The 121896-nt window shown below is 38.1% G+C and overlaps 3 protein-coding genes across 3 annotated transcripts; 2 read left to right on the top strand and 1 right to left on the bottom strand.

The window, feature by feature from the left end:
• Positions 1 to 288: 288 nt before the first annotated feature.
• PDE3B (phosphodiesterase 3B) lies at positions 289 to 74528 on the bottom strand (the record flags this gene model as incomplete). The annotated part of the gene is made up of 16 exons (XM_079536655.1): positions 289 to 509; positions 777 to 1020; positions 1491 to 1652; positions 2036 to 2239; positions 3410 to 3609; positions 4304 to 4417; positions 6148 to 6259; positions 8464 to 8598; positions 9360 to 9463; positions 9957 to 10030; positions 10568 to 10769; positions 12319 to 12425; positions 15367 to 15509; positions 17132 to 17380; positions 18250 to 18300; positions 73515 to 74528. The coding sequence occupies 16 exons, from the start codon at positions 74526 to 74528 to the stop codon at positions 289 to 291; spliced, it is 3336 nt and encodes a 1111-aa protein (XP_079392781.1).
• A 1960-nt stretch (positions 74529 to 76488) lies between these two features.
• Positions 76489 to 100229, top strand: PSMA1 (proteasome 20S subunit alpha 1; the record flags this gene model as incomplete). Its single annotated transcript, XM_079537078.1, has 12 exons — positions 76489 to 76526; positions 78590 to 78670; positions 91816 to 92011; positions 92301 to 92345; positions 94304 to 94405; positions 95246 to 95349; positions 96150 to 96238; positions 96911 to 96981; positions 97811 to 97940; positions 98565 to 98644; positions 99558 to 99662; positions 100041 to 100229. 12 exons carry the CDS (start codon positions 76489 to 76491, stop codon positions 100095 to 100097), a joined length of 1098 nt encoding a protein of 365 aa, XP_079393204.1. The 3' UTR covers positions 100098 to 100229.
• Positions 100230 to 102799: 2570 nt separating this feature from the next.
• On the top strand, positions 102800 to 116828 carry COPB1 (COPI coat complex subunit beta 1; the record flags this gene model as incomplete). The annotated part of the gene is made up of 21 exons (XM_079536916.1): positions 102800 to 102890; positions 103577 to 103806; positions 104594 to 104763; positions 105458 to 105572; positions 106249 to 106341; positions 106576 to 106713; positions 107712 to 107831; positions 108243 to 108350; positions 108442 to 108588; positions 108821 to 108966; positions 109815 to 109911; positions 110322 to 110482; positions 110644 to 110764; positions 111182 to 111409; positions 111574 to 111753; positions 112911 to 113055; positions 113534 to 113653; positions 114088 to 114233; positions 114771 to 114860; positions 115387 to 115542; positions 116707 to 116828. The coding sequence occupies 21 exons, from the start codon at positions 102800 to 102802 to the stop codon at positions 116764 to 116766; spliced, it is 2862 nt and encodes a 953-aa protein (XP_079393042.1). The 3' UTR covers positions 116767 to 116828.
• Positions 116829 to 121896: the final 5068 nt, after the last annotated feature.

Raw genomic sequence — 121896 nt, 5'->3', positions numbered from 1 at the left:
AGGAAAATAAGAGTTCCGTATTCAGCAAGGCAGCATTGTATCAGGATATTTTATACCAACTAAGGCATAAGGAACTTTGCATCTGGGTATACAATACTTAATTTTAGAATAAAGTTTTGTATTCTGTGTGGTGAAAGTGCATAGGAGTGGGATTCCACTGGAGCAGAAAGAATCCTCTCACAGTATTAAGGCCTTTCAACTTTAAGTGAAATGCATCAGGCTAAAGTCTGCACAGTGAAAAAAAAAATAGGACTTCCTATCATCGTACTGAACACAACTGGAGTTTACTCAGCATGTCTTTTCTTCTCCTAGTTGCCGCTCATCTTCTTCATCAGCTTCCTCAATAACCTGAATTTCATCTGCTTGAGGTAAAGATGAGATCTCTGTTAGCAGTTCAGCTCCTTCAGCTTTTTCTTCTTCTTCAATTGCTTTCTTCCATATTTTGTGATTTTCACTGAGATGGTGTATTAGCTGACAGAATATTCTTCTACCTTTTTTTCTTTGAGCTTCTGTAAAAATTAAAGCATTATATTTTAGCTCTTTGAGATTCGAAGAGATCACATTTAAAACACACATACAGAATAACGCCATGTTGAAAAGGAGATGTAAACTTGAGCAAAACCCACAAATGCTTACTCCCAATATTTGAATAGCAACATGGATAATAAGGATAATCACAGTAGCTACAATATTTGAACAGTGTGATTTCAACCGCCATTGTTATGCCTGAATCTAGTAAAAGAAAACCAGGTACCAACTCAAGTATAAAATCTTACTTAAAATGAGATCATCTTCTATTTCTTCATCATCACTCTCCAACTGAGCTCCATCATCTTCATTACTTTCTGCATCCTCCTCTTCATCTACCCACCGCCCTGGAAGCAGCCCTGCTGCATTATAGGAATTACAAAGGGGGCCAACTATGTGAGTGATGAAAGACTCTTGCAGTTTTGCAAGTTGTGGAGAAGAACGATCCATGAAAGGACTTATAGGTAACCCAAGACTTGCCTCTTCATCACCCTGAAAGAGAGATTACAAAAAAACCAGAACTTCTCAAAATATTAACTTTAAATTTTGATTTGAGAGATTAATTTCGAGGAGATAAGTAAACAAAGCTGATTACATCTTTTTACCAAAGGCAATAGTAATATAAACTAAACTAATGAAAATGGAGTTAGAACAATCATGAAGATATTTTAAGATTTACAGATCTCATAATCCTCCCTTCAGCTTGCTCTCAATATCTCAAAAATTGTTGACATTTGTAGGGAGCTCATCTTCAAGCTTCCAACAGAACTAACAGGAAGTGAAAGATTACATTAGTATGCTTCATATAAAAATAACTTGTCAGTATTCAGAAAAAGAAGATGGAAATATTTTGTCTGACTTTATCCAGACAAGGAATAATGTTCGTATTAGTTATACATTTAGTAGCATAAACAATTGATCATCTGCCTCTAATTAAAAATATGTATACTTCCAACACCTACCTGTTCATAAAACTCATTAACAATGCCTTCTGTCCATTTCAGATGCAGCTCTCTAACTTTTGCTGGGCCATTGATATCTGCCAGTTTGATGCATATTTGACAGACAAGCAGGCGATCATTTTCATTGCTCCATTCTATACCATGACTGTCGATATCATTGACCTGGGTTGAGCATATACATTTTGAAAAATTAAGTTAAAACTATTTATCGGTATTATATTTTTAGGCTCTGCACCAAGACACTTGAATTATTTTTTCTATAGACTTTTTTTTTTTTTTTTTTAAATCTTAACACAGTCAAAAAAGTCATTTTTCATCTCTGAAATAAGACTCAGCTCTACTACAGGTCTGCAAGGCCTACCAGGCAATATACAAACCAACATAAAATTGTTCTCTATGAAGAAAATAGCAGATTTGCATTTTTCTAAACAACTCAATAAGATAAAATTTTAAATATAATTGTTTAATATCAACAAATATTCAATAGCAACACAAACATCAGCATACTGCAACCAGCCCAGTGCAGGCAGTAAAATGTAACTAACCTTAGAATTAAATTCTGCAAGGAAATCAAAATGCTTCTTGAGATCTGTGGCAAGGATTGCTTCAATCACTAAGAAACGAAAACGCTTAAACTCTACGTGATCAAGATTTGATAAAAAGTTGTATTCTGGTCGTGATAAGAAAAGATTCCAGGCAGAAGCAGCATGGTGATTTTCTAAGACTGATCTGTCATTGTAAAGAACAGCCTACAAAAGAAGAGAATCATAAATATCAGATTTAAGATTTAGAACTTAATATTCTGAAGCTTAAGGATTAGTCACTAACAAGATGTTTTTCTTTTTGTTTTTTCTTTTTTTTTTTTCTTAATTAAACTACGCAGTGATGTTTTACCTTCTAGTTTTGAGGGTTATAGAGGAAAAGATGGCAGATGAGAGGAAAAAAAGCCAAGTAGTAAAAGCTTTTATTTCTTCAAGTTCTCCGAAGGTCTTTCAAATCTCCATTCATGCTTCTAGGCATACACACCTCTTAAAACAGAGATTGAACTTCTGGTAATATGTATGGGGCATACACCAATAAAAACAAAACCAAAAAACTCATAAACTGAATTGGATTCTGATTTACTATTATTGTTGTTGTCGTCATTATATATGTTTCTTGTCTCAAACTTCAGAGATGCAAACCACTATGATCAGTAATTAGTATTTTTCTTCCTCAATCACTACTACCCTATGCAGTTTAGATATCTTTTATTCAGTGATTTTCCTTCTCCCATCCCCAGTTATTTACTCATTTCATTTTGCTCTGCTCTATGTCACCTTTTTCATCTTTCGCTTTTAGACCTTAAGAGAATTTCCTTTCTTTCCCTTTTCTAAAAAAGCTGATTACAGCAGATGAAAGCAAGCGTATCTTGCTAATTTTGTCTTAGTTTATTCATCCACTCTTAAAAATAATGACTGTTTCCCATAACAGATAAATACTAAGTTCAGATTTTAGGCAACGCAATTCAGTGAACTACAAGAACAATTCATGTTTTTAAGGTAATTGCAGAAATCCCTATGATAACGATAGACTTTTCATAGGACTTGCAAAATGAAATATATCCATTAATTTAAGTGCTCAGACAGTCCTATAGCCAGCTCTGTTTGAAATTATCTTTTACTACAATCTACATAGATTTAAGTTATTTATAGTTTTTTTTAAATTGAGAATGCTTTTCATATATGTACAATCTATATACACAAAATACATGAGAACTTATCAGGAAAAACAGTTACACAAGTAAATTCAAATTCTTTTCTCAAAGCCTTAAATTGGACAAATGATTCCTACACAGGCAATATAGGAATAAAGAAGAAAATAACTTTTACTATTCTCCTTGCAGGCAGAAATAGTTTTCTGATTAAAAAATTTCTTACCTGCGGTGCATTTGTAGCTACTAAAAAAGCATTTGTACGACCGGGATGATCATAATCATGCATGGCAGCTGCCACATATAAAGCCATCAGTTCCAAGGCAGGAATGTTTGATGCCAGGCACCCGTAACTGTCATCAGTAACAGAACAGCTTTTTGAAGAAATATAGCTGACTTGATCAGGAACACCACCACCAGCTTCATCTAAGAAAAAATCATATTACTGTTTTTACATAAACCAGCAATTTTGAAGTACATTTGGAAAGGCCAGTAAGAAGTAAATTCATCATGACCGTACGTGTTGTCCAACAAGGTAGCCAAAATCTTACAAATTCATGGAAAGCTCTCACTATTTCAAGACATTACACAAGGGTAACATGTTTTTGCAGGACATCCTGAAGTTTTTAAAGTGTCCCAAAACTGGAAAGTTGTAGAGCTTCTGCATTCAAACCAATTATTTACTTAGCACCAGACAGGTGCATTAACATACTTTTACTCAGGCAAGTTTACCCATTACAAGATAACTATCACTCATACAACTTAGAGAGATTTTGGGAAGAGCTGTTATCTGTCATAATCAGGAAAAAAAAGGCAGTTTTTAAAATTAATCTAATGTACTTCAAGTGCTAAAAAAGAGCTGACTTTCATTTAGCACAGAAAACTTGAGTGAAACTGTTTTGTTGTCTAACAAGCCAATTCTTCTAATAACTGTTCTAAAATCAATTGCATTTTACTTCTGAATAGTATGTACTAGTACTGTCATATCACTACTGCCTTACATTAAAATATAAAAAATACTTGAATGATAAGGATAATTAGTGGTTTTCTTCAATGTACTGTGATTTCATTAAGACATTTTTACAGCAAAAGAATAGAAGTAAAGTATATGGATACATACCCATATCAGTTTCCAGTACATGCTCATTATGAATTTGCTGAAATCCAGGAATGGGCCTTGTGGTCAGATACCAAACTGCATGAAGAACATCTGTGGCGTGTATACGATTGTGATCTGAAAATTAAAAAATAAATAAATTAGATACATGAGTTACTCTACACCCTTTACTGAAGTTTTTGCATTTAAATTGTTTTAAAACAGATCCACATTAAAAAACAGTTTTTTTCTTCCATAGAAGAAAAATAAAAGAACCAGCAAAAAATTATTTGTAACGTTTTTCATTTATTACTCAGACATAATACTTTATCTTTGCCTTTCAGTTTTCATGACTCTTTGTTCAATGCCATTTTCTCATTCTTTCTTTTTCTCAATCTGAGTTGTAAAGTCACTGAAAACAGTTTTCACAAACACACACAAAAAATCAGCTAACACTTAGCGTATATTTAAACTTTGCATAAGACATAATGTCTGTACATCTTATAAAAGAAGAAAGTTAAGTTTAAAATGCAGTAAGACATGAAAATACCAAAACAATTATCTATGTTTAACTTACATTAAAACTCAGAGAAACAAGACCAGAAAAAGAAATCACATACAGAAAAAGCAGAACTAACTCAACTGAGCAGACTTGTTGACATGGTACATGACAAGAATTTTATTCATATAAAAACAGCACTCTACTATATTTTATTAGACATGTAATTAACTTTTTTAAAGTGTTCTACTTTCAAAGAAAGACCCAGGAGAAAAGCAATATAGAAAATTAAGTAAAAGGACTCATCAAAAGACAGAACTGAACTTTTCTATCTAATATCTAAATAACTATAACTGTTTTTGATATATCATCTAATTGTTTTTGTTAAAATTAGAATCTAATACACGCAGCAGAAAGAATCCAAAGAGGATCACTGACTGACTACAAAATGAAACATACTATTAAAAGATGCACTATATGAAAATCTGATAGTATTTATTCTGCCACTTTCGGATCTGTCTTCTCCAGTGAAGATCTGGAAGAAATAAATGGTAGGCATAGAGAATAAGGATTTACTAAGGAAAATTAGAACTCTGTACACAAAAAGGGACTTGACAGACCTTCAAAACAGAAGAAAATTCACTAAACGTGAGGGGACAACCACCTATCTCCAGCAAAGATAACAGTGAAATATCTAACGGACCAAATGTAGTACAAAGGAAAACTCAAACATTAAGGAAAAGATTGCATTTTAACTTGTGGTAGATACTATCACTGAATGTTTTCAAGAAAAAAGTGAGATAAAAATCAAACAAGCCCTAAGCACACTTCATCCTTCCTGAAAGCCTGGAATGGATTAAGTTACCTGTCAGTCAGCAATGGCCACTAGACATTCATACCAATTTGACACCTACAGGCATCTGGGCCAGTAAAAACATCTGTGACGTGATTTTACTTACTTATTTTAAAGTTGGCAGCCCTAAACATATTCATGAATGATTACAGTATTTTTGATTACAGTATTGATTACAATTTCCATTTTGATTACAATTTACATTTACATATTGATTACAATTTACAATTACAAAATATTGATAACAATGATTACAGTATTTTTTACAGTAAGTCAGTATTTTTGATTGAACTACTCATCAAAATCTTTAAGACTGTATTCAGCCTATACATTACCAAGTCTAGTTTTGAAGGGCTTTTGTTTGTTGTGTTCTGGGGGGTTGGGTTTTTTTTTGCTAAATTCTGGCAGATATATCATATAAAAATATACTGTATGCCTCCACACTGAATATTAGTATACCTCAAGGAAATACATAAATATAAAAGAAAAAAACACATACAATTGGATATTACTCACAGGGAATATCTCGGTAGCCATTTTCCAGTGCACAGAAGTAATTCATGAATTCTTTAACTGGGATTTTGAAAATCTCAAACAAACCAGTGTCTTCAAACAAGGTGTAAGTTACCTAAACATATATATGAAAATGAATTTTAGCCTGGAAAACATCACAGTAGCTGAGCATATTTTGCTTTTTCTTAAAAAAAAAAAAAAAAAAAAAAGTTCTAAAAATATTCCCATCTTTACAAATTTTGCTTGCTGATAGGGCTGAAAACTACTGATGTTTCATTTAAGTTTGCCAGAAAGCTAACGTCACAACATCAGTTAGAAGCTTAATCATTTTTAATTCAGAAATTTAAAAAAGCATTTTTAGCATCCTCTTAAACACATATGATAAAAAACCTGCATTTTGCTACTGATTATGCACAACTGATTGTTTGAATAATATCCACCAAACTTTTCATAATACGTCAGAGAACTCTTGTTTTATCTCATGACCTAAACAGAAGAAATCTATATTCTTACTTATCACTCAAAAATTGAGATTACCCAACTATAGTAGCAGATCCATTAATATAAAAAGAAATAAAAGAAGCCACGTCACATTTCGTATTTATTTTTGAGACCTTGGAAAGCAAATCGTCTCTCTTCTATTCAAAACTCAGGTATTTTTTAACAAACCTATTCAAAGCTAACAAAATGCCCTCAGAACATCCACACGTATATACAGTACAAAAATATTGAAGTGTATGCGTAGAATTTGGCAACTACAAAGACATAAAAGCACTTTAAGACTGCAAATATTGAGAAAGCTTTTCAAAGACACTACTTTTCATTTTTTGCCAGCTCCTATCCAGCCACTTGAGAATGAACAAGCTCTAAAATGTGGGAGGTTCTCTAAACAACATGAGAGCAAAATGAGGGGCGTCCCTCCTTTCAGCTGTCCTAAACATTTCCTTTTCTATACATACCCAATCTGTGAATCTTGCAACTAATAATGATCAAAATGCAACTTTTATTCGGATTTTAACCAAAATAAACATCATATGCTTATAGTATAACTGACAAAAGGACTGGGGAGGAGAAGAGATAAAACACGTACACATAAAACCAGGAAGGACTGATACATAAATTCTGGTTAAACAGAAACCTGCACACTGAATTACTTACAGGTTTGAACTATCCTATAGGTTGCACACAAATGAAATGCCAGCTAGTGTGGATCAAAGAACATTGGTATACAACTGCAAAAATACCACTCAAAAATGGATCGTGGCATTCTACACTGCATGTTAACAGCAGTCAATAACTGAGGTGAAGTCTCGTCAATTTTGATCGATTAAAAAAAAAAACAACAAGAAAAAAAAACAAAACTACTTGAAGACTTAAACTAATAGCCTAATAGCCACAATACTTGTGGATTGGGAAAGAAAAGATTGCATCTAATGACAAAAATTAAATTGTCCCCATTGTTTTTTCCTGACTTCAGCATAGGTGCTGGTCTATTTTTCCTTCTGCACCTGACTACTTCTAACCTGTTTCCTTCCAGGTGCTTATTCATAACACTACTTTGAACCAAGAGCAACACGCATTCTAATTCAGGACAGAATACTTAGAAAATTAAGATACCAGCAAGTAAAAAGCATTTAATCTTTGGATCAGATCCAAATCCAGCTCATACTATAATCCCACAATTCCTAAATCCAGTATAGAGACAGACGTTTACAGGTGATACTGATGAATGAGAAAGGCTGGGGAAGAGCAAACAGGTTCATTCTTTCGCACTTGCCATTAGATCGGCCCCAGCACAACATTAAATTGCACCAAAGAGCTTAACAGTAAGTCAGAAAGAGATAAAAGAGATACTACATGCAGAAAGCAGCACAGAAAAAAAAATCCCACTGTTTGTAGGATCAAGGGGCAAAAGACTGCCTAAAAGATCACTTCTCATCCCCCACAGGTGTAGCTCAGGCAGAAATATTTTACTGAAATAAAGAAAAAAGAAATGGTTGACAAACAAGGTAGCAATTCTGAAAGCAGGAGAATTTTTATAGGAAATGGCAAATTACTGCAAACCTATTCCAGTAACCATAAATCGAATGTAGTTTACACTGAAAACAAAATTCAGCCATTTTGGAGCAATTTCTCTATAAACAAAGCACCTTTTATGGTTTACAATGAGATGGAGTACTTGAAAAATGAAATTTCTACTTCACATCTTAGTTTTCAAATATACATTGAATGCAAAATGTCTTCACGGTTTAAATTAATATAAAGGCATAACAGCTTCAAGCACCCTCCCTACCCCTCATATAACAGAAGACAACAAACCCGGCTAAGGATCCTTCCAGACTGGTCTCCCATTTCTTGCACAAGGTCAAAGATTTGGAAATTCCAATTGTTCATTTTTTCCATCAGTGAATCGTGTTCTGTTATCATCGTTTCTAATTTAGGACTCTGCACCACCTGCATAAGAGCAAGAGACTTAATCACCTCTAAAATAATAACGAAAACTAATTTGCCAACAATATCGACCAAAAAACCCTGTGAGAATCATAAACCATTCTTGAATTTATTGAATGATGCCATATCTGTGCCTACGAGAAAATAATAAATCAGCAGTACAAAATAACACTGGACTTTTCGTATATGGGGGAGGCTTCGTGAGATGGTGATAATTATTTTATCATTATCATAATCTTTAAAGCAAACTGAGTCAACAAAACAAAGCAAAAATGCATGGGTACCAAAACGTATACTGAGCTTTGAGAATTCCTTAGCTGAACTAGCTTTTAAAAAGCATTGTGAAGACTCAAAATATCAGTAAAGCTTAAGAAACACTTTGTCTTCTTGCACTTCCAATATACTATGTTGTGTGAACATTGATAGTTTCTGTGAAACTGCCACATACTTCAAAAACTTCCAGGAAAAATACTAGTCAATTAGTATTTAAATGTACTATCTACATTAACTCTACACAAATTAATTTTAATGAACAAAAATTCATGCAGTTCACTATCTTGTCATTTGCTAGTGAAATTTATGCAACGTAGAAATATATCATTAATTGTAAACTTTAATTAAAAAAAAAAAAAAGGCGATGCACCATTTCCCTTCAGACATGACTGTTATTAGGAATGCAAAAACCTCTTTACAGCATGTTGTAACTTATAAAGAAATAATCTACTGATACGTTACTTCAAGTTCATTTGCAATTGCATACTTACAAGTGATTTATTTTGTGTTTGAGTAATTATTTCTTTCTTTTCGTCTTTTGTCTCCTCTGTATGGTGGAAAGACTCTGTTGAAAGATTAGTGCTTCCAACTTCACCTTAAAGAAAATGATTAGATAAATACTATATCAATAATTTATTTGTAAATACTAATGCCTAACAATACTTTATCTCTTCACAAAAGAGATCTCTTCACAAAAGAAATAGCTTGTTTCTAAACCAATTATTTAAGAATTTAAAAACAAGAAGTTGTAAGGGAGGAAATCTATTACAAAATACATTTGAAGATACAGAAAAGGTAGCATGACTTTTTACTTGCACAAATGGTTTCACTGTTAAGTTTAGCTGAGATGGTAGACACGTTTTGAAATAGTGAGCACAGGTACAACTGGGAGTCTATTATTCTTATTCTGAAATAGTCAATATTTTAGGTTACATCAACCATATCAAGTGAAATAAAATATATGGATAGACATTACTTTAAAATTATAGTACAATTCAATCTAGAAATAGAAAAATATTAATTAAATTGGCTTTGGGAAAAAAAAAAAACAACAAAGCACAATTATTTACATATTTTCAAAATCCCACCTGATTTTTTGTCTTTATATTCCACAAATTCTTCCTCTAGCGATGGAATAGGCTTGAGTATCTGTCGTCCACAGCTTACAGAATACATGAAATATATTTAAAACATTCAGTATCTTTCTTCCTTTGCTATTGCTGTATTCTATTGAAAAATATCTGCAAATTACTTCCCATTAAAAGGTATGCTTTTCAAGGATCCTCCACCATGTGACCATGAGTACTTTCTCTATTTAGACATACAAATTTAACATGTACTTTGAAAATAATCAGCTATCACCTCCTCTGGACTCACCTACACAAATTAACAAAGTAAGGCTAATTGCTTAGAAAGTGTATAGACATACTGAATTAAGATCCCAAGCAGGAAATAATTCTCTAAATTTGTTAAATACTGTTATTCTACAGTAACTGCTGCTTTTCCTACCACTTCAGTTCAATTGCACACATGCAGCATTCTTCAGTTTCCTGGGCAACGTGGTTACAAATTATTACAATATGTCTTTTTTTCCATACTAATAAACAGCAGAGATTGTTATTTTTCTTTTTTTTTTTTTTTTAATATAATTAGTATTTTCAGCACACTGAGTTAGTGAAAACGTAACAGTTTACAGTACCTGCTACACACATAACCCACGGGTGTTTTAACTTGCTGCTGATAATCTGAAGAACTAAATGTGTGTGTCGGAGGCTTATTGATATTAATGCTTGGTTTTGTAAGAAAGTCAGCAGTATCAGGAAATTCTACAGGAGACCAGCTGCCACTGGAGACAGATCCATGAGTAGGTGAACCCACCGGACTCAGGCCAGGAGAAGCACCTTCCAAAACAAACATAACATTGGGATCAGCCTACAGTAAAACACTTCTGTTTAGAAAGACTGGAATTGAACAAGAACTTTTATAAATTGTAAAGAACGTGGAAGTAAATACACATAGATCAGCAATTTATTCCAAGTTTTGAGAGTTACTAATATTCTGCACACTCTAGGTCAGACATCTGAAGCAGTAGTCTACACAAGGTGGTACAACATCTGGCTTGTTTTTAACTTTGTTAAACAATTGCAGAATCTTTCCATTTCCTTTTCTGATTCAGAATTTTAAATTTAAATTTTCCAAAACAAATGAGCAAAAAAAAAATTCATTATTGGTAATTGGCCTGAGGAAAATCTTTTTCCTCATTGTTTTGCGATTAAGGAAAAAAAAGGCTCGAGACGCTTTTCAAAACATAGCAAGAAAAAAAGTTGTAATCATGTCTTTGAAGCTAGTGATTAAAGTGGGCAGATGTTGGCCATTATTAATAGTGATGTGCCTTTTCATTAATTCTATGACAGTCCATTCAAATCTGCCTAATACTGCACTTTAAACAAACAGAAATGAAACAGAACAAAAATAAAACACAACCCTAAAGTTTGTTCATGGGTAATTAAAATTTATAAAACAAAACAACAACAAAATCAATCTTGCTTACATACATGAAATTCCCCATTCTTGTGGAAAAAACTAAGATAAAGCTTACTTCAGGAAATCCAGGAAAGAAAGCCTGTCAAATCATACTTTGATTACCATATATCTGATGTGAATTTAAAACAAAATTTTGTGTTGAACCAACATATCAGTTCTCCCCTTTGCAAAAATTTACAAAAGAAGGGTTATCTATGAGTGCACAAAGTGAATTATACCATTGTAAACAAACTTTTATCAAAGAGAAAAAACTGCCCTTTGCCAAAGGCTCAAAGAGCAAAATAAGTGTGCTGTGGGTGTCCCATAGCTGAATTACTTATTCTGCAAATTACAAAACAAAAATTTGATCGTAATTATTGTGATTACGTACTGCACATTGACAAATTACTAAAAGTGTATGCAGTAGGCACCATTTGCCCTTAAATAAGGGATGTGTATGTTATACATCTCAAACAGTATCACAGGCCACCCTGAATCAACTCACAAGCCTTAAGAGTAGAAATTAAGTTTTGGTGCTCTAAAGGACAATTTTTAAGTCCACATTGTCTAAATAACATTGTTCTATTACAAAAAGCTGTAGTAAAACAAAAAAATAAAGGGTTTCTTATTAAGGTATGTGAACTTTGCAGTTTTTAACAATTACCAACCAGGTCAAATACAACATTTTGCAAATTCATAGTGTTGGACAAATATTTGAACTTTATACAAAGTTGATGTTAACTTTTTAGCATACTTAAAAGGAGATGAGAAAAATACATAAAGTACATTTTTAGAAGATAAAGAACACGTTGATGTAATGTTAGTGTTATATTTGCATGAAAAATAACTTCAAAAAACATTGCAATGCATGATGTACTTACTACCCTGTGCAATTTACACAGCCTGACGGCAGGATGTCAATCTTACCTGCTCGTCTGGGACCCATATGGTGAGCCAGTGTCAAAGATGATGATCTCGATTTTGGTATCGTCAACAGGTTTGCACCAAAAGACCCATTTGAATGAGATCCTTGGCTGAATTACAAAGAAACACGGAAATCAAAACCAGAAGTCAAACTATAAGAATTTTCCTTCTTTCCTACCTTGTATTCTGCCATTATCAAATAAAATGCTTGCAAGATGTACAGACTGCTCTGATATGGTTCCACTACCATTCAAAACAAGAAAGTACTAGAAAGAATCCAACTTCAAGATCACGTAGACAATGTACCACACAGAATAGTAAAAAACTTATACGTACTGTGCAAAAGCAACAGAAAATATTATGTAGTACTAAAATGGCACAGCGAGTGCATTCAGACAACTTGACACATCATTTATTTCCTAAAATCGCATTTACTTTTTTTGAACATTGTCTAGAAAGGGTCCAATATCCATCTGAGCAATTGTATTTGTTTATCAGTTAGACTTCTCTGCAGGGCACTGAACAATATTTTCATGGCCACTTGTCTTTTAAGGAATACTATGGAAAGTAATTGGAATTTGCTGAATCATTATGTTTTGCATAACTCCTCAAAATCCCTCTGCTAAATATTACACAGTGATTGTGAATTTATTCGTTAGTGATAATATCAGATACAACATTGCGTGCTTTAACAAAGCCAGCCACATCCTAATAAGTCTAAAAGCTTTTAAAATACTGTTTACATTGCAAATGCAATCTTATGCAGCTGCAGCCTGCTTCTCAAATCAGTTTTATATAATAAATGAAATAATTAAATATCCTAAAAATAATGCTGCTTTTAACTGTCAACTCCAATAGCTGTATTGTTAAAATGATTGATAAGTTATGCCACCTGCTGTTGTAGGCCTGGAATTACACTCCTAAATTCCAATTAAACATTTCCTCCAGTAAACAAAAATGTGATGTGCAATTAAAAGCAACTGTACGCATGTAATCTCCAGTGAAAATAATTTACGTGATATAATTATTTTGTTTTAGAATGGGAAAATAGTATTTATTCAAACATCTTTAGCCTTATTTTGTCAGATTTCAAAGAAAAGTCAAACAATTATTTACCCAATGTCCTATTTATTTTTTTTAATAGATAGATATAAAAAAATAAGTGAGTTAGAGAATAAAGACAGATTTATTATTTTGAAATTTAATGCTGACTTATTAGGAAAACTTTAAAAGTTGTTCAAGTTGATTCAATTATGACAGTGAATTTTTTTTGCCATTTGCAAACAGTTCAGCTTTCATAACATGTACCCTTCTAAAGCATATGAAATTTTCACATCAGTACTTAGTGTAGGAATACTAACAAGAAAGGTCAGTTCACCTCAAATTAGTTTAAACGACAAATCAAATCATGAGAACAGGTCTTAAGAGTTGTTTTTGTGCACTGCCTTGATAGATGAAGAAAATTTTTCAACATTTAATCAGTTTTTAGATCAATAGGTTATAGTATAATTGTGTAATGTATTATCTTTGTGAACTCAGCTAAAATTCAGTTGAAAGCAGCCACTGTATGTAAAAAAAAAATTCTGATTTTTCATAAGCTTTCCTCCTAGCAAAATTTCCTACTTCATTCTCCCTTTTTACTATTAGCCTGTTTCTCTTCTACTGGTAATTGGGCTCTTCTTTGGGATGAATCCTGTTATAAGACAGAAAAAAATATTGCCTTTTCTTTTGCTGAATTATTTTGCTGACAACTTAAAGAACTGGCTCATGAGCCAGAGCCAACGGGACAAAGAGCCAGGAGGAACGCAGGATTGCCTCTCTTGGCTACTTGCAGTAAATATGATCCTTTCAAATGCTGATAAGCAAATCAGCATAAACATAAAATCTTTAACCTACCATCATAATCAAGTAGTGAGAATGTGTGATATGCTTTCAGCTTGATTTGAGAAACCAATAGAAGTGTTGTCTACGGATGAGCTGTATAAATAATATAATAACTAGTTAAACTTTCACTGATGTCAAATTCATCTGGACAGCCATACCTGTGAAAAGCTATTCATAACAACATAAGTATCAGCAATCATAGTTTGTAAACAAACCAGAATTAAACTATATAGTGCATAAAAAATTGAAGAATGTATGTTATTTGAAGGGGAAAAAACAACTGACAATTGCCAAATTGTTTAAATGGTTCACTTTAAAATTAAATATTATCTTGATAAATAAACTTCTGGGCATGTGTATATAATCTTTCACTTACTATTAGTAATTATCAAATATCACTCCAACTCACATTTTCTTTTAAGAAGTCATGTATTTACTTTCCTTATCATCTACGCAAAAACAATTATAAAATCTTTTTAAAAATTATTTTTAAATGATTTTAATGAGTTGCATGACAATTTCAAACATCTATTGCACTTTTCTCAAGACCTCGAGCAAAATCACAAGTTAAACAAAAAGAAAACAGAATATTAACTTTATTTCTAATTCAAAATATAACGTTGATTTTAGAAACAAGTTTGTTTTTTGTTGCTTTTTTTTTTTTTTTGCATTATACTGATGAGAAAGCTTTCTTAGTATGCCTTAATGTCTGCTTGATAAGTGTATGAATAATAAATGCTGCAGTACACACATGCAACAGTAGCTACCAAATGCGAGAATGTCACGTAATTCTTTTAATTAGGGAACAAATTTTCAGTATGTTTAAAATATGTATCACTTTCAAATTTCAACTGAAAGGAGGAAGTCAGTAATAACTTACAGGTTATACAATTGCAAAACAATTTATTTTGACTAATTTTTTGGTTCCTACTAAAACCAATATTCAGTCCCAGTCGCTATGATGGTGCAAACCATTCAGCCTCAAAATGACTTAATTTCTACTTGAGGCTAGAGTTATAAAAGTATTGCACATTATTAAGCTGTCAGAATTTGAAGACATAATTTAAGTACAAGATTCTACATTAGATACTTACACCATTACAGATATGAACATTTTTGAAAGGCAATATCTATTATTCTACCTTTAAAATCCTGTCAGGTGCTTACCTTGACACATTATAGTCCTGATGAGTTCTCTTACTGCTACTCCGTTCCCATTTAGAAGATGGTGACTCCATAGGTGGAATACCAGAAACTCCTGAAGATCGTCTCAGCTGTGGTGTTGGCAGGCTATTCCTGCTAATTAATCCCTGTTGAATAATTTCATTATGGTTGAAATTGATGTAATTGAAATTAGATAGTAAGACTTGATTTTTTTCTTACTGTAGATAGGATATGCCACTACTGTTGTTTATGGTAAAATAAGAAGCAGAGTGTTTCATCTTCATTCTTACTGATCAAGAAAATCAAAAAGATGTATTTAAAAATTATTTAGCTTATTACAAATAGTTATGTTTTGTTGTTGGTAGTGGTTTTGTTGTTTTATTTTTCTTCTTTTGTTTGGTTGAAATTCACATGGTTCAACAATTACTCCTCAATTGCTTCCAGAAATTGAGATATTGTATTCTAACCAAATTTAAGAAATCTGACTCCTTTCAGTCTACAATCTACTTGGTTAACTCGACCTCTGATGTGTCCTTTCAACCGGGGGAGGAAGGTACTGTTCCACATAACTGAGATAAATGGAATCAAACCTTGCTAAAAAACAACAAAACAATGCCAAGAAAAAAATGTTTTGAACAAAGAATTTAAAAGGAACATTTGCAGTACTGAGTAAGGTCTGCAGGATCACGTATGAGGACAAGTGACCCTCAGATACTAACTTCAAAAAGTCTAGCAGAAATTATGACTTCACAATTTTAAGTTTCACCGAGAGGTCAAAGATCTTACCTCACTCACTACCATACACTTCACATAATGGAAAAGTGCTAACACAAAAAATTAGTTTCTGACCCCAAAACGTCAGACTGCTCTGAGTACTTGACATAAGATGTACTTCGACCCTGTTTGCTTTGCTGCAAAAAGCAATAGTCACAGCCAGAAAGGTGAAACTGTACAAGCAGAACAAGACCACTATCTTCACAGAAACCTGCAGTAGCCCTTAACCAGCCCTACTAGAATGAGAACCAGAGTGTATTCTGTCAAATTGGACAAACAGGCTACAGCAATGCTGCACTAGAGCAACAAAATATTCAGATGGGCAGGCAGTGAAGGTGTTAATTAAGCCACTTGCAGAGTGATTTGCTATGCAGAAGTTAAGCAAACAAAATCAAAGGCAGAGCTGAAGTCACTCAAACACGTGCTGGAAAAGCTACATGCTGGAAGCAGTTAGGTGGGCAGCAAGGGTATGCAGCACCTGTAAATTGTCTAACAAAAACAGAATGGACTGATGCCTTAAGATAACCTTCAAGAAAACAGAGAAAATAGCTAAAACTGTAAAGCAAGACTCAAAAATTCCTCTATGTTGGGCATTTAGCCCAGAAAAGGCAGCAAGTTTTCTGAGACCAAACTTTGGTCACAACACAACATTGAGCACTATACACTGTCAGGCTTAGAAAGGACTTCTGTGTCAGAAGACTCTCTTGCAACATGGGGAGCGCAGCTGAAAATCCCTGACAATAGAGCAGGCAAGTCTGCTCCCTGAAACAAGCACACATGTCAGCATAATACTGAAAGAAGGCTCCAGCATGTGCACTGAATCTGGCTTGTGATCCAGTTAATCCGACCCCAAGATGCTAAGCCAGCAATCTGGCCAGTTTGGGACAACCTGCCAAATGTCTGAAAATGGAAGTGACACAATGCAAGGATTATTTTTTCTAGATATATGTATATTTGAACACACACAACAGTGACAATGAAAAAGTAATTTGACCTTGAGTGGCTTTCGATCTCCTTTTTCAGCAGGATCGTCTACTTCAGGACAGGGGAAGAAACCAGGAAATGGTGTGAATGGATTAGCCTTTGGCCTGCATGTGCCTGAGAAAGCACCAATCAAACTATTAATGCTTCGAAGGGAAGAAATCACTTGTGGTGGAAGGGATGGGTCAGTCAGGAGGTCTGTTAGCATGCTCCGAGCCTCATTTAGTACTGAAAGATCAACTCCAGTTCCACTGCCAGCATTCTAAAATAGATGGAATTGTTGCAAACTATTAACACGTCAAAACATTTAACCTTGTTATAAATTTTAAGTAAGTATCCTATCTACTGTAAAATATATATTGCAAAATATTTTTCTTTTAAAGAAAAAATATACACAGACATACTAACAAAGAAATTTTAGTAGTATTTCTCATGCATATAAGAAAAATTCTCAAAATTCAACACTAGCTACCAGTTATTTTTGCTCTTTTAAAAACAAGGATCCCATCCCAGTTCTTCTTACTTCAATTTTTTATTAATTTGTCTTAGAAGCAAAATTAATACTCTACATCCTCCAATAATGGCAACAGAAACTTTGGTGACCCAGCTGTTTAAGATTCTTGCAGAGGTAAAATTTCCACCGCATCTCTATCAGTGTTGTTTCTATTTATAATGAAACAAATCCTAAAAATTGTCTCAGAAACATCATTAGTGTTCATTTGTTTTTATTTGGCACAGCTCCCTGAACAGGAGCAGGAATAGCTAATTAGATGCCAGCATTAACACAAGAGAGAGTGAGAAACAAGCATTCAGGAAAAGAGGTCGGATCTTGGTAGGTCTGAGTTTTCTAACATCTGTGGGGAATCACTCCCTAATCTTATGCTAATGAACATTTAAAGGACAATCAATCAATCAATAAGCAAGCAAAACTGCTCCCATCTTAACTGGGTTTGATACTGCTCTCATGTACACTGCAGGAAGCAGAGCCCTGTCAACTTCCTCTGACTGCTACATATCAATCACTGCTATGTAGATAGAATAAACTAGAGTATTAGAACAACATAGGTAACTAAACACTTCTGTACTCAGTCACATTTCATCAGAGAATAATTAGATTCACAACACACTGACCTGGTAGTAAGGCTTGTACCACTGCTTCAAATCCCAATCCCAAAGTATCATCTGTAATAAAGAAGAGTAACAGTTGATATGTTAATGCTTAAAAAAAAAACAGAATAAATATTGATTATGTGGTACTTTTTTTTTTTTTTTCCAAATGAAACTGAGACTATTTTATCTGTTAATGCTACAACAGCTAAAATCCTTAAGAAATGTCTGAATAAATTCCTATACAACATGGATCTTTTGACGAAGGACAAAACTATATGGATTTACTTCAATATTTCTAGATTTTTGATAAAACATGAAGATCTAAAATAAAGCATCTAAGTCTATTCATCTAGACTTGTAAAAGTCAATCTATTCTAAAATCCAATATATTTTGTAAATACAGTTATCACAAGAACAAGTATCCAGACTAAACTCAGGAAACAAAAAAATATACAGTTTTTTCTTCCTCAAACTATGAAATAAATACATCCCCATCCTTCAGGGTATGGGCTGCACTAGGCTTGGCAAATCTCATAATGGAACTTCCTACATGAACAGTAGAGCACAGAGTAAAAAAAAAAAATTTAAGGCAAATCTCAATGTCAAAGTAAATTTACAGCTAAATCTAATAAAATAAATTGCTGTGATTAACTCAAAACTGAAAAACACAAGTTACTGGATATGTTTTGTATTGGGTAATTTACAAATTCATATCCTTTGTAGAATATTTAAAAGAGCTTGTGACCAGAAAGTTAGGAAAAAAGGAAAAAGTTTTCTTTAAATTAAAACTCATTACTGCATTAACATCCAATAAAGATCAATGGGGAGGGGAAAAAAAACACACAAGAATTTGTCAAGAAAATATTCAAAAAGAAGCCACTGAAAGATTTCAAGTAGTTTTGCATACACAGAATTATGGTTGGTAAAGCACTGTGGGACCGATCCTACTGTTCTCATTTATACTCTTTTATTATTTCAATTCTAGAATCATTATGCAGTTTGTTAACACACATGAGCAAGGAATTTGCAACAGCTGATAGATGGCAACTAGGAATTCTGCAGTGGGATGCATATTTAGACAAGATTTCCTAAATAAATTTTATATTTCATATATATATATATATATATATATATATACACACAGACACATACATAAAATATTTATCATAATCTAGCAACGAAACTGCCTCTCTAGTTTCTCTATCCTCCTTCCCAATAAAATTTGGACTCAACTGACCAGCTAGAGTCAATCGTGAGAGTCTACATTCTTATGAATCGTACTCTGATCATAAGTTATTTCTGTTGTAGATGAAAATTACAAAATACTGCAGATGAATCATTATTTGGGAATATTTTGTTCATTTCTGCTAAAGAAGAGTCAGACAGAATCCTGAAGGTAAGGAAGCTGAGGTATTGTGGCAGAGATACAGGATGAAAGCCATCTGTGCCACCTTGTCCACATACTCTCCCAGAACCATATCTCATTACTGAGATTTAGTACTGGCTCATTTTTATATGCTTTTTCTCCAACACTGAGATGTTCAAGTAAATACAAAAAATATACTGATACACACTGATATTAGAGCAACAGCCATGTCTTGGCAATGCCCTACATATACTTTCCAAACTTACGTGCAAACCGATCAAATGACCACCCTGAATGACATTGGCTTTATCTAAACTGATTCAAACGTGTGTTCTGAGTCCTATTTTCAAAATAAAAATTGCTAATCTTTTGGTAGAAATCAAATACATTGCATCAATCGTTTGTCCACCATTCAGAACTTTGGTAGTAGCTCCGTGAAAAGGAATGTCCATCATATGCATCCAGCATCACTAGTCACATTAAATCACAACAGGCAACCTAAAACTGTAGGGTTTGGAGATTATTGTATTTCCCTACTCTGTAAATATAATGAAATACAGGATCTGTGATAACAATGCCTAAAAGTTAAATTCATGTAATTGATTGATTTGCTTACTTTGGAAATGTAAATAAAATCATTATTTTTCTATTTAGTTTTATCTAATAAAACTGCATGGATTTCACAGCTCATGGCAGTCTATACCAGCTGTATTAATATTTCATTCTCTTAAAAATCTGATAGAGAATACAGCTTAGAACTTCCCTTTCTTCCCAGAGCCATTCAAACAGAAACATTTTTGTGAGCTCTGTGTAGAAAGCACTGTACTATCATCAGTTGTTTAAAAAAAAAAAAAAAAAAAAGGCTCCTCAATACCTCGGGTTAAAAACAATATCTGTATTTTAAAAAGCACTCGCTTGCAGGAGGAGCATTTTGTTACGTTCTGCTTGAATATGATTATGAATCTACCAGCCAAGTAGCTTCACGAAACCCACCAAAACCACAAAAGAACGTCAGCAACACAATCTGAAGATACTATCAGCTTCAAGTACGTCAACAGCGCTCACTGAGTTTTTCAGTGAGCAAAAAATAAAAACAACATACAAGGAATGCAATTCAGATGTCTGCTATGTTCCAAAAGTGTTCAGTTTTTCTGACTTCTTAACAGCCACTAAATTACCACGGTACAGCAAGATTCTAATTATTCTCTGATAAATTAATTTGTGTGCATAACAAAAGTGGCACTCACAAACAAAGACAACTTCTTTTTTCCCTTTCTTCCACCTATAGTTACAGAGCACAAATAGGTACCAGTGCCCTCGCCTCCTAGTTCTGCAGTCCTGGAAATTTTTCTGCTTGTTTTTATAGGTGAGAGCTATGTTTGAATTTGTTCCTCCAAGACTAACAGTTCTTTCCTGGGGCAAACACAATGTTCCACGCTGGCGGTTGCCCCGCAGAAGGTGTAGAAAGCACCAGTGAAGAAATGCAGGCTGCACAGCAGCAGTACTCAGGCAAGGGCAACACCTACAGTCTCCTCTTTCTTGTTATCTTCACACAGACACTATTTTGCACCACGTTTAAAGTTATACTGACATCCACTTGCTCTGATAACTGAAGATGGCTAACTGCTTAAGCATGTGCATAGGCTGAGAACAGCCATATTACATGAAGTAAGACTGACCCAAAAATGAGGAGCTTAACGGTTTGAGGTTTTTAAAATTAGTCTAGCTACCGCAGCCTCGTTAATCAAATCCTTTCTAAAAACCCAACCACAGAAGATGACTCTTAGCCTGTCAGTGATGAGCAGTGCAATAGTGACAAACACCATCTAGCCATATTCATGCATCTTATTAGCACCAGAACATGTCTGTTCTGGTAAAGGTACCAAACCTTTAACTGCAGATGTTTTTACCAACACAACAGTGTTAGTAGTCTTCTGTGTGTGTACACAAATGTGCACACAAATAAGTACACACACTCAAACATCAGCTATCCTGGTAAGCTCTGGAGGACAGATCGATGGGACTAAAATTTCAAAGACTTCCTTTCTGCTTTAGCACCATCATAGTAGAGAAAACCTCAAAGTCTGAGAAGCATAAACTGTTCATTGCTACCACTAAATCTTGTGCCCTATACCCACCCAGTGCACACAAGGAACAACAATGCATGCTGTTCACACAAAACTTACTGCCAGTGCAAATCATGGTTTGATATTTTAAATGGGATGGCAGCATTTCATACACAATTTCACTTAAATAAAAAGCTTCACAGCTTGGATTCATGATTGAAAATTTTCTATTTTCATTTAAACCAGAAGATTCAAGCTTTGCCACTGATTTCAATTTTCTCAGCAAAGGACCTAACATAGTTTTAAAGCAACAGAACACAGGTTCATCTGTGTGTTACCAACAGGTTATTAGTATTTGTTTTTGTTCACTATACATCATCATTAATTAAAAGCCTAATCTCACAAGAGAAGACAGGTGTATTGTTTTACCACAGCTCCCAGGCTACCATCGTGCATATTAACTGTAAAACTTCCATCTGGCACATTCTGAAGTAATTAAAATAACTTGATTAAAACTGTAGGCACAATCTCTTCCACTATGCACAGTGAAAAACTGCAGTTGCCCACAAAGTTAATACTTTTCCTTGGTAAATATAACACGCTAGAATTCTGTTCTACCCAAATCCTCTACCAAATCTACCCAATCCAAGTTAATAATGAAAGGGAATTATCATCTTATCTTAGATGCTGAAAATAGGCCACAAGGTGGCACTCACATCCAGAAAGCTTCCCCCTCCCAAAAACTTGGAGAGAAAGGAACAGAAACTAGTAGTGTTTGTCCTCTGCAGAACTGAAGTGGTTTTAGGGACAAAGAGGGGAGGAGGGCAGCTTTAAAGGTTATCATAGCTGACAAATCTTGCTTCTTCACAAACACTTCTCTGCTTAAGGAAGAATCTACTCTTTCCCATTCTAGTCAGAAACTACTTACCAGCTACACTTACTGTCTCACTACGTAGCACAGTCAGTTCAATTAGCTTAAGGCCGTGCACTGCAACTGCATTTCGAAATAGTAAAAATGCAATATCTCTGGAATTATTATTTTTGAGAATTTGGTAGTCAAAATTTTAATTAATGACTGTGGATCGTCAACAAAACTTAGAAAGAATTGCAGTAATCTTTGAGCAGAATGAAAGTAAAAGGGAAACGGTCTATTTTAACTTAATGTGAACAGGTCTTCCAATACGTCTCAGGCAGAGCCTCAGCAATATTTGATTTTGCAACCATTGGACCTGTTGCAGAAAGATCCATACTCTGAAATACTAAGATTTTGTAACCCACTTGCATGTAACATTCTTCTGTATTGCCTCTAACAAGAAACACCTGAAGAAGAACTTGAGTCACGAACGTTCTGATCACATACTTAAGCTTCTGAGCATCAATTTGCAGTGCCAACACTACAGAAGTCACACCACTGGATGCCAATAAGATTGCTGTGATAATGCCGACGAACTTCGGGTGAGCTGATATAAAAATTATGGCTTTCCACTCCCCGTGAGCTCACACACCAGATTACCAGTCAGCCTAGAGGATGAGTTCTCATCTCAGCCTGACTACTCCTAGAGACTCCAAGTTCATCCAAAGAGCAATGATCACACTGTCTTGTTTTCATATAACTGCTCGTTAGGCTGAGTGGGGTTTTGAAGGAAAGTTACTACTACAATGAAACGATTACAAACAAACAGCAATGGAAAAAGGTACAAATGTACAACAGCACTACATGTTCATTAACAGTTGGGGTCTGTATTATGCTTAAATATAATAATTGAAATCTATGTCATCTGTATAATAAGTTTCAATACAGTTAAAATGAGATGAAGCAGCATACAAACATGCTTTATGTACAAGTGGCTGGATTTGGATTTGGGCACCATCAGCTGAGATGATGGATTTAGCTCAAACTGAAACATGCCACTCAAGTTAAGCTATGAGTCCCAAGGAGGAAATTTTTATCACTGGAAATGAAGTTAAAAAGCTAAAAAATAACTGTTAGTTCTTAACAACAGAGTAACTACTTAGAAGAATTAATTGCTACATTCAGATCTATGGATATTTAGTTGCATCTAAGGAAACCTTAAGTATACATCACTTACTGGAAACACGCAGCAAAATGGTCATTGCGCATCAGGAATTACCCTTTGTTTATACTCCTGAGGAATGCCTTACAACTTGAACCAAAGAATTTTCTAGCACTATTCGTAATCCATCAGTTTCTGGGGACAGTTAGGGCTAGAGAGAGAAGAATAGGGATGGGAAATAAGTGAGCAGAACAGAAAAAGCCCTGACTGCTGAATAGCAGCCTAAGAATTATCAAAACTTAAGTACAGCCCTTTGGCAAAGCACAAGTTGTTAGCAACACCAGACACATCTGTTAAAAAATGTACACAAAGTAACAGCTGTAAAGGTCTTTCCTAATACAATTTACAGCACACCCGGCCACAGGAACAAGCAATGTTAATTTTACAAAGAAAAAGTAAGGAAAAAATATCTTTAAAAAAAAAACACAAAAAAACAAACAAACAAAAAACCTCTAATGGATTGCAGTCTAAATAAACTAGAAGCAGATGAAAAGTAGGAGAACACAATCAATAAAAAATGGCAGTTTGTGGATTGCTTATTAAATGATTTTTCTATATAGAAAGTTATTTTTCCCATCAGGGTGCAGCCAGTATTTGCAGCACATGACCGGACAAGCATTTCAGAAGAATTGAGGATGCAAAACATGGACTTTTTTTGGATCTTCCTTGCATGAGAGCCACAGTGCCATTTGGCTAAAATCATAGTGGATGAGGAATATTTTAGACTTCCAGAACTTTAAGCACAATAAATGCCTGTGAGTTTTACTTTTCTTTACATTTCTCAACTTAGGACAACTGAAATGCTGAACTGTAAAATCCACACATGTCCAGCCATAGCGTTAAGATTTGTAACATTGCTGTTTGATTGCCTAAACCCAGGAAGTTACCTAGGAAGTTGCAGTTTCAGTGATGTCTTGGCATGCCTTCTAATGCTCATTAGGAAAAGAAAACTTGCCCAACGTGATACCACTCGTTTACATTCCACACTCTGAATATGTCAGCAGGGACAAAGCGAGTAATAAAATGACTTCTGACCAAGTCTTTCATTGATCAAACACAAGATTTCGAGTTGCTAGTAGCATCTAGTTGACATCACCAGGCATCAGCTCCATAAGCATTTCCATAGCAACGAAGTGCAGAATTATACAACGAAACCAACACCATAGCAACTTGATTCAGAAATCAACTCTGTAAAAAATCACTTCATTCAAAAGTAAAATATATATGATATTTAAGGTATGATGATATTTCAATACCCACTAACCTTCCCATAAAAATAAAAGGCACAGGGTATAAGTAGGATATTTTTGCAATCCTGACGCTTGTAAATTCTTGTCTCTATATGATTTATTTATCCAAGGCTGTAAAATATCTAACAGACTGTGAAGTACGGAGATAGCCACAGTCTTTGAAGAAAAACTGAATGTGCTTTCCTAGTTCTGAGCTCTGGATACGTGTACTGATGGGACAAGGTCATGCCTCCATCCTAAACTAAGCTAAAGTCTTTCAAAGAATTATTTTCAATTTTGTAAGGAACCCAATATATATTTTCATTGCAAAGAGTCTTGATCCTACTTAATTAGTTTATTAAACTCCCATTTGCTACATCAAGTACTACGTGCAATGGATTTGCCTGGGCAGATAAGAACAACATGGGAACATGCAGATTCTGCCTACTAACATGCTTTCACTACTCTCCAAGATACCAGGTACAAAATGCTCCTTTGCAATGCTACAGTTTCAAGTAAGTCTTCAGCAGGCTCATTCAAACTGTTAATGATAATGCTTGCAGGTGCACGAAAAAACACTTTTTTGACTGGCTGATTTGGGTTTTTTTCCCCTCCTTTTGTTTTCTTTTTATTTTTAAACAAGATGGTACTTCTGCTTTTCTAACCAGGAGTATCAGCAGGTCAGCCTCCACTTTGCCTGCTATAGAAAGTTTACACTTCTCTTTTTTTTTTCTCCCTTATATTTGCTCAGATCTTCCTTTCAATATTTTCAAACATTTCAAAAAGCTTTAAAAGGTGTTTTGCCTATTAAGAGAAAGTTTTTTGTGCGTGTGTGGGGTTTTTTCCCCCCTCTTTATGTAGCTAAAGAAAAAAAAAAAAAAAAAAACCAAAAAAACTGGCTAAAACCACACTTATGTCATTTCCTGTTCCTTCTAGGTTTTGTCAGACTTGCACGTCAGAGTAAAGGCCAACCAGTAATTTATGGCAACAGGAGGAGGTAGGGCAGAGGAAAAAAAGCCTGCTATGTGCAGATCCTTTAATTGCCAGTTACAAGCATTTTCCTTTGGAGCATGTGGTTCTAATCAGCATCAAAGAGAAGAAATAGTGCCAGGTGGATTACAGCTCTGATCCAGTAGTTGCTCTGATGTTCTGGCATTCTGTGCCCCTCTCACTGTCATGCAAAACCTAAAGCCATTATTAAAGTTGTGTTTATTTTGTGAAAAGCAAAATCTAGAAATTGTTCCCAAAACGTCCTTTTCATGTCTGCCTATTATGTTAAAATGATGCACAGTAAAATCTAAAGCCTTTAGTGGTGTATTGACGCACTGCTGCTTTATGTGCTGGAACAGATCAAGACAGCAACTTCAAATTTCATCTTTCTGCAACAGATGAATGTGCACAAATCTAACACTGAAGCATTTTACTGTATGCTGATATATTCTTAATGCAGTAATTAAAAATATTTACTAGAGATGAACTGATTTTCTCTGTTACCTTCTCTTTTTTTTGATCATGTGTTTTTTCCACCTATTACCCTAGGGATGTATGAATGGAACTCTGATCTGTTTCTTGTCAGGAAACAGCAAGAAATTATTTCATATGGCCACTACTTGAGGACGCTGGTGGTGTTTCTTAAGCAGTTACTGAATTTTTCACAAGGATGTTTTATCAAAACTGTATGTTTGAAAATCTCATAAAAATAGTTACATTTCTCTATTCCTCCCAACTCCCCCTCTAAAACAAGCAGCATAAAATTAAGCTGTACAATCCTTATATGCAACTTCTCAGGGCAACCTGTTCCAGTGTCTAATTATAGATTATGCAAAGTTCCCTTTCATTTCTAATCTGTCAACCTGCTTCATTTAATGCCCCCAGATTCCTATAGTAAGGGATCAAACAATCAGCACTGCATTCAGGCAGACAACTCACTGAAAGACCTGTTTTTGCAAACTATGATAGTTCTTGTCCAGCTAAACTTTGTGAAGCTGTATTTTCAATACTCCCAAGCTACTATAGAGACACAGCATCCTCTGCATAAAAAGCAAAGGAAAAAAAAATAGACCTCAAACTTTCCATTGACTGAATGCCACCATATATGCCATATATGTGTGTGTACATACAAATGATGTATGTACAGACCTATCCATAGTGTTGTGTGTATATATTTGTGCTTACATGCATATGTCTTAAGATACTTTTTATTTCAAACAGAATTGCCACCAATTACAAGCTTTACACACAAATCAGTGACGTTACCTTTCAATAATTCATTCAATCAAGGAAGATGATGACTTTATAAGTCAGAAGAAAACAGTCAAGAAGCCAGAGAAGATACTACACCATAAAATCATATCCACACACACATCGGTGTAAGTGCTGAGGTTAGAAGTTATATATGGGGACTGAATTAGCAGAATTCTCTGTTACTGAAGCTAAAGAATTAAAAGTAATAGTTCTAAAACAGATGAGAGACTGTAATTATCAGCTTGATTACAAGAGTAGTTGGGTCAGTAAACGTTAAATTAGCATTTAAAATATACCTTAATGGACAAGTTTCTGGTTGCAGTGCCAGGAAATGTGAGATCTCTTGGAAAAACTATGGAAATTCTGAACAAGGTAATAGAGATTGCTGACAGAAACAGAGAAAAATGAGGGAATGCAAATTGCAACATTTCATAAAAAGTGCCATTTTATTTCTCTGTACTGAATTCACGCTAAGTAGTACTTTAGTTGACCTCCCCGCCTAAGAGGACGGAGGAAGACATCATTATTTTAAAGCGTTAGAAAAAGACTAACTCAAATAAAACTGCCTTGTGAGATCCACTACATCCCTCAAACGTTGAGCCCCGCACACAAAACTATTTGTGCCACACTCATTTTGCAAGTGCAACACTAAGAAAGAAATGTCAGTGCAATGGGAGGGCAATGTGCCTAATTCCGCCTTGCCTCGCGGTAAACCCATGGTGACTTTTATAAGAGAAACTGATAAGCCTGCCCCCTTCCTGCCCCCCAAAAAACCAAACACTTGAAATGTATTGAAATGAGTTGATCTTAAAAATACCCAGTTAACAAAAAACTCATTTTTCATTTCGGTAGTGTGACTCAGATGGAGAAAACAATAAGAAAGAAGGAAGTCAAGATAGGTCAAGTGTCTTCCAGTGATTGTACAATAAGAAGAGTTATCCAGCCTATTCTGCACAAACAGAAAAGTATGAGGACATTCTTTTAAACTGCAAACACTTAGGAAAACCATCAGAACTGTAAAAAATCACGTAGAAACCTATGAAGTACAAATGTTACAGTAAGAACATCTGCCATTTGGGACAAGTATTATTTACAATACACTTGCAGCACAGATACCCAATAAATCCACCAAACATTACAAATGCATGCTAAGTAACTTTTCCCTGGGGAACACCAATAATTCTTCCATTTCTCTTCTTCTACAGCTTTTTGTGTATTTGCTATGAAGTCTCATTCGGACTAAATTTCTCAAAGTAGCCATTAGTAACAGGAACCCACCAACAAGAACCTACACTGATCTGTGACCACCTCTATCCCCTTTTCAACAAATTCACCTCTCGATTAGAATTCACCTCTCCTAGAATTTCACGTCATGAGGCTTTTTCCTTAAAGCAGATATGTTGAATTTTAAACTAACACTAACCACAGAAAAACTACGGGATGTCAAGGTTCCCAGCACTATCTGACTAGAAAAATGCTGTCTTAATGAGGTGTAAAGAAAAGCTTTTACAGAAGTATACATGTCAGAGCATTGTAAATGGCTATTCCATTAAATAAATAAAGACACCCTCATGATCTTTATGAAAAAGACAAATAGTTGTATAGCTATTCATTTCTTTATAAACCTGGAAGCTATCCAACTTAAGCTTTACAAAAAAGATTATTTTTTGTTGTTGTTACAGTAATTAAATACACAATTCTGAAATTAATAATGGCAAATATTTTCCATGGCACTAATTTAAAATTTTTAAACTCCAATGCATATGTTAATCAAATACCCTTGTGAAATGCATACGTATTATACCAGGAGGAAGACTAGCCAAAATAAATAATCAAATATTTATTCATACTTGGTCCAACGCATGAGAGATAAGATTTAATTATAGTAACCTTCTAATGAGTAAAATCTGCCCAGTGAAGTATGCCACATCACTCGTTGTGTCTCGCATCACAGGAAGAGAAAGCAGCAGTTATACCACCTTTGAAAGAGATGCAGAAAAATGTGGGGAAGCTGTCAGAGGAAATGGACAAAAATTGGAAGAAAAACAATTAACCGCAAAATGAATTCAGAGATGAATCTTTTAAATATGTAAACGCTACCAAAAATCAACAGAACTTTCTTACGTGGATATCATATCCAAGAAACCTACTGTACCCTGAAATAGTGCACAATGATTATGAATTATGAATGAATCAGCCAATCTACTTTGATTTCCAAAAAGAAACCGTGATATGGCTTCTCATTAATGCTGTAGTAGAAATCACATGGAAAGAAAGGGACAGCTCTCTTCTGGGTTCGTGATTTGTTAAAACATGTCAAATAAAGAATAACTGCAGGAATTTCATACAGAAGAAAAAATGTACCAAAAAAGATACTTCCTCAAAGATATTTATGCAGAAAAGTAGGCTGTTATTGCCAGGGAATATCAAAAATATCAGCCAGGAAAGACATCTTGAAGTCATTTGCATCAGCACTGTGCTGAAATATTTGTAAACAAACACCAAGCGATACAGAAAAGCCACTGTCACTACGTAACAGTCACAATAGGTGACATGGTCTTAGAGCAGTCACAGGCACGTGTTGTGGGTTGGACTAGATGATCTCACTTGTCTTTTCAACCTTAATGATTCTATTCTATGAATTCACTTTTGTCCACTGCAAATAGCACAATTTAAGGTTAAACTACTTCAATACTCACATTTAAGCTGCAATGTTTTGAAGTAACGATAACCAAAATGATCAGTATCATTTGGCATAAAAAGTAGTGCTGACTAGATACAAAGTGATTCTCTCTTCACTCCAATTTGATAACAGCAAATAAACTGTATTTAAGACAAAAGGAAATAAACCATATAGGAAGAACTTCAAGTGGAACTGGAAATTGCTGACACATATCCTTATATATAATGGATTCTGTTGAAAATAAAGGTTATTGAACATAAAGATATTTTACAGACCAAATGTTTCAAACAAAAGCATGAGATTAAAGTAGGCCATAAACTCTGAGTTACAAAAATATGTTTACAGATCCATGTCTGAAATAAATGGAAAGAAGAAAAAATAAATAGTTAAGATAAACAAGGTAAGATAATACTGATCTTATCTTGCTTTTCATAACTATTTATTTTTTCTCTTCTTCTCTCTTGCTTCCCAATCTGTCTGTTCGTACTGTCTAACTTTGTTGTGCTTGTCTCTGCCAAGGACAGTCAGCTGACCTATAAAGGGCAATTAGATCAGCAAGACATAGGCTAATTGCCGTAAGTATTACGACAGATTCTGACCTAGAGATCAGTCGGTAGGAAAAACAAATAAATGGACCATAAATCTCTCAAATTTTGAGGGAGAGACTAAAAAAAGACCCTGAAAAGTGATAATAGCCTTTGCTGATAGCTTTCTTCTTTCCTGCTGTCACGTTTTACAAGGGAAAAAAAAAAAAAAAAAAAAAAAAAGCTTGCCTCTATTTCAAAGCCTTCTTTCCTTCAGTCATGTTTCAAACCTTTCTTAGTCTACACTTTTCTGTTTAGTGATGACAGGTGTGCATGTATCAGAAACAACACTCCTTAAAGACCTGTTACTGACTCCAGCTTAATATGAGGAATACTCCTGCTTTGACCTCTACAATCGCAGTTGCCCATGTTTCCATTATGCCACCAAATGATGAAAACAGAAGAAGCAAAAGTAGCCAAGCTTTAAGAGCATAAGATAAATAAAGAGGGGAGACACTTGAAGCTACGAAATATTAGGCCCAAAGGGCCCAAAAGAGCCTAATATTAGGTCCTGTTTTTATTCCTTACTTATGTATGAGACAGATTGTAGTAACTTCTGACCCAGCTGACAGGTTTAATTTGGAGCCTATTTTGTAGGCTGAGTCTTTTCACAGGAGCTAATTCCAGTTGAAAGAGAGTATGTGCGAATGAATGTTTGAAATATATCCTCTACATTATGTCACAGGCAGCCTAACTTGAGGGCTAATCACCCCTCCTCTACACACTATGCAAATACACAGAAAGCCAGCCCCCTCAAATTACTGCGGTTTGAAATATATATAAAATATACATAAATGATTTGAACACTGAAAGCAAGAGATAATTCATACCTATTTCCAGATTCCAACTTCCTTCTCGCCTCCAACAGAATATATCCGTATCTCCAATTTCTTTTACACATACAAAGAGGACTTATGTAACAAGTTTAGAAGAACAGAAAGATCATCGCTACTCTGAGAAGTGAAATGAGAAAAGCCGGCATCTAGAGAAAATTAAAAGTATGAAAAACAATCAAACACTTGCCATGACCACAAAACCCAAACCACTTAACATGTTTAAACAACTAAAATATGTGAACAGACCAGAAGAATTCATTGAGAGCAGCCCTGCAGAGAAAAACTTGGGGATTCTGATAGACAAAAAGCTGGCTCATATGAGCCCACACTGTGTATTTGCAACCCAGAAAGGCAAACAGCATCCTGAGCTGCACTGAAAGTGGGATGGCCAGCAGGGAGTGCAAGGTGATCATCCCCCTCTGCTCTGCCATTCTGAGGACCCAGCATCCAGGTCTGGAGACCCCAGTACGAGAACAACGTGGAGCTGTTGAATCAAGTTCAGGGACCACAAAGATGATCAGAGAGGTGGAACACCTGTCCTATGAGAAAAGGCTGAGGGACCTAGGCTTTTTCAGCCTACAGAAGAGGAGGATCCGGGGAGATCTTATTGCAGCCTTCCAGTACCTGGAAGGGAGCTTATAAACAGAAGGGAGACGCATTTTTTACATGGTCTGATACTAATAGGACAAAGGAGAATGGTTTTATTCTAAAGAAAGGAGATTTAGATTAGATATTAAGAAGAAATTTGTTACTCAGAGGGCAACGAGGCACTGGCACAGCTGCCCAGAGAAACTGTGGATGCCCCATCCCTTGAAGCGTTCAAAGGCAGGTTGGATGAGGATCTGGGCAGCCTGATCTAGTGCTTGGCAGTCTTGCCCATGGCAGGGGATTGGAATTAGATGATCTGTAAGGTCACTAACAACCCAAGTGATTCTGTGATTAAAAAGTGATTTATAAACAACATGATAAAGACAGGGTTTGGATATGTGGCCAGTTTGTGAGCAGAGGTGGTTCCAAGTACTTCTTCAAGCTAAGGCAAGAAGGCAACAAAGGACAGAAACTTAACAGCAGTCCCCATACATAGGCAGAAAACAAAGAAAGAAAGAAACAGAAAAAAAGAACAATTTACTCCGGATTAAAATTGCTAGGTAATTTTAAGAAATGCAGAACATAGGATAAGATTTTCTACTTATGCTGATGTGGAAATATATAGAAAGACAAGGTTTACACGCATGTTCATGGATGACATTCATGCAACGTGTTGTCCTGCCTCCAGAGCAGTGATGTGTACAACTACAGAATGAACACAGGGATGGAGAAGCATTTTAAGGCTTGACTGCAAAGAATACTCGAAAGTCATATACCACTCTTTACAAACAGCTCTGCAGAAACACAGCTATTACTGTACATGGGATGTATGAGCACAAGTATGTGAAGTACAAGAGAAATGTCAGTACTAATTTCAGAAAAATAACACTCTACTCAACAGTTTTACATGTATTTGTATAGGATATAGTTTTCTAACACAGACTGTTCCATTTCTTCTCTAGTTACTGCCCTTAGAAATGATCTTGTTTTCAGTATAAAGGTTTCCCTCTTCCTAACATTAATTCATTTCTTTTTTCAGAACCATCTTTAGAAAATATCATCAGTGACTCTCAGCTTAGCATTTTCACGTTGACTCCAATGGAGTATCAATATTTCTCTAAAATTATTAAAACGTAATTAAAGTAAACTGAAAACATACTGTTTAGACATGAAGTCTAGTAGACTATACAAGAAATCACTGTGAAACATCATCTTATTAGGTTCTCCCTCACAGAATGGTTTGAGAAAAGCAGCAATGCCCTAATTTATGGGTGCTTCTCTTACAAGCCATCTGCCTCAAGCAAAACAGCTGCCAGTGATGCAAGCTGGGAAAGTAGCCAAGCTGGCTCACATGCAACTATATACCCAAGAGAGCAATTAATAAGTCACAAAACAGTACCCAATTATGCAAGCATTTTTGAATCTTGGGGCTCAGAACAGGGCTGAGAGAGTAAGAGAGCCTAAAGGAACTCTCAGCACTCAGCTGCAGTGTATGGGTGCTGCTTTGCCGCCTGATCTTTCCTTTCTAGCAGCTTTCGCACAAGATCAAGTGGGAAATTAATTTTCAACTAAAAGCGAAAAAGATGTATTAAGAATACTAAACCAATTATTTGAATTGTAGGAAGATAGGTTACATAATCAAGTCTGAAGACTCAAGCAATGCTACCTTTCATTCAAAATGTATGGTGTACTTGATACAAGAAAAAGAGCTTAAATATTTACCTACTGGCATTATCTTGCCCTACTTATTTAAGAAAATTAAACCAACATTATTTCTATTGTCTTTTTTCAAGTACCATCTAGGTTTCGTGAATTTTATTCCTAAAAAAAAAAAAAAAAAAGGTAATAAGGAAATCAGCTCTGAGGAAATTAAAAGCAGCTATGGTTAGTTTTAAGGTAGGTAGCAAGATTGAAGTTGAGCACATCTGAGCAAGTTCTGACAGCTGTATCAAACTGATTGTTTCCAATTCTCTCATTAACAGCAAGTTTTTTATTAATTGTCAAAATGCATGAAAACTAAGGTCTGCATCTGTAGCTATCATTATTGAAGGCAAGTTATGCCAAAACTTAAAACATCAGTACACAAAAAGCATGAGCCAACATTTTGTATTCTGACATTAACATGAACTGGATTTTAAGAAACCATCTGCACCTTTATAAAGAAGCTGAACAGTAATCCAGAAGAAAATCAAATCAGAATAGTTACTAAACATGTGAGTAAGCCTTCCAGCGGTGAATTTTATCTTGTCTCATAAAATAGCAAGATAAGTTGTTTGCCAAAACGATTCTACAGCATCATCACCCGGCAACTTTCACTACAGTGGAAGACTGTTAAAATTCCTAACCCAGCACTATTGCCTCAAGTTCGAGGGTTGCTCTGAAAGTAATGCCTCCTATTTAATTATGCTGGCCTATGACATCAGAGGTTGGATGTTGGTGGTAGGGCAGTTCAGGTTGAGCCTTCCTACCACTATCCTGTTACATGTTGTTGCCGCAGAACAGATGGCAGCAAAGCAGCAGCCTGACAAGAATGGTGTCTGATATGGAAATCAAATGAAGTAAAGATGTGTCATTGAATTCCTCCTTGCAGAAAAAATTTAAAAAAAAGGCACGCACTGACACTGACTGATGCTTACTGAACATTTCTAGGGACCAAACAGTAGATGTGAGCATAATGAGATGGTGCCTGATGTGTTCCAGCAGCAGCAACACAACTTGAGAGACAAGTCCTGTGCTGGATGGCCGCACACAGCTGTCACACCTCAAAATGAACAGCTTCTTGATCAGCTCATACATGGAATTTGGCTAATAGTGGTGACTACTGAAAAAGTTCTGTTGCTGAGAATTTGCTCCTTCAAATAGTGGTACTGTGAACTTTGTATCTATTGTAGTTTCCATGGAAATAAATGAGGCATTAAGTTGATAGTAACTTTGGCTTCAAAGCTGATAAAACTAAGGAGATTTGTAACTCAGTCATCTCTATTCCCTTCTCCCTCTCCACTAAAATACAGTGAATAAAAAAAGTTTATTACAGCTTAATAAACTGGTACATTACATAGTACTACATTAGAAATCATAAGAACAAAATTACCTTGATAAATTTCGAATTTAGAAAACATGAATAATTTTGAAGAGGTACCTAGCTGTCATACGCCTATTTAGACAAGTTGCATGGGTCAACAGGTCAAGCTTAGAATCGAGAAGGAGCAGCTGGGGTAAGACAGAACAATATGAAGTATTCACCTTTGGAAACCTCATTATAACAAAGCAGAAGGGAAACTCCTGCTTGATTAGTTGTTTCTGGACAGGCAGTTAAAGATTTACAGAAGGGAACTCTGCTCGCTCCTAATAATTTTAGCAAAGCTTTTGGAAAGGATTTGGCTGTTAAAATCAGAAAGCTAAATACAAAAACCATAAATGTCCTACAACCTCATTTAATAAAATATTGTATGGAGAGAAGAAAAAAGGGCAGAAGGCAACAGTAAAAAAAAAAAAAAATTAAAGAAAAAAAAAAAAAGAACAACAAAACAAACATTTTAAATTGAAAGGAATTGCCATGCATTTAAAATAGTGAGATCTCTCCCACAGGTTCTCTCTATCAAGTAGCAGAGCTACACAGAAGCCTACAATTAAATCTTTCATTCCTACAACCACAGACCTTTAGGAAACTGGATCATAAGTAAAATAAGTAGTCCTGTATCAAATATTGTGCTTTTGTTGTTGGTTTTGGTTGTTTTATTTGTTTGTTATAAAGTGATGCAACAGGTTCAAAAGGTAGCAGGCAAGAGGGGACAGATGTGCAGGTAGGTAAAGACAGCACAAATGCTCTTCTGAACATTTCTACCTGCAAGGCAGAATTGAGGAAGGACAAAAGCATTACAATAAAAATACACTTCATTTCACAGTGCCACACTTTAAGCCTCTCTATCACAATTCTACACAAATCAGTTGAATTGATTTTATGAGTGTTTTTAATTGAGTTGCAAATATATTGAAAAAAACAGTCAGAAAAAGATGAATGCAGTTTCTCAAAGGGTAATTTCGAAGTACTTTTTCAAGATTTCTGAAGCTGTATGGTAACACAGATTTGAAATGAACTGTAACTTAAAAGGCTTTGACTTGAAGAATCATCTTCAAACAGTGTTTTGAACCTCCAGGGATGTTCCTGGGGAAACAAGGACACAGTCCTTGGCATACCATCAGCTGACAACTAGGAGTCTATGGTCTCATTCCAGGAGCTTATATTCCGTGATTTGCATTTACAGCATTGTTCTAGACTGAAGCAGCGTAATGACTGGCCAATAGAAAGTATTTCTTCAGTGAAATTACAACACTGGTCAATAATTATAGGGAAGGTTTATGTATTCCATCAGTTTGTCACGATTGATATGGAGGAAAAATAACTGCTGTATACAAAAGACGACTACTTTAGCTGGAAGATACTTTGAGAAAGCACCTGTCACCATGCTTCCTTGGCTTTTGAATTCCTTGTGGTAATAATACAAACATTTTGTCCCTGAGTTACTATTTTATTTATGTAATTAATTTCATAATAGCATGCTCCATCTTTTTCATGAAAATCTTAAATTCCCAAGACGGTTCACTTAAAATCCAATATTAAACTGAAAAGAACCATGCAAGCAATATCCTCTTTGGAACATGCATTTTCCCCCACTCAAATGCAATTTCTGAGTTTTATTTTGTTATATTATGATGACAGAGGCTGCTTAAGTGGACAGATTGACAGATGAGATAAAATAAAAATATTTTTATTTTGAGAAGACACCAGTCTGTGCTTGAACAATACTGAAAGCCAGTGCCAGGCAGAAACAAGTTAAGAGGTCAAAAACGAGTGCCAGTAGTGCCATCTTGAACAACAATCCATATTCAAAGAATGCTTCTGCTGATGCACTAATATTTCTTCTGTGATTAGGGGAAAATACAGTCTGAGCCCCAGAGGATTGCCAGATATCCTGTGTAGTCAAGACGATGTGATCTAATGGTCAAATCTGCTACTTTATGTACAGCATATGGAATACAGCTTTCCAAGTATTTCTGTGGAATCACCTTTTTTTTTTTTTTCTTTCTTTCTTTTTTTTCTTCCTTCCAAACATGCAGAAATCAAGGCTGTAGGCATCTGGAAAAGTGGTTATTATGCAGATAAACTGTAGTTCCCATGCACAGTTAATCTTTGTACCTACAGTTTAGTTCCCTGCCGTTGTCCCAGATTTTAGCATCTAAACTCTGGCAACCCTAAAACGCTGCCAAATTTCTACAGACAAAGAAGGAGCTTGTTTCAGCTCCAGAGGTGATTGTGACTGAGGAGCTGCTTCTGACCTCCCTCCTCTCTCCCACTGACCTTGGCAAAATACTTGTTAAATGGGACTATTTATATTCATGAGTTGCCCTCATAACTGGTTCATTACTGCACCATCAATCTGGTGGTAAAAGATGCAAATGTGACTTTTTTTATACTATTAACATGCAAATGCTGGTGGGAAATAAAAAGAAGTTAAACTGCTGAGAAATCAGCATACTATGTCATACTGAACAGCACTTTTATGTAACAGTATAGACAATGAAAGTCTGGGAGACAGCTCAATTTAGAATAACTTGGATGACACTGGACAGAAGTTGCCTGCCAGAGCTGTGGAGACAAGTCTCCAATAAGAAATTAGTTGGACTACAGCTCAAGAGATTTTCATTGTCAGTTTAAAACTGTTGGTCAGCCTCTAAAACTATTGGGTAGAATCAAGAAAACAGAATTATGCTAATTAATCCCACACACAAACCAACAATAAATGCTGAGATTCCTAATATTATTTTTGTAATAAAATTAAGTAATTTAACATTATTCTGTCTTCTGTACAAGTAGCAGCCCAAATTTCTTTGTACTTCCTTTAAAATGCTGCAATGAAACCTTCTATATGTAGTGAATAAAGTAATGCAAACACCACAACTATTATCTTTTGAAAATCTGATGGATTCCAAACTCTCAACATAGATGCTTCTTAACTTTAAGAAACGTCAATTAGCTGTTTTCTCATCAGGCTGAAATCAGCTGATAATCATGACTCAAGATATGAGAATTGCTGCAGTTCCACATAGAGATCAATCCATCCTAGCAAAGAGAGATGTTTCTGCTAGCATTAGACCGTCTCAGAGCCTTCCATTAGTAAATCAATGTGGTGCAAGCTGTTGCTTGTCAGCTGCTCTACGTGAAGCCACTGTTTTTAAAAAAAAAAATACTTCCAGTTATCACTCCCCAGAGAAAAACATTGGAAATGAATTATTATACAGGGAATAAAAGGAAATCCATCAGCAATTACTGCAGAATAGCTGATGTATCATAAGCTAGCCATGGCGTAGCAGCATACCCACGTCTAAACGATTACAGTATAAGAGGTTATCTTAGAGCACTGTAAGGAAATGATTCTGTATTTCTACTCCACATATTTAGTGCAATCTCATACGTTCCTCAATGTAAAACTTCCAAACTGTGAATGGAATAAAGATTAATTTTTTTACAACAACAAGAAAAGACCTCCCAAAGAGGTTAGAGCTGCATGATAAATATTTTAAAGAGAGACCAAGTGAGAAAGGCGATTGGAGTGGACCAGTAATCCAGCGTTACAGCACTGTATCAAACAAAGATGCTTTGTCATTCAGGTATTACAACTACAAAATGATCCCTTCTCATCATACTTTCAACCTTGAGATAAAATATTGCCCTTACAGTCTTATTAACTGTTTAATTTATTGTATGTTTCACATTCACAGAATCACAGAATCACAGAATCACCCGGGTTGGAAGGGACCTCAAGGATCATGTAGTTCCAACCCCCCTGCCTAGCAGGGCCACCAAACATACACATTTAGATCAGGTTGCCCAGGACCCTGTCCAACCTGGCCTTGAACACGTCCAAGGACGGGGCATCCACAACCTCCCTGGGCAGCCCGTTCCAGGGCCTAACCACTCTCCTCGTAAAGAACTTCCCCCTAACATCCAACCTAAATCTTCCCTCCTTCAACTTGGATCCATAATTCGACATGATTCGACATGATTCACCACTTCCTGCTAGAACATTGTCTACACTGATTAATTTTTCCAAATACATCCAGCTGGCACATGGAGAAAAGGTAAATGCTGGAAAAAGAAAGGCTTCATCATAATCATAGAATCATAGAACCAATCCAAGGTTGGAAAAGATCATCCAGTCCAACCGTCCTCCTATCACCAATATTTCCCACAAAACCATGTCCTTCAGCACAATACCTATGTGCTTCTTGAACACCTCCAGGGACAGCAACTCCACCACCTCCCTGGGCAGCCTGCACACTCATAGTCACTTCACAGTCATTAGTACTGCAACTTTCCTAGTGAAACTGCAAAGCATGAATGCAGCTTTCAGCATTGCAGTGCTTTCATATGCATAACATTCTAATATTTAAATTGAAATATATGCAATGTCTGGTATAATATATTTATGTATTTGTAATAGAGATGTACAATACACAAGCAACACTCACATTGTTCTAGACATTAAAAATACTGTGGTTACTGTTTTAGGATTACAGCACTACTGCCACATGCTGATGTATTTAAACAATAATATCAATTATTGAATGACAGAACTTGTTCCAGTGCAGAATAACAATCATTTAATTAGCTGTCACATTACTTTCTGGTGATGTGTTCATAATCACTGAATCAGGCAAACGGAATACACTTCTCAAAATTCAATGTAGGAAACATGCCTGTGAAATCCTCTGTCTCATCTGCATTCTCAGGGAACCACAGGCTATTGGATGATGTTCAAACTCTGGGACAACTTAGGAGCAAGTCCGCCTGGAAGAAATTTCCAGACACGTGAAAGGCAAAGACAATGACTACAAAGAATTAGCAAGATCAAGCCATACCCATCAAACCCAACTGCTTTCCATGGAGAGATGACATTTTATGAATGAGGGTAGAGCAAAAGCCGTCATTTAGCCTGACTTCAGGCATCTTCCACTTGCAAGCCCTTACCAGTTCTAAGTAAAAAGTTAAAAAATGCACATTACCATCAGCAATTGTGTTAGTTCATTCTCAAGCATCTTGATTACTTTTGGCAAGCACTATCTGGTCCTGACATTTTGCCATCCTCTGAGAAATTGCCAGTAAACTTCCAGCACAGGAATTTTCTGCAGGTTCTCCAACAGTGAACATGTTGTGAACATTTTGAACATTTTTGGAAAACTTTGTTTTCCAGCTACAGCCTCATCTTATAAAGACTCTCCCTCTATTTCTGAGAGCCTACCAGTTCAACAGATACTCTTGGAGACTTCAAGCTTCTAACGAGTTTGAAGAAATATTATCAACTGATTTTTGTGTTTTCTACAATTTGCCCTCCAAGTTCTTTTTTACCTGTCTTGAAGTATTACATTTAATGTCTCGTCTAGACACAAGCTCAACTTTTCTGAAGAATGTTTGTTTTTCCTATAAGCCTCTTTTGCAATCTTGTTTTATCATGGTATGTTTCTTTTTGTCTTCATCTCTTCAATGATAAATGACACGCAGTTTCCAGTATGATGTTTTCGAAGATTTTCTAGGCTGCCTGCAGGAATTTTACTTTATTTACTTTCAATTGTTAAACTAAAAAGCTTAACAGTCCTTCTGACTGACACAATTGCCATCCGAGCACAATTGCAGTGGATCTTCTCATTTTCACTGTTCCGCTATGAATTCCTAACAACGGCTGATATCGCAATTACCTTATTTACTAAGGACTTGTAGTGGCCCAATCCATCAAGCTACTGCTTTAACACTTTTAATAGTTATTGAAGCTACTAGCAAGGTTTAAAATCAATCTCAAAAGTTGCTGCAGTATCTTAATCCAACAGAAGAGAGGGACACCTAGCAAGGCCCTGTCAGATGCCGACTTGATTAAGCACTGAAGGCTCAGCCTGCGATGTGATCCAGCGCCTTTCTTACACCAGGTGCTGCATAGCTCTTCACTCATGAAACAAACATACAAATGAAAAAGCAAACAAGAAAACATCTAAATTGACAAAGTTTCAGTAGTAACTGAGTAAAAAAAGGATCAGATTTTTCTTCAGGAACAGATCTAAAGAGGAGTATCAGGATTATTTCTTAGCTTAAGTACTAGCAATGGTACTAAATAAAAACGGGCTCAAATCTACCTCTAATCTGTCTATGGAAAACAACAAAAAAAAAGATAGGATTCAGAAACCGAGAATTAAACTGTGTTTACAGAGTAAAATAATTTATTCATTAATATTAATCATAGATGCATTTTACACATTTCCACTACATACTTTGCTGACGCAATCTACTGAAGGCCAAGAACTGTATTATACCACTTCTTTCCCCAGTTTAAGAGGTAAAAATTCCTGAAGATTCTCCTGTATAGAACACAGCTATTTAAAGGATGATTCATGCTTTTAAGCAAAATACATTTAAATATTAATTCTATCACAAATTTAGCAGCATTAAAGAAAAGCATCTAAAAATCAACAAAAGTTTTCAGGCCAGTGTGGGGACAAGAGAAGTAAACAGATGATATTAAAGAGATGGGTCACTGACATGAAAGGTCATAAAGCTGCAGTCAGAGAGTACTGCAAGATATTGTTCAAGTATGTGAACATTATCCTCCCAAATTCATAAAATTTAACCAAAGTGCTTCTTAAAACTTCACTGTAAATTCAGATGTATAACATAGCAGAATTTCAATGCTGCTAACATAGTTCTTATGATTCCTGTGCTATATCCTGAGCATATTAAAGGCAGTCTAAAATGAATATTTCAGAATACTAAATATTTTGTCCACTCCCATCACTTTTGGAATGTAGATTTAATAGACCATGATAAGCTTCTATAACTCAGTAAGATAACAGATTGTTTGAAGTGCTAAATAAATTCAGCCAGGTAGATCTTTAAGTGGATTTTTCCAAGCTTAAAACCCAAGGAAAAAAAATTACAGAACACGTACAGTTGTATGGCCTATTTTGACTATGACAGAAGAGCCATGAATAGTAGCTAAAAGTACTGAGATGCCTCCAATTCATTCATACAAACTAGCAAGAACTACATTAGAAAACTCCTAGCAAACTACAAGCTAGATAGCTTAGGTAGTACTAGCTCAGTAGCCACAATGGCTGGAGTTCAACATCGACTCTATACTTAAATATTTGTTCAACTCTTTTCCCATAGTTCACAGCCTGAGATGAATTGTGCTACTGCAAACATGCCCTCAGCAGTGCCTAAACTAGGTAGGCTCTATGTCCAGGTGGAGGCCAGTAACAAGCGGCATCCCAAAAGGGTGTGTCTGGGACCGATGCTCTTTAACACCTTTATCAGTGACATCAATGACAGAATCGAGTGCAGCCTTAGCAAGTTTGCTGACGATACCAAGCTGAGTGGGACAGTTGACACAGTGGAAGGAAGGGATGCCATTCAGAGGGACCTCAACAGGCTGGAAAGATGGACCCGGGTGAACCTAATGAGGTTCAACACGGCAAAGTGCAAGGTTTTGCACTTGGGCCGGAGGAATCCCAGGCATCCATACAGACTGGAAGAGAGAGCAGCCCTGCAGAGAGGGACCTGGGGGTCCTGACGGATGAAAAGCTTAACATGAGCCAGCAATGTGCCCTTGCGGCTCGGAAGGCAAATGGTATCCTGGGCTCCATCAGAAGAGGGGTGGCCAGCAGGGACAGGAAGGTGATTGTCCCCCTCTACTCTGCTCTTGTGAGGTCCCACCTGGAGTACTGCATCCAGGTCTGGAGCCCCCAGTACAAGAAAGATAGGGAGATGTTGGAGAGGGTCCAGAGGAGAGCCACAAAGATGATCAGGGACTGGAGCACCCCCCCTACAAAGACAGGCTGAGGAAGCTGGGCTTGGAGCTGAGGGAGAAAAGAAGGCTGTGGGGTGACCTCATTGCAGCCTTTCAATACTTAAAGGGAACCTACAAACAGGAGGGGAATCAACTCTTTCAAAGGGTTGACAACTGCAGGACAAGGGGAAATGGTTTTAAGTTGAGGGAGGGAAGAATTAGGTTGGATGTCAGGGGGAAGTTCTTTACAGAGAGAGTGGTGAGGTGCTGGAACAGCTGCCCAGAGAGGTTGTGGATGCCCCGTCCCTGGAGGTGTTCAAGGCCAGGCTGGATGGGGCCCTGGGCAGCCTGGTCTGGTATTAAATGGGGAGGCTGGTGGTCCTGCATGTGGCAGGGGGGTTGGAGATTCATGGTCCTTGAGGTCCCTTCCAACCCTGGCCATTCTGCGATTCTGTATGCCTACACAAAATTTATACTAACTGGTTCATAGTCTTCCAGGATAACTCAATTTGAATGGAATGACTTTAAAAGGTCAATAAGTGCTTTCCATAGAAGAATAAATATCCTGTGCCTCCACCTTATCTTTATACCAAAAGCAGAAGTTGCCAATTTTATTTCCCATGTTGTGATAATTTTCATTTCAAACCTAACTTCTGTCAGGGTGGGAACTACCAAGGAGTTAGGTTTTGTCAAAAAAAAAAAAAAAAAAAAAAAGGCAAGTTTCTAAAATAAGGCAATGAGACAATGCCACCTAAAGCAGAGAAAGAATGACTAGGATTCCTGTGCAAAATATGCTGTGGATCCAATCTAGGTACCACATTCCAAAATGGCTGCCTCCAATAAAGAGCAACTGAACAAATCAGAAAACAAAACCAATGTGTTCAAATTATATCCACGTAAGACTATATTAAGAACTACTGTATTTGAGCTAAAACTAATTCTTTCAGATGTTGTGCCCAGTTTATCTACAGATCTCTACTTTTTTGACAGCCATATGTGAACATTACCTCACAGAAGTGTCAACTCTGGTCTACAGACAAAAAAGCATCTTCACCACTTGCATCCAAGTATACCTCATTTATAGCTTTGTAAATGCATCTTATCAGCCAACTGTCCTATCAATTGTTGTAACACATTAAACAAAATTAAGCTATATCTGCTGAAGAATTCTGGCTTTTCTGGACTTTACTGAAGAAACAGGCTTTATCCTTTTGTAACTGTATGCCTAGAATAAAAGCAAAAATCAAAAGGAAAAGTGGGAAGAAGAAATTTACAGAAGAAATTTTATGGGAAGAACAATAAAAGTCCATTGTCAGTTAATCATCAGTGAGGTACTATTCTATTTCCAGTATATCTCATATTAACTTAACATCTCCTCAGTTGATTCCACTTCATTACTAAAACTTACCATTCACACATAATAAAGCAAAATGGTTCTGTAACAGTGTTTCACAGTTTTAGTTTTAGACACACAAAGTGTTTACAGTTTAACAAAGTGTTTACACAAAGTGTTTACAGACACACAAAACAGTGTTTCACAGTTTTAGAACTGCAGTTGCCAGTTTAAGATATATTGAAAAACAATGAAAAATGCCTAGCTAAGAAAACTCAGAATGTGCACTGCACTGAAAATATCACTTTTTGAAAATTAACTGTGGAGCGTTAAAAATAATAATACAACACACTGCTTTTTGTTATTAAAAATATGTGAGCTGGTTCTTTTTAAGTCTATAGAGAAATGTGTCCTATTTTGACCACTATAAATTTCCAGAGAGAAGTTTTTGGATTTGAGCCCAGTTATAGTTTCACAAACTAACAGAACATACAGGATGGTAACTAAGAAACCTGAGAGCAGAATGGTTACAATATGTCATACTGCAATTAGGAAAAATAATAAAGGCCTTTTGATTTGTCTCAATTTAAGTTAATTACAGTTAAAACCACAGGTGTTCTTACAGTAAAAATCATTTCAATATTTTATTCACTTAATTCAAGGAGGGATTACAATAACTTTAAGGTGTCTAGCAAGTCAAAAATGTTTATTTTAAAAACTAACAGACATTTGATGTATTTTTAATGGTATTTCAGAGTAAATGCTTTTAAAAATTGAAATAGAATTGTTGTAAGATCATATAATAAACAAGGAGTTTTCTTTACTGTTTTTGTTTTGTTTTATTGTTTGCTTGCTTGTTTCTACTCTTAACATATGATCTAACAAGGAAAGAGTGACCTTCTCTCTGTTTATAAAGCTATATTTTGGGATCTCTGCTGTAGCTGCCTTTTGAAGTCAGTGACAATGAATGGATAATTTTTGGCACAATCTAGTTATTCACAAAAAAGCACCAAGTTTGCTCTCTGAACAAGAGCAGAACCTAGAGAACAAATATTTGCAAAAAGCCCAAAACTTACATTCAAGATGCAGCCATTTCTCCATAATCATGCAAAGACTGTTATACTAATTCCAGCTGATCTCACACAGCACAGAACCAACAAGTTTCCTTCCTGCAAAAGGAAATCAACGTAATAGAATGGTGTAATTTCTCAGTGACCATATATTTCTGCTATTCATTCATCTCCAGGTCATTGCATAAGTCCATCTGACATCATTGGGCAGAGCTTCCAGTGGCACATCCTGCAGGAAAAGTTCCTAGCAGGCAGTTATTGGCAGGAAGCAGGATACATATTACTGCAATACATTCCCTCACAAAGTATACAAAGGTCATAAACTCTGATATAAATTGGTCTCTAAGTAACATTAAAATCTCTTAACCCAACTAGTTATTTTCACTGCTATATGTTGAGCCAATTGCTATGCTGAAAACACGATTGTTGCAAATACTACCCGATGGACTGGTTGGTAGCAAGTTGAACAAAAAGACCACTTATTCATAGCACCAAAATCAAAAGCCATTAGAAAAGGCTAGAACGAGCCACGTCCAAAACGGGGAAGTCTGGGCAAAACTGGAAGTTCTCTTAAGTTGAAAGGTAGGGACTTGTCACTAACTAGCTAAAACCAGCAAGTTCCCTGAACTGAGAACAGATGGAAGCATAGGAAGGTTTTATGGAAGAAAAAGAGTATCACATTTCATATTTCATATCTCCTATCAGCTTCTGATTATGGCTTTTTTTTCTCTCCGTGATCTTTAATGTTCTTAATTGCACATTAGCTCTTGTAATAGGTGGGAAGATGATAAGCAGCTACTTATGATTACTGTCCATATTGATTTGCCGTTGCTGTGCTTGCTCCTGGAGACACTGCAATAACAGACAAACGCATGGAATGACTGAAAAAAGTGCTAACCCATGTTGCAGTCCTAAAAACCAACTTAGTAGAAAATCCTCAAGTAAACAATACAACTTTACTAGTAAGAACATTCTAAATTTCATCTCAGACAAAAAACAGACAGAATATTAAGCTAAACAGACTCTTGATCTAAGTGATTTTTACACGTCAATAGTAGGAAAACTCACAATTTCAGTATTTGTTTGGGAACAAATTACTGAAGTAAACATCAATTTTAAAGTCATCCTTTGCTACTCAAAGCTGGAAAAAAGATTTTTAAATAAGGAAATACAGCTAAGAAGGATGAATATTCGATGAAGATCTAGAAGAAGCATCTCTACAGGTAAACGAGTAATAACACTTGGCAGCTGTTAATCTATTTTTTCTTAAATGTGAAAGAAAAACTATGTTCTTCTGTTTAATAATAGTTCACTAAATATGCTTACGGATGATACCAGACTGGGAGAATTGGCCTACATGTAGAAGGGGAAGGCTGCCATCCACAGGGACCTAGGCAGGTTGGAAGAATGAATCAACAACAGTCATGGAATTCAGTAGGAACAGGCATGAAGATCTGCACCTGGGAAGATAAAAGTAGGGGAGCTAGGGATTAAACTTAACCCAGCAGCACACCCTAGCAGCAAAGGCAGCCAACAGTATCCTGTAGCGTATTAACAGGAGCACAGCCATTAGGTGAAGAGATTATTCCCATCTTCTTAGCTCTTGTGAGACCATACCCAGAAGGCTGGATCCACTCTCGGGCTCTCAAATACTGTCGTCACTGCAACGAAGCAATTTCAGCAGAGATCCACTGAATGACCAGAGGACCAGAGCCCTTCCCTGCTAGAACAAGTTGGGGAATAAGGGCATATTCACCTAGAAAATAACGGTAACCAGTTGTGCATAGTGAGAGGACAAGAACCAACACTGAACCAAGATAGGTTCAGACTAGACATAATCCTTATGTTCCTCACTGTCAGGACAGACAAGCAGTGGGACACTGTGAAGCAAAGTGCCTGAAGAGGCTGTGCAGCCTCCATCCTCAGATTTTTAAAGTCGTGTTGGCTAACAAGTTATACCAGTACAGGAAATGTTAAAACATCGAAATGGACTTTGAGACCAGTGAGGCCACAGTAACAGCTACATTCAGTCTGAACTTTACCTAGTTTTTCACTTTTATGCTTGCTAATGTTCTCCAGTGTTCTACAGGCATTTTCTTAAATTTCTCTCTAATTCAGGTTAATTTGGCATCTAATTTAATTTGGAGCAACTGTTCTCAACTTCTACCTCATTCTGAAAAATCACTGCTTCAAATCTTCCAACTGAAGAAAAAAATTCTGCAAAAAAAAAAAAAAAAAAAAAAAAAAAAAAAAACCTTGCTATTTTTTCTTACTGCTATAATAAATCATCTTGTAATACTACTTCCTATAAGCTCTTCTTTGTACCGTCGTAACTGCAGTCTCACTGCTATGTCCTTTACATTCATATGACAAGGACTTTTTCCTACAGGTAATTTTTATTTAGCCTGGGTGCAATGCAAGTATAACCAAGAAGAAATTAAAATTCAGAAACGTTACTAAACCAGTTACACTCAGGTTTTGTTTAATACAAAAGCAGGCAGCAAAGCACTCCAAGAGTATCATTCCAAATGTATATGCTCTAGCCAAAAATCACTAAGTAAATATGTTTCACTTGAACTGGAAACCATATGCCTGCTTTCACTTCTAACACTACTTCTAGCCTTGCAATCAAACACACAAAAGCTTTATGCTGCTTTTAAATTATTCTAGCTATACTATAGAAAAAAAAAATATTTAAAGGCTACCCCTTTAAAGCAACTGCAAAGGGAACGTATACCCCTCCCAACTGTCTCCTGCAAACTAGATACCATGGCATATGTAAAAGAAGATAAAATTGCTAATCAAAATAAAATATGGAAAAAATGAAGCATGACACTGCAAACAGTATGTACGCTTATTTAAAGCAGTGACCTCTTTGACTTAATCTAGTTACATACTTTCGTATTTTCTAAGAGTCTGCCCACAGCAGATAAACACACAAACCTTCTTGTGCTGCACCAACTGACGTCAGCAGTCGCTTAGGAACAGCGTTTGGTGCAAAAGTGGTAGTACTGAAACTATGTTTACAATTGAAAAGAGAATGACAGTATGCAGGACTCACCATAGTTTCAGGAAAAGGCTCATAAACCATTTGAGAACGTGTGAAAATTTCTAAAAGCTTCATTGTATTTTCAAAGAATGTTGATCTGCATAAATACTTTGCAGTGATTATAATTCCACTAAGAGTAATAGATTTTTGTTTTCATATTTTAAATGGTATAATTCCCCCCTTCCCCAGAAGTCACCGGTTCTGGAACGCAAGCTTTCAGCTTCTTTCACTTCTGTTTAATCTGTAAACAAAAATTCAAATCCAGTAACTTCATCGGGTAACTGTTTACAGGGACAAAGACCCGTTGTTCCCACAGCAAAATAAATAAATAAATAAATTAATTAAAAAAAAAAACAAACAGAAAATCTCACAAAACAACCTGCAGCAATAGAAATAATCATCCTACCATTATTTTAGAAATGTTTACAAAGCCTAACATTTAAGGAATTCAGAAGTGCTGTACTTTAAATAACTTCATAGGAAAACTATTTTCAAAGCTTTCAAGAATAAAACCATAAAACTGTAGAGCTGAAAAAGCGGATTGGGAAAGCTTCCCAAGCTTAATTTTACAGTTATAGAATTTTAATTTAGAAACAATGTGTGTGAAAACTGCATATGCAGTTTCATTTATCAGTCCATTGCAAGTTGCAATGAACAATTTTGAACAGTCTGACACTTTCAATTCTATAACAGTAAATTATAGTTCGAAACTACTGCTGAATTGTTATGAGCCATTACTAAATTGTTAAACATCCAAATTGTAAAACTCTTGATTGAGTGCAAGCTGCTCACTGTTGTCTTTAATCTGTCCCCACCAATTTGTTTTTAATTTCCACAAAAAACAGTGCCTTTTTTAAAACAACTATTTTAAAAGGAATTATATTTTACAGAATGGCAATGTGCTTTGTCACACACCATCTTGAAAACTGATAACAAGATACATACATGAAGTATGTGTTTGTGTTTTTGTCACACTTGTTGAAATCTACTGACGAAAAAAAAAAAAAGTGTGGTTTGTACAAGCTTAAAAAATAGTACTGAAGTGCTAAATGTCTGTATTACACATCTAGCAGATATTCTCCAGTTTTAGTCTATGGAATGTAAGGAGTTCTCATTAGAGCTGGGCCTAATCTTGTGTATACATTTATCAGTTTTTGTCATACACACCTCCAGCTGAAAAACTGCACAGAAGGAGAATGCAATCGCCCTCTTCCTTCAAGCTAACATAAGAACTACTATGCATTTGGAAAGGATTACTAGGACAGACACTACTTGAAATGAAAGTAATCAAAATTAGGAACACTTCCCACTTATTTTCCACCAACAGAAATCCACCATCCATAGACAAAGTGGAAAAACTACATTAAGTACTGCAAATGGGGATAACCCTCATTTTTGAGATATTTAATTTCAAGGCATGCAGAGAGTCTTACACAATTTATCCCTAAATTCTCTAAAACTAAAAAAACTAAGTAAGACAGCAAGTATCATCAATTTGATCTGAAGAAAATAACTTGTGGTTTCATTCATCTCAGTTTTTTTTCTGTTTTTTGTCAAACTGGGGCAAAGCTGCACCTGCAATTTCAACTCTTCCCTAAGCAGTACTGCCTCTGGACAATGCCCAGGAGTAACATGGTCCAACAGTAGCTATCTGATCCCAAACTGAAGTGTTCAGACACCAGGCAAAGACCTAGGTAGAATACAGTTGAAAGGAATCCTCAAAGATCACCTGGCCCAAAAGCAGTTTATCTGAAAGTCAAGCAAAGAAGTCTGAAGAAAAATCAGCTCTACTAAATTCACATAAGCCTTCTTCATTTATTCTGCGATAGTTCAGAAATTGCTTCAGCTTGCTTTTTGGAAGCTACAGTCTACTTTTCCAGGATTCTGAATTCACTTTCCATCACATCTCCCACCATGACAGCTAAGAACTGAGTTGCCAGCTTTCAAACATCCTTGGGGAACAAAGCATCATTTTTCTGTTGCTGTGTCTGGAAACAATCAAGGGAGCAGCCAGCTGTTCCAACTGTTCCATACTTCAAGGGACTACAGGACAGTTTAACAGAGCTGCAACAGACAGTACCAGTACCAGTACCAGCAGGAGACTCTGTTCTCTAAGACTCACTGCTCATAAGCTTCTCATACATAAACACTCAGAAGATATTCAGATAATATTTTAAACATGACTTGCAATAGGAAGCAGAGCCAGAAGCAAGGGTCTAGATTGTTAGTGAAAATGCAGCCAATGCACTAAGCACACCTTGCAGAATCCTAAAGTTAGAACTACGTTCTCACAATGCCGACTTCATATCCGGTAAAGAGGTAACATTTACTAGAAAGTCAATTTTGTTGTTGATTTTAGGCAACAGTCAAGATTTAAATTAGAATATTCTTTTCCCTTGTTCTTCCTCCTCTTCCTAGAAATCACCTTCCTGCTGAAATAGGCAACATTCAGAATCTAAACATACGTGTAATCTTATCTACTACCAATGTGAAACACATCTGCTCTCCATTTCACTACTCAGGGCTCCACGAGAATAGGTTGTAGTGTACTCAACAGCTTCTAAATGACAGAAAAACAGGGAAACAGCTTGCTTTCACGTTCCAGCAATAGTGGTAAAGCATACCTCATGCTGAAGCAAAACTGTTCAAGCACTTCCTTCAAAGAACAGCCATTGTCATTCCTGCAATCTGTTACAAACAAACCAGTTGTAGTTGACTATGAGAAAGGCTCAGAGCATAAATAAACTGGCCAATAAATGAGACAGTATTTTATTTATCATGGAGTTGTCATCGCTAGACAGCTTATTTCAGGCAACAGTTAAAGACTGAAGAATAGTAAAAATCCTATAACGTGACCAAAAATACACTTTCCTCTTGCAGTACATAGAAGATCATCTTCCCAGAACCTGAATAGAACAACTCAACAGTAAGCACACTTTTTCCAGAAAAAAGAGTAGGTAGCTCTGTGATGAGCAGAAGTGATGAGCTCCTAAGAACTTTTGCATTATGACTAGATGACCTGGCACCTTGGAGTTACAAGACTTAAATGCCTTGTTTTCCCTTATTTAGAGTACTTACTGCAGCTTCAGTATTTCTTGTAATTAAGGTATTAGTTGGCTACCAAGAGTACTTGCTGGCTACTGATTGTCATGAAACATATAGGAATTATATTATTCAAGATGATTCTTCTCTGTCAAATTTAACTGAAGTAGGCCAACTGATACAAAGGTACCAGGGATGTACGAGCAGGACAAGAGGTACTGAGGTGACACCATCTATGACAGGGACTGCACACACACACACATATGTGCACAAACACTGCTTAGCATACATTTTAGTGGTGACAAAACTCTTGCAGTGATACCTATTAACATTTACAAAATGTTCAGGTTGTATGTTAATGCAGGGTTATATTAACTGTAAATTAACTTACAGAAGCATCTCCGACTTAAAACAAAGGACAATGGCTGTGGGAGGGGAGTAAACATTTCTTTCCAAATACAGAAGTTTGACAGTATGGGACAGTGTCATTTATTTGTATTTCAGAGGAAGGTGAAACAGGAGACAGGAAATTATTTCTTGATAATGAACTCTGGAAATAATTTACATAGCTAAAGATGCTTTCTCTTCTTGGAAAGCTTAGGATTAAAGCTTTAACAAATAGAAGAACTGTTATTTGGAGGGAAATCAACATGGAGTCTACAAAAATGAATTGGCTAAGACCAGAAAAAGCTACGTAGAAAAGAAATGATGACTAATTTACAGAATGGAACGGTTAAATTCATTAATGCTACAATGAAAAAAAAAAAAAAAAAAAAAAGAAAATTATATCAATGCTTTAAAAAAGTGATGTGGAAACTTGTTATTACAAACACCATAAGACTGACTCAGACTATTACGCTTAAACAATGTTAACTCTCGCTATCACACAAACAGCTTTAATTAATTGCCTCAGGAAATGGAAAATGAGCTGCTACTTTGAAAACTGGAAAAGTAAGTTGTTTGGTGTGTAAAAATGGTAATTAAAAAGGATTACAGCTGCTTAAGCAAAAGAAGCTTATTGTAAACTTTATGTAAGTCTTGAAACTAGTTGGAATACTGAATACACGTTTCAAAATTTGAAAAACAAAAGCTGCAATTTAAGTTTAAAGTGTTCGTTTCAAGATTTTGGACAATATTTTTGACACTGAAAATAGCTTTGTTAATATAAGAATGGGTTGTGCAGATTTATTTATTTATTTATTTATTTTTAAGTCTCAAGACTTCAGTGTGAAACTAAGGGACATTTTTTAATATTTAGAAACACCATAACAAGTCAGTCTTTAACTACATAGATCCAAAAATGGAGTGGGAAGAATGCTTTATCAATGACAGGCATTCTACTTTCAATACATTTTAGAATTTGGGGCTATGCTCATGTACACATTTTAACAATCATTACTGAGTAACTAGGGCAGCAGAATGCAGCAATCTTCCAATCAAATAAAACCAAAAAGCTACACAAAACCACTTAAAAAGGTTATGAAGTTAAAAAAAAATAACCACATCCAATCAATACCCAATATTCATAATAATTTCAATACTCCTATTTTTCCTACTGTACATGGAAAACGTTTTGGAACTTCTAAGAAAATTTTTTGACAAAAATCTTATTTTCCAAGAATATTATCTTGAAACATTTTGGCAAAACAAGAATCCTTTGCTATATATGTGTCCCAAGAGGAGGAGGAATCAAGCTTCATTTTATTTAATGAAGTCTAATAAATACCAATTTATTGGTATTTATACCAAATCTATTACAAATAATATCTATAACCCTCTATGCGTAACGTTATTGTTAACTGAGCTCTATTAAATACCAATACAGCAAAAAAATAAGAGCACTGTGAAATCACTTGTCCAATGCATGTTTCTGACCAAAAGATGACAGAATTTTCCTCAAATGACACAGGGCTGAAATTCAGCTAATTAATTAACTGATTCAATCAACACATACTACATTCTCATGTAGAACAAAGCTTTTAACATACAAGGAAGAGAAATTTTTTGACTGGAGAGTTCACATAGTACATAAGATAAAGAAGGGAGATAAGATTGGAATTGCCTATTCTGGCCTTGTTCTGGATCCCTATCAGCACTGAGCACTTACAAAAAACACAGGGTAATTTTCATAAAATATTCTGTTTTTGACAGTTGATGGACTTGAAAAGGAGCACTGGCAAAATATTTAAGCATTATAGGCTACTTTTCCAAATGTTCAATTAGTCAAAAAGATTAATGGCAGAATGGAATTCAACACAAAATATCCACCCACACTCACCTAATTTCCTCAGAGTATGCTGCAAATTGCCTCGGTTGTACTGTGAGCAGCATTAGATACGGACATCACAAACTGCAGCCGCTGTAATTCTTAAGATGGTGCAGTGTCATTAACTTTTTGTAGTCATCGTAATGGATGACTGATCAAGGACATTCTGCGCTCTTCAAAAGCGGGTGCCTAACTCGTGGTCAATGAATCATTGCTCTCACCTATTTCTTGCGATACATTTCTAACAATATTCTCAGTTAAAATGTCTTTTTATTGTCCAGTGTATTTCTGCCATCTGGGCACATTTATTTCAAAATCTCACAGAGCAGTGACAGAGGACCTTGCAGGCTCTTCATACTTCACAGAGCATTGTGTAGAACAGATAGTGTTGCACAGACACCAACAAAATACATAAAACTCCAAGTAATGTTAAATCCTTCATGTTACGTAGTATTTTAAAAAGCATTCTAACTCCATCTTCTGGATAGGAATAAGCAGCATAGAGGATAAACTATCAAGACTTATCAAGGTGATCAAGCTTCAGCTTGTTATTTCAACTTAAACCAAACCAAAACTTAATTAAAGAAAACAACCGTTGCAAGTTTTATGCTTTTTCTACCTATAATCGTATTTCTTCTTTATGCTATTAACATTTTATCTCCAGTTTATTGTTCCTTTCATGTTTTTTCCTCTCACTTTTCCTATACTTGAATTTAATCTTTGACAATCATTGATATAATCAACTTTTTTTTTTTTATTAATATCAACTTAAGTGCAAATTTCTACTTATCTTCCCTAGCATTATTAAAAAAAACAAGCAAACAAGAAAACCACCATACCTTAATTGGGTGATCAGAATCAGTCCTTGAGTTAGAAAACGATTGTTAGTTGCACAGTACAAGGTGTAATATTTCAGACTTGGTAAAGATGTACAAATATAACATCTCAAAGTGGCAGAACTGCAAGTGCTTTCACAAGGTTCTCTGAGAGTAAACCTTGAGCATAAGGTAGAAAAAAGATCTCAGGAAGTTCACAATGGAAGCAGATCATAGAATGGTTTCGGTTGGAAGGGACCTCAAAAAAAATCCAACTCCAATCTACCTGCCATGGACAGAGCTGCCTCCCACCAGCTCAGGCTGCCCAGGACTCCAACCAACCTGGTTTTGAACATCACCTAGGATGGGGCATCCACAGCTTCTCTGGGCAGTTGTGCCAGCGCCTCACCACCTTCTGAATAAAGAATGTCTTCCTAACATGTAACCTAAATCTCCCCTCTTTTAGTTTGAAGCCATTACCTCTTATCCTATCACTACAAAACTACATAAAAAGTTGGTCCCCCTCCTATTTATATGCTTCCCTCAAGTACTGGAAGGCCACATTAAGGCCTTCCCAGAGCCTCCTCTTCTTCAGGCTGAACAAGCCCAACTCCCTCAACCTGTCTTCATAAGAGAGGTACTCCAGCCCTCTGATCAGGTTCGTGGCCCTCCTCTGGACACAGTCCAACAGCTCTGTACCTTTCCTGTGCTAGGAACCCCTGGCCTGGACAGAGGACTCCAGATGGAGTCATTTGCATATACTCCTTAACAGATGAATTATTCAAAAGCTGAAGTCAGAAGTGCAGTGCACCTATTTGCATCTCTCCATTCCCAACCCCTCCAGCCAAAGAACATTAACAGTAGCTAATGCCTTTTACATTAGAGATTTTACTGGGATGGTAGAAAGAACAAATATGCAAACACCTCTTTAAGGTGAACACAGCACAGATTCATAGTTATTATGAAAGGACTAAGTGACACGTTATTAGATTGCACAATTCCGTACTACAGAAGATTACAAACCTAACAGAACTCTGAAGCTGGCAGGAATGAAATCATGAGAATTATTTGTCCCATGAAGTTCAGTCCAGTCTCATAGGAGAGTTACTGTAGAGAACTGAGTTGAAGCTTTCTTACTGTATAACTAACTTTTCCTAGAATTTCTACTACTTGAAAAACATGCAGAAAAATCATCAAAATATCTAGCAATATCAAAGTGGGAAAGCTGTATTGACTCAGGACTTCCACTTTCTGAGATAAAAGTTTTGGGTTTTTTTCCACATTACCAAGTTAATATTTAGTACTGTAGAAGGGAGCATGATGAACTGCTGAATACAAGACTCAGAAGAAGACCCAGTATTGTTCCAGTTTCATGTTTTCAATTTACTTCATTCTGAAATAGTGAAGGCCTTTCACATTAGCATGATAGCATTAAAGCACTATTCTAAAGGAGAGCTAAATACCCAGGTATAAGAAAGAATTTGATTCCACCTGTGTCCTTTATCAGCTCATTCTGTTCTTACGTATGAATGTAGTATGATACCATCTCTTCCCACAAAATCCTAAACTGATTTTCAAAGGAACCCTCTGCCCCACTTAGTGCATAAGGCTAAATCGTACACTGACTTTTGCTCCTTTTATTTCAAGAAGATAAATGCAGAACATGCAGTGCACCCAAAAAACAGAGAACAGAGAATAGGGCCTTTGGGGGGCCGAGGGAATGCTATTCCAAATGATTTGGTGGGAAGTCCTAACACATCCATTCTTTACACAGCACTGCCATTATTTCTCTTAGACCGAGCACAAGTCAGCAGTGTCACAATAAAGGAGCAGTTTTGTCCTCCCCCAGCTGCTTATTCCCATCCCTGCGTCACTCCCTCCCTTATGCAGCAAAAGCATTCATGCAGACACGTGGCAAGGAACTACAAAAAAGAACTGATTAGTTTTAACATGGATTAGTTCCCCAATTTAGTTCACTGTGCAGTCTCATGAATGCTTGTGTCAGCACAAAGAGGGACAGAGTCAGGGCAGGAATGGCACTGGGAAGGACAGCTTCCATCACTGCAAGTGCCACAAAGCACTCAGGGAACTGAAATATTAAAGCAGAAAGGGTCAGATTAGAAAAGATATGTTTAAAGGTCAAAATTTGTTTGTTTAAAGGTTAAAATTTGTAATGACTATATAAGGATCGATCTAAATCGAACGTAGATCTTTGCATCAAGAGAATTGTCACCAACTACGCTCTGACCCCAGAACTTAAAACTTAAATTACAATTTGTACTGCAATTGTACCACACCTCCCAGCCAAGGAAAAAAAAAAAAAAAAAAGGAAAAAAAGCAAGCAGACAAAAAGAAAAAAACAACCCTACCTTTAAAATCAAAGCGTGAAGGAATGATGAGGAAGGCTGGAAGGTGGTAGGAGGGGAAACCATATACAGAAGATATCAGAGGCATATTCGAAAGGGTTCAGCATCCCAAAATTAGAGGGAGATATGGAAGAGTTATTAATATAATTTGATCTTAAATATCCTTGGACTCCCTGCCTCCAGAATGCATCTTAGTAAACATCTCCTCTAAACAGCTGCCGTACACAGAAGACATTTTAAATCAATTTATTTAAATAAAATTAGCATCCCCGGAGAAAATTATAGTGCAATATGATGACCCAGAAAGATCGCCTGCAACTGATACTTAAGGCAATGAGAAAAGAGCTTTCCATTTCACAGGATTTAAGTAAACTGTTAAATTGTATTGAATAAAGGACTCAGATTCAACGTGGATACCAAACAGATAGAGATAAAAATTAACACTGATAAAAATGTGAAATAATCATTTATTTGGACACAGACAATATATGAACAAGAAAATCACGCAAGGAAAGTGTGTGACGCACCTGGAAGTTTTTAGAAGTGGCCAAGTCATGTCCCTCAGTAACTCCCCATAGCTTTTATCCTCAAAAACTCCAAAATAAACAAAGCAGTCCACTCACAGTGTTACTACAGCCTAAACCTGGGGTTTCCTCAGGGTGGAGCTGTAGAGAAATTTCCTACTTAGAGTAAACAGAGATTTTAATATTAGGAGAAAGGGGCTGGTGAACAGAAGTGAATTTACATCACTAATTGTTTTCCTTGCTGTTTTCAGTGCAATTTTCTATATAATACTGCACAGTGTAAGAGTTGCAAAGAACTATTTGCAGATTTGCTAACCTCAGTAAGAATCACAATCACAGGAAGATGGAAGAGACCATTTTCTCTTTCATAGCACTGCCTAAATGACATGTTCTGAAAGTTAAAGAAGGTACAGTGTGAGATGAGCTGACTTATGTACTTAGGAGACTACAACAGACATATCTATAATCTACGTACAACAAAACTTCTCCAGAAATCACATGAAACTTCACAGACTTTGCTGAAAAACACGGTTCCTTACCATACTGCCTGCAAGATTACACACCAGATACTACCAGATACTACCAGGTACTCCTACTGCCACTACATCTGTTATTACCAACGAATCTTTTGAAGTGTGTATATACTGAACAGTCAGGTTCACAATAAGAAAGCTGGGAAAGAAAATAGCTGAGTATTGTTAGCTTACAAAGCACTTGGAAAATAACAAGTGCCGGAATGAAGATTAAATAGAGATAATCAAACAACATTAAAAATAAGAATGTGGTTATATAACTCCCACCTCCTTCATTGAAGATGATGACAAGGCTTACAGGGCAAAACGACTAAATGAGGATAAAACAAAATATTCCATATGTTTGATGCATTGCTAACTTACAGGCATTTGCCTAAACAAATGGCAAAGTTCCTAGACAAACACTCACAGAATCCAACCGTGATCTGTCAGCACCATAACTTCCACTTTACTGTCAGCAATAAATAAAATTAATGACAAAATTTACATGAACTTCAGCTATCCGGGTCCTGTTTTATTAACACCTCTATTAACCATTTTTTTTAACTGCAGATTTAAACCCCAGCACTCACTGCTCTGAATGGTAAAACCTTCTAACTTGAGGTGGAGATACGGTGAATGCACACCAAATAAAGCACATATCAAGCAACGGCCGCACACAACAACATGTGTTAGTGAGGCTGGACAAGTCAGTCAAACCGTTTCAAACTAATAGCAAAAGCATTCATTCTTCCTTTGGAACAGCACCTCAGTGCTTCAGCCAACTCCACCCACCCCAAGTATTTTTATAATATTAACAACAAAGGTAATCCCATAGAAAGATCTCAGTCCAGGTAGGCAGCGATAGCAGCATGCAATGCAATCCAAACGGCCAGCTAAGTACAGACAACATTTGTATAGGATGTAAGAAATGCCCCCCAAAACACAGGCTGCTAGACCTTTGTGGACAAGTTTATCTAATCTACCACAACTGTGCAGAACCACAGGTACCCACGGCAATCTTTCCATGCCTCTCATTTAAGTTCTCCTGCTTGTTTGTTTTTAAAGCAGCTTTGCCTATAGACTTCAGATACAGCTCCAGGTGATTGTCTGTCACTATTAAGAAAAAAAACCTTCCTTAAAAAAAAAAAAAAATAAAATAAAATTGGACAGCTTCTTCCAAAGTAAATTGAAAATCCTAGTACTCAAAGATGAAAAAGATAATAACTTATTAAGCTTAATATAAACATAGGAACATGTGTACTGTGTGCTAGACATCTGAACAGGTTTAGCCTGCAACTACGTACTATTAACAGCAGTTTGTTTATTCACATAACAACAACAGAAAGGTAAAGACAGCAACAAATATTCTTGGTTTAACCTGCTTCTCATTGCATGATTTTCCTCTAAAAACTAACTTCCCATAGCAGCCATAAGGCAATTCCCATATTAACAACATACATCAATATTAAACCAGCCACTGTGACTTTGTTCACAGTTTAAGCAAAAAGCAGAAGGAATGATGATTTTTCTGAGACAAAACACATACTGTTTGCAACACTCACTGGTTTATATCGGTGATAAGGTAACACTGAAAGTTGCTGAAGTTTCATCAGTACAGTAAAAATATGTATATATTAGGAAGAGAATCTTTCAATTCAGATGTTAAGCCTCGAGTAATACGAAAACAAGTTTTCAAAATGGATATGTAACATTTCTGTACACGTCACTGCTAGACAAAGCAGGGAAACCTGAAGCATTGGTGAAACCTGTGCAGTGCTTAATTTCATTAACTAGGAATGATCAGTTGCTCAGAAAAGAAAAAACATGATTGCACGTTGTCCAGAACCGAGGGCAACTCAGCCTTATGTGCAGAAGCGGGCTGGAGAGTTGAAATAACTGCAATTTACCCCAAGTTACACTAGCAAATTCTCACAAGCACTGGCCACAGCCCAGCCACAACCTAACAGTTGGAGATGAAGGCAGCCTTTTCCTTTGTAACAGTCAAGTTCAGCTTGCAACACTATCAAAAATAAAAGAACTGTAAGCTAATTGCTGGCAAGTATGACGCAAACGGTTTCCTCGGTAACAGCCCAAGTTGCTGAAGTGCCTGATCCAGCATTTCCTCATCTGTTTGCACTCACACCAGCAGTCTGACAATGTAGTCACTGCATCCTGTTTCACTCGGCAGCCAGAGAAACACACTGAGCTTAACCCTTGGTTAGCAGCTTTATGGTTAACCTATCGTATCTGGAAATCAACTTGTACAGAAATGTTTTACAAACGCATTTTTAACTTTCTCACACTTCTGCACAGGCTGCCTAAGCGGCGTTCTCTTTTGAATTGAGGAAAAAAAAAAAAAAGACATTAAAAAGGAAAACAATCTTAAATAAAAGTTCATAATCTTTTAATTTGCATTTAAAACATAAATGCAGGAACGCTACTGAGAGCCTGTGCTCATTCAAACGTAAAAAGCTCAAACACCTGCAGATTCTACATAAAACATCCAATTACCTGTACCTCTGGTATTAATTTTACAACTCCAGAATTTTACTGATCATCTCTTCCACAGGAACTGTGGATTCTGGAGCCAATTAATGATGATTATTTTAGGATTAAATGATAACCAAAGAGCACGTGCATTGGCCTGACAATGTATTGCACAAAACAGTGTGGACAATTTCAGGAATCCCTGTTAAGCATGGATTTGGCTATTTCATGACAGGAATAAATACGCAACAAACCATTGCCAGCATAGAACTCTAACATCAGTGCTAACATCAATGTTTATCTGGTGCAAAACTTAACTATTTTTTCAGCATTATGGAATAATCACAGGGCACAAAGGAAGCAAAAAAGGAAAGATAAAGGTCATTGTTTTTGTTAAAAACAAACAAACAAACAAAAAAAAAACACGCTGGGCAGTGCTTCACAAAGGCAAAATGTACATGAAATTACTGATAAAAAAAAAAAAAAAAAAGATCTCTCATCTTCACCAACTGATCTACCCAGAGCAGTGTTAAGTGTGAAACCCCCCCAAAGCATTCTGGAACAGTCAGATGACAGCCAACAGAATAACCTATCAGAGCATCTAGTTCTCTGCAGTGGTCAGAAAGACACCACAAAGCTGAAGGTGCAGGAAGAAGACAATGCTAGTGATTATTTTGCCCACCTCCTCTTCCCCCCTCACCCTCCAACAAAGGCCAGGTTCATAGCATGTTAGAACTGCTCACTGCTCTAAAAAGAACTCCAGCCCTGGTTTTCCAATCAAAGGATATAGCCTAAATCTTCCAAATGCATCATGGCTTTTCTGGTTTCTTGGGAGGTCTTCTTGCTCAAATCTAGTGTCACAACTTAGTCTTATTATGAAAGAAAACAAAAGCATTGGGGTAAAAAAAAACCAACAAAACTCCAGGTGTGCAGGCAAATGAATACACTAATACAAAACTCAAAAAAAAACCCAAAAACCAACAAAAACAAACAGTATACTGGTATGCACTAGCAATAACATCACCCTGGGATCCAAAAGATTCCAGCTCTATTCAAAGAAGGCCCAGGGGCAAATGGAAAAAATCTCATCTCCAGACTGAGAAATGTTGACAGCAATTTCCTTTCCTTGGTCCTTTAAGGTATAGTTTTTGTGGCGGCTGCATGATGGTTTTCATGCATTTTATGGGATTCAAGGTTCAGGAAGATTATACAGAATTAACTAATGGTTGCTCAGGTTAACTTTGAGAAAGTGAATTTTTAGCTATCTGAATTAGATAGCAAAGAAACATCCACAGCAAGTTCTCTCAGAGGGCATAAAAAGTTACTCATACCTAAATAGGCACCAAATAACTTAGTTGTTTCCTTCATTTAATTGCTATATAACAAGGCCATCCTGCAGGGAAGGTTGGCCTCTGCGAGCCTTGTGATACGTTTGGGAGTTTATCCAAATACCAAAGATCAAACACACTTCTGCAACAGTCAGAACCCTTACGTGCTTTATAACAGTCTCCCAGCTACAGAATGTACCGTCGTGAGATACACCCCAGCTCTGTTTCCTGCTATGCTTTGCCTGGGACGCAAGAAAAAAGTATAGCTCTGTGCACCAAGCTGAATAACCTCCCAAATGACACTTGAGAGGAGGCAAACATAGGGAAGTCACAGCTATTGACTCTGGCTTTTCTTGGCTTACCCCTTTTCCTGTAATCTGCAGGGGTATCATTGCAGAGCATCTCAAAGAGTGAAGCAGAGCTGACGGGAACTAAAAGACAGACCTGAGACACAGCTGGGAGTCTAGAAGATATGCTGAGCCAAAGCATTACTCAGAAAGTAGAAAAAAAGTTCAGAATTTCCTTTTAAAAAAAATTCTGCAGAAGTCTGGTTTAATTTAGTTGCCAGAGTTCTTTCTATACATGGCAAATAGAGCTCTATACATCAAGAAAGAAAATATTCCTCTTCTCTTACTAATGCTGCTACAACCCAAGTGGTAATCGGAATGAAACAGCTCAAATTCAGATACAAACGTCAGTATCAGAAAGATCGGGCAAAACAGTGCAGGAAGATACTTTGAAGGATACAAACCCTTTAATTCTTTCCCCTTGTTTTTGAATGGAGGAGAAACAAAGGGTTGTTCAGCAATCATTTGTTGAGGCACAGTTCAATCCCTACCGTCACTAATCAGCCAGCTATTCTTGCTACAGCTACAGCACTAGAGCCAAAGCTACTCCTACTTTGCTTTCCTCGCTCGCTTAGAATGGACTTAGGCAAAACATTAGCAAGATGGCTAAATGCTTACTGCTCTCCAAAAGCAACTTATGGAACCTCTGTCCCCTCTACCTACAAAGTAAATGGAGGATTATTTTCAGCTTTGAAACTGCTGAAAACGTACAGTCTCTCTTTGAGCGCAAAAGAATAAGCTTGCATCTACAAAAATCTGAGTGTTAACAGCTCAGACCTGGCAAATTTGCAATTACATTTATAGAAAATGAAGCAGGTGAACAAATACTTTACATCTAATCTGCAGAAATAGAGGGGAAAAAAAATCTTTGCAATATTGCAAGATATTAACATGAAGTGTGCAGTCTGTACATCAGAAATAAACACAGATGCCTTCTTAAAGGCAGGCTAAATATGCATCATTTTTAAGTTATGGACTTAACATAGTAACCCCTTCACATAAGGGATTCTGAAAATACTGTTGTAAGTGCAAGGAAATATTTAATCCTTCTGCTTAATAAATTGCATTACCAAATGTTCTACATGATTTAAAATAAAAAAAATTTGGTTGAAAGGTTTCCAAAAAAGTAAAAATATTTTCAAGTCAGGATACTTTTGTCTTTGTTGAACAGTATCTGTAATTTTGGATAAAATTATGTTACTGGTCTTCTAATACGTAGAAAGTGAACAAAGAACACACTGGTCAGAAGAGGTGTTAAAATGATTGTAAAATTAAAACAGTTGCAGACAGGGAAAGAGAAAGAAAAATGGTATTTTGAGACAGAGACAAGCAAATAAGCAATTTCTGATTGATCATTTACTTTCTAGGAAATTCTTTTCATGTATTTTCAAGCAAAATGAATTTAAAATACAGATGTACCATCTAAAGGCATATCGTGCCTGTCCAGTACCAGACAGGCAGAAGAAATGTAAGTTTTAAGGATGCATTCATTTGGGACTGTTAACATCTACTACTGGAGAGTCAAAGTTATAAATTAGATTAAAGCCTGTGAATTTTCAGCAAGACTATATATATATAATTATATGTACATATACTATTCCTTAAATGATGTAAAACACATGTTGTCTTCCACTTGAAAGAAGAAATGCTCCACTGACTCTAGGGAGCTTCCTAACAGAATAAATGTTAAGGCAAGGATAGAAGACTCAACAAACCCTTAGAAATGAAATTTTAACAGCAGTTAGTCTCATACAAGATAATGACATAAAGCTAACTTTCTGTATTACATTATATATTATTGATTATATATTTTTATTTATCATTTATATTACATCCCTTATTACTCAATGGAGAAGAGTTAAAGGTGAATTATTGAAGTTTTACTGACTCGTAGCTAGTTCTGAATTACATCACTTTATTTAATGAAACACAGCTTGAACCTTTTCCAAGGCTGCAACACTTTCCTGAGCACTAATTAAAACTGGATACCAATTTCATATTTCCAAACAACACATGAGATTCCAAATGGATTTGTCTTGAATTTTTACCCTTAATGATCTTAATAAAAGGCATAATTCATAAATTAATTTAATATGTAAACAGAGTTTTACTTGGTTTTAACAAAACAGCTTTCAAACTTGAGTATCTTAGCTTTGACTTTTATTCTCCACAAGAATTTTTATCCTTCAGAGACAGAAGTACTATTTTCTCCTTCGGACCATTCTCAGATGTCTTTGATACAAAAGCCTTTATCTCAGAGGATCTGAAAACCTAGGCTACACTCAAAAGCAATAGCCACTGCCTGCCTTCTTATTTTCAAAACTTACACACGTTTCATAAAGTTACACACAAACCCCTTATTTTCAAGCTTTTTAAAAAGTTCTTTGTCATCTAACGAAAGTGCTGCCAGTTATAGTAAATGAAATTAAAACCAACAGAAATACTGGTTGTTAACAGAACAGCTGTTTCAAAACCTTCTTTCTTAACCAAATTTGTCCAACCAGAAGCTCCAAATAGGAAGAAAAATTAGATTTTCGGTATTACCATTGCATGGAAACATTCTTCTATGATGAATAAAAAAGAAACTCGTAGATAGATTCTAATGAATACTTGTCTATAGCTACATAAAATAAGTTCACTGTCTTCAACATATCTTCAACTGTGTTTTGCCATGGCGTCACAAAGTTCTCTCTTATCACATGGTGGTAATCACTCATTTTAACTTCATATCGACATACACACTGCATTCCTTTAATCACTGGAAAGATTCCAAGTAACTCAGCTCTTTTATTATTACAAAAACACCCAACAACTAGAAAACGCCTAGACAAACTTCTATGCGTTCAATCAATTGGAACTCATTGCAATTCTATTTTTTCATTTGAAATTTCCTTTCAGAGCACACCTCAGTAATTCCCAAATGGATGCTATGTAGCTAGCTAACAAAAGGACAGAAAGAGAGCATGTAGGGAGCGGATAACAAAGTTGCTTGTGTTTACAAGCTAGGATATGAAATACAGTGCTCTATTCTACATTGATAGGTCCGACTGAACAAAGACCTTCAAATCGTTCAGGTCTGTGTGTTTGCCCCAGGCTACAAACAACTCACAGTGGATACATCTCTGTTCCATGGCATTATTGTATGGACAGTCTCAACGGGAGCAGTGTAACCCACATCAACACTTTTCTTTTCCTGGAAAGACTGCTTCTCACATGTCCCAACTAATGAAGGGCAAAGCTGTGCTGGTGTGCCTTCACTTCCTTCAGTCCAAGCCAATTCATGCAGGGCAACGCAGAGCAGACAGTATTTCACAGGCACAGCAGGACTTTAACTTTTTTCAGTGTGCTAATCACACCTTCAGGTTCTAACACAAATTTCCTGCTCTCACACATGGGACCTGAACTGCTTGTATCTAAGAAAAAGCAGCCTAAATGAACTGAAATTGAAGCTCAGACTATGCAATGGGAGAATTCTTTTGGACTGGTAATACATAGGGTTACAGAACTACAAGAATAAATATCAAAAATACTGTGAGTAGACCACACCGTTTAGATGGCAAACCAAATGAAATAGAGGCTACTGTGGCCAATACTCAAGAGAGTTATTTAAGATTTCTCAAATATATTTTTTTCTTATATAGTTAGCAGTTATAGTCTAGACGTGTGGCATTGAGTTTTATTAAATACTAATGACGTCCTATAAATACAGAGATTAGTACCTGCCCCAGAGAAAGCTCACAAGAAGTTCATATCCCCTCTGAGCTGCAAACCCAGCTAAAAGGCTGCCCACTTCTGTAAGGCATGTCCACTGTAAGGCTCCGTGGCACCACACAGATTATTTCCTGTTTGAAGTGAGGTCAGTGTTTATCACCAAACATTAATAAACCTTATCCATAGTAGCAGTTCACAAGAAAAGATATAAGCTCCAAAGAGCCAGAAGTCCTACTGGTCAGAAATCAGAGCACTCAGTGCTAGAGTACTCAGAAATTTAGAATTCCTTTAAAGGAATCCATCAGACCAAAAATAGCCGTACTGCTGATGTGGTTAAACAAGTTTCACCCACCGGGACTTAGAAAAAGGTTTTTATAAGAATGAACATAATTTGTAATTTAATTTATAATATTGAACTAAGAAAAATAAAAAGCCCCAGAGTTCCCAAACACATATATAAGCCTTTAATTTTAGGCCACACTAGAAGAAAAATCATGCTAAAGATACAGACAGTGAGTCTAGTGTAAAATGCCTTTTTAAGGCCTTAATTTTGCCTGCCATCGTTTTAAAAGAGTTTAATCAAAAAGAAAACAAAATACGACCAACAATGAAGGTTAAAAGAGATGCTCTAATGCCATGATGCCCATGCGAGGTTTCACTGTTAAGCTGTTATTTCAGTCAAACTGATAAAAACCCTCTCCACAAAGTGACATCTCATTCACTTCCAGACGACCTGATACTACACACTTCTGCAGACGAAGCTGCAATGACAATAGATGTGTCACACAGGCAGGTGTGCCACAGGATCGCAGCACAACTCTGCTGGGGTGGGAGCAGTGCTGTGTGGTCTGGGCACGCTGAAAGTGCTCATCCCAAATTAAACCACCTGCATATTTTTCCAGCTAGCATTACCAACATGGTTATAGCTATTTCGCTAATTCATGCTGCTTCTTCATAAAAGAGGGACAATTTCTCAAAAACAAATCCAAAGCAGCTTCACATGGTATATTTTCTATGGTATCTAGAATATCTTAAAGGAAAGTACGTAAGGAAAAGAATATTTTAACGATCAATGAAACAACCTTTTGTTTATCACGTGAACAACAAACGTTTGCTGCAAATATCCCTTTAACTAAATTAACTTAATTAACTAAATTAATTAAATAACTAAAGTATTTAGATTTGAAGACAGGAATGTTAAGGCTGGCAGATCAGAACTGGGTAACTAAACCTGACAAGATTAACATTCAAGGACATTTAATTGGAAGTCTGTCAGCTATTTCCACTCTTTTTGTATAAAATGAGATTAGCACTGGCACACAAAAAAATGCTCTACATAGCAGCACTGCATTTCATAGATGCCAAACTACCAAATAAATGAAGGCATGTACAAAAACCATTTCTCTGGCTGTGTTTTCTTCTGTTCCTCCACCTGTGAATTTGCTCATTTCAAAGGAGGAGGCTAGACACAAAAGCTACAAAAAGTAGGGATAGTTAATGAAAAGAAAACCAGACATTCAACGCTAACTTCTAGACAGCAGCTGCCTCTATTTGAATTATGAGGGTCTCTCTGAAAGTAATGCCTCCTATTTTATTATAGGCTGTCAGATGCAGGTGGTGGTGGTATGGCAGTAGAGGCTGAACCTTCCCACCTACATTCTGTTACACGTTGTCGCTGCGTGACAGATGGCAGCAGAGGGACAGTCTGACAAAATGGCATCTGACATGGAAGCACAGATGAAGCAACGGTTTACCAGTAAATTCCTTCATGCAGAAACAATCTGCACCCACTGAGATTTGCTGAATGTTTATGGAGACCAAACAATGGATGTGCGCACAGTGAGGTGGTGAGTGATGCGTTTCAGCAGTGATGGCAGTGGGTCACTTCCACTGGTACAGATTTTCATGAGCACGGTATGCAGGCTCTTGTTTATCACTGGTGAAAAAGCGTAGCTAATGGTGATGACTATGTTAAAAAACTGATGTTTTGTAGAGAATCTGCTCTATCATATAGCATTGTTGTGCTCTTCTTAGCTGTTGTAGTTTCCATGGAAAGAAGCAGGAGGCATTACTTTTGGATCAACTTATGGATATGCTTTCACAAAACAACCGATTGTTTTTCAAATATTAGCCTGATCAGTAAGCTACAATTCTGTATCAGCAGTGATTCGTTTTATGGAGCACCCAGTTCTTAGGACACTTTTTTCTCTCCCTCGCCTGAACACTACTCACATAACTCACTCCTGCTGAAGGAAGGATCTCTCCAATATGTTTTCATCATGCTTTCCCTTGCCAAATAAGTTGATGGATCACAATATCCTATCACTTCTAATCTATTGCTATTCTTGATTCCTGCCTGTCCCTCCAGACTTTCACTCATACTGAGTTGCCAAAAAGTCCCATTATTCTTACTCCCCAATATAATATATTCTGTTGTGTCTTTTCATCTTGCTAAGAATTGTTTTCCCCCAACTCTCACCTTAACAAGTCATTTCAGTTCTCTCCCCACAGTTTTTTTTTCTAGAAAAACAGGTGAGATTCTAGTATGGAGCACCAGCTCACACTATGGACTTGCTGTATGTCACAGCATATTCCAGCAGGTCTTCCCACTCCCCTTTTTTCACAAAGCTTAGTTGAATTTCATATCTTTGAAGCTTCTAAGGCCATAGCATTCAATCAGTTTGGTCACGTTCCTTCATTAGGATGGTACTGCCAGGCACATACATGCACAAATAGGAGTGTGCAACTGAACATGAGTTGTCTTTTCCTCTGTTAAATATACCTGACACCTTGTCATTCTCACTCCTTTCATATTTAACCTCACAGAACATGCTGTTTATGACCTACAGCATGGAAACCATCCTTTTTTTTTTTTTTTTGCCACTCTAGAGATACTTCTGAGAACTTATTATTCTACATCTCTGCCATTTTCTTGCATAATTTTAAAATAGCTTTCTTGTCAAAGCTGAAAACCAATGTTTTATCAATGTACTCTGTTGGTTCCCTTTCACACAGTTGATAACTCAGTTCTTACAAACTTCTTGCCCACTGGCATTCTGGTCACTCCTGTAACACACCACCTGCAATATTTCCCCCAGATTTCTCCAGTGTTTCCTCAGCAGATGTCTTCACTTTCATTCGTTTCTCTCCTTACATCTTGTCCTCAGGAAATCACACCTGCAGAAACAGTCAAGCTAATTTGCTACACTGACAAGTTACAAACACGTTTCCCTGCTTTTAGTGTGCTACTTCTGTCCAAAGCAAACTGCCATGCAATTCTGGATATCTGAAAACCAGCCTACCCTACAGTTAGCTAACAGAGCTCTTACCAGCCACCAGTCTTCTTAACCGCACTCCCAGCATTCTTTGTTAGTCTCTGAACCACATTACTGTTCTGGTGATCACTGCCACAGGGACAGCATCTTAAGCTCCAATCTCTCTATAGGTCTCTACAGGCAGACTGCTCAAACGATCCCTTCTTTCTGGTATGATACTTCTAGAAACTTGAAGATACTCTAAGAAACTTCAGAATGGAGAAGGAAAAAAAAAGAATTAAAAAAAAGGAGCAACTCTTACAAAGCCTTCTCATTTTGCCTGGCACAAAACATTCTGTCAAGGCCAGAAAGAACCAGACAGAAATAATCTTACTTATCCAAAGTAATAGTTGCAAAAATTGTTCTCCATGACTGTCATTTCATGGAACACTCACTGTTATTGTGTATTTCCAACACTCAGCTGCATTATATTGAAGTTGATTGCATTCACAACCAAACACACTTATTTCTACCTTGATTTCCACCCCTCACCACAAGAGATGACCAATAAAAACTCAAGACATACAGAGAACAACAGAAATAAAGCTTTGCCTGCAGGTACAGTTGTGGTGAGAGTCACCACAACCACCACTACAGGAAAAGATGAACATTGCAAAGAGCTCATCATCTCAGTTGCATAGAAGAAGATACATTTCATCTTTCTAGGCTGCAAACCTAGAAACTGTATCAGAACTTGAAAACTTTAAGGCAATGTAACATACCTATTAACAGGTATCTTCTGCCCTAGGAAACTAATCGCCTCAGCAGTTAAGGAAAAATATAATTTGTTTTAAAAACAAGAAACAGACAGTTTATATGTGCCTAATTAAACTGTGTTAATTTAAAAAGTTAAATGTACATTTTAGACTCTCTAAATCAAGTCGTGATCTTCCTAGGGTACAAGATAAGACTTGATCCTCAGAGGGTGCAAGATAAAAGGCATAAGATAGCTACAAATGGAAATTGGCAAGAATTGGTGGTCAATCTACCAGCCTAAACATGAGACAACTCTTCCTTCAGCTGACAGAGCACAGCATGGAAGTTTTTATCCATTAACATCTCAGCTTTACTTCTTGTTTGAACCTAGTCAGATAGGTAGGAAATTTTAAAAAGAAAATGAACAACAAAAAAACCCTAGCTCTATTTGCAGGTTGTTTTGGACGTGTGTCCTATGCACATAATTTGAAAGGCCTATTCTCTTAGTAAAGACAAATAGACATTTTAGAATCACATGTCCTACATGTAGTTACATGCTCTCATATACACATTCACAAGGATGTAAAAAGAATGTTTTACACTACCGTATTTTTCAGACAGAGATTATTTATAAGATCTGACCAGTCCCAGTAGTGAACTGTCACGGTTTTGTTGACATGACCTGGCTTTCAAGAAGCAGCAACAAACAAAAAAGAACATCAAGAAATGTGTATTAAGTATTCAACAGCCAATGCAGGCAACACCTTTGATAGCAATATGCTAACATTAGCACGTCATTAAAACATTTAGTCAAAACATTGCCTGCACAGCATTTGTAATTGCAATCAATACTGCAACTGCACTGCTAAACGACTCATCAATTGGCCCAATTTGAATACTGAAAAAAAGGAAACAAAAAGGCCTGTTTACTGCTAACATCATACAAATTTGCATTCTTTCCCTGTTAATATAGTAGAAATCAAGAAGACATTGTGCTTGCATGATTTTTAGCCTTAATTTACTTCCTTCTGTTCTACACATATTACTATCTGTATGTTTGAAAATGGCATTTAAGTACAGTAGCATGACGTTTCAAGGACAAAGCCTATTCAAGACTCTTTTCCTCCACCCACCAAACTACATCTCTAGCCACACATACAGCAGAAAAAAAGCACATATGGCACAAATTAGATTCTGACAGCAAAGCATGGATGTTCATGGAACAGGTAAGAACAAAGATAATTATTGACTGTTGCTATCTGTTGACAAACAAAAAACAGAAATCCGAATTTGAGAAGTACATTCCTCAAATCAGAAAGCACTTGGATCATGCTCACAGGGCCTCTTCCTACCTCTACCCTCAGAAAACAGCGACAGCTCCACTTGACTCCACTGTGTGAACACTACTGGTTGTGCACACCTGGAATTGCCCCCTCTCCCTCTACTCCCCACACAGAAAGATCCCTTAGAATTGTTGGTTTAAGCTTATTTGTGCAAAAAGAAAACAGAAGTCAGCACACTACACTTCTTTTCTCACAGTACTAAGACAGAGTTGGGCATAATTTCAATTCAACAAGTATCTGAAAACTTAATGTCAATACCAGCAATCTCTTTTTCCCCGCACAAAGTAACTAAAATCTACATCTGCCTTTTTTTGTTCTTATGTACACCTGCTTGTAGGGGTGCAATGTGCATAAGTAATCATATAAAATGCATCAAACTGAATGACAGCTAAACTAATATTGTCATTATAAGTACTCCTGACACAGCAAACATCCAGCAGCATGTTCCTCATACTCCACTGACCTTCCCAGCAGTCCTTATTAAATTCACTATCTTAAAATATTGAGAAAGAAGCCTTGCAATATTGTCTAAACATCTACAAAACATTCAGTGAATCAAGAAAGTTCACACAATAAATGCTCCTCTGAAGAGCACTAAGTGCTTATATTCCTTCCGTTTCAAGGAAACAACATAAAGACCTCACAGTGTTTGGTCAAATACACTCACAGACCATAGGCTTCCTTCCTCGTGTGACCCCCAACCCCAGCAGCTGACACTTTATCAGCTCTGCAATGTCTGATATCTCTCCAAGTCAAACACGAGAGCTGAGTATTTCACCTGCATCGTCCTCATAAAAATCCCTCATAAAACACTGCCTCGAACATGTATCTCTGAATGCAATTTAAATCATGGCTAATAAAGCACAAATATTTACTGTAAGGTGTAATAGACTTTATGAGGAAAATAAAGAACTTCAGATCTCTTTGTCGTTACTGTTCGCTTCTAGTGATAATGAAGATATCAAATTCTGGAAGTCTACCAAGCAGTTGCATTTTACTATGAACACGTATGATTTAAGTACTGCCAATAAATTCCAGGCATTTAGTTAGGTTGACGTTTATGATGTTACTTAAAGAATACTAAATGTCTTCACTTGAAATATATACATATTTTATGGGAAGTGAACTGAATATCAAAGGAAACACTTACTCAGTTGAATAAAAACAAATATCTTTTATCGTCTAGAAAAGTTAATGAAAGCTGTTACTACGTTTTCTGCGTTTCTTATATTGTAGACAAACACAATACAAACAGAGAGCATTTCCTACCTAGAAGGGAAGGGAGCAGAGAAAGTAAACTATTGTACAATATTCCCCACATATCTTAACTGCTGTTACAATATTTTAACGTTTGTCCCATTGTCTGCACTTGATAATTTCAACCTTCTGACGCCTGTTCCAGCAGACTGGCATTTGAACCTTTCACGCACAGAACAATTACTGCTGTATTATTCTATTGCGTAAATGCAGAGAAAGAAACGCTCGCAAACTGCTGCACTGTTTCAGATTTGCCTCGTATTTCCTCCGACCTATTTCACATCACAAGCAGCGCATTATGGAACGCACGACAAAGCAAAGTTAGAACATTTCATTTGGCATTTATGAATTTCAGCCACCGCAGCAACAGATGGGGGGTTTTGTGGCAACAATCCTTTCACAGAAGCCGGGCACTTGCCATTCATTCCCAATGCCCCCACGCTCCTCCAGCACGGGGTCAACTGTCCACTCCAGCAGAGCTGGGCCGCTTACACCCAGCTCCTTTTGCTCATGTGCCACCTACCAAATATAAATCAACTGCCCCACATGGGGGCTGCCCTGCAAAAAAGCAAAAAACAAACAAAAAAAACAAACAGGACTCATTGACAAGTTTTCCAGGAGGCAGAAACCAACAGAGTTCCATTCAAGAAAACTGAATGTTTCAGGCATCTTTCCAGACTCTACTGAACAGCTCTCTCTGAGGTTTAAAAAAAAAAAAAAAAAAGAAGTTTCTTGAGTTCAAAGAGCTCAAACCTAATGGTAATTTATTTGGAGCGAGGGAGAGATGGTTGAACAGGAGACCAGAGAAACAGACACGGTAATCTGCGAGGCAGAAGGACCCTGCCACTCAAACACTGTCCCAAACTGGTAAATAATATCCCTCCAAACCCGAGTTCTCCTTTAGCACTTGGCAGTCTTTTTGTCGATAGAAAGCGAGAAGAAGCAGAGGAGAGAGCGGCCAGCAAGGCTTTGTCTCATGACATTTGCCAGGAGCAGAGGAGGTGGGCTATGGGAAAGAAATAAGGCTGTTGATAGCAAGAAGGATTAGATTTCAGCGTTTAATCCGTATAAAAAGTGAGCGAAGCTTCCGTTCTGTCGCACGCATCGGTGCGACTTAGCTTCCGTGCAGCCCGCAAGAATTGCACCGATCCTGCGGAACCGAATTAAGGAGTCAAAAGACGCTAAGGAGCGAGCGTTTCCCTCTGTCTGTAAGAGCAGCGTGACAGCAGGCACCCCGCAAACACACCTACAGGAGCTGGGAGAGCGAGCGGCGCGCTCGCCGCCCTCAAACTTTCTCCCCGCGGTCCCGGAGCCACCTACCTGCTCTCTGGAGATGCAAGGCAACGAGGGTCTCCTGAACATCTTGCTGCTGCCGTAGTAGCTGCCCGAAGCTTCCCCCAGGGACACGCAGCTCGACCTCCGCCGGGGTCTGACCGCAGGCACTTTGTCCTCCACGCCAGGCAGCCGGGGCTGCGGCTGGTGCTGCCGGGGCGCCGCCCGGCCCCGAGCCGGGAAGATGCCGCGCTCGGCGCCGCGGAGAGCCAGCAGGCAGCCCGCCACCCCCACCGAGCCCGCCAGCAGCGGCCGGAGGGCCGGGGGCAGCGGCTGAAGGCCGGTCAGAGACACCAGCCACACCGCGCCGGAGAAGAGCAGGACGAGCAGGCTGCGGCGGAGCCCCGCGGAGCTCCGCAGCAGGGTGAGCGCCGCCACCGAGCCCAGCGCGGCCAGCAGCCTGCCCGCCGCCAGCCGCGGCTCGCCGGGGGCGAGGGGCTCCTCGACGCGCCCCTGCGCGGGCGGCAGCCACCGCAGCGCCACCAGGTCCCCCGAGTAGCAGCAGACGGGCAGCGCCAGCAGCCACCAGCGCGTCGCGCCGCGCTCCCCGCGGGCCAGGCGGCAGGTGAGGAAGAAGAAGGCGCAGGCGATGCTGAAGAGCGGGCTGAGGCAGCGGGAGAGGCTCAGCAAGGCGTGCAGCGCCCGGGGGCTCCGCCAGCCGCCGCCGTCCTGCGGGCCGGCGCCGCCCCGGCCGGGGAAGGCCAGCAGCGAGAGGGCGACGGCGGCCAGGGCACCCAGGCTGAGCAGCGCCCGGCGGGAGGAGGAGGCGGCGGCGGCGCCGGGGCAGAGCGGTGGGGTCGGGACGCTCTCCGGGGGGTCCCGGCGCGGCGGGGTCGCGCAGCCCCGCACGTAGCCGTTGCGGAGGCTCTCGGGCGGCGCCGGGTGGGGTGGCGGCGGCGGCGGCGGCGGCGGCCCCGCGCCGTCCGGCTGCGGGCGGTGCGGCGGCGGCTTGCCGGGGCCGCGGCGGGAGACGGAGGCGGCCGCTTCTCTCTCTTCCCGCATGGCGGTCGGGGGTCTCGCTAGCTCCGTCCCGCCGGCGCCTCCCGCATCGCCTCAGGAGAGGGGCGCCGGGCCGAGCCGCGGCTTCTGCCCCGCGGGCGGCGGCGTCCGGAGCATGGTGGGGAGCGACGGGAAAAGAGAGAAAAGGTAAAAGTCTGGCCGCTCGGCTCGCTCTCCCCGGAACGGATCCGGCGGGAGGAGCTCGCTGTCGCCTCCCAGCGCTCACCGGAGGAGCGGTCCGTCGGCGGGGCACGGCCCCAGCCCGCCTCCCCTCACGCCCTGCGCACGGCGCGCGCGGAAGCCTCTGAGGCGGCACGCGCCCCGCGAGCGGCTGCGCGCGAACTGCCACGCGGTAACGGCCGCGCGGGAAGCGGGGAGGGAGGGGGAGGCGGGGTTGAAGTGTGTGGGGTAGGGGTTGGGGGAGGGGGAGAAGTCGCGCGCGCGTGCCCGCCCCGAGCGCGTGCAGCGGCGTCCGTCCGCCACGAGGTGACGGAGCGACGGAGCGGGCGGTAACGGCTGCCGGCTGTGCGCGGCGGCTCGGCGGCGTCGGGGCTGTGAGAGAGCCGCGCGGGACGGGGCGAGCGGCCTGAGGCAACGGGAGCTGGGCTCTGGGCGTGTGGGTTTTCCCTTCTCGTCTTTGTTTGTTTGCTTTTGAACGCTGAGGGAAAGTTGCTTGTGCGCGCTGCAAAGCGTGGCGTTGTCCTACGGACCGTTATTTTTAAGGCGTGAAGAGCAAGGTTGGATGAGAGGAAGTTTCTGCTCTTTGCTTCGGGTCTCCTCCAGTGCAGAGAATGACAGAGAGAACAGCATTCCCAAAGAGAACGTGGATTTCCTGCCTTTATTCCCGTGTTATTGACATCATTTCACCCACAGCCAGGTGGGCACATGGATACAGACGTTTCCTTGCTGAGATATTACCACAGCCCCTTCGTTTTTTTTTTTCTATTCTATTGAATTCAGCTATAAACTAGTTCCAGAGGTAACCAGACATTGTGATCCTCTTAGGAATATCATATGCGCACATATTCAGCTGTAACAGCAGAAAGTGCCTAAAGAAGAGCACCAGATGTGACTCCATATGATCCCTTACCACCCTGAGCACAGCTCACTGTGACATTAGCGCTTTCTGAATCAGAAGTATTGCAGATGGATTTACACTGGGCCAAAAAAATTGATTTCCACGACCCAGACTAATTCTTCCCTTATAGTTCCTATCTCCTGTTTGTCTTTTGTTTGTTTTGGTTAGAGAAAAAAAACAAGCCAACAAACTGAGCACTGTTGAACATTGTTCTGCTGAACAGTGAAGAAACATTGAACACTGATCACTGTCACTTCATAGATCACAGGGTAGCCTTTAGTGTTAACATCTAAATCCACTAGATAGTTATACAGGTAAGGATGGAATTCTTTTCCATACATGTTTCATGGTTATTTACATTAAACACAACCTGCACATGACCTCAGGGTTGTGAGCTTGTGTGCAGATTTGCTCAGCTGAGTTTATTTTTTCTACTTTCCGTAATTTTTTATCAGCAATTCGCTTCACCACCTTATGGTTTGTTTGTTTTCAGATTACTTACCACGCAATAATTAGCTTTTAATTCAGCGGTGTGTCTGTGCAAAAACACCCTGAAGAAATGTATTCACAGCTCATTTTATGTGAGTAATTTCTTTAGCAGCTTCTCTGTTGCCTAACGGTAATCTTCCTAGCATACTCTTATAAAAGGATGTAACTATGAATAGATTCCTGAATAGTTTATAAGCTAATTGTGAAGGATTTCAATGTAAGGCAAACTTGATTTGAATAAGGCAGCATCTATCATTAAGAGCGTTAACTAAACTTCTTATGACAGAATAATTTTAACAGCTGTAATGCTATAATGGGATGATAATAGTAGGGTGACAAAGTTTTTGGCTACAGCAAATGAGAACAAGCCCAAATGCAGCAGCCACAGATGCAGAAATGAAGGAAGAGAGCTACTTACCTTTTGAAGTCCTCAGGTAGGTAGGGATCTCTAAAAAGAAATGCTTTCACCTTCACTGCCAGCTCTTAAATGAGAGCTGGGCAGGGGTGGATCCTGACTCCATCCCTTCCTGTCACTCAGGTGCACTGCGTACTCATGAGCTCCCCTGGGTTGGCCCTGCCTTCCCACTAGGTGCTCCATCACTGCTTCTGGCCATCACTTAGCACTTCTACTAGAGGAGTGAAGTACCTTTTCGTTTGCTATTGGTAGGTCAACAGTGCTTAAATACAGACAACATTAAAGTGAAAGATAGAAAGTATTTAACTTGTAATGAAGGCAATAATTTCATTACAATTTTTTAATTTTTTTTTTTTTTTTGTCATTTTCTAGCTGCACTGATTAAAGAAAATAAGCACTTCATTGATGCTGGTTTATTCTTAAGGTATTATGTGGTATAATACTGGAATTTTTGCAACAGTGGATATCGATTCTAGAGCATGTATATACAAATGCCTTTATTTGCAGTTTGCTAAGTGTTTAAATGAGAACTAGTCTATAATATTTCAAAATATCAAGTTACTGTTTTCTGTTCTCTATTCCAAAACATCATAACTAGAAAGAGCAGGGACTATAACCATAATTGTCTTTACTAAGACGTTAATTTTGGCATATTTTTTCACCTGTGTAGCAGAAATGCTGAGTGATGGCCTGAAGTAGTGATGGAGCACCTGGTGGGAAGACAGGGCCAGCCCAAGGGAGCTCAGGTGTATGCAGTACACCTGAGTAACTGGAAGGGGTAGAGCCAGGGTCCACTCCTTCCCAGTCCTCACTTAATGGTTGGCAGTGGAGGCGAGGGCATCTCTTGCTGTAGGTTCCTGCCTACCTGGGGCTTTCTAAAAGTAAACTGTGCTTTTCTTTCATTTCTGTGGCTGCTGCATTTGGGTTTGTTCTTATTTCCAAAGACTTTGTTCCCTTGCTCTTGTTGTAGTACTTTTTGTGTCATTAGAACATTGCAGCTTGTTCCTTTAACTCATGTCCAGAACCATTCTAAACCTTGTCACATCCTCTGGAGTATTTCTGAATTGCAATAATTCCCTTCTGTTTGCACTGCTCATTTTTTTGCCTAGACTTAAGGTCTTTAAATAAAATGTTTGAAACTGGAAACAACAAAAACTTAAGCCAGCTGCATGGTTTGAATAGCCTACATTTCTAGCTGTAATCTGAGATCATCTGCTTATCAATTTTTGTACACAAATTGATGATGAAGTTGATGTCTTCAAGGAACAAGTTTCTACCGCCTGGCTGCTGGTGTAGTGTAGAGTGTGGGTGAAAAGAAGGTGAGAAAAGAGGATCTCTCTTGCTTTGGAGCTTTGAGTTATTAAGTTCCATACGCTGGTTTTTTTAATTCATATCTGTGGGTAAGCAGCTCTCTGTTGCAGTACTCAGAAGAGGTAAACTGGACACTTACAAAATGTTTTTTAAATTGTGAGCAACCAAAACATTTGGATAATTCCTGCTGTTCTGTAAATGTAGTCTTGGAAGTCTTTGTGGAAATGCAGATGTTTCACTATTTATTTCTTTGAATATTACAGTTTTGTTAAGAAATTGTAACACAACATAAAGACAGCTAAGTTGGTACAAGCAGTAGTTGGGGATACCTCAGTTTTATTACTGGTTTTTGTTTAAGTTAGGTGCTTAAATAAGGAAATGATATTATTACCACTATTACCATTCTAAGTTTGTGCTGAACCAAGCACTGAAAATGCTCTGTTTGGTAAACTGTAAAGATGTGTGCTTCAGCTTGCTGAGTGCTTGTGACTTGAAGGCTCAGAGATGCAACTGTGCTGCCTGGATGATCCCAAACTTACCTGCTTGTAATGCGCTGCCTTTTAAAAGCAGGGTATGACACCAACTGCAAAGATGCTTGTAGTCTTGAACACTGAAGGACTAGAGAAATCTGCAGTACTTCATAGGCAGCCAATATAGTGGAAAGAAATGATTGAAGGATACTGACATGTAGCTACTAAGTGAAGGAAAAAAATACAGGGAAAAAGTCTTCTGGAAGTATATTTACTATGCACGATGTGACTGTTCTTGCAGGGAGGAGTTATATTTGTCAAGTCCAAGGGTGAGAAGAGATCCAATTGCATTCCACGTGAAGCAAAGCAGTCAGTTTCAAAGGTAAGTCACAACATTATGATCTTTGGATGACTGCAAAGACCAAGTTACTACAAATGGCAAGTGTTTAATTTCTAAAAAAGATACACGTGGCAAGGAAAGCTAACAAGTTGTGGAAAAAAAAAACTGTCTTGTAAGATGTCTCTTGTAGATACAGCAGTAGTCAGTTTAACAAGCATGGGTATAGCACTAGAAATATGCAGCTGGGGTGATATGACATTGTTAGATGAGATTTCTCATCTAACAAGCTGTAGCTCAGTAGTAACAAATCTGAGGAACAGTCAGTGAATAGAATAAATATCACATCAGTACTCTTAATAAAAATTAGGACAACATAAAGCTTCATCTGGACTCAAGCTTTTTTTCTGGTGTCATATTTCTGATTCTCTAAGAGAACCAGCAGCATGCTGGCTTCTGTTACCATATCCAGATGTTCATACTAGTTTAGATTTTTAATTTAAGCAGTCTCCTGACTGAAGAAACTTAGACGCTTCTCAAATGGACCAACATGTTCATCTCCAGATAAACATGCAATGACAAGTATCTTTACAGCTGAAATGTATTTTGATAATATCCAAACTGCTACTTTTTAAAGGTGAAACTGTCAGTAGGTGACTTTAAGTGATTTACAAGTAGAATCCTTTGAAGTTGCAGTTATTGCTGTCACAATGTATACAGTCTGTGTGTTGCTCCAAATAACACTAGAAGTCCAACATTTCATGTTAGCTTTATGAGAAAACTTACCGAGATTCTGTAACATTTTAGAACATCATTTCTGTGCAATATATAATATACAAATTGATTTTTTTTCTCCCTGAAGGGACCATTTCCTAATAAATATAAAGTTATTGTGCTATCAAATTCAACAAATACTCTGCCTTAAGGACACCAGAGAACTGCATAAATTTATACCGTACTGCTCTTTCACATGAGCTTATTTGGAGAATAGTGAGTTGGTTCAATTTGTTTAGAATAAGAATGCAGGATTTTTTTTTTTCAGTTATGAAACTTCTGCCAGGTTTCGCTTCGTCAAAATTAATTATTTAAGCACAATTTGGCATGCCGTGGTATAATCAAGTTAAAGATTGATAATAAAAAGATTACTTTCTTCCTATGTAACATCTCTACAAAAAGTATAACTGAAATACCAAATCGTATTTTATCATAAAATCTGCACATCCAGTGAAATGACATTAAACTTAAGAGTACATGCTAATATTTCTTTGGCAATTCACTCCCTAATTTGCTAATTGAAATTTCTGTCTGGAATTGAAATGTAGGCATTTCATGGACTCTGCTCATTAATACTGCTAAAGATTAAACCTAACCAGGCAGCTGGTGTGGTTTTTCAGAGACGTCTGTCTTAACACATGAGCATCAGATGCATAAATACATTCTCAAAAAGATCAAAATTGGTCCAAATGCAATCATTTATTGGAGAGGAGGTTAGGGAGCTGAATTAATCAGTTTGTCTCATTTCCATGTCTTTTGGACACCCACTTTATTGACCCTAAATCACCAAGACAAGTCCTTGTTAATTAACATTCATTTGAATTCTGTTAAATTGCTGTAATTACATTATATTGTCAGCAGGCATAATACAAACCAGTAAAGGGATTGTGTTGATTTACACCTCTTGAGGGTCTGGCCCTTGTTTCAGCACGTGTTTGAGCAGCACCTCAGCTGTTAGGTGGTGTGTTGCCATTTAGTTAAGTGTATGAAGCCTTCATAGGCATTAATTGTACTCAGAAGTTCATCATACTTAACACTGCCTTACAGTAGATATGTTCTAAGAGTTTGGACTGAGACTAAAATGTTATTAACAGTCACTGTTTGTTTTGTTTGTAAATAAATAAAAATGTAACCTTTGCCTCAAACGGAGTCTGTAAAATTGTGCCTTGACAGAAAGCAAGTAATAAGATGTACTACATCTTCTTGAATGCAAAAAGTGATCTTGACTGAATATTAAGCATTCAAAACTTATCATAAACTGTTATACTTCATTAAACTTATAAAATATTTTGAGATTAATTTGGTTTTAGTATTCAAAATAATGATAGCCTAGTAAGGCAGTCTATGTAAATGAATCTGCAGAACAAAATATGTAAAGAAAAGTTACTTTTCTACAAAACAAAGAGAAAGGTGACAGAATTCTGTAATAGTGACTGCATAACTATCTCTTCTGGAGATTGAATATGAGATCAAAAGAAAAATAAATAAGGAAGATTATGCAATTAAAATAATTACTCATCAGCGTGGAGGCATTTTGTCCTTCCAGCTACAGACAGAGCTGAGATGTGTGAAGTAGCAAACAAGAGTAAATTGTCTAGTTTTACAGTGATAAATGTGTTATTTCTGCCTGTTCCTGAAAAGGTAAGCATGCCACCAGCATTGCTTAGATCAGTTTTATTTTGATTATTTATTAAGATCCAGTTGTTTATTGAATATAACCTGCAACTTATGTATTGTCAGGAAGTGATGACAGTGTCAGTGCTCTTGTTTGAGACAACTTGTCTCAGTAATCTTGCCTATGTATTTTTAAGCCTCCATATTTAGCTAAAAGTTACCTTTCTTCTTTGTTTAATTCAATAGGACTGTTTTGACATTCATACTCAGTACTGTGTACTGTTACAATCATTTATCAGCCTGTTCTTCGTATCTTAACTGCAGCTCCTACTCCTTTTTCAGCACTGATATTTTGCTGAACACAGTGCCCATTACATTGGGCTTGACAAAACTCAGAGTCCAAATTTACCACATCAGAACCTCTTGAAATACTTGAAATACTTCTGTAACTTTGGGTTTGCTGCTTTTTCCCCATGTGAACGGCATAATGGTGCATCATGATTATGTCTGAACATCACTGAATTGTGTTTAGTTAGTGAATGTATGTAGGAAACGGTTTCACAACATTAGCAGATAAACCTCTTGATTAAATTCAATGGAATTATTGCTCAAAAGCAGTGCTTATTGCCTTTAGGAGTGATGTTACATTTAGAGGAGGAAGAACAGCTGGATGTGAAAATATATTTAAATGTTTCCAAGATACTCATCTTTCTCAGGGGGAACTTTTGAAAAGAGTAAATAGAAGCCATAAGAAAACACTGCAAATCTTCATGGGGTTTTACCCAAACAACAAAGACTTTTTATATTATAAAAAATAGGCTCTCCCCTATTTGTAAAAAAAACATTTGAATTCACAAAGTAAGAAAAAATGAAGGTATGCTCTGGAAATGTTACACATTTCGAATCTGTAATGAATTGGTAATGCACATGTATGAACTTCCAGTTGGTTAAACTTTATGTGTTTATTTATAGCTAAAATGTATCTGGCATACTTGGGTACAAAGTAATGATGTAGAAGTAATCAGTCATGTGCACTTGTTTGATCTTTCATGCAATGGAAGAATAATAATTGCCCTGCAAACACAAAGGCGTCATATTTAGAATGGTTCTTTTGTTGCTTGGAGGTTTTTTGTTTGAATTAACAACAACCTGAGAGGAAAAGACATTGAAAGAGTGAATTGGACACAGCAGTAGTTTTACCAGAGTTGATCGATGAAACCCAGAAGTTTGCATTATGATAGCTTTGCACTAATGTTCAATTAGTAGTAACTAGTTAGCTCTAATTGATGCTTAATATACCAGACTCAAACACTTAGGTTTGTATCACTGATTTCTTATTGCCGTATCTTTTATTCCATTCCATAATGATTCCTATAGTGACTGCTTTTATAAGAGGATTTTCATGTTTAAAAGTCAAGCTCAAATGTCAGGTAGCATTAAAGACTGGATTTATGTTTTTAAAATTTGGCACAGTTTATTCAGTTACCTCCACAGCCAGACCTCCTACATAAGTAGATCTTCACCAGATCTAATGGTGTGACTAACGTATTTCTGAATGCAACGACTTCAAATTGGTGTAAAATATATTAATTTGGCATGCAACTTAAAATAACAAAGACATTCAGATGTTGAGGTGAGGCCTGATTCTTCATACTGCTCCAAGTAGAAGAGATTCAGAGAGGGTAGGCAGAAGTGCTGCTTTAAGCAAGGTCATGCTTCTGAGAGGTCTAGCTAGAAGCATTTATATAGAAGATATGGAAATATATTAGCATGGGACGCAAACAAAATGAGTATATAATCATTTATTTCTATGTAATGTAACAGGATTCCAGTTGCCACACTAGTTTGCCTAATTAAATTTATTTTGTAAGTGGACATGACTTATTTGAGGTGTCTTTACAAGGCATTTTTGAATTTAGGCTGTGCTTTAGCATTTACTTAGAAAGTTAGTCTTAAATGATGAAGTGACTTGCAGAAACTTAAGTAAGGTCAATGTAGAATTAGGTACATTCTGTGTACTAGAACTACTTAATCCTTGGACACAAGGATGTATTTGTATTTCACAAATACACATCTGTTCACAAATACAAATCTGAATTGTTTAGACATGAGATGCAAATAATATGTTCCATGAGTGGCAAGCCCATCTTTTTCAGATGAGAAAACATAATGTCTTTTTCCTTTTCTCCCTCCAATTACTAATCAAGATTTTAGGGCCAGACATCTATGTGACAACTGGGGCGATTAGAGAAGCTCGTCAGACCTGCAGCATTGTGCTATCTTTACCAAACAGACCTCCAATATAGACATATTATCTCATCCTTAAGGAAGAGTTATCCTTGTGTTCTAAATCTTTACAGCTGAAGCACCATGCAAGGCTACTATTCTGAAGATTCCTGAGTTACTTGTGCTTCAGTAAAGCCTTCAGCTACACTTCAGTTCCACGTTTGGAACTACCTTGTGTTCTTTCCAAACTATTTTCATAAGATCTTTGACCATCTGTTGACCTTTATCAGATTACTGCCTAAAGATTATTGCCAGAAGCTTGCCACTCCAATTATTGAGAGCGATATGTTACTTAGAACAATCCTGCAAGCCTCAATTGACGCAGCAGCAGGGACTGCTGTGCTTTCACCTACTCTTTATTTTCTTAGGTGATTTTATTGGCTTCCAAATGCTTGGCATTTCCAGAGAGAATAAAACAACTGTAAAGAATGATTGTTTAGCATCTAATCCAAGCAGGCGTCACACACTGCAAAGGGTATGAACTGGAATATCTTACCTGTAACAAGCTGAATTAGTAAGACTAGCTATTCTTCTACTGGTTGTAGACTGCAGGCTTGTGACTGAGTACAAGCAATATCATTACTGGAATGCTTTTCTAATATGCTTTAAGGTTGCCCTGACAGATGCTTCATTTCTTGGCTAGAAGTTGCCCTTTGGGAGCCTTGAGACTGGGGAGCTATGCTGTCCTCCTGAGCAGTAAAGCATCATCTATTAAATGTTTCTGCTAGCAGCCTGCTTGTGTTCTTGAATGAGCTGGGTGATAGATTCAGTATTTTGAAGCATCTGTATCACGTGCAGGAACTCTGAGACTGTGCTCTAGAGTCTTTTCTTCAAGAACATAGTTAACCATACTGACTTTGCCTTTGTTGGGAATTCAACATGCCACACTTGTCATTCCAGAATGTCCAGACCTGTTTTTTCATCAGCTATTAAAAGAGATGTTTTAACCATACTTGTTTTCCAATCTTGAGAATTGTTTAGAGGATAAACCAGAATAATTGTGATCACTTTAATAGCTAAAGCTGGCTGATACAACCAAGATGTATTTCAGAATCCACATTCTTGCCAAAGTCTTTCTGTACAGTGCCTCAGGCCATTGCTTTTACATCAAGATCTCTGAAGTATTAATGTAAGGCTGACTTGACATCAAGATTTCAACTTCTCTATTGAATTTTCTATTCAAGCTCATTATTGAAATTGTACTTCTAATGCCCAAAGACTGTTTATTTATCCCTTAGAGAAATACTCTGATTAATAGAACAAAAAGAGGCGAATTTACTTGTTCAGATAGACTTCATTTGCCAAGTGATACGCAGAGAAGTCAATTTCCCTTTCCTTGGCCTCATTGTCTGGAATTCTGCTGTTTCCTGAATGGAGCAGGGTTCTTCTGGCAACTCAATCTATTTGACAGCTGTTTCAGCACTGCACGGATTCTTTGTTTTTGTTGATACAGTAGTAATTGTATATGGAAGTGCTTGTTAATATTTTTGTCTCCTTCATGAAGTAGTTTTCAAGTACAGTCTGGATGTTATGGTTGTTTCCTCTGTTTCTGAATGGTTTCTGAGTGCTCAGAAATGGTACTTAAGCTTTCATGTGCTTGTTGAATGTTTATCACTAGTCCTACACCATCTATGCTAATTGAGATCTTGGAAAGAGATATGCATTGAAAGGTAAGTAAGAAAGAAGAATTTACACAAAACTAGGCAGATGTATAAAAATTAACAGCTTTTTAAAGAAAAGACTTTTAAAGTGTAGATATGTGTGTGCTGCAGTGCAACTTAAAAATGGCAATTCCTGATCTGAGAAACATTCTATAAAATTCTCATTCACTGGATTTGGTAGCTGTATGTACTGTGTTCATCCCAGGCTGGTAACCAGAGGAACTTGTTCAGCTTGATACCAGTGCTCAGAAGTCTGTTCTGGGGGAGAGAGTCACTCCTAAATAATGAAGCACTGCTGTCATTTTGCTTGTCTGCTTCAGTTGTGCAGTGTTATATTATTCAAACTTTTATAGAAATGCAAGTGTTCTTAAAGTTAGTATTCTGCTTATCTATACAAATGCAAAGATCTTCTGATTCTTTTATCTTTATTATTTTTTTCTAATTATTTTCTCTATTCCAAGTACCCAGCCATGTATTTGTCTGAATAATTGTCCCTGGTGCTGTAATGATGTGATAAACACATCTCAAATGTTTTGGTGCTAGGGGATCTATCATGAACAAGACATACATAGTCATACATTGCTTTGATACATACTTCATAAAGCTTCATGTGTTGACCATGTAGCAATTTGCTAATAACTATTGGAGAGATTTTTAGATACTCACTGGTGTGAGGCAGGGTTATAACAAGCCTGTCTGGAATTAATTTGGAGCCCTTTAGGCCTTACACTGAATCCCATAAACTGGGCTTAGAAGCCAAGGGCTGCACCCAATACTTGAGATTTAGAAAAAGCCTGACATCAATGGGATTTGTTCACAATTTAAGCATGTATGTATGATGCATTGTCTGAGCTCAGTCATGTGTCAGACCAATTGCAGACAATGGACTTTACACTACCAGAAGCTTTCTTACATTTGTCAGGACAGGCCTTGGTTTCTGCTTTCACTGTTGTTAGTTTTGGAATGTATGCAATAAAGATGGCAGTGCCAAATAAAATTTGTACTGTGCAAACATACTGGGATATGAGTGACAGCAAAGCTGTTAAAATCCATGTAACAAAATTAGGAACTTGGCAAATGCTTGGGGGAAAAAAAAAAAGGCTGATGACAGCAAGGCTGTCAGACTACAGCATAATCAAACGTTAATTTTTTCTTGTGTAGTAATCCTGTATTGTAGTCTTTCCTAATCAAAAACTGAATCCATACTGTGAAAAGGTTGGGTTGCTTTTTGAAAAATGTGCTGCAGAAAGACCAGAATCATTGCCTAAGTAGTAATTGAACAGAACAATAAGTTCAGTACTCACACAGCACTTAAAAATGCCTGCAAATAGAAGTGTCACACATTCTTAATGTCATGCTAGGAATGCAAAATAATTCCTAGGGTCTTCTCTTTTAAACAAAGCAAACCAAAAGCCTTAGTTTAATGGACTCTGGCAGACATGCATGTGAATGTATTTCCATTTTCAAGAAGGAAATTAGGCAATACTGGATAGGGCAAAGCCATTCTGCCAACCTTTTATTGTGTGAGCCATGTATAAGTACTCACTGTTAAATATTTATGGAACACAAATACAAAACTAAGAACATAATACTTCGTCTCGCCATTAATTTAATATGACAGCATTGTCTGCTGTAAGGAAATAGGATCCATTAATGGTCTCGTGGATTGCAAAGGCTTTCTCTCTGGGTCTGTGATTTCCAGCCTTTGCTGACAATTAAGCTTAATTCTCTCACAGGTAGAGATTTTGAAAAATCCCAGCACTAGCATACCTAATAAAAATGCTTACACTATAAAATGGCCACTAATAAAGGAGTAATTTTTTAGCTGCATTACCTCCAAGTACAGACTGCTTGCATCATGTAAGACAGTTCTCAAAAAATAGGAAATACAATCCCTAAAACATCAAAAAACTAATCAAAATGTGCAATCCTGAATGTTTTATGATAATGACCAATTTTCACTTCTGTAGGATTTTTATAAAATATGTATATGAAACTGGACTGTTGGCTTCATGTGTCAGTCTGAATATGGATTATTAATTCCAGCTTTATTTTAAATGCGATGCCTTGAGAAACATAAGGGCCATTTAGTGTGAAGTGATGGTCAACCATGGTGACTTGAGACTACATTAGGTTTAAAGGGAGTTAACTAAATAGGGCGTGTAACCTGAAGGGTCTTCTGGAACAAATGTGATAGCTGTTTCTGCCCACCAGAATTTGTAGACTACAGTGGATAGGATTTTGTTGTTATTGTTTTGCTTTTGTTTGTTTGTTTGTTTTCCTTTAATAGGAGTGAAAAAGACTACTTTCCAATGCCTGTCTTCTGTAGTTTGTTCTCCCAGTTGTCATTCCATAGAGAACCTTGTATTCTTTTTCAGAAGAAAATATCCTTCCCTTTCTCACTTTGACCTAAATGATTGATCATCAAAGGAACTTGCACCTTAGGATACAAAAATAGCAAACCACATTTTTTTCTGTCTCAATGTTTTGCTATTAGTTCCATTTCAATAGAGATAACACAGAATTTGATTTTTATTGATAATCTTAGGAAATGTGGGTGGGGTTTTTGTTGTTTGCTGATTGCCCTGTGATTTAAATTTGCAATGGCAAAACTGCAAGGCAGTGTTTCTAATACTGATATCTTGTAGCTTGTATTGATATGCAAGACAACACTATCGTTATATAGCATCAGTGTTGTTTTATAGCCTAATTTAGCTCACTTTTTTGTCACGTGTTCTTGGCTATGCCACCTGTCCTAGGAGCAGCATACAACTGTGCCTGGCTTGTGACCTTTCAAGTCTCTTGAGGCTCATAGTGACCACTTCTTTCTATTGGTTCCTTTTTAAGATAGTTTTGATGTTTTTTGGGTTTGCATGGATATTCAAAAAGTTAAGCTCGCTGATAAGTGTGCCTGGGTGGTACCTGGATACGATGTGATCTAATTCGAGCACAACAGATAACATTCCAGAGAGTGATAATAATTCTATGGGTTGGAAAATATTGAACTTCATTTTTCATTACCTCTCTCTCCATTTCCATGAACTTTTTTTGGACTGTCTGGACAATAACCACATCATCAGGTTCCCTGAATGTGATTGTCATTATTTTTAACATCTTACTCAGCCTTTATATTTTCCAAACCCAGAGGGAACCTGAACCTTTTCCAAGCCTAGAGAATATGGGTAATAAACTCCCAGTAGTCAAATTCCCAATGCTTAAATAATGGATTTTTTTATTTGAGGACTGAAATTTGAGGACTATTTGAAGACTGAAATTAATTCATAACACTTCTATTCTTAAACATACTTACTAGAGGAAACTATAGTACATGAGTCATTCAATGAAGGCTAAAGAAGTGAACATATTTGAACATTATAAAGGTACACCAATTCCAGCTTACTCAACAGCAACAGCACTGCTGTTTGCAAGTAGTAACTTACCCACCTGACAGCGGGCACCTTCACAGAAGCTGTCCTGCTTTTCCAGGGGGACGAAGATGCTGCTTTAGTTCTCTGTACAGCACAACAGCTTTATTTTTTCTTTTGCAGTCTGCTGTGCCTACGTAGCGTGGAATATGTGGTCACTGAGAGTAATACCACTCACCACAATGGAACCGGTCTTTTACAAAAAAAAAAATCCATAAAACTGTCAGATTATAGTACACCAGAACACAATGGTTTCATGTAGTTTAATGAGTGGTGTTCCAAAAGTGGGCTTGGTGGAATGTCATTTTCTCTAATGAGTCAGCAGAAGGGAAGGCGTAATGCCCTTCCCTTTTAGTTCCTGTACGTTAATCTCTTCAGAGCAAGCTTGCCATAGCTCAGGTGTCAGATGCTGTTTATAACTATGCTGGAAACATAACAGAACAAAACAGTATCATCCATTTCTCTTGAGACTTTACATGCACATCTTAAGTTACCTGTTTTATCGCTGCTGCTCTTAATTCAAGCACTGTATCAGCAGTTTTGTAAGATGGCTCAAAGGTTTCTGTCTATGAATTTGCCCAGTTTCTCTTTGAATCTGTGGCCAAATGGCAACTGTGATTTGAGAAGTGTTCATCACCTCGCCTTGTTTATCTGTTATTTAAACTGAAGACTCCTGTTCTTAATGGCCGTTCCTTACATGCAGCTATTCCCATTCACCAGTATGTCAGATAATTTTAAGATGGAAAGTAAGAACTGCACCCACTATTCAAGTCTGAATGGCTGTAGAAGCAGTGTGGATTTATGCATTGGCATAATAATGATTTATATTTTATTCTTTCTTAAAAATTCCATATGGTTTGACCATTACTGAGAATCTAACATATGTTTTCATAGCACAGCCAATTGTGTATTTCTCTGAAGTGATCCAGATTATCAGGCTATTAATTGTGAAACTAACAGTGAGGAAAATGCCATTTTTTGCTGAAGTGGATATTTTATAAGTAGAGTATTTTAACTGTGAGTATAGGTTTAGTTTAATTTTGCATTCCTGTAGTATTTTATATTACATGGTTTCTTCTTGTGATATGTTGATTGCTCTTTGTCATTCACTTTTTTTTCTCTTCAGTTAAAAAATTGTACTTTTTGATTTTTTTTTCCTACAAACTTAAGTTATTTTAGAGAACTATACAAGTATGTAATAACTGCTTTTTCAACTTTTATCAAAGAAACTGTTAGACACCATTTCCTGAAGCTTTTATTATAAAACTAATATACGTGATGTGAACAACTATGGCAGTTTTCACAAAATTAGTGTAAAGTTGTTCCATGTTCCCTCATCAATGTGTTTCATAACACAGGTTAGAGAAAACAGCTGTTGAATACCTTTGTGGCCATTCAATTCTTCTGCTGAGTCAATCAGCTCTGCCTGTGTCAATCTAGTTGTTTGCCATGTAGATTTTTATATCTCCAAAGAAGTGTCTAAAACTGTCAGATCACTTCATGAGGGCCACTGTACACCATTACATCAAGATGTTTTCCCAGGTGTGGAGGTCAGCACAGCATTTATGCATTGCTTAAATTTCAGATACCATAATGTAAGGCCTTCGTATTCATATTTTCTTTACATGACTGAAAAACCACTAACTTCATTCATTTCAGTCATTATTTGTCATATTTGGATTTGGAAAAAAAAGCGTGAAAATATGTAAAATTCTGGTTCGATTTTTTTTTTTTTTAACTGAAAAAAAGTTATGTGATTTTTTTTCTTTGTCTCCTTTCTGTAATTTTGTATTTAACTATTGTATTTTACATCAAATATGTCACTGCTGGGTACTTTTAAAGACCAATGCACTAAGATCTGAATAGAAATAAACTGCAAAATGGTTGACATTACCTCCTACCTGCAGAGGGCTCAGACTGAGCCTAAGAGGCGGCATATAGGAGGATTCAGTAGGAAGTGAATTACTTCCTTCCATTGTAAGCTTTTCCTTGTTTGTAGAGATTATTCTTGTCTCTAATGCCCACTGTGCTGCTGCCTTGGGAGTAGGGGAGCAATTACACTGAAGCACTTGGAGAGCAGATGAAACTCCATCCAGTGCCTGCCTCGCTGCTTTTCCTAGCTTATCTTTGAAGGCGGGGGAGAAGCTTCTGTGCAACCCTTTGCACTGCTGCATTACGAGGGTATAGGACAAGGGGGAATGGTTTTAAACTAAGAGGAGAGATTTAGGTTAGATATGAGGAGGAAGTTTTTCACACAGAGAGTGGTGATGTACCGGAACAGGTTGCCCGAGGAGGCTGTGGATGCCCAGTCCCTGGAGGCATTCAAGGCCAGGCTGGATGTGGCTCTGGGCAGCCTGGTCTGCTGGTTGGTGATCCTGCACATAGCAGGGGGACTGAAACTTGTTGATCGTTGTGATCCTTTTCAACCCAGGCCATTCTATGATCACTTTAATCAGTTTGGTTTAGAAGAAATTTTTAATAGCTAGACCTCAAGTCAATTTGGTTTTGATTGTAGAAAGAAAAAAGATTACTTGTCATTTAATGTGCTTGTGTAACAATTCATTTAACTTCTGGAAGTTCTTCCTGAGTGTATATTTCATCTAATTTTCTTGTATCAAGTTTTAAAGAAATCCTCCCCCCTCTTTATGGCCATAAATGTAGCTCCTAACATCACTTCCCCCACTTACCAGTATATACACAGAACAACAGTCTTGGCATAGTTCAGCGTCCCGCGAAAACAAATGCGCTTTTGCCAACTAGAGGAAATATCTGTCTATTGTTCTCTGACTGTAGTGGAGTAAACAGACTTGGAGGGAGTCACTTATTGCTGTAGGAAGTTATTACAGAATGGCCTCGTAGCAGGGACTACGGCAATATTTACTGAGTGCTCTGACACTGGAAAGCTGCTCAGCTTCAAGCTCACTTAATAAAGCGTTTATATATCCTGTTGCAGTGCACATCAAGCGCTGCTGAAGAAAGGGAGTTATTTCAGCTCAAGTGAATTTTTATGAATCGCAAAGCTGGAAAATAATAAGTCGGGTAACTGGAATCAGTTTGGATGTTTTTTTCCAGGTGACAGCACAGTCCTCTCCAGTGACAAAAGGTGTACAAGAGGATGTTGTCCAGCGGTAAGAGAAATGTAATCGGACAGAGGGTGGTGGAACACGGCTCCCGTTTGAATGACTGTGACTCCAGTGGCTGCACACTGGTTTAAAAATAAAGCAGTACGGTCTGATTCTCTTTTGTCCTTGCGCTCGAGTCACGCGCTCCTGCACAGCTTTTTGTGGGATATTTGCTTTGCAGATAAGAACTACACGTAAATGCTGCTAATTATCCAAAACAAGAGCTCTGGTGACCACTTCATTTACGTTAAATATTTTAGCTTTCTACCGTTGAGTACTTTAGAGACGTAGCTGTATTTACTCAGCAGAACAACTAGCAGAGAGCGGAAAGAACGGCGCGCGGAGGCCCGGCCAGACCGCGCATGCGCCGATCCCCGGGGCGCGCCCGCTCGATGTCTCGGCCTGCGGCTGCCGCTGTCTGACCGCTCCAGGCCGGAGCGAGTGCTGCCGGAGCGCGGCCCCCTCGCTGCCCCTCAGCCCGCGTCGCCGCCGGCAGGAAGCATGGTGAGCGGCACGGCGGGAGCGCAGCGCCGCGACCCCGCAGCACCGGGCGGGAGGAGGGGAGGGAGGAAGGAGGGTTAGAAGGGACGAGGGGAAAAAAGGAAGGAGCGGGGCCGTGAGTAAGCACTTGGCGGGGCCGGGCCTGGCGGGAGCTCCGGCAGCCCCACCGGGCCCAGCAGCCGCGGCCCCACGGGTGGGAGTGTGTGAGGGGAGGCCGGGGCCCTTTGGTGCTTTCCTTTAATGCTTTCCTTTGGTGCGGCCGCGCTGACGGCTGTTGCTCCGTATCTTCCAGTTCCGCAACCAGTACGATAACGACGTGACGGTGTGGAGCCCCCAGGTGAGCCCGGCCCGCCCGCCTTTACCTCGCTGGCTGATGCTGCGCGTTCCTCCACGGGCACAGACGTCTGTTACGTGGGACACAGGCTGGGAAATCACACAGTCGTTACCTCTGAGATCATCAAGTCCAGTCATCGGCCCAGCACCACCAGCGTGCCCACTGATCACATCCCTCGTGTTTCTCATAAGCCTCTAGGGATGGTGACACCCCCCCCCCCCGCCCTCCGGGCTGCCCATGCCGATCTGGTGCTTTTGAGCTTTGGATCTGCAATAAACATATCCTGTGGGTTATTTCCCTGCCTTAAGAATTGCAGAGCTTTTGAAATTCCTCAGTGGCTATAGAGAACTTATATTTGGTATTTATTTTTATTCTGGTCACATGCATTTATAAGCTTCCGTGTTGTTTTTTTTTTGTTTTTTTGTTTTTTTTTCTTGTGACTTCTAGTAGCTATCATGAAGTCATCAGCAATGCTGAATTATATTTATTTTTTGTAAATTGTCTTGAAAGTCTGAATAGCACCAATGACTCACAAAGACAGATTTGCTGCAATCTACTGCACGCATTCCTACAGGTGGTTGGGTCACAGTGGCACTGGTATGATTCTATAAAAGCTCTGGGCATCTATGCAGGAGTGATGAATAGTTACTCTAGGGGGACGTTTTCAAATACTGTTTTAAATAAAATGAGATTGAGGATTAAAGGCTTGAAAGGACTTCATGCTTTTACAGTTCCACAGCTTGTTCCTGGCAGTTGATAAATACGTGATTCCTTGCTGCTCTCAGGCAGGAAATAACTGTGTGTAGGGCACCCAGCAGAGTTTGTGTTCTTCTAGGCAAAGAAATCAAAACCCTTTACGTGTTAAGTGTGTATACATATGTATATTGGAATTGAAACCATCTTATTTTATATATCCTGTAGGTTGTCCCCAGAGTGTTCCCATTGTAATAATTGTAGCAGTGTGTCATATTTTAAATTTATTGCAATTGGTAGGAGACAGCTGTGCTACATTTAGTAATTCCAGCTTCTGCATGGTAGCAGTGAACGTGCTGATTATATGAAATAAGTTGCTACTTTACCCTCAGCTGTAGCACTGAAAGGATGTTGCCTTATTTTCTTGCAACGCTGCTGGCTTGCTTTTCAGAACTTGTAAGGGCTTGCTTGTCTTCAAGACCTCTACTCCTCTTTCAGACTTTACTGCAATTGACTAATAACGTGTTCAGAAGTTATTGGGGGATGGATGATGAGACGCAACAATTGCTTAAGATTCATTTCTTTAGGAAACTCGATTAAAAGTTACACATCCGACTTCAGCTGGGAGTTCCTCTGAGCAATGATAGAAATAACTTCAGTGAGTTGCTGAAGTCATCGCCACTGAGATGACTTCTATGAGGAAGTCTCTCTCCTATGAGGAAAGGTTGAAGGAACTGGGATTGTTTAGCTTGGAGAGGAGAAGGCTCTGGGGAGACCAGATTGCAGCCTTCCAGTACTTGAAGGGAGCTTATAAACAGGAGGGGGAATGGCTGTTTATTAGGGTGGATAGTGATAGGACAAGGGGGAATGGTTTTAAACTGAGACAGGGGCGGTTTAGGTTAGATATTAGGAGGAAATTTTTCCCTCAGAAGGTGGTGATGCACTGGAACAGGTTGCCCGAGGAGGTTGTGGATGCCCCATCCCATTCAAGGCTGGGCTGGATGTGGCTCTGAGCAGCCTGGTCTGGTGGTTGGTGACCCTGCACATAGCAGGGGGGTTGAAACTAGAGGACCACTCGTGGTCCTTTTTTAACCCAGGCCATTCTATGAGTCTATGGTTTGCAAATGATAATAGAGGAAATCTGTTGTTGTTAGGCAGTCAGTGTGCCTGTGAGGGTGGGGGAAGTCAGAAGTCTGTAAATGAAAAACTGTTGAAAAATGGTGCAGGTGATTAATTTCAGAATGGTTATCTTTGATTTTATTCTGTAGGGGCGAATTCATCAAATAGAATATGCCATGGAAGCTGTGAAGCAAGGCTCAGCCACTGTGGGGCTGAAGTCAAAAACACATGCTGTTCTGGTTGCTTTAAAGGTAAGGTTAAAACTCTGTTCTGCAAACATCAATATTAGTGGAAAAGTTTTGGTTTGGCAAATTTTTAGCAGTCTGAACTTTTATCTGTATATAAAATAAATGTAGTATCACTTTTCATTAGTGTCAGTAAAAAACTGTAAACAGTTTCAGCACCCATGCTAAGCAGGTTTTCACAAATTGGTGAAGGAATATCTAAGGTGTGGTGAGACCAGACTCTTTTCAGCAGTGTGTGGAGACAGGACAAGGGGAAACGGCCAGAAACTGCAGCACAGGAAGTTCCGCACCAATGTGCACAAGAACTTCTTTACAGTGAGGTGACGGAGCACTGGAACAGGCTGCCCAGGGAGGTGGTGGAGTCTCCTTCTCTGGAGATGTTCAAGACCTGCCTGGATGCCTACCTGTGCTACCTGGTGTAGGGAACCTGCTTTGGCAGGGGGGTTGGACTCGATGATCTCTGGAGATCCCTTCCAACCCCTATAATTCTGTGATTCTGTGAAATGAGTGAAAGATTTTCACTTTAAAAGATAGGAGTTCTTCTATTTTTTAATTTTTTTTTTTTTGTTTGTTATAAAGCAGTGAAACTGTTCACTTCCTTTTCCAAAACTTGGGCATCTGTTCATTTTTTCCTGAAATGAAAAGGAACATTTTACAGTCTCCTACTGAAGCGGAATTATTTTTTTCTTGTCTTCTGTTGCAAGTTTACAGTTGGTCTTTGTTATCATTTGTTGTTTTGACTGTTTTGTGATTGCATTCAGTTCTTGCAATAAGTGTTAGCAGATTACTTCACAGTGCTTGACAAAGTGGTCAGTCTGCCACACAGCTCTCTCCTTTCATGTGTAGCGGGCACAGTCTGAGCTGGCAGCTCATCAGAAAAAGATCCTGTACGTTGACAACCATATTGGAATCTCAATTGCCGGGCTTACAGCTGATGCAAGACTCTTGTGGTGAGTATCTTAGCTGTTGACATACCCAGTTCTGCAATAAGTAAAAGTTCACGTGTAGACTATTGCAAATGAAATTTTATGTTCATCTAAGGACTGGTGATGGTCTCTTGTGCTTTGCCTAAGACCTCACTGTGAAATTCTGGAAGGATTTTAAGTTGTTGGCAGAAAACTCCTTTGTTTGGCCCCAAAATTTGCTCTTTGGTTTTGTAACTTGTAAGACCAAACTGTCTGGTTTCCTCAGCGTGGTGGGGTTTCCAAGCAGTCTGAAAAAGTGCATTACCTATTTCCCTCTAGCAGCTGCTTCTGTTAGTAAAAACATGTACTGCTGAACATGTCAACTTCAGACAGATTTGCCTTTACCTGCTGACCACATAGCTTGATCAAATAAGGTAATATATACTAAAAGAGGTTGATTCCCTACTTACACAGGAAAACACAGAAAACACAGAGACAGGAAGAATTTTTAATATAAAATTTAATTGCTGTAAGGTTACAAAGATATGTTATTGTTTAACTGTGTTTTTTTTTTTCCCAGTGACCTATTTGTGGCCTGGTGCACTTTAACTTCTCTTGGTTTCTATGGATGAGATGCTCTGAGACTCTTTCAAGCCTGTGGTCAACCTCCTAAATAACAGTTATAAGTCACGATGAAATGAAACTGTGTAATGCCCTTGGCTGTTTTTCTCAACAAGCAGAGCTGGAACAAGAATACACTTAAACCTTAACAGACAAATATTGAAGAAAACTCGGTGTGACTTTCATCTATGCACTGATTTGATTCTTCTTTCTTTTTCTTCTAGTAATTTTATGCGTCAGGAGTGTCTGGATTCTAGATTTGTGTTTGATAGACCTCTTCCAGTGTCTCGTTTGGTGTCACTAATTGGAAGCAGTATCCTTCTTAAAAAAAAAATAATAATATATTACAATTTAAAAGTAATGCTAAACTGAAGAAGTTAATTCAGAGGTGATTTTCCTTTGTTCACTTTGTTTGCATGTTCATTCTTTCAGAGAACATCCCAGAACTCTGAACTGATAGAAAAGCAGTGAAGCACTATGCACCATTTCACTTACTGCTGTGGGTTTTTTTGTTACATAGCACTGTGTTTTGGGAGATGGGGGTGGAAATATGATTGCACTGCACAAAATATGATCATATGTTGGACTGCAGCTGCTTGCTTACTTTTTTTTGGTGGTAATTAATGTTCTCAGTGCTTGGAGCACAGAGGAGGCCTTGTATTCTGTTATCAGGTGCCTAGGTAAAGTTAAAGGGCTAAGAAATTCAATGAGGCTGCATTAACTGAACTGTTTGTATTACTTGGTTGAATGCACCGCTCGGTTCTGAGAAAGCCAGCTCCTAAATGTTGTTTTGGTGAAAAAGAGCCAGCGCTGGCATTCCAAATAAGTCCTGAAAACTATTTCTTCAGACACAGCCTTTGATACTACAAAAGGCTTTGCAAAGACTGCACAACAATTTTGTAGCATCAGTGCATTGCTCAGGAAAATGTTGTCTGTGTGACTGATTAACATGTGCCTTTGAGATTGCTTCTTTAGCTTACTTTAGAAACGCAGATACCAACGCAGCGCTATGGCAGAAGACCATATGGTGTAGGACTGCTCATTGCAGGTTATGATGTAAGTAAGCTGTGCTAGCTGCAATTGGTCCAGAAGAGAACGTGCTTAAATGCAATTCTGTACAAGTACACATTAAAGAGGAGAAGGTGGAAGGAGGAGGCAGACTCACCAAAATTCTCAGAATGACACAATCATTTTCTCTATCATACTCAGACATAACTTGTATAAATATAAATTAACAGCTAATCCACTCTATGCCTATGAGGTGTACTTATGCAAAAATGAAGAACTGATTATTTTGAGGCGCAAAATGAGATGAACAAATTATTTTTTTTTGACACTTTTTTTTAAATAAAAAAATGGATGTGGAAAAAAATTAATAGGCTTTACTTCATGTGTTCAGAAAAGCAGTTTGCCTAGTGCAACACGCAGAATGTCTGCCCTGAAGATTTTTGACACAAAGAAGGTAGAAAGAAATTAACAACTTGCCTGAAATTATTGATGGCAAGGTTAGTTCTACAGTAGGTTTTCTTGCTCGTGCAGATAACTCAGAATGTGTGTGAAACATCATTTGCAAGCCAAGAAGTCAGAAGCATGCATAAGCACAAGGCAGTTTGTGGAACACTGGAGGAAACATTTTGGTTCTAGCTGTATTCCTTGTATGAAAAAGGCAGTGCAAAAACAAACACTGCATTTGTTTTTATTTATTTTTTTTAATAGCTGTGAAAGAATTGGATAAGAATGGTGGGGTAGCAAGCAGTATAGGATACTTATGTGCATGCATACAAACTACGTAATGTTTCATGAGCAAAACTATTTTAGAAGATATCATGTGTTCCTACAGCAAGCTTGGTATGAGTTCATACATTTGTTTTATGTCTTTCTGTAGGATATGGGCCCTCACATCTTCCAAACTTGTCCCTCAGCAAACTACTTTGACTGTAAAGCAATGTCCATTGGTGCTCGTTCGCAATCAGCACGAACTTACTTGGAAAGACACATGACTGAATTTACTGATTGTGAGTAATGAACCTGGCTATCAAATGATCTTTTTCTGTTACAAAACTTATTTTCTGCCACTGTTCCATTCTGCATGTAGTAAGACAAGAAAATGTTGAGGGCTCAATTTGGCATAAGTGTAAATCTACATGAAGAGGAAAACTGTAGAGAAAGTGTTGCAGATCTCCGTGTCTAATATCTGGGTGTTTATTAGATCTAATAAAAAGAGAAGCTGTACTCAGAAAAGTAAAGTAAAAAGTAACAAACCTCTGCTCCATTTAAAGAATGGGAAGAATTTTTTACATGTCAGAGCACGTACAGTATGTCATGGCAGATACTTAGGTAGTGAATTTATATGAAACAGCGATGTGAAGGGGGAAAATAACTTGATTATTGCTGCACTGAAGACAATGCAGGTGCCAAAACCAGGTGGTTTTACAACAAATGCAGGGAAGAGCTGGTTCCTCATAGTGTGCTTGTTTAACAACTGTGTTTTCAGTATCAGAAATACCTAAGAGAAGACTTTTGCAAGTCAGGCTGTGCAAGTTGATTTTCTTCTTGTCACCTGAGAATGGGAAGAAGGGAAAATGAGTGTGGGGATAAGTGCTGTATTTCATAAGTACCTTTCTGTTTTCATTCTTAAGGTAATCTAAATGAGCTAGTTAAACATGGACTGCGTGCCCTGAGAGAGACTCTTCCTGCTGAACAGGATCTGACCACCAAGGTAAATGCTAGGTTTTCTTAACGAGAAATTTCACTGCCGTTGTTCTCAGTAATGACAGCGACAAAGCTGATATGAAGTATGGCTGGCACTGAATCTTGAAAGCCAAAAACTTTCTGGATCTTCATCATCTTCATTTCATTTGTCTCCGATTTATGTACTGCTTCCTTCATTACCTGAGATTTACTTTTCTTTATGGAAGTGATGCTTTATTTAGATAAGACATTTTTCCCTAGCTGCTTCAATATATTTTAAACTTGAATCAGTGTTTAAGGTTCATTGTGTACAACTGGAATTATCAGCTTTGCATTGTAAGCACAGTCACTAATTGACTGGGTGGTAAGGGAATGTAATACACGAAGTGAGTATCCAGCATCACAGAGTCGCAGAAACCTTGGCCAGGAAATGAAGTGAACAACTGTTGAGCAAGAAGCTTCTAAGCAGCTCTGTTACCATATTCTGGTGTTCTCTTTGTGGCTGGCCTTGCCCTTATCTACATTTAATCTATGTTTTTTGTTCTTAGCCTGCCTTGCTGTTTTCTAGAACTCTTACAATAACAACAGTGCAAAGTAAGATGAAAATCAGTTTTGAAAAGTCAAGTATTTGTTACTAAAAAGAAAAGGGGGGAGAAGAAAGGAGGAGGAAAAAAAGAAAAAAAAGGAAATAAGAACCCTTGGATGGTGGTTTTCCTGTTAAGATGTTTGAAACGTGCTACCTTTTGTAGGGAATAAATGTCCTCTCCCTTCGAGAACAATCTGCTAAAGAGAGAGTTTATCAAAACTGCCCTTCTTCCTTAAGCAGACACAAATAGCACAGCGATCCTCTCTGTTACAGTGGGAAGCTTTTGTCTGTTTGACAAGTGCAAGTGATTTTGCGGAAAAATGCTTCTCACTTCTGTCAAAACTTTGCTTAACAGAATGTTTCCATTGGGATTGTTGGCAAAGACATGGAGTTCACGATCTATGACGATGATGATGTAGCACCATTCCTAGAAGGCCTTGAGGAGAGACCGCAGAGAAAGGTGTGTGCTAAGTGGAAGTAGGCTTTATTGAAAGCCAGCACTGTATGATGTATTATTTTTATGTTTGACGTTTAATTCTGCTAATAGATTACAATTTTAGGAATTGACTTTTTTAAAGCTAGAAGTTACTACATGAAAACTGGGTACACCACGTACTCTTAGCTGGAGACTGATGCGCTTATTTAAGTCAATTTAGGCTGAATGTGGCAGGCCCTTCCTGTCACTGTCAGGTTTTTTCCTCATCTGTCATAGTGTTTTGCATGTTGTTTAACAACATATTTCTTGTGCATGTGGCAAACTGCCTCAGCCTTCTGATTAGCTTTGTTCTTCCTGTTTACTCTGGATAATCCTATAACACGTCTTTTCCCTCTCTTTAAGCCTGCTCTGCCTGCTGATGAGCCTGCAGAGAAGGCAGAAGAGCCCATGGAGCACTAATTGGTGGACAGGTTCCTTTCTGCTGCCATACGTGTTGCTGTACCGGAGCGTTTATCCACGGGTGGTAACTTTATCCTCAGCTCTATGCCTCTTATGCTGATACGTACTGAGGATTGCTTTTAAAAAAGAAATAAACCCACTCACCTATCCTTAAGGAGGTCAGCAGTGCTGCGTTTTTTTTCTGTCGAGGAAGGGGTTTTCTTAAACAGCACAAGACACTGGTTTTTAATGGATGCTTACTGTCTTTAGCATGTAAGGACAAATGGGATTAAATCGCGTTTTTGGAACCAACCGTGGCTTTGGGAGGTGGGGAAAAAACAAAGCTCCCCCGTTTGGCGGGGCGGTGACGTCAGAGCCGGAAGGCCCGCCCCCGCTGCTCACGTGACGCCGTCCTCGTGGCGCCCCTTCGCCCCGCCCCTGTCGGCCACGCGGCAACGCTGGCGGCGGCTCCGCCTCTTTCGCGGTCTTCTGCACGGAGGAGGCGTGTCCTATCTCAGCCGCCGTAGCGCCGAGCCATCCGGGAGGGAGCGGCTCCACGTCAGCCATCGCCGAACCGCCGCGGGCAGAGCTGAGCGGGCCGAGCCGCGACCCACTGCCTCCGATCTGAGCGGGCCGCCGCGAGCAGCACCGCCGCCTCACGGTGCGCAGCTCCGCGCCGCGGCACCTCGCGGGGAAACCTCTTCGTAGCCGTACCCGGGGCGGGGAACGGGAGCGGGAGACAGCGGGGCCGCCGCTGGCCTCCTCCTGGCCGCGGGCGTCGGGCTGAGGGCTGAAAATAGCCGAGTGCCGCGAGGCAGAATGGTGCCCGGGGGCTCTCGGCTGTGGGTTGGCCGACCGGCGGGGCGCGTCGCCGCTGCGTGAGCTCGGGCCGCGTCGCCGCGTTATGTAGAGTTGTGCCGTGGGTCTGAGGAGTTTCTGCAGTCAGGGCTGTGTGCGAGCTGCCTTTTGGACGGGCCTGCTGTGTTTCCTCACAGAGCTGAACGCTGGCTGTGCAGCGTTGAGCTCTTGCTGTCTCTCCCACCTTCTTGCCCAGAAGCTGTTACCAAGGCAAGAAAACGGCTCTTTGTTTCCTTTTTTTTTCCTGCGAATGATCAACTTGAAGAATTGAAGCCATAGAAATACAGAAAATCCGTAACAAAAAAGTAACTAGTGTTGCATTGCCATTTTTCTTTCAAGTATCTTTTCCAATACTTACGTTTTGCTGTTTTCTATGTAGAAGGAGGACACAGCCCAAAGCAGCACAACTTCCTGCTCAGCCTAAGGTTCTTCAGGTGCCCGTTTTTCTGAAAAAAAGGGGCTTTGGATCCACAGTTTCACTCATTCATTCCAATGCCACAGCTGCTCTCTTTTCCTCTGTTGTCAGTCAGAGCTCTGTGTGGAGCAGTGCTTCTTCTCAGGCTCACTGAGCTGGAAATGAATGTTTGGTTTTTTGAATGTTGTTTGCTCAAATGACTGCTTCAAAAATAAAGTGGGATTGGAGGGTTTACAGAGTTTGCATCTCAGAAGTTGTGTCAACACAGCTGTGGAAGTGAGGTGAGATCAGAACTCAGTGGCTTTCTCACTTGGCATGTCACTGACTGCTGTCTTGGAGATATGGTGATGGAACAGCAAACAAGTGTGTGCTTTTGCACTGTTTATTAACAGACTGATGCATAACGCCATGTTTTAAAGAAGCGTCTTCTTTCAAAGATTTGTTAAACTCTGTGTAAGACTTCAAGACAATTCATTGCAGTGAGAGCACAGTCATTATTCTGCCCGCGTTTAGAAAATGCAGTTTTGGACATGTAACAGAAGCTGACAATTTCCTGTTCTCATCAGTGTGGTATCATAGCACTAACAGAGCAAACTGAAACTGGAACGTTTTTCCATTAAGAAACAGAGTAGTAAGTTTGGTTTGATCCTAGGCATCAATTACATTAGGAAGGAACAAACAGAAAAAATGAGGATTTAACTTTTTTTTAATCTGAATTGCAGCTTTGATGGGTCTGTAACCCTCAGGTAGTTTTTTCCTCTGTATGAATACTGACCTTCCTCATCAGTTTATAGGGGCAGCTAAAGAGTAGAGTTCCACAGGTCTGATTGTTCTTGGTATGTAAAAGTGTCGTCCTGCTTTCCTTTCCATCTCACTTTTTTCTGTTCTGCCATCCTCAGTTTCCACTCTTACATCTTGTGCCCATCATCATAGCTTCCTCATTGGCTGATTCAGTTTGTTAAAGTGGAAGAAAACTCTTCCTTTCACCTTTTCTTTCACTTAGATGCTTTCAGCTGGCTTTGCACTTTGGGTCAGTTCACCTGAAGAGGCGCAAGAGCACCGGGAAGATAGTGAATATAGTAGGGATCAGAGGGATGAGTAGGCAAGGGAAAAGTTGCTGCATCCTTTCAGTAGCAGCCAAATATCCCCCTTCATCTGTAGCCATACTCTGTAGCCATATTAGAAAGATTTTTCATTTCTGGGTTATTTTTTCCTTTGGGGAATGTCATGCTCTTGATTTGTTTGTTTGTAAAATGGGAAGGTATTTCAAATGTGGCTTCTCAAGAAATCCAAGCTTCTACAAATCATTAAATCAGCTGGACAATCATTTTTACGTCATTAGTAAAATCTGTTAACTCTGGGATGGCTTTATTTGCTTGTTTTTTTTAGGTTGTCTGATACTTGTGTCAAAATAAACCTTCCACTGAGAAAACATTTGTAACCAGGAGCCATGACTGCTGCTGAGAACGTGTGCTACACGTTAATCAATGTCCCGATGGATTCAGAACCACCTTCTGAAATCAGCTTAAAAAATGACCTAGGCAAGTAATGGACCCCGATGAGAAGGATCATCCATCATTATTCTCACATGGTGTTCTTCACACTTTTACTAGAATATTGTTTGCATTTCATAAACTCAGGCAAATAAGTGTTTGTTTTGTTATGTTGATGTTTGAAATGTGTGAATTCTGCTTGCTGTTTGAGAAGTTTGTGATATTTATCTTATGTGACTTTTTGTCCAAATTCTGTGCAGAACTTTTACATCACTTTCAGTCTTTGTGCAAAGCAATAGATGTTGAGGTCTGGGCAGGCTTAGTTAATGAGAACCATATCACTCACTATTCTGTGCACAGCTGTATCTTTCTTGCAGAAGTGGCATCATCAGTATTTAGTGTAACATTACAGTGCATTGGAGTATTCTGATTTGAAATGCTGTTTGAAAGCACTGGAGCAGTGATGCAATCTGTTGAATTCATTTAATTCCAGTACATTGATCCCAAAAATAAGCTTAAACTACAGGCTTATATATTATACATACCTCTTGCTTCCTCTTTATGCTCTTAAAAGTGAGGGTGTGGATTTTATTGAAATGTTAAACTGTACTCCTTTGGGGAGAGGTTGTATCTTCTGACCAGAAAACAGCTGTTCCTACTAAACTGTGGTACGTTAGCCTTCCTAAGCATACAGTTACCTTGATTCTCTTTCTTGAATTTTCTATCCACTCTAGAAAAAGGAGATGTCAAGTTGAAGACAGAGGCCTTGAAGAAAGTGATTATTATGATTCTGAATGGTGAAAAACTACCTGGGCTTCTGATGACCATTATACGTTTTGTGCTGCCTCTCCAAGATCATACCATCAAAAAGCTGCTGCTTGTTTTCTGGGAGATAGTGCCGAAGACCACTCCTGATGGCAGGCTTCTGCAGGAAATGATCCTTGTCTGTGATGCATATAGAAAGGTAGCTTGTTTATTTTACTGCCTATGTTTACATACTGTGTACTTTCTAGAAAGTGCATTGTTTTCTGTTATGTAAAATATATGAAAGCGTCTCACGCTCTGCATTTCCTTGCAAACTCTTTTGTCTTAAAATGCTTCATAGCTGGCTGAAATGTAGGTAACCAGCAAACCAACTGCTAAGGAATTTTCACGTTTCCTGTTACAATTAAACATTTAGTGCTCAATCTTACAAAGTCAGAGAGCCTTGAAGATGAGGGGTGACCTCAATACCACCTCGATAGTGTCCTTGGACACACAGTGGGTCAGTAAGAGTAGATGCTCAATGTGGCATATCTTCGTTGCAGTGTGTTTGGGATGCTCCTTCACAAAGATAATCCTTCAGTTTCTGTGAGAATAGACCGCAGGCAGATAACTAACATGCAGTAGAGTCATTCCACTGTGCTGGAATGCCTGCAGGCTGAGCTTTCACAGCCTTAGGAGTTACAATACGTGCCTACAATACATGCCTACAATATGTGCCTACAATACCGACAGTACGTGCAGTGCAGCAGAAAAAACTTAGGACTTGCAAGTTTGATTACGTGGAAATGCTTGTTTTAAATTTCATGGAACTTCAGTGTTTTAAGAAGATTCCTTTAATGAAAGGATAAAGAATTGTCTTCTTAGACTTTTGGAATTTGCTCCATCAAAAAACTTAATTTGGGAAGAGGCTAGCAAGTGCGTTCACCTGAGCTTTGCAGTTAAACTGTAGCATCTGACATTTCAAATATGCTTCTGGTTGATTGTAGGATCTTCAGCATCCAAATGAGTTTATCCGAGGCTCTACTCTTCGTTTTCTTTGCAAGCTGAAAGAAGCAGAACTGCTGGAGCCTCTGATGCCAGCCATCCGTGCGTGCCTAGAGCATCGTCACAGCTATGTGCGCAGAAATGCAGTCCTGGCAATTTACACCATTTATAGGTAAATGCCAGAATCTGTTTAAAGTACAAAAGACCAAGGCTGTATTTGGAAGGCTATGTTTGTTGGCTTGGGTGGCTTGGGAGACCTCATAAATATGTATTTTTATATGTATTTATTATTATTAATTTCTGGTAGCGAGGAGGAAGAGCAGGTTGGTGTGGGATGGATTTTTTGTTTGCTTTTTCCTCTGTGAAGAACTTCTTTGGAAAAGTGGAAGGTACTGCTCTTGCTTTTGCAGCTGCCACTGAGATCCTTATATTGCAGGTTAATTTGTAAGGGCAAATGCCTTTCTCAGTTATCTAAACTTCATGCACAGTAATCGTTGTCCACTAATATAAACTAAGAAAAACTTTACAGGAGTATAAGCACATACATTTATTTGAAGCAAGACATCCTTCCTCTACTCCTCTACTCTACTTACATACTGAATGCTATTGCTTGTTTTTTTCTTACCTAAACACTATAACCAAGTGTTCCTATTAAGCTGAAATCATTAGTGGATTAATATTTTAGCTGTCATAACAGCAGACAATTTTTATGCTCACTGAGCTTGTCTAGTTTCGAATGACTACACAAAAGTTCTACTTTGCTGTTTCATGCTTTTTGATTTTCTGTAAACATTTGTGTAGGATATGCAATTAAGCTGTATGGTTTCCCCCTCATCAGTAGCTTTTTAATTATGTTTTTTTTAAAGAAATTTTGAACATCTTATACCTGATGCTCCTGAATTGATCCATGATTTCCTGGTGAATGAGAAGGATGCAAGTTGCAAAAGAAATGCATTTATGATGTTAATTCACGCCGATCAGGTAAGGATACTTGCCCCCAAATTTATTTAGAGTAAATATCTGAAAATGTCATAGGTAACTAGCCAGTAGTTTGTTAGAAGTGTGAACATATTCACATAAAAAAAAATGTGTTTGGCAGCTGTACATCATTTGTGGAGTATTCTTTAACTGCAAATAAGTTAATATAGGTTTTTAGTGCTGTCTTCATTTTAAAGAACAGTTGCTGCATTTGAAGACGACTAAGTTGTTGCTGAAAACTGTAATTATTTTTGTCATGTGAGCCTTGCTGGATTGAGAAGACCTCCTAGATTACCAATCATTTTAATAGCTTTTGTAGTTTTATGGGAAAGAAATGGCAAATTCTGTTCATTTGCTATACTGGTGATTGAATTTTGTGCCTGATTACGGTAAGGCATGTCTCATTTTTTTTCATGTGCAGACAGAGTTTATTAATTTGCTCTTCACACTTATTAATTTTTCATAAATTCTTCAAAGCTTTCACTTGAAAGGTTGACTGTGTGTAGTTTTCTTCTGATTGGTGATATTGGCGAGAGGTGGATGGTTGACTGTATGATCTGTGAGGTCTTTTCCAACCATGGTGATTCTCTGACTCTGTGATTTTTATAATGTGCTTTGCTTTAAAAAGTAGCTGAGAACTCTGAAATAACTTGGAATGATTTGCCTTTTATTTGTTTAGGATCGAGCATTGGATTATTTGAGTACCTGCATTGACCAAGTCCAGACATTTGGTGATATTCTGCAGTTGGTTATTGTTGAACTGATTTATAAGGTAAAAGGAAAATATACTGTGATGTATTTAGAAAATACAGGTTCTATTAGACCCCTTAGTAGAACAGTTAGAATACAGCTGGAAAAGGCATTTTGGCCACTTGTGCATGTCAAGACCTTCTAGTATTGCATACTATTTCCAGTTAAAGAATTTTGAGAGCTTTTCAAACTGTGAATGATGCTTCTTATGCTCAGAAAAGGTTGTCACCCTTTGCTTAATTTTCTTTGTATGTAGGTCTGTCATGCCAACCCATCAGAGAGAGCTCGCTTTATTCGTTGCATCTACAACCTGCTGCAGTCATCGAGTCCTGCAGTGAAATATGAAGCAGCAGGAACACTAGTTACACTCTCCAGTGCACCGACTGCAATCAAGGTATAGAAGTGCTGTTTGCAGACATTCCAGTACCTACTGGTACACCATAATACTGTGGGTTATGCCTTGTACTTTTGAAGTCTTAAGGCGGCAGCAAAATGTGGTTTTTGGCACTTGATGTGTAAAACTGTCTTCAAACCTCTTCTGAAATTGGTCAGAAGATACTAGGATTATATTTTGCAGCTTTGTGGCTGGAGGACTTCATGCCACTTGATGATGGACGCACAAGCCTGTCATTGCACATAAATACTGTGCAATTTATTACAGTAGTTGCTATCAACCTGCAGTTTTGTTGACATTCTTAGCAAAGACGACCAGTATTGAAGATTTGCAGAGATTGAATTACTTTCTTTACTCTGAAATGTTATTCTTTCTCAAAGTGGAAACAAAGCTTTGCAGATTTGCATTGATTACTGCTTGACCTCACATTCCTATTTATCTTTGTACTGTTGATTACTTGAGAACACAAAGGAATTCTAAGTTCTATTCAAAAATAGAATATACCAGCCTAGAATAAGAGTAAAAACATTGTGAATAGTAGCTTCAAAAGCTCAGGTGTGTTAATTCTTACATTCTTACATTCTTACCTTAGTGCAGTCATTTTCCTTGAGTACAAATATCGTACAGAGAAGCTGTCATTAAAACATCTAGATATGCTAACACTGTCAACTATTTTAAATTAATTTTTATATCCTGTCCTGTACTGAAGATTTGACTGAAAGCATGCAAGGAAATTTACGGTTTTGCTGGTATTTGAAATCAAGTCTGTGCATTGTAAACTGTGCTTCTTCCTGTGGCATTATTGTAACAAACTGATGGAGCCATCTTTATGGTTTATCAGAAAGTTTAAACTGTTCTCAAGTTAATTTGGGTGCCAACTCCTTGAATTGTTGTTTAGTAATAAAGTAAAAGCTGTCTTTAACTGAAGTTGTCTCCAAGATTTGCCCAGTTCCCTTCTTTGTTACTTATATAAATGTTTTTGATCCTTTTTAATTTAGGCAGCTGCCCAATGCTACATAGATTTGATTATTAAAGAAAGTGATAATAATGTGAAATTGATTGTGTTGGACCGCTTGGTTGAATTGAAGGAGCATCCCTCCCATGAGCGAGTGTTACAGGTACGTGAGCTCTCTTTTCTTGCCAGCCTATCTGAATGCTTTTCCTTTCCTATAAATTTTCAGGTGTTGCAGTGCAAAATGCCCTTCTAAAATTTAAACCTTCTGATGATACATCTGTTGAAAACAGCTGGATGGTCTTTTATGTTTAGGCTTGCTGTTACCGTTGCCTGCAATAACCATGGTAAATGTTGCCATGACTGTAAGGCTCAGTAGCTTGCTTGAGGAGTGTTAGAATGGATGAAATGAGTACTGAATTTCATAATCTCTAAGATACATTGCGTGTTTGTCACTGTATTATACATTCTGTGTCCACAAGATCTTTGAAAATCACTGGGGACTGGAAATTAGAACTGGGGATGGAGTAATTTGTAGCAACAAAGCAGTTATTTATTTATTTTTTCACTGTTGCAGGATCTCGTTATGGACATCCTCAGAGTGTTGAGTACCCCAGATCTGGAAGTGCGCAAAAAAACCCTTCAGCTGGCTCTGGATCTGGTTTCTTCAAGAAATGTGGAGGAGGTAAAAGATATATTACATGTGTCTCATGATATGTTTTTATTCTCCAGAAAAATACGTGACTTTCCTCAATTTTGTTTGATCTTCCCTGCAGCTTGTGATTGTTCTGAAGAAAGAAGTGATTAAGACTAATAATGTGACAGAGCATGAAGATACTGACAAATACAGACAGCTGCTTGTTCGCACACTGCATTCCTGTAGTGTTCGGTTCCCAGATATGGCTGCCAATGTTATTCCAGTGGTATGGAGATGTTTAATTATATTGTCATTCAATTATGTCCAGCTGTCCCAAAATCCTTACTTGCCCGCCTGTGTAAAAGAATATGTGAAGCTGAGGTTTTTCTTAAAGTGGATTTACACTGAGTCAGACCAGTTTCCATTGCTGAAGAAATATCTGCATCTGAACGTAGAAGTACAGTGATACAAAGGTAACTTTTTTATTCTTTGTGTTAATGCTCCCCACGCTGTGCTAGCTGATGGAGTTCCTCAGTGATAATAATGAAGCTGCAGCTGCTGACGTACTGGAATTTGTGCGGGAAGCGATCCAGCGGTTCGATAACCTCAGACCTCTTATCGTTGAGAAGATGCTGGAAGTCTTTCATGCAATTAAATCTGTCAAGTGAGTCTCAGATACGGTATCAAACCAGAGCTGGAGCAGTGTGAGGTAGATGACCATAGGGAAGTGGTTTCCATCTTACCTTTTGGTCCATGATAGATTGGGTGCTTGTTACGTTGAACCCAGATCAGTTCAAATTCGTTTTTATGATGCTACTGTTAATTGTATTCTATTTGTTAGAGGATGATGTTGTTGAAGACCAACACCAAAGTGATATATTTGTTAAAACAGAATTACTAAGGGAGTGTTGCAGTGGGAATTTGCACTTCTAGGGAACTGGAAAAAGTTGGGCATTTGTCAGAAAAAGAGAGTCCTAAGATACGAATCTGCAAAGCATCTTCAGTACTTGCAAAGCACTCCAGGCTTGGCATTCTGATGGGTCAGTCATATGAAGGGAGTTTTTCTGTTTGAAGACACCTCTTTCCAGATATCCCAAATCCTTGGCTCTGTTATTATGTTGTTAGGTGACAAATAAGCCCTGAAACCCTGAAGAACACTGCTATACTTTTTTTCTTTAATCTTCATTCAGCCTTCTGTTTTGTCATTTCTCCTACTCGTTTGCCTCAGGTCGTTGGGGAAATTATAGCTGTCTTTGTTAGCAGTGGAGTTGGTTGTGATGGTAATGAAATGTAATTTTATAAATATCAAGCTTCACACAGATGGAATAAAAAGCAGCAGAGAAGAAATCTTATTTTATATACTTGTTCCTTAGTTTATTGAAGCTGAAAGAATGAATGTTCCAGATCAAACTTGCTTCCTGCCCATCACATCCCTTTGAATTTGTCCATGAATAGCTACCCTTGATGCTGATTTATCAGGAAAGCATGGTTAAATTCCTGTTCTTATTTTAGGATTTATCGAGGAGCTTTATGGATCCTTGGAGAGTATTGCAGCACAAAGGAGGATATACAAAGTGTAATGACAGAAGTTCGCAGATCACTTGGAGAGGTGTGTTTATTTTGTTATTCTAGCTTTTTGTGGTTTATCTCACTACATGCATTGTGCTAAGGAAAGGATTTAAAACAATTAAAATGCAGTATGGAGTTTTGAGCATTATAATCTAATGTTATACTTGCAAGAAGCCAAATGCAAAAACTAGGTTTTGCATTCAATATTGAATTATTTTTACATAGCAACTGGCATGTACTGAGAATAAAGATTTGAATGCTTCAGACTTAGCAGGGTGGGTGAAAAATTGCTTGTTTCAGATAACTGTGGTGACTTGAACATATCCACTGACAAATGAAGAGTGCTTTCAGTCTTGGGAGCTCTAAGGCACTGCGTGCAGCATTGTGAGCTTTATGCACGGCTGTAGGAGGCTTCTGTATCCGTGTGAACATTTACCTGTTCGTGTTTAGATCCCAATTGTAGAATCTGAAATCAAGAAAGAAGCTGGTGAGCTAAAACCTGAAGAAGAGGTGACTGTGGGCCCAGTCCAGAAGCTGGTGACAGAGATGGGTACTTACGCAACCCAGAGTGCTCTGAGTAGTTCCCGGCCCACCAAAAAGGAGGAGGACAGGTATTTAAGATTTCTTACTAGATCTAGTAAACATTTGAGTTGTTTTGTTGTTTTTTTTTTTTTAAGTGACATTCTCTCATGGAGAGTTGAGGGGTTGAGATGATTTACTGTTTTCAAAGTATCTTCTGAGCTAGTTTTCTGATGACTGCCTGTCCTTGTAGACCTCCACTGCGAGGATTCTTGCTTGATGGGGATTTCTTTGTCGCGGCTTCCCTTGCTACCACTTTAACCAAGATTGCTTTACGATATGTGTCACTAGTTCAGGAAAAGAAGAAGCAAAATGTAAGTCATCTCTGTGCTTTCACTGTAGTTGCAAAGAGGAGCTGGTTGGTGGGTTGGGTTTTTTTTTGTTTGTTAGTGGGGTTTGCTTTTTTCTTTTTGTTCAATGGATTTTTAAGCAGATACAAAATTGATTAAGTCCTGAATCAAATGCTAGCTACAGGGTTGTGTAATAATAATTTGGGCCAGCTACAGGGTTGTGTAATAATAATTTGGGTCATAAATAAGGCTTGCTGCTTTCCAGCCACCATATCAGAAGTCTCTTAACTCTTGGTGCTTTGTCTCTTGACAGATCCAAAAAAAAAAGTCCAGAGATTTCTATGAATTTGATTAATTTGCCCCAGAAATAAGCATTTCTTTAAAGCTTTTTAAAAGCTCAGTAACTTCCTTTCATTCTGTTTCATTTGTCTTCCTTCTCAGTCCTTTATTGCCGAAGCTATGCTGCTGATGGCCACTATTCTTCATTTGGGAAAGTCTTCTCTTCCCAAGAAGCCCATTACAGATGATGATGTGGATCGTATTTCCCTGTGCCTGAAAGTTTTGTCAGAATGTTCTCCGCTCATGAATGATATCTTCAACAAAGAATGCAGGCAGTCCCTCTCTCATATGCTGTCAGCCAAGCTAGAAGAAGAGAAACTTTCCCAGAAGGTGAGATATTATGAATGTGTAATCATAAACACTTGGAATTTTTTTTTTTATGTTGTTCACATCCAAGCAGGTCCTAGAAATGTCTCCATTTGACTATGTCTGCTTCAGTCATTCTGTGTTCTGTGCTAAGTGAGGGAATTAATTGTGATGGTTTTTTTCTGCAGAAAGAATCAGAGAAAAGGAACGTGACAGTTCAGCCAGACGATCCCATTTCCTTCATGCAGCTTACTGCTAAAAATGAAATGAGCTCAAAAGAAGACCAGTTTCAGCTCAGCCTTCTCGCAGCAATGGGAAACACACAGAGGAAAGAGGCTGCTGATCCTCTCGCATCCAAACTTAATAAGGTAATCTAATAGTCAGTCTTTTAATTATATACTCTTTCTTCTGCTCATGTGCAGAATCAGCTATGGGAGTTGCATACTGGAAGTAATGAATCAGGTTATGTTGTTGAGTAGGAAGTCCCATATGTTTGTTGATTAGGGGGAAAGAAAGAGGAAAAAAATTTTATTGTGCTTTATTCCCTTATCATGAGGGAAGAAGAGTGGCAAGGAGGCTCAGTGCTTAGCTGGTGGCATACAGAAATTGAAATTGAAATTGTGTGGTGCTTTGAAGAGCCCAATAAGGTTCACTATGAGAAGAGCAGGGATGTCACAAGTTAAGGACCTTTTTCTTTTCTGCCGTATCCTGTTGACAAGTGTGGTGTATCTTTTTTCAGTTTGTCTTTTTTTTTTGCTGTTGGTTATTTCAACTGACAGAGAATGTCTAAAGTGGTTCATAAAACCACAGAATATCCCAAGTTGGAAGGGACCCACAAAGGTCATCGAGCCAAACCTCTGGCTCTGCAGAGAAGCACCTGAGAATCAAACCCTGTCTCTGAGAGTGTTGTCCAAACACTTCTTGAACTCCAGTTAGGAAAGCAGGCTTTCATTCTCAAAGTCTGTGTAAATTCTTTTTAATGTTTAAAATTACCTTTCAATTTGAAGTCACTGTTTTTCGTTCTAATCTTTTTTAAGTATAACGCAGCATTTTAGTTAATGTTTTGGGATCTTAGATGAATTCAGTTCAGAAAACGTTCCATCTGTAAAGGTGTTGTGAATTGCAGTATGTCTGCAAAGGGACAGCTGAGCAAAGGATGGATTTAAAAATGCATTTGTGTAAATAATACGGAGGATCGCTGTGATTCAGTTGTAAGTCTTCAGAACTTGTTAATTTTTGAAAGCTTGTGCAAGAAATACGGACTTTGGTTTTCCAGAATGTCACTTAAGTATTTTCTAGACTGAGTTTGTGGTATTTGGCTGAAGTGTTGTTTGTTTTTTTTCTCTTTCTGAGAAGATAGTTATGTGAAATTTAAACCTCCTTACACGCCTTTTCTGTTTGATTTGGGGGCTCGTATCAAAGAGCAGTGAATTCAATTGTAGTTTATTGTTTTGGCATTGTTTGTCATGATTTCCTATTAGAAATGGCTTACGAGAAAAATACCTTAAATTCTTTTCCTTTACAGGTTACGCAACTAACGGGTTTCTCAGACCCTGTTTATGCAGAAGCCTATGTCCACGTCAACCAGTATGACATCGTGCTGGATGTGCTCGTGGTAAATCAGACCAGTGATACTCTGCAGAACTGCACACTGGAGCTGGCCACGCTGGGTGAGAAGCATTGCTGGGCATTGGCACTGTTTGGTAGAACTAGGGAGTCTCCTACAATTTCTTGCTAGTGGAGTAGGGAAAGTAGCAGTTGTATTCAAAATCAAGATGGTACTTTGACCTGTTCTGAGATAGCTCAGTGCATGCAATACTGAACATTGAACTTTGTTTTTAAGGCACTAGACAGTCGTGTTAAGTGTTATGGTGTTGGCAGTGATTAAAATGCAAGGCAGAAGTGACAGTTTTCTGCTTGTTAAAAGTATTACCAAGCTCAATCCAAAGCCCATTTAAGTCAGTGTTCCCACAGTATCCTTTGGGTGAGTACATTTTAACTGAAGTTTTTGATGTAAAATCAACAAAGTAATGCAGTGCAGCTCTGTAAGCATTGCAATTGAATCGCACAACAGTAAATGTTCCAAAAGTGGAATTGTTGTGTACTGGTAACATTCTCTGATGCTCTCCCCCAAATTTATTTAAACAGGTGACTTGAAACTTGTAGAAAAACCATCTCCTTTGACACTTGCTCCACATGACTTTGCAAACATAAAAGCTAACGTCAAAGTTGCTTCAACAGAAAATGGAATTATTTTTGGTAATATCGGTAAGTAGGCAGTCGTGTGTGCAGAATACTGTGTGGGGTATTTCTTAACTGCTCGGTGGGCTCAGAAAGGAATAAATAAAGCACTTTGTACTGGAAAAGGAAATGAAATGATTTGCAATGTATGAATATTTCGTGATGATCTTTCTGAAAGTTTGTATTTTAATTAAAAATCCTGATGGAGCACACTGCCTTCAGAGTGATTGTCAGCATGATTATTGAACCCAAGTCTCTGAATTGAAAATGACCTTAGGCAGCATTGCCTGAAAAACCAACGCATCTATCTTGGAGTTCTGTGGCAACTTGGGGAAAGCACCTGAGAAGGGTAGAGATCAACATGGGGCTGAGCTGCTAGCTGACAAATGGTAACTGGATACTCTTACTTATTGCAAAATCACTCTTCTAAGCATTAATGTGGTTTGTATTTCTTATTGCAGTGTATGATGTCTCTGGAGCTGCCAGCGACAGAAACTGCGTGGTTCTCAGTGACATTCACATTGACATTATGGATTATATCCAGCCAGCCTCTTGTACGGATGCAGAGTTCAGACAGATGTGGGCAGAATTTGAGTGGGAAAACAAAGTTAGTTTTACTTTCTGTATGTTATTTGGGGTTCTTGGTGGATGACTTGTCACTCTCTTGCCTCTTCCACACTAACTCATTATATCAACATTATCTCATGTGGTATAAACCCCATTCAGATGCTTCTGTGATACAAGTGATTCTTCCTTATATTGTGTTTATCACTGGGTAACACTAGCTGTATTTGTCTGTGTAGAAATAGGTGCCTCTTCAAACATATCTGGTGGCCTGCGTTTTTTAAGGATTAGATGTTTGCATTGGATGTTGGTCCTGTCTGTGTGCTTAACTGAGTACCATATGCATCTCATATGTTTTAAAGACTATAGTAATCAAATGGGAGCTTCTACCCCTGAGTGAGTGGATGGCAGGAGGTAGTTTGTGTGTTATTCCAGTGCATAATGTGGCGTGCAGCTCTCTCAATGTGTTGCTCCTCAAAGAGAAATGCGGTGGCAGTGCTTGTTACAGAGCACTGCAGAAGGGCTTTTGGAAGTGCCTGATATGCTAATTAAAGCAATTGTCCTTTTTCTCTTTGTGCAGGTTACGGTGAATACAAATATTATTGATCTAAATGAATACTTGCAGCACATACTGAAGTCAACCAATATGAAGTGCCTCACTCCAGAGAAGGTGAGCTCTTTGCCTGTAGAATCTTTTGTGGCACAGTTTTTTGGTCGTGCGCTCTTTCTGTGTAATTTGTTCAGCATCTGTTAGGCATGTTGTTAGAAATGCTTGTTAAAAGTACAAAATAATATATATATAACCAAAGTTCTTAATGTTCTGAAGTGAGTAAAAAGCTAATTGTTAACGAATTCTGTGTCATTTCATCACTTGAGCTATTTCTTCTTCAGCAAGAAGAAAATTAGAACGTCTGTTGTAATTTGTAGCAGCTCTGATGGGACTATCTCTTTTTATACAGTTTTCTCAGTAACTCGAAGATCCTTTCTTCTGTATCAAAATTGACTTTCCTTTTGACAATGTATTCTTCTTGCTGTAAAGTGAAATATATGAAGTAGCTATTAAGGTACAGTGTGTGTGTATTACAGCTAATAACTAATGCATGGACTGTAGCTGAAGTAAAACTATACCAGAGATGAGCGAGAGTGTGCTTGTAGGGTTTTGGCCTTTCTCATGTGTTCACTTGTTGTTTCTGTAGGCACTTTCTGGTTATTGTGGCTTTATGGCAGCCAATCTTTATGCACGTTCCATATTTGGAGAAGATGCACTTGCAAATGTCAGCATTGAAAAGCCAATTCATCTTGGACCAGAGGCTCCTGTCACCGGTCACATACGAATCCGTGCAAAGAGCCAGGTAATGCAGCTTCCATTCAGAGCACCATTCCTTCTGGTTTGTAAGAAAACCTAACAGGCACTCTTTAAAAACTTGCAACTTTTTGGGGTGTTAATTAAATTAGGTAAAATTTTGAGGAAAATGTGGGGTAAGATGCACTAAAACATCTTCTCTCCCAATGCATTACCATAGAATAGGTGTTTGGAACAAGATTTCTGAATTTTTACCCTTAGCACTGCTAGTAGGATGTTATATTTCATTTGTGTTTAAATAAAGATCAGCTCTCCCTGAGCTTTTGTGATCTTATTCCTGCTAAAGTAGATATTTCAGTTTTACAAGAAAGAAGAAGCAAAAACTGAAGTGTCCTAACTGAAGTTTTCTAAAGATATATCCATGTGTCTTAAAAGTTCTAAAGAACTTCCACCTTCTGACTAAAAACTACAAGATTTAGAATTGTTTAGTATGGAAGCAAATACGGAAGTAGCTGCTGTAATAATAAAAGTATTTTAAACAGCATGCAGCAAAGAATTGTGTTGAAGTTACTACAGTCAAAGAAACCATTTGGTTTGTGATGTCATTATGAAAATTTTGGAGTGATTTAATGTTTCTGATACACTTACAGTGACATTTTTACATAAGGTAGCATTCAGTTACATATGCCAGCTTGGTCTCACCTTGAGATCATTCTGTAGATTAGGTGGTTTTATTTGGGCAGTTTCTTTTGACATTTCTTCTTCAGTTTCTGTGCAATAGTAACATGGTTCTGTGATGAAATTATTCTCTATAGCCTTGATGTATTGAGTGCTTCTGTCAGCACTGAGATTTTCAACAGTTGAATTTCAGTAGCTATATTGACAGATGTTCTTTCTCTAGTGGGCACATACTTCCAATTGGTGGAAGGTCAAAAAGCTTGAAATTAATTTTTCTTCTTATTTTGAAGGCAGGTTTATTAGCTGCTAACTCTTTGAAGTTTCACTGCCTCAGTAATATTTATCAGTGTGGCCTTTTCCTGGAGTTAAGATGGTGTGCACTAGAATTTATGCAGATAGGTGAACAGTTAGATATATTTTGATTCCTATGCCACTAGCTACTTAACATCCTGTATATGGAATTTCCTTTTAGTACAGATAAAGTGATTTTATTGAAGTACCAGTGTCATAAACATCTTCTTTCTTTTCCTTACAGGGAATGGCCCTGAGTCTTGGAGATAAGATCAATCTGTCCCAGAAGAAAACAAGTTTATAAATTTTACGTAATATCTTTTTGGGTCTTTCACAATTTAACTTTAGATATGTGGCTTTTGGGATCCAGAACATCGTATATTCTTCAGTGTTCTGTAACTGTAGAAGCCAAGCTTTTGAGCTGAAAGCATTCCAGCAGATAACTTACAGGTTCTCCATGGTTGCTACTGAGCAAAACTTTCAATCTCCAGGTTTTTTTCCTTGTCCTGGAAGTCATGTTTTCTTTGTCTCTAATATATACTGATGCTCACAGTACAATAAACAAATTATGCCTCTAGTCTTTTGTCTCTTAATGATAAATTTATCATTTGCTGTTTGCTTAGTGCTTAATTTCTGACGGATATTCTAAAGCTCTAAGAAGGTGCTTCTTGCTTTTTGCAGGTATCTGATACAATGACTAGGCCTGAATTGTGTGAATGTGTTTGTGACAATTCATACTCTGGTGTATCTGTGGGAACACACATTTGACAGCTGAATCGAAGTTGTCTGAATCTGTATGTTCTAGATGGCTGGTTTAATAATGTGATCACTTCAAACATCAGAAAGGGACAGTACTGAAACTTAGCTATTTCCAGCAAGTGGTAGAATCTTAAACTTGGTCAGTTTCTCAAATTCTTTTGAAACATCATTATCATCACAAGTAACATAACATTCTCAGTGCTGTTGTACAGTGCAAAAATGCTAATGAGTAATGCTCGTATAACTGATTCATTGTCTGCTCTTCCCAGTACTTTTTGCCATCTAGTTTTTTATCTGTACATGTAAGCACTGATGCAGCTGCACAATTCTGGATTCTTAGTACTTAATCACAAAACAGAAGTCAGCTGCCAGTGGTTATTTTCAAGCCATGGAAATCATTCTGTGCCCAGTAGCCAGTATTTGTGTAGCACAGTGTGCATACTAATGATACAGACAAGTCTGTACACCTCTTAAGGCTGAATTTGAAATATGTGACTTCCAGAAGCCTATAGCTTGTTTTACTGTTTTCTTACAGGCACACACACTATGTGCAGTAAGATAAAGGTCTTTATAGATAAGGAACTTGCCATGACTTAATCCCTGAACAAAGAAAACACTTGCAAGTCATTTGGGAAGGCTCAGACTTCCTTGTGCCGTTCTGTGAGCACTGAATGTGCTCATCACAGAACGTACAACCACGGTCATGTATGCCAGATAAAAGTAGTAGATACAGTTGTCATTGAGTGCCATGGTGATGTGACTTCTAAGAACTTTATCTGCCCTAACAGGCACTATGGGGCTCCGGTGAATGTTAGAGAAAGCGAGTCAGCAGAGTAACACAGTATGGTTTTATTGAGTGACCTGAGTGAGCTTTGCCTGTTTGGAAATGCCTTTTTGGTTCTGATATTATGTTTTTTAATGAAAGCTCCAACTCACGCGTCGCATGGTACCAGCAAGAGCTGGAGCTCTGAATATGCAGATCTGCCTTGCTAATGAGGTTGTGTCTCTGCATGATCCCACAGCAGTGGGAACTCAGAGTGGTTGTGTTGCCTCCTGTGAAGTTATGCCAGAATCACAAGGAAATAGTGGGGATTATCAGAGTGTGATTTTACTTGCTTAGTACTTCAGAATTTGGGGAGTGGGAGGGAAATAATGTATAGCAGTATGCTGTGTGTGCTGTCCTGGGAAGTTCTGTGTGTATGGGTAAGCTGCTTTTCATGGGCAGGGAAAGAGGAAGATTTTATTTGCCAACCATTTAAAGCCAAACCAAGGCAGAAGAAAGTCCTGGGACTGCAGTGAACGGTTTCATCTCTGCAGAAGGTCGCAATGAGCAGTATGCTAGCCGACATGGCAATAACAGCTGCTCTTAGCCTGGCGTGATGAGATAGGGTTGCTGACCACAGCCAAGGAAGGATGTTTTTGAAGATGAAGGGTGATTTCCAGTGTCTGTTATCTAAGTCCTGCCTCATAATCTGCAGTCCTGTTTGGAGAACAGAAAACCATATTTGCACATGACTCATAAATCTACCAAAAGGGTCAAATAATGTAACTTGGATTAGGATGTATTTTGCTATCAGGACTTTGCACAAGGACAAGAAAACACCTGTTCAGCACAAGCTGAGACCTCGGGATTCCTTTTCCATCTGTCATGGGTTTCATTGGCTCCCTTGCACAATGGGTCTTGTACAATGTGGTGTGCATATTTTTTCAGTAGCTTGAATATGTTTTTTAGAGTTCAATGTTTGCTTCCTAGCCGTGCTTTAGAATGAGAATCTTCTTTTTTGACATATCCAATTGTACATGAGCTGAGATTTTGCTCAGTTAGTGAAATTAGAGATTGATTTTGGTTCATAGACTTACAGAATCATTAAGGTTGGAAAAGACCTCTAAGATCACCTAGTCCAACCATCAACCTACCACCAATGTTGCCCAGTAAACCATATTTCTCAGTAGTTCAGAGCATCTCTATTTAGAACAGAGAGGCAGGTTCATCCTTATAGAACATGAGGTAGGTAATGCAAAACAAAAGGGAATCAGGCCATAGGAGAATATACTTTATTACTGCTGTTGAATGGGTTCTATAGGATTTGTTACAGCAGAGGGTGCTGTCTCACAAGTGATAAGAAACACTTGATTGAAAATCATCAGTAGGGACCTGGGAAGTAATGGAGATGTGCAGGTTTTGTCATGAAAAAAGATGCTGTGTAGCTTTGGCCCACCCTCATGGTTTGTTCCAGTGGGGTGGGTTTCTGTGTGTGTTTTTGGGTTGCCTAGCGATGCATAACCGATGCGCTCTGATGTTGGCAGCTCGTCTTACTAACGTGCTGCATCTGTTTCACTGCTGGCTTGTCTCTAGAGATTGTGCTTTACTGAAGCACAACGGGATGGATTGGCTGCGTACAGCTGGCCTAGGGAGGGTCTCCTGTCTGAAAGTCAGGGCGATGAGTTCATCAGGAGAGGGATACTGACAAAACACACAGAATTCTAGCCATGCCTTTGCCTGTATGTTTGTGATACTGACCTAGGCAACTTACTGCTTGAGGCCACAATTATTCAGTGCAGTTCACGAGGTATTTCTGATACTGCTCTGTTTTCATTTCTCCCAGTGTATTTTATAGCTTGCCATCTTAACCCACTGCACCATGCCCATCGTTTTTGTTTGTATCAGTGTGGCATGTTTCGTCAGAATGGTATACTTATTCACATAGGTATAAAATGCACAATATCTGAATCTTGCGCGCCCCTGTTTTGCTCTTTCTTTCACTGGAATTTCATTTAGGGGAAGCACAACAGTTGATCTGGTGCTGTCCTGATCCTGGTGCAACAGCAGAGTTAGTGGGGCTCTCTGCTCCCATGTCTCATTCACACTGTGGTTCCGGTTTGATGTTTCAGGTCCTCCCTATAGTGTCTGCTCACAGCTCTGCTGCTTTACCCTGCCGTATTGGCATTTACTTGGCCATATTTTTCCATCAAAAATCTCTGCTTTTTCTAAAGCTTTATAATACCATGGAGGAATTGTAAGAATACTGCTGTTTGTTAATTGTTTCTGAGGTTCAGAAGTGCCATTTACTTTGTGTATTTAGGAAGGTTAGACAGCCGTGCTGTTATGTGGAAATGATTTGAATTTCAAAACGCATTGATGGGTTCTAATTCTGATCTTTCAGAATAACTTCATTGCCACTCATCTTCAGACACAGGAGCAAAGAGTGATGGCCGCAGACTTGTCCTTAAGCCATACACTTATTACAGTAGAATGCATAAATATTTTAATAACGTGGAGAAACTTCACTCTAAATGAGATTCCCCGTGACCTTCATGGTTTTCTCTTTTCAATTTAAATATTTAATGTTAGCAGCATCTGCAGCTCTCATGCACTATCCGAAACCAAGATGATGTGTTGCATGGGCATCCACCTCTCTGCTTTTAATTGTTTTTCAGATTAAATCTGTCATCCTTTCCAATATCTATTGAATTCCACGGTGTTAGTGAACCAGTTTCAGCTGTGCTGCAACACGTGGAAGAGTTGTTTGTGTGCAGAAGTGCGTACCATTGAGTAGTGAATTCTTTTTGGATCTCCAAGTTCGTGCCCAAGGTTCAGTTCAACCACTACCTGTGTCATTTCTGTCCCATTCAGAGGTGCCTGCTCTGGGCGTTATCCCACTCTTTCAGGGCTGTCTGTAGGATGCCACTCAATGGAAGGCAGCTTGGGATGGGAACTATTCTCCAGGCAGTAAGATCTAATAGATCTTAAGCAACATCTTTGCTCCCTTACAAAACACCTGAAAACTGCCATTTGGAACAGCACACTTCATTTGTGCGTATTGTGCATTTGTGTTATGTAGGGATCTGTTACCCGTGTGGAAGGATGCAAGAAAATGAGCTGGTCAAACCTCGAGGTGTTTGGCCTGTCAGTGCTTCCATGCTTGTATTTTAAAGTGATGCTATGTTAATCCATCTTTAACAGGGGATATAATTATTGCAGGGTCTGTATGCCTACTCTGTAAGTCAGAACAGGTGTTTTTTCCTACGCCTGTTCTCACTTACGCTTCAGGCATACAAGTTCAGCAGTGCTCCTATATCCAGCCTTAATAAATGTGAACGTTGCTGTAGAAACACTGTCAGTTGGAGAGAGGTATGGGATGCCAGAGAAACCTGTTCTCCCAGCATGCAGATGCTGACAGCAGATGAAGACATTTATCAGTTAATCAGTTCAGCGTATTATTTATGGAAAATTTGGATCATGTGAGACTCTGGAATGTGTTTGCTAATTAACTGAAAGATCAGGAATTGTGCTTGCTCCAGATAATTTCTCCTGTATTATTGTATGGCGTGAAGATACAAGCCTGAACAAATGCATAGTTCTTCTGGAAGCATAAGGTTTCCCAAGTTATATGTATTACAGCACATGAATACTAAGGCTGCAAATCTTAACTTCTACATTTTGTGTTACAAAAGTATATCTGCATTACCAGTTTACCTGGAAATTACCACAATTTGTGACTGGGGCAACAACTTTTTCAAAGGCTCCTACCTGAGCAACCTGATGGAGCTGTAGGCATCCCTGTTCACTGCAAGGAGTTGGACCAGGTGGCCTCAAAGAGTCCCTTCCAGCTCAAAGGGTTCTATGATTCTGTAACTGTATTCTATCACTGTAATACTCCATTAGCATTCTCTC

The sequence above is a fragment of the Tetrao urogallus genome (genome assembly GCF_951394365.1).
Source record: "Tetrao urogallus genome assembly, chromosome: 6".
NCBI lineage: Eukaryota > Metazoa > Chordata > Aves > Galliformes > Phasianidae > Tetrao > Tetrao urogallus.
This window is presented reverse-complemented; position numbering and strand designations above follow the sequence as displayed.